The 125458-nt window shown below is 42.5% G+C and overlaps 6 protein-coding genes and 2 long non-coding RNA genes across 18 annotated transcripts; 4 read left to right on the top strand and 4 right to left on the bottom strand.

Annotated features, from left to right (window-relative positions):
• Window positions 1–6848: 6848 nt before the first annotated feature.
• Window positions 6849–46019, bottom strand: KAT6A (lysine acetyltransferase 6A). 2 transcript variants are annotated; one of them, XM_039564240.1, is made up of 18 exons: window positions 45925–46019; window positions 44035–44077; window positions 43150–43920; window positions 29682–29790; window positions 28990–29105; window positions 28664–28745; window positions 27760–27895; window positions 25656–25969; window positions 24344–24462; window positions 22702–22817; window positions 21716–21857; window positions 21110–21271; window positions 20102–20195; window positions 18732–18963; window positions 17471–17681; window positions 16126–16818; window positions 15088–15409; window positions 6849–11911 (listed from the first exon to the last, which is right to left on the bottom strand). In XM_039564240.1, the coding sequence occupies exons 3-18, from the start codon at window positions 43750–43752 to the stop codon at window positions 9327–9329; spliced, it is 6036 nt and encodes a 2011-aa protein (XP_039420174.1). In that variant the 5' UTR covers window positions 43753–43920; window positions 44035–44077; window positions 45925–46019; the 3' UTR covers window positions 6849–9326. The 2 variants fall into 2 exon arrangements, with proteins under 2 accessions (XP_039420174.1, XP_039420175.1); XM_039564241.1 differs by lacking the exon at window positions 44035–44077.
• A 170-nt stretch (window positions 46020–46189) lies between these two features.
• Window positions 46190–49428, top strand: LOC120411156. Its single transcript, XR_005603552.1, has 3 exons — window positions 46190–46718; window positions 47837–47889; window positions 49090–49428. It is a non-coding gene; the product is annotated as an uncharacterized LOC120411156 (long non-coding RNA).
• A 713-nt stretch (window positions 49429–50141) lies between these two features.
• On the top strand, window positions 50142–57797 carry AP3M2 (adaptor related protein complex 3 subunit mu 2). Its single transcript, XM_039564271.1, is given in 11 exon segments — window positions 50142–50180; window positions 50182–50211; window positions 50213–50404; window positions 50406–50432; window positions 51694–51865; window positions 52401–52538; window positions 53075–53160; window positions 53708–53841; window positions 54654–54861; window positions 55579–55723; window positions 56155–57797. Coding segments are annotated over 11 exon segments (1257 nt in total). The 5' UTR covers window positions 50142–50156; the 3' UTR covers window positions 56256–57797.
• A 2314-nt stretch (window positions 57798–60111) lies between these two features.
• Window positions 60112–75507, bottom strand: PLAT (plasminogen activator, tissue type). Of its 2 annotated transcripts, XM_010408333.3 has the most exons (15): window positions 75420–75507; window positions 73568–73799; window positions 69177–69268; window positions 68139–68178; window positions 67602–67733; window positions 67094–67207; window positions 66549–66723; window positions 65887–65978; window positions 65453–65627; window positions 65023–65108; window positions 64395–64590; window positions 63752–63888; window positions 63523–63663; window positions 61982–62130; window positions 60112–61018 (listed from the first exon to the last, which is right to left on the bottom strand). In XM_010408333.3, exons 3-15 carry the CDS (start codon window positions 69255–69257, stop codon window positions 60827–60829), a joined length of 1710 nt encoding a protein of 569 aa, XP_010406635.1. In that variant the 5' UTR covers window positions 69258–69268; window positions 73568–73799; window positions 75420–75507; the 3' UTR covers window positions 60112–60826. The 2 variants fall into 2 exon arrangements, with proteins under 2 accessions (XP_010406635.1, XP_039420204.1); XM_039564270.1 differs by lacking the exon at window positions 67602–67733.
• Window positions 75508–75584: 77 nt separating this feature from the next.
• On the top strand, window positions 75585–86214 carry IKBKB (inhibitor of nuclear factor kappa B kinase subunit beta). The gene is made up of 21 exons (XM_039564269.1): window positions 75585–75728; window positions 75801–75895; window positions 76647–76764; window positions 77505–77574; window positions 77979–78067; window positions 78524–78613; window positions 78957–79081; window positions 79412–79519; window positions 79832–79961; window positions 80425–80619; window positions 80871–80985; window positions 81355–81478; window positions 81732–81883; window positions 81997–82058; window positions 82507–82616; window positions 82876–82925; window positions 83482–83581; window positions 83767–83914; window positions 84118–84245; window positions 84980–85070; window positions 85613–86214. Exons 1-21 carry the CDS (start codon window positions 75624–75626, stop codon window positions 85679–85681), a joined length of 2274 nt encoding a protein of 757 aa, XP_039420203.1. The 5' UTR covers window positions 75585–75623; the 3' UTR covers window positions 85682–86214.
• A 215-nt stretch (window positions 86215–86429) lies between these two features.
• On the bottom strand, window positions 86430–99213 carry VDAC3 (voltage dependent anion channel 3). Of its 4 annotated transcripts, none has more exons than XM_039564272.1 (10): window positions 99150–99213; window positions 97169–97240; window positions 95999–96048; window positions 94877–94879; window positions 91764–91916; window positions 90645–90697; window positions 89126–89353; window positions 88067–88217; window positions 87136–87193; window positions 86430–86920 (listed from the first exon to the last, which is right to left on the bottom strand). In XM_039564272.1, the coding sequence occupies exons 2-10, from the start codon at window positions 97233–97235 to the stop codon at window positions 86829–86831; spliced, it is 855 nt and encodes a 284-aa protein (XP_039420206.1). In that variant the 5' UTR covers window positions 97236–97240; window positions 99150–99213; the 3' UTR covers window positions 86430–86828. The 4 variants fall into 4 exon arrangements, with proteins under 4 accessions (XP_039420206.1, XP_019146756.1, XP_010406632.1 ...); XM_019291211.2 differs by lacking the exon at window positions 99150–99213 and adding an exon at window positions 98598–98619; XM_010408330.2 differs by lacking the exon at window positions 99150–99213 and adding an exon at window positions 98487–98508.
• A 684-nt stretch (window positions 99214–99897) lies between these two features.
• Window positions 99898–109126, bottom strand: POLB (DNA polymerase beta). Of its 2 annotated transcripts, XM_039564289.1 has the most exons (15): window positions 108989–109126; window positions 108854–108911; window positions 108713–108779; window positions 108119–108193; window positions 107547–107605; window positions 107110–107159; window positions 106639–106690; window positions 105629–105683; window positions 105471–105543; window positions 104916–104986; window positions 104111–104197; window positions 103111–103175; window positions 102437–102576; window positions 101695–101822; window positions 99898–100113 (listed from the first exon to the last, which is right to left on the bottom strand). In XM_039564289.1, exons 1-14 carry the CDS (start codon window positions 109047–109049, stop codon window positions 101728–101730), a joined length of 1008 nt encoding a protein of 335 aa, XP_039420223.1. In that variant the 5' UTR covers window positions 109050–109126; the 3' UTR covers window positions 99898–100113; window positions 101695–101727. The 2 variants fall into 2 exon arrangements, with proteins under 2 accessions (XP_039420223.1, XP_039420222.1); XM_039564288.1 differs by lacking the exon at window positions 99898–100113 and having other exon boundaries at window positions 100255–101822.
• A 3100-nt stretch (window positions 109127–112226) lies between these two features.
• Window positions 112227–116352, top strand: LOC104694865. 5 transcript variants are annotated; one of them, XR_005603556.1, is made up of 6 exons: window positions 112227–112291; window positions 112509–112587; window positions 112664–113904; window positions 114029–114108; window positions 114191–114435; window positions 114823–116352. It is a non-coding gene; the product is annotated as an uncharacterized LOC104694865 (long non-coding RNA). The 5 variants fall into 5 exon arrangements; XR_005603553.1 differs by having other exon boundaries at window positions 112231–112587; XR_005603554.1 differs by having other exon boundaries at window positions 112231–113693; window positions 113779–113904.
• Window positions 116353–125458: the final 9106 nt, after the last annotated feature.

The raw sequence follows: 125458 nt of genomic DNA, 5'->3' as shown, positions 1-125458 counted from the left end.
TCACGGGTTATTTAGACTGGCAGGAAGCTGAGATGCAAACAATTGTACAGACACTGTCGGTCACTTTTTTGCTAGAGTAAGTTTTCTTGCATTTTTCCCCTTTGCTTCTTTTCCCTTTGAAGTTCCCCCAGTTCTTTTGCTTCACTCATAGACCAAGGAGTGTGATAAAATCAGGAAAAAAGTTTGGTGCATCATACAGTTTTTAAAGAATATGATGACTGATAATAGAGAAGATGCCAATAAAACATGAAGAATAGGAAATTAAAAAATTTTACGTGTTTCCTAGTACAGCTTTAGTTTTGTGTATTTTACCCACATAGATAAATAATACATTCAAGTCTAGATACAGCTGCACATCTTTTTATAGCAATATTCTGTCAATAGCCGTATTAAAAAAAACCACAACCAAAATTAAATAGAAGCTGCAGAGTTAAAACGCTCCACAGACAGAAGGGAGCTGGGAGCACAACGCTGGGAGCACCTCACCTCTGGACCTTGAACTTTGCATCCTAAATCAGCTCTCTGCTAGTTTGCAATTCTTTCTGTGGAATTTCCTAATTTTTCAAAACAGGGAACTCAGGAATGACACCAAGTTCTGCTATATGCAACAGCCTCGTTTCCCACCAGATGCACTCAACCAGTCTGGGCATCAACTGCTCAGCGCCAGGGGCCACCCTGAGCTCCTCGTATGACCAGCAAGGACGTCTCAGCCTTTGCTCGAGTCCTGCCTTCCAGATTCCAAGACTTAAGCAGGGTCAGACTTCAGAATGCAGGCCCACTCCGTGCCAGGGCCTGCACACTGACACCCCAAGGGATTGCTGTGCTGCACTCCAGGCTTTGGCACAGGCATTCTTTTTTTCCCCGATGTCAAGAACGCGCGCTGCAGACGCCCCGCGCCGCCAGCCAGCGGGAACAGCCGCCCTCTGCCTGTCTGCGGCAGGACACGGCCTCCTCCTGCACACAGATCCCACCTCTTAACTCCTTACAAGCCACAGCACGGTGAGCACATGGCAGGAGCAGAAAAATAACCTGGAACTGCTGAATGAGATGCTGAGGATAGCCAGGCTTTGCACGCCCACGGCGTCGGAGGACACTGTGGGCATACAGTGGAGATGCTTCAGCTGCTAAAAAGCAAAATTCCTAAGTTTGCTCTGGGAACAAGGGGCAGAGTCCACCAGCTCTGGGCAATTCAATCAGTTTGTTGAGCCTAAGAGTCTCTTGGAAAGCTTTTTATTTTGTCACTGCTGCTTTTAACCTGCTAACCTGTTTGCTGGCTTATGCATCAGGCGCCGTGTTCTTTCGTTTTCTGCACAGTGAGAAGCATGTGAAGGGGAACATGTGAGACCTCAGTTATCTATTTTTCTTTTCCTGTTCCAGGCAGCTTTATGCAGTGTTACCAGATGCTCCAAACAAAGGGCTGGGGGAAAAAAGCAGCAGCATTAAAGAAGAGGGACATTTAATGAACTCAGAGGGTAGAGTCGTAAAAGCCATCTAAGACAGAAGTTACTCATAAAACCAGCCTGGAACATGCTATTCCAAGTTAACATCACAGCTCAGTACTTAGCAGGGCTCAGAAGAACTCGGAGTTCTGCAAGTGCTTTGAGTGACCATAAGGGAGACACTTTCAGAGGAGGTGCAAGTCTTACTAACATGGGTGTAACTAGCTGCCAAATCAAAGAAGGCCTCATGCCATGGGCAGGCTATTCTGCAAGTGCGGACTCTTTAACTAGTTGAGTGGCCATTCTTGGAGTCTGGATATGCTTAGGCACAGCTAGCCTAATGTTCTTCACCTTTGCCTGCAGGCTTATGCCTGAGAAAGCCTCCAGACACGTTTACTCGGATGCGTGGCTGCCATTCTGTTTAATGCACAATGAGGCACTCATTCAAACAAAAATAATGAAAAGATTCTAATGATTCTACAAAGAAGCACAAACTGCATATAGTGAGGCTGGAAGGATGTACTAGCATCTCCCATGTACTAGCAGGCAGACAGTTCAGGAGGCAGCTCTGTATCACCACAGAATTGCATTAGGATTGTCTGCCCTTTGCCTTAGGTGACCCCACTGGAGCAGGGGTTGGAGCAAATGACTGCCAGATGTTCTTCCAACATCACTCATTCTGCGATTCTGTGATACATGAAGGGACTGCACATGCTAGCAGAGAAACTCTAGACTGAGGTACTAGCACAGGTTGCCCAGAGAATTTGTGGTTGTCCCATCCCTGGAAGTGTTCAAGGCCAGGCTGGATGGAGCTCAGAGCAACCTGGCTTAGTGAAAGGTGTCCCTGTACACAGCAGGGGGTTGGAATTGGATGATCTTTAAGGTCCCTTCCAACCCAAACTATTCTATGATTCTTTGATTGTATGGTTTGGGCCCAGTCTCCTTCTCCAGAGGCCCTTAAAGCACAGGCTCATTGGAATGCTGGAAAGGGATGCTGAAGGGAAGATGAGATGCAGAGAACTTTTCAAAATACTGTTCCTGGCCATAGCTTTGATCCTAAACCCCTGTCCCCGTGGCCCGGTGCATTACCACATTACTGATTGTCTTGGGGCGACTTTATGATGTGTATCCCCTATCGCTGCTCTATGCCCAGAAACTAACTTTGTGCCTTTCTGTGCCTTTAAACTGAGCCTGAGAGGGGGGCGAGGAAAAAAACCGAGCAAACTTTTCCAAGCAGTTGTTTCAAGGACACAGATACACACACTCCTCTGCTTCTGTGGTAGAAAGAGCAGAGGAAGCACCATTATCAGCCAGTTTTTCGGCTCCTTTTCTCTGGAGGGAGATAGAGAATTGAACTTTGTTTTCCTGGGACTTCAGTTTTTCCCTTCTTCTCTTCTGGACTGTTTCAACATCAGAACACATTGGGAGAATTTTTCCACCGAGGCCCTGGAGGTGGGCCCACGACCCAGCTCCGAGGAGGAGGAGAGAGACCACATCTACAGAAGGACTCTGAAATTTTCCCAGGTTTCTCTGTACAGTGAGAGGTTTTATTACTTAGCATTATTATCCTTTTCCTGTGTGTTTGTTAAATAAATAGTTTTTATCTCTTTCACTTTCCTCCGAGAAAAATTTCTTTTTTTCCCCCTGAACCTGGTGGGGGAGGGGTGGTTGTAACCTGCCTTCTATCAGAGGATATTTTTCCTCCAAATTTGTCCAAACCAGCACACTGATCATGACTGGAAAACCACTAGACACATGAATTGCAAAATACCACTAAGTCCCTGCCTGCCCACAAAGCAGAGCAGAGAATCAGCTAGCAAGACTTCAGATAGTCCCAGGTTCAGACTCCGTTTGTAAATCAGAGGGATTATTGATCTAATGCACTTCAGGTATAGCCTGAAAGACACCAAAGGCATCATCTGCCATCCCCAGAAAAGGACAGTGCACTTGAGTAGATGAACAGCTTTTACCAGTGCAGCTGAGAGAGATACTTGCACTTTTCTAGGGCTAGAAATGTTTCCCTGTTCAAACTCATTTTCCTTACCACCTTACCTAGAGAAATATTGTATTCTTCAGACCCTGACTATAACACAGTTATCTGCAGCTGTACATAAGCTGTTAGAGCTTCCAGACAGTGCTACCCCATAACATCACAATTCCCTTTCTATCTTCCTTCTGCACCAACATTTGCTGCTTGGACTTGCTGAGCCCTGTGCAGAATTTGTGATGAAGGTTCTTGCGAACAGCAATCAGGTTTCCAAGCAGATCAAAGTGTCTGTCTCACAGCTGGATAGACAGAGAGATGATCAAGGGTATCTGCAACGGCCTCTAAAGACACTGTTTCTTTCAGTGCTTTCCTTTGTCCCCAGCCTTTCAGCCATCACCTGCTGACCCCTTGCTGTATCTACCCAGATCACTTTCTGAGGACCAACTTCTGTGATTTGCTTTGGTCTCAAGAGCATGCTCACTAACACAATGCAAAGGAGGACAAGGACACTCCTGAAGTAACTGCAGTCTTGCCTACTTCAGACTGCAGAAGATTTTTATCAGAAGGGAACACACAGCAACTTGAACCTGCTCCCCTGGAGAATAGCTCCTCCCAGCAGGACTGACTGAAGCCCTGGTCCAGGAAATCTGCTGACCAGTAACAATTCAGTTCTTCCTATGTGACACCCTTTTACCTTTCCCCCAAGATACCAGGGAAGATTTCATCACTACCAAATTCTAGGTTCAGAGCTGTTGTCTTGGTACCTCCCTAGCTGCTAGGCTTTGAATTGATGCTTAGCACTCTGATGGGGGGAAGCAGCATACCAACTGAATGGTCTTTGGCATCAGTGGCAGCTGGTTTTTAAAGTATCTCTTGAATTTTGACAGCATGATTGAAAAGTCAAGTTAACTGGATTTGGCAGAGTAAGTAACTCTGCCATACATGTAAGATTGTCCTGAGCAGGAGCTTATGCTTAGGACGTTCTCAGTTAGAAAGCATTTGGCCTCTGAATGATACCAAGCTTCTATGTGTTGTCCGTGTATGGTTGGTAAAAAGGGACCCTAGAGATCTGCTGCAGATAAACAAAAGCTCTTTGTCTTCACCATTCATGCAGGACTCAGGATAGAAGAAGTGGGAAATGGACTCAGCAATTTCACTTAACTCACCACATAATTTTTTTTGTCCAACAGCCATTTTTATTTTCTTTGGAGTTGTTTGGGAAGTATCTGGAACTGCAGATGATCTCCTGTTGCTGCTTGTTCCTATTGGGTAAAATGGGGAAACAGAGGATGACAAGAGTTTCAGTAAACACTTTCTCCTTTAGCTGACAGGTACCATGTGCATATATTAGCCAACATGTAAGTAGAAATTTTTCAAGAATTTTATTTAATTATTTGTCACACAGCACCATATTTATCACTTTTTCCTTGAAAAGAGATTATTTGTACTATGATAACTGTCTTTTACCTCAATCACACACTGGGATTCTACTATGGGACACAAATGACAAACATACTGACAACAGTCACTATCTAGAGTTCACAGAGCAAAGTATTTGGCAAGGGAGAACAAACAAATACTGACAGAGGAACTCTTAGGAAAATTATGACACAAAATGAACAAGGTCATTATGTGCCAGTTTCACATACAGAGCTGTCCAGCAGAATAGAACCTCCCATAAGGAAGGAAGGAAGCAAGGAAACAAATTCCTGACTCTGCAAGGCACTGCAGCTGTTTCAAGAGATTAAGCATGTAGCTGGAGTCCTGCCTTGCTCTAGGTGAAAAATCAATATTTGGTGAAGTTGCTGAGATTCTCTGTATTTGGGGCGAAAGAATTTTACATTCAAAGCTCAACTTCAGGCATCTATTTTTAGGTAAATTATTCTGGCTGACAAGCTGTGAAGATAAAAGATGCTGCAGGTCTCACCTCAGACGCTGTAAACTTGGTCTGCCTCAGTCAATCTGCATTCTTCTATTACTTGCAGAGATCGGATCTCAGCAAGGAACTCGTTCCCTGAGCTGGGAACCTAATTAAGATGGTTCAGTTCTTTTTAGCTTTTTCTGAATTATCTCACTGATGAGCTTTCAGAACTGCCATAACCCTTCAAGATCATTCTCCTTTCAGTTAGTCTCTTTCATGAACCACAACTCTAGCCTCCCAGACAGTAGTTTGTTGCCGTAGGTTGCATTCAAACTCCTCCCTGCATATTGAGAGCTGGAAGCAGACATTTTGGTTCACCTATCAATTAATTTAGAGCAAACCTGACAGTGTTGAACAGAGCAACTCTCCCCATGTCCACAGTATGATACCTGGCCATGGCACTGCAGAACCTGGAGGAGCAGCTGTTCACACCATGCTCTGTGGTACCAAAGGTTCTTGCTCTTCAAGACAGCCCAATTTCAAACCCGTTTTGGCTTGGCAACCCTCTCAAAAGAAAACAAAATAAAAAACCAAAACAACACAAAACCCTCCAACAACGCTCCACCCCCTTTCCCCTATTTAGTCATTCTCTAATGGTAGGATTTGATAGTTTGTTGGACAAGATTTTGAAAAAGAGGTCACCTTGTTCATGGCTCCCAAGTGTGGCTGTCGTCAAGTTAGCGCACACAAACCGAGGCTGGGTTTTTTGTTGCTCTTTTTTAATTAACAACCAGTTAACAATGCAGCCTGTTTGATCAAATAATGCTTTTTATAAACAGCTTGCCTTCTCGAAGACAACCTTGTGACAGCATGTCTGTGGAAAAGCCTTTGGAAGGTTCTGGTGGCCACTGGGTCTTTATATGGCTCGGGCCAGCCCTCGGACCACAGGAGGCTGAGGCAGTGGTTCTTGTCCCGAGGCTTATCATGCTTGTCACAGGGAAACAAACTCTGGCATCGATCACACACACGCTGGAACTGTGCTTCCCTCTAGCGTTGTCAGAGCTCTGAGCTTGCGGAGAATGTGCAGCGACGGAGCGGGATGGCACCACAATGACCCAATTGTGCCTTAAAGCTGCAGGGCAAACCTTGCTGGGTAAAATGGCTCGTTCTCCTCCTATACGAGGTTCTCATTACAGATGAAAGAGCAGCTGAAGGGCGTGGGGGAAACTTCAAACACACACGGCCAGTTTTAAAGGACGCAAGTCAAAATTAAAAACTGAAGCTGACAAAAACCAGGACCACACTTGGGTTTGGGGCAGCCCCGGCAGAGAGGCATTTGAAGGTGGTGATTTCTGGAGAAGCTTCAAGTTTGTTTTTCTTAATTTTTCTCTAATTAGAAATTCTAGATAAAAATTAACATGAACACGAGATCTCATAAGTGAATTCCAAGTATGACCTCTCTTTCAGGTGAAAAGGCCCACAGGGAATCATACTCCCAGGACTAAGTATCAGGGACAGCATTCACCACTCAAATGGAAGAAAAAAAATCTACACGCACAACTGACATCCAAAATGGCTCAACATAATTTATTTTTTTATGTTAAAATGTACAGAGTTCTTTTGAAAGTACTTGCTAGAAAGGGGAAAAAAAAGTGATATTACATACAAGGAGAGGAAGGGAGACCATCCAGCCAGGAGCGTATGACATGAAGAATTACAAAGGCATCTAGGCACCCCCTTCCCCTTAGCTTACAAGTCACCATGAACAAAGTACAAAGAGGTTACAAAACAGGAAAAGCAAATATAAACAGACAGGAATAGACTCAGCTTCATTTGTACATGCGGCTTTTAGAGGCATCTGGAGCTCCTATTCACACACTCTAGAGATCTCTTTAAAGAGAATTTTATCTTTCTTAAAATAGTTTTTAATATTCTACAACAAAGATAAAAAATTTTAAAGATGGAATGAAATGAAAAAGCTCTTATTTTTAAAAGGCATCGAAGTCACTAACAGTGAGATTTTTTTTAATTTCTTTTAGAAGATTACCCAAGTTATCTTGCTAAAAATACATTTTTTTTTTTAAACAGAAGTGAAAAAATGGTAGGTACCAATATTACTGCGCTGGATAATTTCTTTTTATATATAGAAAAGAACTTTTTTTTTTCTACAATAGTTCTACAGTCACAAAGGTTTGTGGAAAAGGGAGCTGCCCAATTGATAAAAAAACCCATACAAAACCAAACCAAACATAAAGGCAAACAAACTGAATTCATGGCCCTCGTTTCAACAGCTTCTCCTCCTGTCTCAGACCCACCCCCACCCCCAGGAAGCAGCGACACAGCTGAAGATCTAAGAAGAGAGGGCAGCACAGTGCGCTTTCTACACGGGTTATTTGGAACTGGAATAGTATATACAGAGAAATGGGGTCCTACACAGCCTTGTACATGCTCAAAACTAAACAGAAATAAAAAGTGGAAGTCCTTTGAATTCTGCCTTTTATGGTTAGCAGTTACTGGAGGAAAGTCCATTTTAGTGCATCTGAAGAAACCCCAACTTTTAGATTCTTTTGGTTTAAAAACAAAAGGAATTAGTCTTATTAATGTGTCTGTATTTCTACTTCATATACAATAAAAAAAGAACTTTACATTAAAGGGCTGTCCCTTTTTGTATTGGGTGACATGCCAGCAGTGTAGCCAAAATTAATGTAAATTGGATTTTGCAGTAATAAACAGCAAAATCCTGCCGCCTAGATCCTGCTACAGTGTTGGGACGGTTTCACTGCTGTAAGAGGCCGATTCCCTTCTTTTCCCACACTAGATCAAATGTGTGGCTATTCCTATAAAATGGATATCAAACACAGTAAGAGAATCAGGAAAAACATCACTGACCCCCAGAAAGCGGCACATTCAGCAACTTCCTACCGCAGACCAGGAATGGGAAGAGTGACAAGGACACCACAGGGTTCTCATCCCAGTCACCAAATGCACACTTTATCTTCCACCACTTCCCAAGCCAAGAGATTAACTGGAAACAGCTGCTTCTGAGCTCAGTCTGACTCAAAGGCTCAGAACCAAAACCCTCAGCATTTCCACGTATGTACTAAAGCAGTCTGGGATCTCAGAGCTGTGGCTGACTCGCAGGTCACCAGAAGAGCCTGTAACTATTTTCTTGTCCTAACAGACCATTACCCACCCTGTCCTCTTCACGACTGCCGAAGGGATACAAAACAAGTTCTCTTTTGAGATGCTTCCAGCAGTTCAGTGACAGAACATGTGTGCATGCATGCACATGTGTGTTCACGTGCATGTCTGGGTGGTGAATGGGATCATTTTAAAGTTACATTATATTTTCAGCATAAAACATACAATTTCAATTAACTCATCTACAAAAACACCAATGTGAATAGTTTATTGTTTCCACCTAACTCCAAATTTTACTGAGGGTGAGGGAGTCAAGGAAAATTAAAGATTTTTCCTGACTTGCAGAAATAAAGATCTTCATTTATCCTCTGTGTCCCCTTCCAAATCTCCCAATAAGTGCCTCCTGCTAGAAGTAGGAAATGTTAGGTGGGGTTTAAAGGGAAGGGTTGTTATTCTTTGAGATATCAAACATTTTACATGCCTGCAGCACTAGAAACTGCATACAGAGGGGCACAGGGGAGGGAAAAGGACATACATTGAAAAAAAATTTAGGAAGATGATTTCACGTTACACATAGTCTGTCCACTTTGTCAGCAAAGTAAGGCTCTTTTTAAATTATGAAAAGATTTTGTGCATGTTTCCCCTCTAAAAAACATCTGTTAAGTGATTTTAGCTGTAAAATGTTTGACGATTGTGAAGAAAAGAAAAACAAACAAACAAACAAACATCAAAAAAATAAAGACCAGGCTTCCTAAAAAATAAAATAAACCAAAGAAAATCCCTCTAAATCTACAGCAATATTTTAACTGGAAAAAGGTCCATTTTCTCTGGTTCGTCAGTATAAAAGGTTCCTTTATTTATATTTATTTCAGTTTTTTAGGATGCAAGTTGATCTTGCTCATCTTCTCATGTATGGTCCATTAAGAGACTGCTTGGGCACCCCAGCAGCATTCATGTAGCTGTGATGGGAGGGGCCAGTGTACATCATGTTTCCATGAGGATTTGGCTGCATAGGCTGCTGGGTATAGGCCTGGCTCCCCATCATTCCCATCTGCATCTGCATAGGATACTGTGCTGTCTGATTCATGTAGGCAGGGTTACTATGGTAACTGCTGTTCATCATGGGCTGTGTCATTCTGTAGCTGTTCATGGCATTCAGGGTGTTCATATTCATGGAGTTCACGTTGTACGGGGTGGTTGGCATCAGGTTGACTCCCATGTTCATGCCCCGCTGCACGGCCAAGGTCCGAGGCCCAGCCTGCATGGCGACGGCTGGGGGGCTGCGGCCGTACAGCTGCTGCTGGTGTGCGGTTGCTGAGGGCAGGGGGGCTGATTTGGAGCGGATGGAAATGTGCCCCTTGACTGGCATCTGCCCCTGCAGCCTCTGGGTATGGGGAATACCAATATTGGTAGCAGACATATTACACTGAAGCAGAGGTGATGTGAGGTTCATGGTGGTGGATGCCAGGTTTGGTGGGGGTGTCATAGTGGCTTGTGCTTGTGGGGTGCCGGCCAGGGGGTGAGAGGGAGCCAGCTGAGCCAGCCCTGTGTTGGAAAGAGAAACGCTGGTTGCATAGGAAGTCACAGCAGGAGAATGGCTATAAGGCATGGCATGAGGGTCCATAATGGTGTTTGTCAGCTGCTGCAACTTGGCTAAACTGAATGTGGCTGATGGTTGTGAATAGCTCCCAGCACCAAAATCTCCTGGAATCCTCTCATAGATACTTATGTTACCAGTGCTGCCTGATTCAGGTATTTCCATGATCATAGGTGCTGGGGTGAAGCTGTTGTTCATGCTACACTGAGATAATGGAGGTTGCTGCTGGGGTGGAGGTGGGGGCTGTGGCTGCTGGGACTGAGGCTGCTGCTGTTGTGGCTGTGTTGTTGGTTGCTGGTTACTTGGGGGCCTTTCTACTACACAGCTCTGAGGTGACTTGATATTACAGTTTGCTGCAGGCTGGACACTGTTTTGCTGCATCATGCTGCAACTGCTGCCAATGTTTGCCATTTGCTGAGTGACAACACAACTGTTCTGTGTGAGGCTGCTAGAAGAAGACAGTCCTCCATATGAACAGCTGCTCTGGGAAGAGTTATTTCCACAAATGCTGCCTCCCATAGTGGAGTCATAGCTGCTGGGGTTTTCATAATTCTCTGTAGTGCTCTCAATGCTGCCAAGGTCACTGAAGCCACTATCCACCACCTGCTGAGAGTGGTCCGATACTGAAGGCACATCCATCATGGGGCTGGTCTCCATGTTCTGCATAGAGGGTGCGGACAGGGATCCTTGTTCAGGACTTATCTGTGTGTAACTGCTCTCCAGAGCAGGCACATTTGGGCTGCTGACAGAACGCACAGACTGGCTGGGGTGGGACTGAACAGAGGATATTGGACTGTTGTGTTCTGAGGCCTGGCAATCTTCAACCATTGATATCTGAGGATCCTCCTCAGTTTGGGTATAACTCTGCAAAGTCTGACAAGCTGCAAGAGTTTCTTCACAGTCCTGGTAAGCTACATCATGCTCATTGCTTTCCTCCTGTGTCAAGGACTGGACAGCTTGAACAGTTTCAAGATCTAGTTCACTATGAGGAATCTCTTCCTCTTCCTTTAATTCAATTAACCCCTCTTTATTACTTTGCTCTTCTTCATGATCATCTTCAGACCCAGGGACATGCTCTGAGCCCACTGATGTCTCATTGGAAGCCTGCTCTTCCTCAGAATCTGCCTCTGCTTCATCTTTTTCTTTTGCATCTGCTCTACTGCTTGGTATGCTTGTTTCTAAAAAACATTCTTGCACCTGAGGCTCCTCCTTCACCCCTTCTTTAACAGGCTGTTCCTCCAATTCTTTTTTCTTCAGAGACTCCGGATGACCATCATCTTCATCATCAGCATCATGATCTTCGTTTTGATTTGTCACTACTGCAACTTCCTCTTCTTCCTCATGGTCGTGCTCAGGTTCGTCTAATTCTTGCTGCTCTTCTTCTGATTGCCTCTGCTCTTCTAAAATCCGTGGCTTCTCCTCTACTTCCTCTTCTATCTCAGGCTCTTTTACTTCTGGCACTGGACTGCTGTTGCTGTCCACAGGAGAAACTGCTCTTGCTTCACCGCTTGCTGTATCTTCCTCTTCTCCCTCTCCTACCTCTTCTGCTTCCATATTCACATCTTCCTCTTTCCTCTCCTCAGTGAGAGGCAGGTCTTTCTGCTCAACACGTTCTTCTTTATCTGAAATTTTGGCCTTACGCCCTGGTTTTGAATTAGCTACTGCTTCATCACCTATTTCATCCTGAACTGATGGTGGCACATCTTCCCGGCTCAGTTTAAAACCTGGTTTTCGACCAGGTCTTTTCTTCCAGTGGACTGGTTTTCGGCTTTTCCCTTTTGGCCATCCCTTCTTCTTTTTCATAGGTGTGGAAGTATCTGGCTCAAGTGAAGAATCCTTTGCTTCATTATTCCTCAGCATAGGTAATGGTTTCAAGGGTGGGTTACCTGAAAATACAAATTGAAAGACACTGTTCAAACATTTTTGTTTGACCTAAGCATTCAGGGAAGCTTTCCCAAGCATGCCCAATGTATTTATCAACTTCAATATTAGCCTAGCTTAGAAATATTAGCTTAGAAGGATCAAGGTCTGCTCATTAGCAGCATGTTGCACATTACATTTTCGAAGAACATCAACATTTTCAAGATTTTCTGTGTTCAAAGCTCTGAGCCTTTAATACACAATTCAAATAGCTCTAAGCGAGAAGACAAATTTTATTTATAAAATATGTTCACAAATGAACGGGTTGCAGTGTAGGGGAACATATGAAGTTGCAATAAAAGCATGTTTCCATTTAGATCTGGGCATCTGCTTAAGAAAGGAAATACTTTCTCTTTTTTCACAGCTTTATGCTTTTTAATGCCAACAGAAATACACAGATGCCTGGATTTGGCTAGTAATTTTTTTAATTGAAGGAATCATTAACAAGAAGCTGAATTTCTCTTTCATCTTTTATTTGATGAAGCAAGATTTGAATTTCAGTGATTTCCAAACACTCAAATAGGTTCAGAGCTTATACAGCCAGAAAGGAATGTGATTGCTTACTGAGAACTTACTGAATAGTATAAGGCATTCCCTGAATTAATTTTGGTTTGAACCTGTCAATTAGGACAGTCAGTGACATTTTATACATCTGTATAAAGGGGAGTTATTCTTGCCCTTTGCTCAGACAGGCATTTACTTTAAATACCTCCCTCCAATGAAAAGCATTCTGAAAAAATTCTGGGTATTAAAAAATGAATTAAAAAATCAGTAACTCCTTATGTCATCCAAAAAGAAGTATTTGGAATGTGCATAAAGAAAAGAAAGGATCTGCCAGTCAGCCAGCATACTGTTGTACAGGAAGAAGGTAACACTATTTTCATAATACTTATTAAAGCATTAACACTTAAACCCTTAGAAATAAAACCCACCTCTTAAAAAAAAAGCCATCACTATTTCTCTTCCCTGTCTTTCACATTTCGTATCTACTACAGAGGATTAGATTTACCACATTCACAGTAAAACTTGCACGTAGAACTAGGAAAAGCAAAATAATACAGCCCAGCCATTACCAAGCTTCATCTTCCCCTACACAACACTACTCAAATTGCACAGATTTGGTAGAATATAGAGAAACAAACTTTGTTTTTGACACCACAGAACACCTTCTGTCTTCCAGAACGTCTAACCCTTACTAAAAACTGGCCTCAAATCACCACCCTACACTATCCATTCTCACTGCTGCCCTGACAGCAGTCAGAACCAATCCAAATTCTCATCAGACACCCATTTGAGAAACCACAATGATGCATTTCAGCGAAATATTAAAACACTTTCAATGGATTGCCTCAGCTAGACATTAAGTTCTCAGCAGAAAAATCTGGCCCCAAGTCAGAAAGTTAAAAAAAGAAAAGAAAAAAAGAAGTCAAAAGTAGGCTTCTGTAGTGATGGGAGAACCTCCAAAAAAATTCTAAGATTCCTATAAACACTCCTACCTCATAGTTATGACTAAAATAGGCTAAATCTGAACCATTTGTTAATTGCTGCAACACTGTATTTTTGAAGTGTCATAAGGCAGTGCTGTCCCCGCCACCTAGCCTAATGTTTTTATCAAAATAAAAAGCCAGCCGTTTATGATGAACATGTTTAGGTAACTGACAGCACACTGTATTTTCTCTAAGGGCATTACAGTTTTAACATGTATGTGCAAAGGCATCTACACTGAAGACAAAAGCAGCCAACAGAGATGTGATGTCAGGAGCTGCAATACCCTAAAACAATATGGTTACTACTTTATTACTTCAGAGGCTCTGACCAATTTGCAGAAGCTCATGAGGAAAAAAAAAAAGCAACAGAAGTGAGACAAGGGAACAGAAAACACTAAATGACAAATATTTATAAAGTTGGTGAGCCAGAAATTTATCACTGTAGTATAAAATGGATGTCAGTTAATACAGTGGCTTTCCAAGTACCATTTTTGATCCCTGGGCACTTAATGGACTATCTGTAGTCTGCAAAAGATGGTTAAAAATCACTGATTTATTTTATGAAAGAATATACATCAGTGGAATCTCTAAAGAGATCTGCATATTCAGAAGAGCACAAATGAAAAATACTTAAAACAACCGATCTAACAGATCTGTCTCCGACTCCATAGGCTTGTTAATAGTGCTGGAGTATCACAAAAATGTATTTAATGAGTAATCTAATCACAATAGAATTTTAAAAAATTGTATCTTATACCAATGGTATAAGATGACTGTGCATGTATTCCCACTAAGGAAACTTAATGCTGTAAGCACATGTTTGCACTAAATCTACATAGTTATATGCTGTAGTAAGGATGTAAGGGTAACTGATGCTAAATAGAAAGTAAACCTGGCTATTATCATATTAATGCTTTTAGTATTAAAGTACTTTTAAAGAAAAATTCTTCTCTGGTAACCACAGCCTAATTGAAAGCCATAAATTAATGAGGTAACAATTTTTTCTTGTGGGATAATGGCACCATATTTGTTTTTCACACAGTTGTTCATTTTTATTTCGCCGACTGCCTTGCACTATGTAGCCCATCAAAACAACTGGACATCTAACAGCCATAAAGAAGATTGCTAATGGAGTACCTGAATGACAGATGCTTCTTCTGAATTGTCAGTGGACTCTAAGCAACCAGTCACAACCAAATTATCTTGTTTTATGAACTGAAGGTTCAGAGAACTTTAAGGAGGTATGAGAAGCTGAGAGGGTGAACATGCAATGTGATGAAGAAGAGGATGTCAGAAGAGACAATTTAATATTTCCCTTTGTTATGGAAAACCGGGGGCTTGCCAGTTCATTTCCGTTTTATTTCTGTAAGTGACTCTGCTGCATAGGTTTTTCCACAATCACAGATACCAATTCCATTAGGAAAGCTGAATCAAAAGGATAGCCTGGGATCAGGTCATTGCCAATAAGATAGTTAAATATATGCAGCACATTTTCATAAAACTAGGGAATGTCTGAGACTGGTTTGACTGGTAATTTATGCCTAACCTACATTTCAGCTGGAAGTTACAACCCAAAGAAAGCAGCTGGTTCTGTCATGAGCTGTTATCATCCAATACAATCTATCAAACTTTCACCAGTGTACCACCAAACATACCATTATTGTCATCAGACTCCTCCTCATCTCTGGACTTCCTCTTAGAAGAGGGTCTATGCCTGAGTGTGTCTGGTGGGGCTAAGTGCCGAAAGTATCCACTGGATGAAAGTTCACTCTCCTCCTCTTCGTCCTCCTCCTCCTCTTCCTCCTCCTCCTCCTCAATCTCAAACGTAGGCTCTAATCGGGGCATTGGTCGTTCAGAGTCTGAGTCCTCAAATGGTTCATCCAGCACTTCTGTGGTTTCTGAGATTGTTTCAGTGACAACACTGCTGTTGTGGTGCTTACGCTTGCGGACACGCCTCTTCCGATGAAGAATTGGTTTCTGAAAGTGGAAGGTGGGAAAAGAGAAGACATTTTATCATGTGCAGTAGAAATAAAACACTAGATAAATACAAAACATGAACAGCAGAGAGTTCCACTCTAGAATCCAGAATTCACTAGAAATAGTGACTGGCACCTGCCACTAGTTAGAATTTAAGCAGCTGAAGTGAACAGCCCATCCGTAACAGCTGGAAGTTTAGACACACTACAACACAGATGTGAACAGCTTAGAATAAGGTGCAAAAATGATACAGAAGAGAACTTTTTAGTGCAGCATCCCATGAAGAAAGGATTTGCTTAGATACATTGACAGAATTCACATCTCCATGGTAAATAATTTCAAAGACTTTACACTCTGATTTCAGTTGTTTAGAGAGCATTTGTTTTGTAAGCTTCTTTCATAACTAGGACTGTATCTGTTTCTATTTTGCATTACTGAGTAAAACTTTAATAACTAAGTTAGAAAAAAAATTAAAAGCACAAGATAGAAGCTAGAATCAAAAAACCCTCAAACTCCTACCTCTGATTCACCAAAAACCACCACTAAAAAAAGTCAGCAGGAAGTACCCTGCAGAGAGAGTTCTGGAACACTGAACAAGTGCTCCCTGTACACTTAATACAGACCTCGTGAACTGCACCATCCTTCAGAAAGCCCCAACATACTGACAAAACCGACTGGATAACATAGTCAGAAACAACAAGAAATAAGGCACACACCTTTCGTTTCAATGTTGGCTTGGTGAGAACAGGTGGAGAGCTTGATCGAGGACTCACAGGCTCATCATCTTCCTCCTCACTACTCTCACTAAAACACCTCAGAAGTGCCCTATCACTATCACTGTAGCGCCGGGGTAATCTGTCGCAGTCCTCTGGGAATCTGCATTTCAGTGGCTCTGTGTTCTTTTTCAACTGCCCCCTCCACCTTTCCATACCTTCACTCTGCTGCCGACGGGGAATAGCAGATTTTTCACCTTTGCCATACTGTCCCTGGGAAACTGCAGATTTTTCCTCATCTTCAGCATACCGGCCTCTCGAGGCTGGAGATTTCTCTTCACACTCACCACATCTTCCTTGCAAGGCCACTGACTTCTCCTCACAGTCACTGCACCGGCCTCGTGAGGCTGCTGATTTTTCCTCACACTCACTGCATCGTCCACTGGGAACTGCTGTTTTGTCCTCGGCGGGCATTACTGGCTCCTTCTCGCAAAAGGGCTCAGGAAGTTTTTTGCTCTTCCGGTTCCATCGACCTCTTCGTGATGGCTGACTGTTTGCAGGAAGACTATCCAGGGGAAAAATGTGCTTGTTTGGTCGTGCAGAATTGGCTGGAGCAACAATGTCTGGCTTTTTTTCACTCTCTGTTGGTGAGTAAGGCTCTTGCTCTTTCTTCTCCCATGACACAGATTTTACCATCTGATTTAAATAAAAACAAATATATTTCATACTTCCTATTTACGCATAAATGTCTATCCTGAATTTGATTCCACAAAAGCTTTTGAGCAAAAAGTCAGAAAAGTTTAGCCGAAGTGTCCTTTAAAAATACAAGATTAAAAAAAAGACTTGACCTTTAAGAGATTCCTGTAGTGCTACTTGCTACTCCTTTCCTCACAGGTGATAATACACCTCACTTAGCTTCCCAACAAGTCACTTCAGTCAGCCATTCAGTGGTGTGCTAGAACGCTAACTTCACCCTGCTACATTCACAGTATTTGTGCAATTTTCAAGAAAAAAGTAAGAAAAACTTGAAGCTGTTTTTCCATTAAAATGTACAATTAATGTAAATACAGTAACAGCAGATAATTTGCCTCTTAGTATTCTAGTCAGCGCTCATCACCTGATGCGAGAGTGCAACCCCTTCAAGGATTTTCTCCAGACTATGCCTCGATGTTTTCTCTATTTATTTTCTAATCTGAAACCATAAAGATACATAAACTAACCATGACTGCACTGCTTTTTATGATTATGACAAATGCGCAAGCTTCACATATGAAATGTTGTTAGAGCAGCCTGCAAAAGCATTAAGTATAAACTACATGCCACACAGAAATAAGAGATTCACTCTTACACTGGTCTCTGGATCCTTTTCTTTCTGCTTTTGTTGCTCTTCATTTTCCCCATCTTCTGTTTCCTCTTCTTCATCTTCAGAGACAACTGAGTTGGAAACTATAACAGGTGTCCAACGCAGACATTCTGCATCCACATCGATAGGTCGGACGTTAGTTCTGAGCTTTGCCATGTGTTCCTGGATAAGCTTCTCACGACGAATGATCACAAATCTGAACAGCAATAATACTCTGATCAATAACAGGTGACATACCGTACATGTTGTTATGTGAAACAGATATATTACAGAAAAATCTGTATACTCTCAATCAGTGCTGCCACAAGTAACTTCAGAGAGAACAGAAGCTCATTAAAATAGTACAATTTGCAGTACCATCTGACTACCAGAGAAAGCATCTCACGACTGAGGAAATGCTAAAATTCTTTCCACTTCTTGTTAATGGTGAAGCCATTATCCTTCCATGTGTAACATTCAGCTGCAGAGTATCATTTTTATTATGGACAAGGGATACGCCATTTGGGGAATGGACAACATAAGGTGAAAGCTACCAAAGCGAAATAAAAGGACTGCTCAAGAAAAGTTGCATTCCCACTACCATAGTGCATTTTATTTAGGGGTCTGAGAGAAATATCACCGGTTAAAGGTATATTGTGAGATGAGGACATAAAACTATCCTCAAGTTTTCCAAGTAAGTTTCAACTTTAACACAAAACACAATAGAATACAACCCCACTCACCAAACCGCTATGGTCTGAAACAAGACTAATTCACAGTATTTCACCTAACTTGTCAGCTGAGCAAGCAGGCTACCTCTATTCTATACCAACACACTTCACCTCTCCCAGTGATCTGTCCCACTCTTCAAGCACTCCACGTTAATCCACACAGTTTATGGCATTTTTGAGACATAGAGAAAAGGAGGGAAACAACTGTCTGCTCACTGAAAGTAAGGAGCAGATCTGCCTCTAGAGAAGGAAAGTTGCTGTTCTTTGCTCTGTTTTGTGAGTGTATTAGACGGATTTTGCTGAGGGATCCCAAGAAAACATGACCAAGAGACCAACTTGCTCTCTCTCACAGCAGCAAATTACTCAGAATTCCACATCTACAGTGCTACACAGCTGGACATCTGAGCCAGCTTTGGCACTGAATGATTCTTGCATTGCACATGAGTACCAAGATGTGACTTGTCTTCAAACACCATTAAATTTCAATGAAATACATCTGAAGGTATGTGGGATTACAACAGGACTCCTGTACTCACTGATCACTACGGAAGTCAAGCATTCGTAGGTGATGCAGAGTGGAAGTGATATCTTGAGGGCAGATTCCAGTCAGCTTACTCAATTTCTTGATGCTTAATTGCTTGTCACGTTGATGATAAAGGCACTCCAATATTACACTTTTCCAGTAAGCCATATATGACAGGCGCCCCAGGTCTGACAGGGGCTTCTCTGGTGATCCTGCTTGACCCTCACGCTTCGAAAGCAAATAGCCTAAAGAAACACAATAAAAAAGGTTTCAAAACATTAGCTTCTGTTTCTACCCCAACTTCTACAAAGGCCTCATACAATAGCTTAGTGCTGCCTACAAGATGTAGATGAGAACTCTGACAGATACTTACAGGTGTCGGGCCAATTTTTTATCTCTTTGTTTAAACTCCCATTATTCAATGATCAAGTATGAGATTTCTGAGCTCTGCTGCCATCAGACACTGACTATGGCAATGCCACGAGATGGCAGCAGGTACCTACCTAGAAACTATACCAAGCCTGAAGCACAATTGCAATAGCAATTTTGGAAATGACAGAGGAAAAACATACTCTTAAAACTAATACGACTAAAAATTTTCTTGAAAATTCTCTTCTGTCAAACTTCACGACCATACTGGAGAGTACCAAGCTCTATTTGCAGAGATTTCATTAATTTAAGACTGTGATAACATTACACAGGTTCAATAAAGGCCGAGAGGTTATATTCTACCTAGTGAGACAAAGAGGGGTGGATGGACGAAGATGACAAATGTGCCTTCTCACTGTTGCTCTACCATAACATTAACATTAACTCTAAAATCTGTATGTCCGCAGGGAGGGCTGTATTAAATTGCTGTAGGCATAATAAACAATGTATAGTTAGGGGGAAGTTTCCTATGACCTTGCTAAGATACATGTAGGAATCTGAGAATTTCTTGAGTATTCAGAGCTTAAGTATGTCTGGTTTTGTTGCTCTCAAAGTTAAATTAAAATGTAAGACATTTCTGCTTGAGACACTCATTCACCTACTCAAGCTGCTGAAGATTACCACAGAGCATGCGGTCTTACAGCTGGCTTTCTGTGTAAGGAACTAAACGCACAAGACAAGCTTTGGCTAAAATCACTATACTGACACATGCCTTCAGTTTCTACCTTAAGTTGCATACACAGAAAACATCGGAATCAAAGGAAAAATGATCGATTTTGTCTTTAGAACTGAAGTTCCAAAAAATGAATAAACTGTGAAGTTCAGATGATTTTGTGAGCTTCAGGAGCCTTTGTCCTGAGATGTGTTTTAATTTGAAAAATATCCACTTCTACTGTTAAGTCCTTTAAAATATGAAAAGACAGACTAAAAAAAAGTGAAGAAAAAGTTCCTTACTGAAGTCAATTAGGAACCTGCCATAGCCCTTTCGCTGGTATTGTGGAAGAATCATTATACAGGAAACATTGTACTTCTGTTGGCAGTGCTTTTCCTGTTGGAAAAAAAAGCATCATATTGAAAAAACAGATCAGCGAGAAACAGCAGAAGTTGTAAGTTGCTCTGTAAAAGTAGTTCTACAGCAAAAAGCGAGCTAGGAAGCCACAGTCAAAGTTTCTGAGGAACAATAAAGCCAAGGAAATCCTTCAAAGAGACAATATTAAAACTCTACCATTATTTCAGTTAAGAAAAGCACAAAGAATGAAAATTTGACATCACCCTCTGCTTAGATAGTATACAGTAAAGAACATGGACTGCAGAGAAGATGAATTCTAAGAATAAATCTGAAGGCAGCTAAATTCATTACAAAAGATTGCAACATTCCAGTGAATCCTTAAACATTACAAGCATAAGATACTAAAATCCAGTCTCAAATCTGCTGTTCTGAATACTAAAAAAAAAAGCTTCAAATAAAACTACTTAAAAATAATTGAAATTATTAAGGATAAAAATCTTAAGAAAAGTCCTATCTGAAATCATGGCCCTGTTCCCTCAAAAAAATAAAAGGCTTCAAATCAGGTGCAAAGTTGCCAAACTTGTTTGGAAAACAATGTATATACAGAACAAAAGGTGAGAAACAGAATTACCAAGCAGTTCTATCTCACAAACAGTACTACCCCATCTCCACCAAGAGCAGGAAGTAATTTGAAAAGTTTTTTTAACCATTAGCTGCAGTACAAGTTCCTTAGCAAGTATATGCTATTCAATATTAAAGGAAACTTGAGTTTACTAACCCAAGTGGTCTCCAAATGTAATAGAAATAAAACCTGGTTGCAGCAGCTGTCTATACCTGTGTTACATAATTTATTATATAAAATGCAAGAGCATAAGTTACAACTTTTACAACAATTTAAAGAATCCAAAGCAGCACTGCTCACCATACCAAACAATTCGTACCCAAATACTTACCTTGGAAAAGTAGCCAACAAGGTGACAGCCCTTAACATCATTCTGTGTCAGCACATAGAAAAGAAATGGCTCCACATCGTAATAGAGAGTCTTGTGGTCCAAGAAGAGTTTAGCTAACAAGCACAAATTCTGGCAGTAGATAGTGCTGACATTGCCATCAACCTTAGAGACATGAGGAGAAGTTCTGTCACTCCATTTGCTGTTATGCAAGGACATGCTTCACCTGAGTATCCCCACACATTTGAAACGTCTTAACGTGAGAGACTTCTCTGTCACAGGCAGCATCTCAAGGGACTTAAAACTTACACAGAATAAAGGCTGTGACCAAGTCACTGTCACATTCAGTAGCTTAAGAGACAACTTAAAATTAATTTTCGCAAAATATAAAAACCAGATTTTTACAAAGTGAGTCTTCTGTGTTTTACAGATGAATAATCTGTACACAAGGTCAGTTCCTACTGGATGCTTGCTTGTTGCTCTTCACTCTTGGAAACTCAAGTGTTTCAAGAATGAAGATTTTTAGGACTATGAAAAATTTATCATGTGATTAGGTGCTGAAGACCCTATTTTACAGAGAAAAGTGAGCGGCTTCATTTTCTAACTTACCTCAAAGACTGATATATTATTTTTTCTGTAAATTTCATTGGCTGGAGGATGAAACCAGCCACATTTTTTCATATGCTGTTGGAGAATAGTCCTGCTTTTCATATATTTTAGACAGAATTCACAAAGGTACAACTTCGGTAGCCTGTAAGCAAAGACAGAGAAAGATCAGAGACTGAAGGCAGAGACTTTTATACAAAATTCCTCACTCCTGCCGATAGAGAACTTGGTAAGAACATACCCAACATACACTGACCTTGTGTATGTGCTAATGAGGGCAAAACCACCTTACCATAGTTAAAGTCATGACACTTACTCTGTAACAAATGCGTATTTAAAAACAGCCCTTAATGTCCTGCATAATTACATTTACACTACTAACTTATGCCAGAAGAAATAGATTAAAATCCTAGGAAAAAAACAGTAACCCCTCCCAGTTTTGCACTAATGATGCTAGGATGGATGAGATAAATAGTTCCTATTCCCTTCTTTCCCTCATCATCACAGCCGACATCCCAGCTGTATGTACATACCCTTGAGTGATGGGTCACATCACCACCTATCCATCTACTTTAAAACCGTTTTACATACTACACTGACATGAACGACTGGAATGCATGTTTCCCAAAATTCTTGTGATTTAACTCCATTTATATACCCTAGCTTGGGCAGGAATGTCTTTGTACAGCTAGAGTAATTCCTCATGACAGACCACATGTTCTTATTAAATGGCAGAAAAAAGAGTTTCACTTAATTTTCTTCCTCTAGCTATAGCCCTTGTAAGTCATTCCTCTTTCTGAATAAAGTTAAAAGAGTTTGCAGTTTAGACACTTTGCAAAGTTCTTAAGCAAGAGAACAGCAAAGCAACTATATGTGCAGCACAGCAGAACAATCTTTCAGACACCAAAATGTAGAAACCACCAGATTTCTATGCCTGCTCGAGTACAGTTTTCCCATAAACACCGAAGAAGAACAAAGAAGAGTCCTACCTCGAGTACTCCTGTGGATATGGGGAGGAGTACCAGGTCTGGATTTCGTACTTGCCAAATTCGATAACAGAAGGGCAGCGGACTTGCGGATCAGGAGGCCCAGTCACCCCTACTTTCTATGCAAGGGTAAAAAAAGAAACAAGTTTTCATAAATTTTCAAGTGAAAGACTTCTAAGATTAAATAAATTAAAACATTTTCATCTACACAGTCCATTCTGCTCAAACTCACAGATAATTAGGAAGATGCAGATGTTGCTCTCTGACACTAAAAACCAGTACCAGTCACACTTCAAGCAACCACGTGATTCACAAAAAGAAAGAATTAATAAACATTATCATACCACGTATCTCCACTACCATTCACGGTGTTGCATGCCATAGTTTTAAATGCAAATTAGTACACAGCAAAGTTTAATACAATCTTTTTTGAATCTCATCGTAATTTTCTTTCTTGTTATTTCAGTAGTGAAGAACAGAAACATATAAACTGCTCCTGAAGTTAAAAACTAGAACATGCAAGTATTTAACATCACACATCAGTGTCTTCCCAGCTCTGAGACTAGATGCACTACTGTGACCATAGCAGCTACCAAACCAATATTCAGGATGTGGCTATCTGCTTATCATCACAACTGCTGAAGAATTAAGGAAAAACCTCACATTTATTAGAAGAAGAGAAAAATAGAAAATAAAGTATTTTTAAACTACTTATACAACCTTTATTTCCCCTGTCCCTCTGATAGTAACTATATTTTATAGCAACTAAAAATAAGGATACTAAATGCTCTACTTTAAAAGAAAACAAATGCTTTCTCAGCTCATGAAGATTTTATCTCAAAAGACTGTCACTCACAGAATTATAGAAATCTAAATATTCCCACTAGCCTTGCATTATAATATGAACCACCCGGACTGAAGTTATTAACAAATGAGAATTTTTCATGCTGGAGGGACGAGTTCATGCTAATGGGACGAGTACCAGTGAATTACCTATATGCAAATTTATCCTAGCAGAATGAGACAGCTGTACCCAGGACAGTTTAAAAAGTTAACATTGAAAAGTTAACATTCCAAATTAGTATCTTGCTAAGCTTCTTAAGTGGGACTGGTATAGGCAAAAGTCACCTCAGGATCTAATCCTAGGCATCCACATCTGTGGAGCTCTAGATGAAAAGGAAGAGCAACCTCTATTGGCAAACATCTATCAATGTGTATACAGACACATGCTCTACCCTGCTCCATAAGGAGTTAAAGTACCCAGAAAAAGAATGCTTTAACTACTCTGAGACTCTATGTGACCCATGCTGCTAGCAAACCATCCCACATTTTATTGTTTTCACAGTCCACATGTTTTACCAGCTATTTAACAGTTCTGAGAGGACTAAAGCCACAGACCTCAAGGTTTTTTAGCCACCTTAACCACTCACACTCCCTTTTATGTTATCCTTCAGCTCTCTTGAGGTCAGTTGTCCATAATTTTCAAGCAGCAGAAACCAAGCACATTAGCTTCTGTGACAGACTGACTCATCTGAAGTCTGCATTTCTTGTTGTTATTTTGTTGTTGGGGTGGTGGCTTTATATTTGTTTAAATGTCTTTCACAGATTTGGTACTTACTGCCAGACACTGACAATTTAACTTTACCTGCAGTGCTTGTTCCTGAATATCTCGAAACAACTCCATGTCTTTTTCATTTAACACATCCTGGCTTCCAAAAAAACGCTCCTCCGTTTCTTGTTTTCCATCCCAGCCATCCTGATTGTCTGTAAATGAGAGAGAAAATTGTCTTCACCTACATTTACAAGAGTATTTGCTTTTAGTGCAGTGACAAACAACATCTGGCTGTATTCACACACTGTGCCAGATTTTTTTTGATGGGATTTTCCGTTCAGATTTGGGACCACAAAGGAAGAACAGGTTCTAGATTTGGGACCATGTAGGTAGTACTGTCCTACATTTAAGCAGGTCCAAATGTCGCCACCTAGATAGTCATAGTACCATGAAGGCATCAATGGCTTACCACTAAGCCTGCTTTTCACAAACAAGGATCACAACTATTTAAATGCCGTATCTGGTAAAACCAAAACCAGGACACCTGCATTTATCACCTTAGAAATACCCCTTCAACAAAAACAAACAAAGAAACCCAAACAAAAAATCCAACAAAACCCTCCATGCACTTCACCTCACTCCCAAAGCATTAAGTCACGTTGCTGTTCTTCCAGCACCAGCCAGGTCAATGCAGGTAACTATTCTAAAGCTGTAAATATAGTATTTTATTGTGGAATATTTTCCACTGCCTGCTCAGGAACAACTCAGAACCATTCAACAAAACTGTAAATATCTGAATACAGAAATTAAATAAAGGTCCAGTCATAGATAATATCTTAAGCTAAAAAAGCAAAAAAAACCAAGGAAAGCAGAACTGCACTCCAAAGGGAAGGGATAGTTTTCAGCAAGAAGATGCCAAGCCACACAAACAGGCTCCTCTACGGCTGAGAAAATTAGGAAACATTTGCACGCATCCATAGATTGGAAACTCATGGGTCTATCCGACTGGCTTTAGTTATTTATTTTCCATTTCATACTTCTACCTTGCTGCTCTTAATTCTCATGAACCACTGCCTATGTAATTTCTTTCCAATGTGACATTATTTAGCCCATTTCCTAGGGCTGTCTGCAAGCACCTCCTTACCAATGGGCATTCTACCTCACCGTAATCATTTAACCCCTCATCACACCTTGCCATCATATCTAAAGAGGCTAAGGTCTCTAGGATCACTTCCTTTTTCCAGCTCGTACTCTACCTCAATGCACCAAAGATAAGTGCATTTCAGTGTTAACTTTCAGCTCAAAGTTTCCAGCCTCTAACAATTCCAGTCACTTCAACATCCTAGCCTTTGAACATTTGCTTGGTATACAGGATACTTACATTGGCAGGGTGAAAGATCTTTACCTGTGGGCCATTCTGAAGTGCTAGATTTCCTGGTACCCTTTTTCCTGATCCTATACTGCTGAGAATAGTCTACCACTTCTCCTCGAGCTTTTCGTCCATCAGGGGAGGGAGTGAAGAATTTAGTAAGGCCATCTATAAGCCCTTTGGTTTTCTTGTTAAACTTCAAGGTGTTGCTGCCATCTCTGCAGAAGTCCAAGACATCTGCCTGCTCCAGGTATCCTCCTTCTGATGATGCTGACTGGCTGGACAGAGCGATCTTACGCTTCCGACCCCGACCAGGACCAGTGCGAACTTTGCTGAAAGGACCTTTTGATCTAAAAGATGAGAAGGGGAAAGATACGGTCAGAAGATGTGGTAAGGTGGTCTACCATCTTCTCTAACATATTTATCAGCCACACAGAACGTGAGCTGAAGAATTTAATAATACAGGAGTCATCAAGAGTCTGCGTACCCTAGAGGAGCCAGGATTTAAACATCTCAGTAGAAGTACTGCACTATTTTTCTCTACATTGAACATTATGTCAAACTAATTTGAGTATAAACAATAGATTTTCACCAAATTTAACAACAGTAAATTTTAAAATCAGTAACCAAAATGAATACATTGCACAGAAGGCTTCAATTTACGCAATCCTTAAACATTTACACTTGTCATTTGCCATAGTTCTCGTACTGATAGGAAATTGTTGTAGGAATTTCACAGAATGTTAATACATGAAGGATGCACCTAGTAGCTAAGAACCTACACCACTGATGGTCACCTTAGCTGAAAACAGCGTTGCTCTCCAACCAGCTGCCATTTTAAGACTGCAAATTCCAAAACTCTGTTGAGATGGAAGTATCAAAAGGTGTCTGGATGTGGCTTGGGGGTATGGGTAGTGGTGAACACAGTGATGCTGGGTTAATGACTGGACTCGATGATCTTAGAGGTCTTTTCCAACCTAAATGATCCTATGATTCTGTGAGATAACTTCTCAGAAGGAGTGCCGTAGACTGACTGACTATTTTTAGCTACAGTCCTTTCAGCTATGGAGGATAGAAGTAGGCAGCTTTTCCCCAAGAAGACAAACTATAGATCTTTGCACTATTCTGATATATTTTGCAAGGGAAATGATGGAACAAAGGCAAAAAAACCTGTGAATCAATCATGAAATAATAGTTAAAAGGGACAAAAGAGTAGAAGCAGATAGCTAGTTTTCCTTTAGTTCCTCTGAATTATACTGAGAGTTCTTCTATGCAAAGTTATTGTACTGACTGAAAGAAAATATCATGTTTAATACAGACACTCCCTCTGTTTTTAGAAGCATTAAATTTTGTAAGGTTGTTTTCCAGAACATCCTCTGGTGCTATTGGTTAGAATCAAGTGGTGGTTCCACTGTTTTTTTAAGCTGATTTGATATCCAAAACAGAAGTCCTTGTGACATGCTCCTTCACTGTTTTGCATCCTGAAGAGTCCATAGTGCTGCATCACAAACAGCACTGTACAGCAATCTTAATTCAAGGAAATTGCTTTGGCTGAACAGTTCTCCAAAGAATTCCTGCCCAGCCAAATCCAATTCCCTGACAACTAGATAGTTGCCCCACAACAACCATGACAAGGCTGCAGCAACACAATCTGTCTCAGCACAATGGAGTTCTCCACAAATGTAGAAACACGTGGAATGGAAGCAGAAAGCGGACAAGTATTTTCTGGCAGCAGTGTCAGTTTAAATACACGTCAAACAATCTCATATGCTTTCTTGTGATTACTTAATTTCTTTAAACAACAGAATGGGTTCTTGGGAAATGTAAAGCAAGGCAATTATGCTGGAAGAAGGAGCCATCCAGCAAAAAAGATTACATGAACAGGAAAATTCAGGAATTTGACTATAAGGAATAGTTCAAAAATAAACAGTAAATTACTACCAAGAGTCAAAAATCTTGGCCAAAAGAAGCACTAAGGTTACTTCTAGTCTTTCACAGCCCTTTTCAGGAAATTTGTAGTAAAGAATAATGAACAGCTCTTAATTGTAAAAGAAAAATTCTCACGAAGTAGACAAGAGACTTCAGAAATACCCACTGTCCTACGGAATCTCACATCTTACTTTTCCTTATAGAGACTTACGCTGTATTTTGATTCTTTAACCTGTTTTTGGGACGTCCTATTGGGTTAGCATAGCGTCTTTTTATCTGTGCTGCCTTCTTCTGTAAAAGTTTTCTTCCTTTCTTCCGTGGTCGACATATTTGACATATCCACATACCTATAAGACACAAGTCCCCATCACCGAATGCAAGAGACATCTATATAGGACAAAAGGGAGAAATACAGTCCACAGGCCTTCTGAGATTAAGGGTAGGAACAGTACCAAAGGCACTGATTATCACATATACATGCAAGAAGAATTATATGCATGCTTCAACAATCTGAACTCAAGTCCTGTTAATACTCCCCAGCCCCCACAGAGTTACAAACCCAAAGGAAGTCTCCTTAATCGGCAGCATATCATCAGAAAACCTTGATTTAATGGTTAATTATCCCATTATCTGCTCACTTCTATACTACTTCCAACTATCTTACATACAAAAGTTTTCTTCTAACTACCAAGGAAGAATCTTCCATACATAATCTGCTTTCTGATTGGATAGAGAAGTTCACTTGTCCAGAATACTCTACTGTCCAAATGGATATCACTTCAAAAACATAGATGTTATCTCTTTCTTTTGTACAAGACTATTCATGCAAATGAAAGCTGATCATCTTAATCTGTAGGGATCACTTCTATTCCTTCAAACATCAAGAATTTTTTTTCAAAACCCTTCACAGAGAGTAATGTACAGGGAACAGGAGACAGTGAAAAACCTGGATGTGAAGTTCTGAACCTTCTTTGGTTTCTAATACTTGAAAGATAATTCCATACAAAAATGAGCTATATGTAGCTAAAAGAGGACCAAATAAGTGGAAGCACTGCCTGCCCACTGATCTCTTCCAACACCATCTTAAATCATCCTTTTCACCACAAAGTCCTCACCTTTTGGCATCCTGGTAAGAGGAGGATCACAGCATTCCATGTGAAAGCCACGGTCACAGGAGTCACAAAATAGCATGTTATCCTGTTGAAGACACATAATCTCTCTTTATATGTGCATCAGCATCAAGCCCTCCATTAATTTCAGAGGACAGGCACATAATTTTACACTATGAACAATTCAAGGTATTTCGCAAGTCTCAGAAAGACTACCAGACTAAAATAAAATCTAGAGATATTTGTCTCTAAAATAATTTTATTTTGTAGTTAAACGTAACAGCCAACAAACTGGCATCATCTTCATTCAATCCATACTCCACTATACTCACAGCATTTTTCCCTTGATCTCTACAGGAGCTGCACGTTTTGCATTCAATACACTGCCACCGCAAGGCTTTCACTCGAACTGTCAGCTCTGGAGAGAACTTCAAACAGGACGGATGACCTGGAGAAAAAGGAGAACACTTTACTGGTAAAATCATTATACTTCTGTTGATGGTCATAGATAGCTCACAGAGAGACAACTTTATCAATTATGTATTCCCATGCAGAATTTTGGTTGTCCAGATACTCCTATTTTTAGGTGCTTCTATTCTTACCTACTTATAACACAAACCAGTGCCCTAGATAGCAAATGGCAGGCCCACATACAAAAGAACACAAAGGTAATTCTTCATAATTGAATTGAGAAACATGGTGAAACTGGTCTTCATTGCCACATTTTAAAAAAAAACCTTCCAGGAGCCAAATGAATTATTTGTGCTAGGTTAACTTAGCTGTGTCCCCTCTGGGAGCCTAAGATTCAGTTGTATTGTATGAACTAGCTGTACTGTATGCCACAGAAGCATATTCCTCACGTCCGGGTCAGCAGGAGTGACTACACTAGACTTCTCTGTCTTAAGTGGTAAGATTCTTACTAGATGCATACTCCCTCTGTGCATGGGGCAGCACCAGGCAGTGTGTGGGCTCTTCTGTCTCAAGGGAAGGGACAGTGCCAGCAGCCCTGTAAATGGTCACCTACCACTGTTGCCACAGTCAGCACAAGAGATGAGCTCTTCAGGTTTCTTCTCCCGATTTTGCTCTTTTGTACCAAGGCAGAAACTGCAAATTGGAATTGGTTCAGCAACCGGCTGTGAGGAGAACAGAGAGTAAGAGCACTGGGTATCTCAAGGGAGCAAACTGTAATACACAAAATGACACAGACGTTTATATATATCACATAAATGTGATGTAATACACATCATGTCTCAAAGATTTTACTTGGTTCTCACATTCAATACAGCACTGACTGAATAGAAGTTAATACTCCAAAGAACAAAATCTGTACAACTGTTAACACTGTTATGAAAAACGAAAATAAAAATCTTCCTGCAAAAAATTATGTGAGTATGCTATTTAGCAATCACAAGCAGATAAAACAGTGTGCTGTGAAAAAGTTATGGGGGGAGTTAAACATTGTGTAGCGAAAAAGATGCTTTTAAGATGAGGCACAGCACTAGCAAAGTAAGCAATAGATATGAACTAGCCAACAATACATTTGGCCGGAAATAAGCAGTACATTTTTAAATTTAAGGACTGACATTCTACAACAGCCTCATCTAAGATGTAGCAACTGCAATAATTGTTTTAAAGTGGTACTCGGTCAACTAATAAGAGTGAAAGGATGGCCTAATTTAACATTAAGTACTGGATTTCATGATCTAGCAAATTATTTCTAATCCACTTCTGCATTTAAATCCTGTGATTTATAGTTTCCAGAGAAAAGATGTACACAAAATTTAATTTAAAAGTACAATAAAAATATGCTGAAACCACATTTAAAACACTGGAAATGGGAATAACGTTAGATTACAGCAAGTTCTGAGAAACATTCTTTGTATAGCTGTATCAAGTTACAGTTAGTGATTTCACACATACCTTTTCAGAATCTATTCTGCAGGTACATATGTATGTACTGTTAATTATTGCACGGAAGCCCGTACCAGAAAAACTTCAAGCACCTTTACTCTGCCTAAGCCAAAGCAAAAGCTGTATCCAGAATAGCTTCTTGCAGGAATCAGTAAATAAATCAAATATCAATTTGTTTATATTACTGTAACATAGAAACTGAAAATTTGAAATCTCTACCTTTTGCTCAGTGTACAGACAGAGCACACACGGTACACCTTCAGTCTGAGATGTAGTCCTTAAAGCACCCACTAGATGGAAACAATCTGAACACCTTAGGAAATCTGCTGTTTCAAAATTAAGCCACACAACAGGAAAGAAAGCCTGACATTCCTCATTTAGAACACAAGTATTTATATTAGCCTTTGGGGAAATCCCAAATGATGCTGAAGTATAAACTAGTATGAAATCACCTGCCCATCAAACTACTTCAGTTTGGAATACGTTCACAGGATTAGTTAATTGAAGGATTGCAGTTTCTGCTCCTTTTGAGAAACAGAGAAAACAAGACAACTGTAGATAGTTATGCCAAGCATACTAATCATTAATATCCAAATGGGAAGGGGAAGCTAGCATCTTCACTGCCCACAGGCAGTATCTTTCCAGCCATAGTCACCACAGCAACATCAGCTGAAATCAGCTATGCAGGGATTCCCCATCCTCTTTTAACAGAGAGGAATCTTCTGTACACAAATTGTTCTCTTTTTGTTCATGACTGGACTCTAGGTGCCAGACAGTTAGCTGCTTCCAGTCAGTAAGAGGTTTACTGGGGAAAAAAACCCTGTGTAGGAAGGGTCAGTCAGTGCTTTAATTTCTCTGGATTCAAGATTTCAGGAACTACTTTTACCTTCTGCCTTTTGAAAGGAAAGCTGCAACATTCATGCAACTTTTCAGGGGAGAAATAAGATTATTTCACATATCCTCTGCAGGAAGTTCACGAGCAATTTATTTCATCAAATAGAGTTTTACAGACAGTCAACAGCCTAAGATAGTCTTTCTTATCTGTTCTAGCCAGTATTTGTGCATACCCTGTTCATCTCTACAGTCCTTCAAATTTGGATGCCCAGATGTAAACACTGTCTAGGTTTGGAAGAGCCAGATGAAAGACTATCCTCCACAGCTTCAATGTTTCCTCTATTTACCACCCCTGGCAAGCTGCAAGCAAACACTTTATCACTTCTAAAAAAAAACCCAAAACATCTACAGTTTAGGGGAAGGCTCTACTAGAATTCAAAATGTTTTAGAATAATTAATTAAATTGGAACAATTTTGAATGTAGGGATCAGGCTACTCCTCCAAAGCCTCTGTGTGAGACTGTTATGCTAAGCATGGAGAGATTTCACTGCTGCTGTGTTTGTTCCGCAAAGAACATCCTGGCAAGTGAAAAATGCAAGCACACAATGAAAGATTCGTGAAAACAAGACTGGAAGCAGGCAGCTCCGTTTCATACTGCAAATTTTTGGCAGACATTCAACTCCTTCTGCTGTTTTGCTCACAAGCACATCTATCTGTGTGATGTCACCAGATTCAGTGAGGGAGGGAGCCAGAACAAATCGGGACTGACAGTGTCTTACAGCCTGCCAGCCTCTCAGCACATGTTGTTACTATACAAAGGGTTTCTAGAAACCAAATGTGCCTTAAAGATTCACAGACTGTACGCTCTCCTAAAGGCGACTACAGAGAAGTGCCTATGGAAAAAGTGTGTGTGTGTAGTAATTCTACAGTCTCAGTTTTGGCCAACCCATCTGCTTTGTAGTCTTCTTAATTTAGGAAAAGTGAGGTTAGGAAACGCCTCAGAACTCACAGCCAAGTCTGCAGGCCACGGTGTCACAATGGTCACTTGTCAGTAATGTTAAAGCACTTTACAGACATTTTAATACCATCTGGGGCTCACTAGATACCATGACTGTCTTAGTCTCATCATCACATATACCCTTCTGGTAGTCATAGTGGTTGTGGTTGGAATCGAGTGGGTATAGAATTTAAACCAGCATAAAAGAAACACATACGCTCACACCAACTTTTTTTTGCTTTGCTCTTTAAGATTCCTCGAATGTGAAGCCTCCTAGGAGCAATGGTAGATGGCTTCTGAGAATTCACACTAGGTAATGCTTTTTTGTGCATCTATTTCTGAGCAAGTGACAAATGATTACTCCTCATTTCAAATAGCCCATTCTGTCACAAAAGTCTCCCTCAAAAGCTGAAGCTCCTGGCAAGAGCAGATGAACCAGAAAAGACAGAGGGAAAGTACAACCTACACCACACACAAAAAAATATTTTAAACATGAGGAAACATGTTTCAGTGAGCAGGGCATCACAAAGGCTGGATTCCATGCCTTTTGGATCAGTGGCTGGAGAGGAAAACTGCTTCAGTTCCATGCCTCAAAATCAGAGCCAATGGATTTCATATTGTCAAAGTAATTTTACAAATTGTGTGGACTTTTTTGCTTTATATAGGGAAAACTGCAGAATTTAGAAAATACTATTCAATAATATCAACTTGTAGCAGCAATGACTAATAACTAACCCTTCTTCTATATAAGTTACCACATCTCAACTCAATGTTCCCTTCCGACAGTATGGTGAAGAAAAAGTATGAAGCAACTTAGAGTAAAAACAGAAATCTCTTAAAATACTGTTTTTACTCAAGAAAACAATGCTAAATATATTTAAATACACCCAAGAAAAGCTATTACCATAACACACGTATGTGTGTTTGTCTCTGTAAATGGATATTGTCTCCAATTCACTTGTTGAATCTCACTTGAAAGGAAGAAGCATATTTATATGGCAGAATGATGGCCTAAAACATGAGACAACATTAAAACAAATATAAGGGAGAAAAGATAAAATAGCATACAGAAGAAAGGAACAAGCATGAAATACATACCTCTTCTTAAGAGAAACATATAGGGTCATTTAAATAGAAAAATTAAAGGACATTTAAAATAGGTGCTGCCGTTTGAGGAAGGACTAATACAACGGAGAGAAAACCTGAAATGCTGCTGCAAGAGTAGAGTCAAGTGCAAAGGCCAATAGCTTGGATATTAGTGAGGTATCTACAGGCTGAATTTTATGCAGTGATTATTGACATCTGGAAACCAATGCAAAAAAGCAAGGTGAGTATTATCTGGGGCTGGCATTCAAACCGAAGAAATTATCTTACTATCAGACATGCACAAGGTAAAAACTTCACAAAATGTCAATGGGAAATGCTTAGACAGTCAATTGTTAGTCCCAGAACTAACAAGTCCTCTAATCAGAGGATTAAAAGGACTCAAGATTTGTTAGTCACAATCAGAATCACATGCCAAGACTTCCTGACTGCAAACTCAGGGTGGTGAGGGGAAAGAGAGGCTCCGATTTCTTTCTCTGCAGTATAAACTCCCTTCACTTGCCATTGATTCAGGAACCTAGCAGTTCAAGTTACTGAAGTTTTCTTTACCCAAAGTTATATCCTGTGAGCTCTCACCTACATTTTCTTCCAGCCTCATAATTTTCAAGAAAATATAGGATGCTGTCTTGGGAGTGACAGATTATTTTACTCTATTTGAGATCAAAAGATATTTCTAAGAAGTCACAGACTTCCACAGCTGCTAAAGGAAGACACACCCCTCGAATCAAGAGCAAGCTAAAATCTTAATTCCTCTCACTGAAAAAAAAACCTCGCATTCCACAATACTTTGATTCTCACAAAAAGTAAGGAACTTCAACATTGACTTTGATTTCTAGAAACAAAGTTACTTTGGGGATGAGATTTTTGTTAACATCTAAGTAATGTCTATGCATATAGGTAATTATTCTATCTTTAAATATTGTACACTGCTTTACTTCAAGATTAGCAGCATCCCTGTAAGAATGGAAAAGACTTCCGTTAGAAAATGTAAAAAAGTTTTTAACAGAATGCAGGGCCCCACATAAACATGATACCAGAGAAGACACAAAAGGAACTGTCAATGAGCATTTCATGCACATTACAGATCTCTACCTGATTCAAGGCTGCTACTTGTAGTTTACCCAGGATACCCGCAACAAGTTCAACTATGAAACCAAATCCTACTCAGTTTTTGAAACTTTACCACCTTGAGCACAAAATGAAGAGAACAAAAGAAGCATTCTACACATAAGTCTTCACTATCAAGATTCACTGCTCAGTATAAACTCTTGACAGTAAGATTTAACCAAGTCCCATGTTCTTGACCCATAGTCATTCCACGCTATTCTCTCTCCCTGCACTGTCTGCAGAGACACACACCATTCTCACCTGGGCAGCCTTATACAGCAAGTGTGGCAAAACCCCAAACATATGCAGATAAAAGCTTTTCCAAACAGGTCTGTTGCTGAGAGACCACCCATACAAAGGTATCTTGAATTTGCAAAGCCAAGTGAAGTCAGTCAGAACATTTCATGGTTGCATATTTTGAAGAAAAAAAAACAATTGGTGGCAGCACAAAGCAAGTGCATCTACTTGTTCCTGAGATTGCACTAAATATTTTGCATGCAGCTTAATGATTAGCAGCTTCTGAAGCTCAGTCATTGCAATGCTCAGCAGCAGAATTACTTTCTTTCCTTCCATGCACACCTTCAAGAAATTCACTGTAAGTCCAGACAAGTTCAGAGATCCAACACTACAATTAGAACGCTCATTACTAAATATCCAGAACTGAGTCTCAAAGACTGAGGAGAAACCTAATGCCTGGGAGAAGCTGTATACTGTTCATGAATTCTAAATTATGTCAAACCTATACAAACACTCATCTAAAGGCTGTATCTGACACCAGTTTTTCTGGACTTTTAAGATTAGATGGGACAGTTCAACAGAAATGGGGAGAAATGCGTAGAACTGGTAACTTCTTTTATAATTCAGAACACCTTTAGTTTTGACAAAATTTTCATTTTACACACTGATAAGTGGAGATAGAATGGTGACTCAGCTTACTGCTAAAGGTTCAAAAACAAGCAAAGATTCTAGGAAATGAAGGGGTCCAGTCTCATATTTTTAATAGCACTTGTGCAGGCATTTAACTTTGTACCAAGACCCATAATTTGTTCTATTCAGTTTTCTGAAATACAGTGAACTAATAGAGGTACTGGTAATTAAAAGTTTTGGTAATTCGTAAGTCTTCACAGAAACACGTTTGGAAGATTCTGTATTTTCAAACCAGAAGTCGTTCATGAATAAGTCCACAGACTGGTTAACTGACTTTCAAAAGTACCTCAAAACAAGCAAATATATTACAAATGGGATTCTGTTTCCTACTCAAGAGTCATTCTTCTTGGACACCCTTCTCCCTCCTTTCTTTTCCATCTCACTACAAGTCCAGATTTACCACAATAGCAGTAACAATGGGGAGACTGCCAGATTCTTGAACAATGAAACAAGCAGTAAGTTACAACTTCTCATCCAATGCCAGAAGCAGTATTAGTAGCTGCTCAAAGGAAAGGTGTTCGTACAGTCAGAAAAATACTGGCGAGGACAGAAAAATTAAGTCAGATTTACACACGAAATACAAAGGAAACCTAAACAGGTGAACTAGAGGCCAACATGACTTAACTCACTAGGATAAATGCAGTTTGAAATCCTTGAACAAGTAAATACCCACCTACTTCACAAAGACTGAAGGACTCAGCAGTCTGTCACACATAGTGTTTGTTCACCAGATTTTGTTGACTGAATGTTTGAATTTAAAATTTTAAGAACATGGAACCTATCTTTCAACTACAATGGCAGTACTTAATTTAATAACTATTGCTTTTTAACTGTTTTTTCCACCACCATTACAACTTGAGATGAAATTGCTGGGAAACTAGGAGAAAAGCAGGGACAGAATGACCTGTCTCATTCTCTCTGCTGTTTCTTCCCTTCCTGTATAACAAAGCTAACACTGGAATCAAACTGTTGTTTCTTTATCAACATTCTCCATCATCCACTCTCCTCCCTGTCTGACTAGCCTTTAAAGCTCTGTAGTAAATACAATTCCTTTATTAACCAAACTTCAGAGAGATGTCATTCCATATCTGTCAATAATCTACCGGACAGAAAGGACTGACAACAGGGATCCAGCCACCGTATTGGACTAGTCTCCTCCGTTTTAATCTGTTATCCTATACTCAGCTTCTGCTGAAATTGTGTCAGAGAACACTGTTAAAAAGACTTCCTCCACAGCAGTATCCATTGACACAGGTACTCATCACAGCATCTGATGTCTTCCCACAGTGACAAGCTTTGCCTCTAAGTTGCCATGACTCCAGACACTGCCAGAGCCACTCTTGGTACCATTCAGCCCCATTCCACGCTAAATGCATCAGTTCATCGCATCCATTCACAGGTGCCCATGGCAATAACATTTAGGACCTGCTTACATTTGCTCAATTACTAAGAGCTACTTCACCTGTTCACTAATTGAGTGAATAAAGTTCAAAGTAATTTTTTAGCACTTGGGTTTCCAGGGTTACACAGTGTACAGATGGAGGCCATCTGTTATCAACCACAAGGTGTTTTTTAGACAGAACTACAGACTTCTCTTCCCCAGAAGCAGCTGGAAGAGAGTGAATCCTAATCTTCCTCCAGCTGGGAGCCCGAGCTTGAAGAGCGCCCTTGGAGAGATGGGTGAGCTCTCAATATATAATTACAGTGTTCTGGTTGCAGATCCTTTATGTACTCCGCCCCACACAAATCAATCCACAAATAACTTCTGTACCAGTAATTGCACAGTTCTTTCATTTAAGACATGGAATTAACAATTATTAAAACAGGCACAATATAGCAATAGTTATCGTATGCTTAAAGGCCTTCAAAACAACTATGATGCCCTCAAAGCATACAAACTTTCTAGAAAGACACAAGAAGTTTTGCTTCACGTGAGTTTACGAGTGCACACTGGGATCTAGAACTACTACTGGCAAGAGGGAAGGCCTGAAGGATGCTGCATGTATAACAGCCCGGAGTTAAAGTGATTGATAAGTACCTACAGATGTAAATAGCAACACAAAACTAGGAAACAGACACGCCTTAAGGAACATGCAAGACAGCAGCACAGGGAATCTGTGTTAAATATTACCCCTACTTTTCAGCCACAGAAGTTCCTCTTATTTTTTTTTCAGGAAGCACTTCCATTTTGGCTTTATACCCTCACCTGAACTGCAGGATAATACTAAGATACTTACTTAAAGGTTGCTACAGCCACAGACAGTTTTAACTGACATAAAAGACAGTTTCAAGGACAGTGCAAATGGAGCTCAAATAATATCACCTGTATTTTCCTTCTAATTAAGGAAGAAACAGTCCTACTGTTGTCCTGAGATCAAATTTCAGATGCTCTGGAAACTTCCAACACATATAGCAATTATTTCCACTTCTCCTTCAGTGAGCTGATACGTTATTGTTGGGTTTTTTCAATAATAATGATTTTACAGAAATTCTTACAGCCTTTTAACCTGTGTTCTGTAACAAGTGTCAACAAAACAAAAGCAGAGCAAGCTATCTTTAAGGCATCCAGCCTTAAGACCTGCAACTTACTACAGCCTAAGTTCCTCACGACGGTGCACCAGGAAAGAGCTCTTTGCTCTTAAACGTTATTAAATATTACTGTGTTGTAGTAGTCTCATAGGAGTGCAGTAATTTTTGCATTGTAGTAATTCTATAATAACTATTTAACGGTTGTGCTGGTTTTGGCTGGGATAGTGTTAATTCTTCTCATAGTAGCTGGTATGGTGTTGTGTTTTGTAGGATGAGAATACTTTTGATAACTCACTGATGTTTCAGTTGTTGCCGAGTAGGACTTACACCAAGTCAAGGACTTTTTAACTTCTCACCCCACCCACAGTGAGGAGGCTGGCAGGCACAGGATGCTGGCATGGGACACAGCCGGGACAGCTGACCCAGCCTGTCCAAAGAGATATTCTAGACCATATGGTGTCATGCTCAGTACATAAACTGGGGAGAAGCTGTCTGGGGGCTGCTGCTCGGGGACTGTCAGGCCATCAGTTGGCAGGTGGTGAGCAACTGCTTTGTGCATCACTTGTTTTGTATATTTTAATTATTTTACCATAGCTGTTATTATTTCCCCTTTATTTTCTGTCTTATTAAACTGTCTTTATTTCGACCCATGAATTTTACTTTTTTTTTCTTCCAATTCTCCCCCCCATCCCACTCTGGGGGGGGGAATGAAAGAGAGGCTGCATGGCATTTTGCTGTCTGATGACAATAGTCTTTATTAACTGCAGCCATGTTGCAAAAGTCATGCATGCAAATGGTAAATTTAATTTTCATTTGTTAGATATTTTACTACTATTTTTGATAAATAGAACATGCAGGTAGTGAGATAACGTATTTTAGCATTTTGGAGTAGCAGCTGCAGCATTTATCAAAAGCTACTGCATTAACAAGGTAACACAGTTTGCCTTAAGTTTTATTCAAGTACTACATTTGTATCTCCCACATATTCATTAGTTTTTCACTAAAGCTAGTATTCAAGCTGTGGCTGAGTTTCTTCTTCTAGTTTGACCACTGTACTACTAAATTTTAAAATCATGCTAAATGATCCCAAAGGAAGATATACCCTGCAGAAAAGACTGTCATAATACACAGTCATAATTCTTCTATACCTCAAAACCATTAGTTTTGTAGTGACTAAAAGACATGATTAAAATTTTCAGCATGTAGCTAATATACCATGACCTTTATTTATTACCTAATAGTATTACCTTGTGCTCATCATCTCATGAGTATTGCCTTTTTTCACACTAAGTACCAAAAATTTTAAAAAGAGATGCTGTTCAGCTACACTTTTGTACATTGCCAATACAGTATCACTTGAACTACTAGGCACCATAGCCACATAAATAAACGGTGCTGTATCCACTTTCAGGAACTGTTCAGGAAGACAACCCCCAGCTTTTTTTTTCTTTTCAATGGCTGTGGCAACCTCTGGCCAGAGATGCGTTGTGTCAGTGTGAATAATATTAACTTCCTAAATCATCTCTACAGCACTTGCCACAATCAGAACAAACAAAAAATCAACCAAACAACACACCACCATGAATCCCCAAGCTAAAGATTTAATCGAGTGGTGGTGAAAGACCCTAAAAACTTTCATCGAGATACTTGCACCTTTTTCTTTCTGAATACTCATGTCAAGCCTTTCTATTCCCAAAGACATCCCAACAGCCAGCGTATGTTAAAACAGGAACACTGATGATTCTGTTTCGCTGAAAAAAAAAATTTTGCCCCTATCTATCTAAAGATACATGACATTCATTTAAGGGTAAGTCATAGTTTCCAAAGCAGCACCAAAGAAATTTTTCGCCTGCCTCAGAAAAAAGCATTTAAAAAAATAAAAATTAGTAAGAAGTTTCAAGAAATGAAACTGTTCCTATGAACCAATACTAGAAAACAACAATTTTTCATCAAGAAAAAAATCCCACAAACTTCAAAAAGTAAAATTCCTGTTTCAGTCTGCAAGTGCAGCAACTATGCAGAAGGAAACAGAAGGCACCATCATACTTTAAAAAAATCTTTCATGCATATTTAATCAGGGGTTTGCTACAGAAACTACTGTTACGGTATTTTAGCTTCTAAAATAACTGCAAAGAAAGGAAAGGCCACTTCCCTAAAGCCTATGCATGCATGGTGCTTGAAACTCGAATTTAAGACAACTCTGCTTTTGTCAGCCATTGTCACTATCAGATAAGCAACTTTCAGCAGTGAGCTCTGCCCATCAGCAGGATTTTTTTTCTGTTTGCTTGTTTTCATCCAAGTAGCGTTTTTAGGCTAGGGATTTGAAAACCATAATGTCAGCAGCACACCATTACTACCCAGTAAACCATGACAACTTGCCAGGATTTTTGCCCTTGAACGCTATAATCTGGTATTCACAGAACATCGAGATGAAAAAGAAGATCTGAAAAAAACAAGTAATATTTACTAAACAAAGCTTCTGTGGTGCTGCATTATGCTAAATTTGGTTAAAACACTTGAGCCTCAGCTTTATAGACCTCCTGCAAGGTATTCAGTTTTATAACACACAGTAAAAGACCCAGAATTGAATGTTCACTTCCAGGCATCTAACAAAGTGAAAACACTATCAGACAGGTAACTAAATGCAGCTGTGTGGATGCTACATTTAAATAAATGAAAAAATATTATTCCTTTAAGATTCATAGATTTGGATCATATGATAAATGGAGAGTTCTTAAATGTATGTTAAAGATCAAAACAGTGTAAGGACAGAAGCTTAACAGCAGCAAATGAGACAGTTCATAAGGATTTCTCAGATTTGGGAGGTTGAACTTTTTTGTTCATGTTACTGCCAGTGCTCTTCTAAGAATCAAGGGAAACATCGTCACAATACTCCCAAAGAATTTGTACCAAGTATACTCCATTGAAGAAAAAAAAAAGGAAGAGAAAAAAAATCCCTCACCACTCTCAAGCACCCCGTAAGTCAAGCAAATCACTACAGCACAGTATGTCTCCTGCACCTGCATAAACTGGTTGAGATTTAACAGAAAGCAGTAGAGTGAAGGTCATTGCAGTGTCTGCACGGAAAAAACAACCAACCAAAACCAAACCAAAACCAAAAAATAAACTGTCTTAAAAATCCTAGAAAACAGGAACTTTGAGCTACCACTGACTTGCCAGTCAATTAATGCTGGCAGAACCTACATGTTTTAACATCGTATCTTCAAGATTACTTCAGAAACCAGTATGAAATTTGGCCTGAGTTACACAGCACAGAGATGGTACACGAAGAGCAGAAATCTAGGGTTAAACACAGATACACACAGACACAAAAGAACCAGAAGAATTTATTGAAGAAATCCCTTGCAAAATTTATATTTTTCCGAGGGGACAAAAAACAAATCCCAGACTAAATTCAGTATTTGTAGCAGCTCATACTACCATTCACCACTCTGATTCATAACATTTTAAGAAAAGCGCAGGGAACAATTCATCTCAAAGAATATCAAGCTGCTCCTGAGTTTCAGCACATTACAGGAAGGCTGATTAGGTTGTGAAACATACTGTGTTAATAATATGCACAGCTAATATTATCCACTGTTACCAGCACTCTCAATCCAGCCACCTCATGTGCCAGGTTTGTTTATATCCAGTTTTCATAACATTTTACAGCTATATTGATTTCATTGTAGATAAAGTTGGAGACTTACATAGGGGACATTTGTAGACAAAACACTTGAAAAAAGGACAGAGGAAGCTGCTGGAATTTTCAGCATAGTAATACTTCCTACGTTACGCCAGCCCACAGCACAACACACTGACAAATTAAGTACTGTGTCCACAGTAAAGCTCCCACGCTTAAATTAGAACTTCAGAGAAACTTTACTGGTGATAAAGCAGCTGTGCAGATTTTAGTTTCTTTAGGAAGAAGACTCCTACAGCAGTTTTAAGTCTTCAAATCCTAATAGATCATTAAAGCATCTCTCACCTGAGAGTGAAGCTGACTTCAAAAACCATGAGCAGGACACATCCAAAGAACTCATCCCTGAACAGGATATTTACAACAACCAAGTATTTCCCATTCTGCTGAAAAATCTATCTCTTTAGGATAAAAAAGAGTAACTTCACATTCTTGATGTCCTAGAGAGTAGTAGCGCAAATATACGAATCACTGGCAAATTGATCTTCAATAAACAAAGACAAGCTTCTGGTTTTAACTCTGCATTAACAGTAACAGAAAGAATAAAAAGATACTGACTGGGCATGAATTTCACTCCCAACAACTTCATCTTGAGGTTGGAGTGGAGGATCAATAACCTTAGGCATGCAGAAGTATGGCAGAAAGGAGGGGAAAACCACAAAAAATAAGAGAAAGCAACAGAAAAAATATTTCGGTTTCTATCAAGAACTCATCTTTTCAATGGGGGGGAGGGGATAAAGGGTACAGAAGTCCCTGAGTGCTCTTTCCAGCATTTCCATGATCTCCAGATCATAGAATGGTTTGGGTTAAAAATAATCCAGTTCCAACCCCCCTCCCACAGATAGGAACATCTTCCACTGGACCAGGTTTCTTCCTATTTCACACCGAAGTGGTTCTGGAACAAAAAGTTGTCTGCTCATTATGAGGAAAGCCTCTAAGACAGCATTAGGTGGCAATTGCTAATTAGTCCTTCACTATGTTACCTGAACTCAAATACAAAGAAGAAATGGCAGTCACATAAAAGTGTGAAAGAGATCATTTCAAGTGTGCTTTGCAAATCCACCTCACCTTCAAGACAGAAGGCTTACTTCCTACGTTTTGCTAACACACCTACAGTAAGCCTGTTACCATACATTCAGTTCCACTGTACAGAAGCATTGTCAATTCCCCACAGCAGCTCATCTGCAATTTTCTGGTCCAAAGTACAAATTACAATCCATTACATTTCCTCTCATGCTTACAAAATTGGATACAATGGGATCCTAAATACACATTAATAACTTCTAACATACCAGATGCAAGATCACTGGCCTCAAACTGCAACTCTGTATTGATACATTCCATCAATCACAAGAAAATGACCATGCAAAAACTGGGTCTTACCTTATCCTTTTCATGGGGAAGGAGACACACTGGAGGGAGACAGGAAAGAGACTCAAAACTCTCCTTCCCATCAGCATTAGTGGTTGCTTTAGTGTTGAGTTGGTACAGAGGTCCATCCTTAAGGAGCCTACCATGGCCAACAGCACGTTTGACAGCTAATCGTAATTGCTGGTGAAAAATGGAGGCAGCGCTACCCCCAAATAATGCAGACACATCTTTCTGACCTTTCAGAAAGCGCTCGATGTTCTTCAAGGATGAGCCACTAGACTCAGCCAAGCCCTCAATTGCCCGTTTAATAAGTTTATTCCAGTCCACATTTGGTTTACCATCCAACTTGCCATGGTTCCGAGGCTTCGGAAGTGCTATTCTCCCAGGATTATCAGGATCCTTGTAGGAGTTGAGACCCTTGTTGGAGACTTTTAAAATAGTTCCATCTTTAACACTCAACTCTAACTGTTCCAGAACAGTTTTGCGGTCCAAACCATGCGAAGACGACACTGCATTGCATATCCTCTCCTCTGAAGGACGCTGTTTTTGCTTCTTTACCTTTTTGATTGCCTCCAAAATCCACTCTGTATACAGCGGGTTGGCGAGTTTTACCATGGTGAAGAATTCTGTATATCCATAGAGTCGTTATCCTTTATCCTGATGCTGAACGAGTTTCAAACGATGAGAAAACAGATCCTCGAATGATGGGAACCAGCTAACCATAGCATACACGTTTTCTGTCCTGAATTAATCCTCCTTTCTCAAACATTATTTGTTTTCACACTGAAGAGAAGAAAACAAAACAATTAGAAACCTCTATACTCTTTCCAATAAATCCCATAACAGCTTCACAGAAGGTTTTTCCACTAAAGTATAAAGATTTCAGCATTATCTCACCTGAGCTTCTGGTCTCACAATCAAAAGAATTCTAATGTTAGGCCTGGAAGAAAACAAGAGACACATTTAAGAAAAAACAGTTATGAAGAAAAGAAAAGAAAAGAGCAAGCAATGTTAATTCATTAAACACATAGCAGAGTTTTAAGCCACTACAGTTCCGAAACACTGTAGTAATACTTCAGGTTTTATCTTCACTACTAATAAAAGTATACTTTAGCACTAAAATTACTCCATGCAACCTCGAGAAAAGCATCCTTTTCATTTTGATCCATTAGTCGGTATACATTCTATACCAGGTTTTGTATCACTGCTGGGCACGACATATATTAATATTTGGAGAAAAAAAGAAAACCACAACAAACACCTTAAAATAGCAGCAGTGCTCTTAATTTTTACACATGGAAGACACTGCCTGAAACTCCAATAGAAAATAGGAATAACTAAGACTCTTGAGCAAACAGCAAGAAACTTTCAGAGCGCTTTCAGGAGTGTCATGATAGGTCTGTTTCCCTTCTGTGAAGAAAAGCTACGACAGTTGTTCCATAAAGGAAAAAAGTGAAGAAACACAGCTGGAGATTGTAATTAAATGCTCTACTTTTAGAGGCCACAGAAAAAAGAATACAACATAATTTTCATTATTGATGAGGCACACTGAAAACACTTGAGGACAAAGTAACAGGTGACCATACACAGCATAAAAGGAATGCTTATGACACTGCTAATTAAAGGTGCTGGTGAAAGGGTATGAGGCTCTACTTCAGAGCCTTAGTTAGTTATCTTTAAAATAGCTTTTTCTGAGTGTGATAACTGTCTGCTCTGCTGAAGTTCTACTTCAGGAGTACACTAGTACACTAACTGAGAAGCATCTGCAAACTGTTTATCGCAAGAAATAACAATTTTCTTCAAGGGCAGTTTTAGACAAAACTAAATCGACAACACAGTTATCCTGTTCTCTCTAGTAAGTACTAAAGAATTTATCAACACAGAACACATTTGCATACAGACATCAGACTCAATAGCAGAGTTCCACACAGCCTGTACTGGAAAGATTCTGAACGACTGCTTAAACTAGAAAGGATGCGGTGCTTGCCTAGAGTTCTTTTATTCTGCGAACAACAGATGCAAAGGGAAACATGGTCCTCGACACCTGCCCTCCTCGCAAAGCAGAGATGCGCTCCCGCGGTGCCCCTGCCCGCCTGGATCCCGAGGCCCGGAGGATTCCTTCCCCTTTCCCCAGCAGAGCTCCGGCGCAAAGCGTTATGTAAGCGTCCGGCCAGGCCGGGGCGATACCGGGACGGTCCCAGTGCCGGTGGGTCACTCGCTCGCTCGCTCTCTGCGTGACAAGCGACCCCTGCACCTGCTACCGCTCGTCCCCATCCCCACCGCGGGCGGGTCCCGCACACGGCGCCCGGAGGAGCGCACTGCCTCAGCACAGAGACTCGCACCGGCGAGATCGGGAAAAGCGGGGCGCAGGCCGCAGCCGCGGCAGGCAGCCGGGCCCCACGCAGCTCTCCGTCCTCCCGGACACGGGCAGTGCAGCCCGGCCAGCTCCTCACACTGGTACGGCTGGGCCCGCACCCGCCTCAGCCGCGCTCTCTTGCGCCAGACACTGAGCGGACCTCAGCTCGCGGACCCCCGGCCGCTCCGCCCGCCTCACCCGCGCCGTGCCGCGGCCGCCACCTCCCCGAAGCGTGGGCCTGGCGAGCGCCGCGGGAGCGGACGGCAGGGCCGGGCCTGGCGCAGAGCGGCGGCGGGGCCGGAACAGGCCGCGAGCCTGGAGCGCCCAACGGGCCTTCCCCTTCCCCAGGCCACGAAGCTCGCAAGCCGCCTGTCCCCGACTTCCTCGGCATCAACCACCCAAGGCGGCGCTGCTCCGCCAGCGTTACTTACCGAGGCCCGCGAGCGCCGGGACCCGGGAGGTGAAGGCCGGACGGCGGCGAAGCCCGAAACTGACACGGCGGCCATCTTGGGCCCGGCGCGCTGCGGCGGGGGGAGGGGGGGCGCGAGGTGGAACAGCCCGCGGGGGGAGGGGGAGGCGAGGCGGCGGAACAGCACGGCGGGGAGCAGACGGCCGCCGGGGGGCGCTGTGGAGCCACAGCTGCGCCCCCGCGGGCGGGGGAGGCGGGGCCGCTCTCGGGCCGCCCGAGCGGAGCGGAGCGGAGCGGCCGCGCCCGCCCGGGGCCGAGTGAGGGAAGAGGCCGGGTCGGGCCGGGCAGGGCAGGGCCGGGCCGCGGGACTGAGCATCGCCGCGCTGGGCCGTGCGGGGAGGCGGCGGCGCTCGGTAAAGGCTGACTGGAAGCGCACTTGGGAGGGTAGCGGCTGCAGACCTGGGCGTCTCGCTGTGGCTGTGCGGAACTTCCGCGCTCCAGCAATGCGCGCTGCGGCGCCGGAGGCTCCGGGCGCCGAGAACCGGGCAGCGTGGTGGGATGGCTCGGGCTGCCGGGAGCGCGCTGGCCACGGATACCCGTACCCTGAAAAGAAGGAAATTCGTCTCCTAGGCTTAGTTAAGCTTGCGCTTGAAACCGCGACTCTAGGCTTTTACTGAAGAGATGTGGAATTCTTAAACAACGATACCGTTTAGCTCTGTGAGCGGGTACTCTTTGCCTGTGCCTCTTCATCTGTGCGCGAATAAGGATTTTGAGCTAAACCACTACAGCTGCTCTATCCTTGGCCATCTTTGCCAGGTAATTTGTGTAACTTTCTGACGTATTTTACAGTGTAGAGTAATAAATAATACCCTGTCAAAACATTAGCTGTCCCACGTGACAGTACCCTGGGAGCTCTGTGGGTACTTCGGTCTGGCTGCACAGAGCTGGCTGTTCCTCGCAGACATCAAAAGGGGCCTGTCAGAGGTGCAGTCTTGGCTCGCTCACACCACAGGTTCTCCTCGGCTCTGCAGAGGTACAGCGTTCCACTGGCATGCGCTGAACCTTGGCAGACATGAGCAAAGAGCAGACTCTCATTTAAAAGAATTCTCTCTTAGCTTACATTTAATTGAAAGAGTCTCATTTTGTTATGCATACTGTATGGCTATGTGCTGCATGCAATTCTCCCACCTTTTGTAACCTCTGGCTCAGCTTACCAGTTGTGTTTTCACATTATAGACTTTTTCACCATTGCCTTAAAGGACAACTATCGTGTAAAGTTTTGTGTGAGCTTCTGTTCCTAAAAAAGGAAAAATCTTAAGAAATGCTCTAGAGACAGAGTTGATAAAACAAACATGGTGTTTCTGAATGGCTTTGTTTAGTGTCTTAAGGTTAGAAATTTCTCTTTTGAGCAAGAGTAATTACTTTGATGTTTTAACAGTAAGTTTTTCAGTGTGAAAGTTAAACGTTCCCAGTGAGCTGCTTATTAATTGAAGCAAACGGAGTTTGAGGTGCTGTTTTGCAAGGTACCGTACAAACAGTTCCGTTTCTGCCGTGTAGACTGCAGAGATCTGGCCTTTTCTTGTCAGAGTTGGGTTCTCTCAACAGATTAATCTTCTCACACCTCTTCCCAAGTCTTCAAGGCTTCCAAATTATAAGGCTGTCTTAAATTACAAGGTTGTGGTGCTATATTCAGAAAAGCTAATAGAGACATAAATGCAATTTCCAGATGAGAAAATAAAGCAAGACTAACAGGGTGCAGTACGTAACGGTGAAACCCAACTGTGTTCCTACAACAGTGTCAATCCGTAGACTCTATTCTGTTTCAGAATTGGCAGTAGGTTATTAATAGCAACCTTGCAAAACTAATTTGTTTTGTAGACTATTATAAATAAAAAATGGCCTGTTTTCATCAACTCTGTCTTGTATTTTCACAGCACAAGCTAAAAGTTAAATCATCAGAATTCCTGCATATGGCAAACTACAGATGGTAAGGAATTGTTTTATCGTAAAGACGATGATGTTTTGGCAGCACCATTTTGTAGCACTGCTCTTTGACTGTGCATAATTTTCTCTTGAGGTTCATATAATGAAAGTAAAGTACCCTTCAACTGAGCAGTTTTCAGGCTGTTCTTAAGTTAACCAGCAAAACTAAATTCTGTTCTGGCAGCATATTCTGTCATGTTCCCCTTTAAGTTCCAGTTTCTACAAGCTCCCAAACCATTGTGCAGACTTTCAGAACAAAGCATGGTGTAATGGTTTGGAAGCAGCTAGGCTTCCCTCAACAACCTTTTCCACTGGTGTGCAGAAATAGTAAGTTACCATATGATTGCTTTTGTATGAGCACCAATCTTCTTGACAGCTAAGAAAGCTGAAGCAACCGTAGGAAAAATAGGAAAGTGACAACATAATAAACTGGATAAAATAAAATTTTGATGATGGGTAAAGGCAGTCAGAGGGAAATGACAGGATTTAAATAATGTAATATACTGTCAAAATTGAATTGCATTTCATGAGACAATAAAGAAATGCCTGTATTGAAAAGACATATCCCATGACTGTTGATTTTAAAGTCCAGGTTAAGAACAGAACCATATTGTGTTTGATGAAGAACCCAATGTATTAACGCTTTATGTTGCCTGTTTAACTATGTTCTGCTGCTTTCTGTCTGTGATATCTATATGATTCCCAATAATACAATTTCCTCATAGGCTGATACAATAATCTTTACAGTGCCTTTGTGTTAAAAGTAAACTGATTATATTAAAATAATAATTACTTTAAATTTAGAAGTGATGTAATTAAATGACAAATTGCTGCCTCTGTGTTGCTCTCAAATGTGTAATTCATCACAGTAATTTAAGTTAGACATTTATAAACATTATTTGATGTTTAAAAAATGCATTTGTTACAAATAATTACCATAAAAGAGAAATTAATATATAGGTCATTTCTCCTTCATTATTTTACTGCTATGGCGAAAAGCGCATCTAGTCCAGGTAGAATTACCTAATGCTTTAAATAAGGATGTATGCATACAGTAGTACTGAAAGGTAGTGTTAGAGTAAGTGAACTGATCTGTGTCCTATTTTTGGGAAAAAACAGCTACAGTGAATCAATAGAAATAAAATATATCAACTCTGAACTGGGCCTTTTTTTGCATTCTGACATAATTTTTCATGTCTTCCAGACTTTGGGATATTACCACTTAAAAGATTTGCCCACGATCATGGAGCACAGTTGGGTGTGAAATCTCGGACCTCAGTCTCTCCGTGCTGGTACAAGTCTGACCTTCCCTCCCATGTAAGAAAGGCTGTGTGCTCAGACAGCTTGTTTAATGGGATACAAAGGACTGCTTTTCTGTTGTTTCTGTATGTTCCCAGCACTGTAGTAGAAAAATTATTTGTCATGGCATGTCTTACTCAGAAGTCCTGGGATCTGCTATATGAACATGAAACACTAGTTCTAATTATGCAAAGGAATAATTTGCTAGAGAATTTAGGTAAATTTGGCGTGACAATTGTTTTCATGCCAGCTGGATGTTTTCTGGCGTGTTACTCCGTGGTGAACGAACCAGCAAAATAATACAGAGAAAAACGTTCCCCTAGCTGCTCCTCCCCGCACGAGCCGGGTTATTTCCACATTTCATTGACTATACTCAAGCTCCCCTCTAGAAGAGGCACCCCTAAACGCCGATGAGGAGCCGGCGGGGTAGCCCGGGGCCGTGAGCCCTCCCCGCCGAACGAGGGGGAACGTGCAGCGGCCTCCGTGTGGGACATCCCCGGGTCACGATGGTGCCGCCTGACGGGGGCGGCCCTGCGCAGCTCCGGGCCTGAGGACCCCACGCGGGCCGGCCCCACGTCGCCCGCCTGTCAGGTGTGTAACGGCGGGGGGAGGGACGGGACTCGGTCGCGGGACAGAGACATGGGACACAGGACACGTGGCAGGCGGGCGCTGCCGGGGGCGATCCCGTCCCCGCCACGATCGCCGTCCGCCCGCCGCCGGGATGGTTGCGGGAGCGCGGCCGCTTGGCCGCGTCACGAGCGGCGCGCTCGCCGGCCTGCGGGGCGCGGGGTGCGCGGGCCGCCCAATCGCAGCGGCCGCTGCAGGGGCGCGTCCCGAGCGCTGCGCGGGAGGGCGTCTGTCCGCGCGCCGGGGCGGGGCTGCGGCGGCCGTGCTGCGCGCGCGGGGGGCGGGGCCTGTGTGGGGAGCCGGCTCGGGGGTTTTGCTGCAGCGCAGCCCGGCCCCGCCGCAGCCATGATCCACAGTCTGTTCCTGATCCAACGCCTCGGGAGACATCTTCCTGGAGAAGCCACTGGAAGAGCGTCGTCAGCCGCTCCGTCTGTGACTACTTCTTTGAGGCGCAGGAGCGGGCCTCGGAGGCGGAGAACGTGCCGCCCGTGATCCCCCCGCCGCACCACTACCTCCTTAGCGTCTACCGCCACAAGATCTTCTTCGTGGCCGTCATCCAAAGCGAGGTGCCGCCGCTCTTCGTCATCGAGTTCCCTGCACCGCGTCGTGGACACGTTCCAGGTACGGCCGAGGAGCGTGGGCCCCGCTGGCTGGAGCGGAAGGAGCCTCGGCACGGCCGCGCTGCGGGGGAGAACGGGCGGGCGGTGCAAAGAGCCCCTCTGGTTCGCAGCTATTAGTTTTTTGTTGTTTCCTATCCCGTAATTTTCATCCGGCGTTTGTGAGGATATAGACAGGGCTTGCCATAGTCGGGAATTTACTGCCTAGCCTTACGATGGATTCGGGATCTACCTGTGCTCACAGGATGAACGTTTCAGCAATCAGTATTTCTGTTCTGCACTCTTTTCTGCTCTGGGAACTGTGAACTAAGACCAAACTGGCCTTGTTCTCACAAGGAGCTTTTGCAATTCATAGCCACGTGCTTTAATCAATTAGTGACAACCTGCGCTTACATCTAGTGATGCTTCTTGGAAGCTTCCTAAAGGAGTGAGTTGCAGGGATTGCCCAGAGTAGTCCCTCTGTACTATGTTTGACATGACTTCTGATCTGTTTAGGAAAACGTTAAAGATGTCTGCCTTCCGCCTGCCAACAACAGGATTGTGTTGTCTGGATTTGAAATGTCTTGTGACCAGCATCTTGCCAGAATACAGGAAATGTGTGTGCTTGGCCAAACAAGTATCATGGGAGTGTTTGCTTCCAAGATGTCAGTCAGCACCTGCCTGTATTCTGAGTTATGTTTCTTTGCCTTTAGGGAGTGGATTGGCTGTTCAGGCCAGCAGTGGATTGTGTCAGGCTCTTAGGTCTTATTTTTTATGAGGGTACGAGGCATGAGTGTGTCGTCACTGGCTTAGATGTATATTAAAATCTGATATGTCTGAAAAAGAGTGTTTGTAATGCAGAACTGGGATTTCTCTACTGTCACAGTATACGTATACTCATTCTTTATGCAAAATGCCTGATCTCTTTAATTGCTGTAAGTAACTAGAAGCTCAGGTTTGTGTTTGTGCATGTGCCCTTGCTCTCTCCTGAAAGATGCTTGAAGTCCACATAGAAAAAGACAGTAAGTAAGTGTTTGATTTTAAAAATTGCTGAATTAGTTGGGACTGCTAATGCGGGAATTTGCCACCTTACTGGAGCAGTGGCAGAGGTGTGCTCAGAGTTGTCCATGTCTGTGGGGAGTGGTGTGTCTGATGTGCTTGTAGTAATACAGGGAATTTCAGTGTTGTTTTGCCTCCTCCAAGAAGGGGCTCAATTTTTTCCTATGTGTGAATGATCACTAAGATTCTCTTTCAGAGATCGTTGAGTAATTCTTTCTTTTGCACAGGATTATTTTGGTGTCTGTTCAGAGGTAATAATCAAGGACAATGTTGTGGTGGTTTATGAGGTGCTGGAGGAGATGCTGGACAATGGCTTTCCATTGGCAACAGAGTCTAATATTCTTAAGGAACTGATAAAACCTCCTACTATTCTGCGAACAGTCGTCAACACCATCACAGGTACAGGGAAACAAGAAGAAGATAAACTGGGGAGTCCAGGTGGCAATATTTCTGCATAAGTAAATTAGGACGTGGGTGAAGAAAATTTATGTTGTCCCATACCACTCATGCAGCACAGGTATATTTAGGGAGTCACGTGTTACTGCTTTGCTTTGAGGTTCCTTCCAATTTCAGCACCAGCTGCACTTTGGTTTTACATTTTGTTTTGTCTGATTTGGGGTTTTTTAACCTAAAAAACGTCAGATTACATTTTCAGTTACAGCCATTGACATGACTTCCAGGATGAGTTAGTTTGATGTGAGTTTACACATCCCCATGTGTAGACACTTCCCCATGCATTACCGTGGTATGTTTTAGAGCTGGGTGTAAGAGAGATGTACATTTCTGGAGTACAGGGAGTCTGGAAGAGTAACTGCTCTCCTACAAAGAAATAGAGGTTCTCAGGGATTAATTACAATTAAGCTCTGTGAGGGCAAGGACTTGTTCTGCACCATTGCCTAACTTCTGTGGTTGTTGATTCCCTTTCTTTTTCCAGGAAGCACTAATGTGGGTGACCAGCTTCCCACTGGACAGCTCTCAGTGGTGCCTTGGAGACGTACTGGTGTAAAATATACCAACAATGAGGCCTATTTTGATGTGATTGAGGAGATAGATGCAATCATTGACAAATCGGGTATGAAAGTTGCTTGTGGCTAAGACGAGGATAACTTGTCCTGGTAGTGCCTGAAGAGAGAGTTAGGTTTTCAAATAGGCGCACCTTCATCCAAGTGTGGGAAGCTGTTCCTATTTTTATTCTGGAATGTTGCTAACTTGTATGTGCTATTCAGTCAAAAATTTTACAGAGGCACCAAGATTTTCACTTGTCCTTGTTCTTGAGGTCTCATAAGCAATTTTATACTGGGAAAATAGAAGATGAGTAAAAATTGTGCATAGCACTTTCTCTTTAGTATTTGTGCATCTTAGTCTTGTTAAAATTGGGAGCTATTTTCATTGGTCATTAAAATGGACATTGCTGGTGTCCATGGTTCTTAATTGAATGAATCTTCTAGCGGACTCATTGGGAATGATAAAAATGTTGAGCAGGCAACATAATGAGCCATGACATTGCATTAAGAAAATAGATTTCCTTCCTCCTCACCAATAGTTTTTCCACTTTGGGATTTTTTGACCAGGTTCACATAACCACCTGTGTTTACTTTATTGTTACAGGTTCCACGATCACTGCTGAAATTCAAGGGGTGATTGATGCTTGTGTCAAGCTGACTGGGATGCCAGACCTTACCCTCTCCTTTATGGTAAAGCTCAAGGATGCATCTTTACTTAAGTATTTTGAAAGGGCTTTCCCAGCCCTGCTGCTAAGATTGCAGTCTCATGATGATGGATTCCAGTACATCAGAATCTAGGTATGCCAGACGAAAAGAGAAAGAAATGACAATGGGAACTCACCAGGAAGTTCAGCAACTTAGAGCCTGAAAGGACTTTTTCAGATTCTTTGTTTAAAAGCACAGGTAATGTGTGCTGTGACTAAGTTTTTGAGATACAGTGGTGCTTTAAGCAGACATCCGGAAGGGCCTTCTCTTTTATGAGTATGCACCAATGCAATTATGTGACATGACTAAGTTTTATGAAATAGGATTTTAAATATCCTAAAAAAGGATAGAGGTTATTGAGTACTGCTTTCACATGGATATAGCAGCATCAGACGTGTCTGAATGGAGACACCTTCAAGTGGTCAAGAGTGTGTCAAATGGTAGGCCTTCATGGATAAAAGATTGATAAGAAGAGGAGGTCATTTTAAGTTGTATTGCCTTCACAAACCTTGTGACTTTCTTTTTGTTTCAGAACCCTCGGTTATTGGATGATGTCAGCTTTCACCCATGTGTGCGTTTTAAGCGCTGGGAGTCAGAGAGAATACTCTCCTTCATTCCACCTGATGGAAATTTCCGCTTGCTGTCCTACCACGTCAGTGCTCAGAAGTAGGTGATGAATCTGGTGCTGTGAATTACGAAATTTGGATCTTTCTGGCTAGGAAGAGGATAAAAGAAGGAACTTCTAAAGATTAAGTGGCATGTTGAGCCAAGTGAAGTAGAGGTGCATGGTAACTTGCATGTGTCTTTTTTTAAATTACATGCTTTCTCCTTGTTTGGAGCAGTGATTCTATAATTTCTTTCTGGTTAGCCAACATTTTTCAAAGACTACTAGCAGATAAACAAACTAGAGAGGGAAAGAATTAGGCAGAGTAATCAAGCTGTTGATTTCATATGTTTATAAAACTTTTTGGAATAAAACAAGGTAGTTTGGTGCTCCTCTTGGGTTTTTGACATCTCTCTTAATAGAACTGCAAGTTCTTGTCCATGTTTGCACTCTTTTCTTGAAGCAGCTTGCCAAGTACTGTTAGGGGTTACGGGTGCTGAAGAATTTTGCTAGACCTTTGTCAGATTTATCTCTAGTAGATGAAAAGGAGTGGAAAACGCAACTGAAAGCACAAACATGAAGTTCAAGTGCTGCTGCAGTGCCAGGAACTACTTGACAGCCTGGTTGTGACATGCAAAAACATTTCTCATCCTTTTCTCTAGCCTCCTGTTTTATTGGATGTAGTTTCCTGTTCTGATAAAAAAAAATAGGAATCAGCAAGCTTGATTACAAAAAGTGTAATTAAGACTTTGGAATGGAATCCTGACTTTGCTCCTAGCTCTTTGCTCTAGATGGGTGTACGATTTCCTTCTCTTTTAAGCAAATATGAAGGCAAGAGATTGACAAGGACTTTGTGTTTGCATCTTTATTCTAGTCTTGTGGCAATTCCTGTCTATGTTAAGCACAACATCAGTTTCCGTGACAGCAGCTCACTGGGACGGTTTGAGATCACGGTGGGGCCGAAGCAGACTATGGGGAAGACTGTAGAGGGAGTGATGGTCACTAGCCAGATGCCAAAAAGTGTCTTAAATATGACCCTTACACCCTCCCAGGGAACACATGTCTTCGATCCAGTTACAAAGGTAAGAGGAAAGAGAGAAATTAGATAAATTTTTTAAAAACCTTTCTTATACTATCAGAAAATGCAGTCAAGCTGTTCATGCTTACATGAACATTTCCATGAACACTGCTTTGCTGAAGGCAGTATGTTGGGATGAGAACTTTTTCTGAACAACTGCATACTAGGAGTTTTCTTAATCCCCAGACCAAATACCTTAGTGTGTGAGTGGATTGTAGTTCTGGCTACTTGCTGTGTGAAGAAAATCCAAGCACCGGTCTTGTATGATGGGACATTAGTCTGGTGGGTGGCTTACAAACGTCTGCATATCTAGTTGTCATGCCCAGTGATGCATGTTGGTGTTTTGCAAACACTAAGGGTTGGTTAATGGTTTTCATTTGGTTTGGGGTGTTCTGGTTTTGTTGTTTGTTGTTTGAGCCTGAGGAGTTAATTTTTTTCTTCTTGCAAAGTTTAAGCTGATGGGCTTACCCATGGGGCCTTTAGCACAAATAGTGGAAATATTCACAGTAGGCTTTTGGGGAGCCTCATGGAAAGAGAGGGAGAACAATGGTTCTGAGGTATCTGCTCCTTAGTCCTGTGTCTGGCCGATATGAAAGGCAAGATACCAAGAAAAAGACATTTTTCACAGAGAAACATTAAAAGCTGTCATTGGAAGGGGACTCTTCTTTAGAGGGGGTTAACAGCATTTGAGTTTCACTCCTGCATTTTCTGTTCCTTAAAGTTACTGTCATGGGATGTTGGGAAAATAAACCCCCAGAAACTGCCAAGCCTGAAGGGGAGTGTGAGCCTGCAAGCTGGGACATCGAAACCAGATGAAAACCCCACCATTAACCTGCAGTTTAAAATTCAGCAGCTGGCTATATCTGGTAAGTGATTGTGAGGTAAAGAAGTGGAATGTTCTCTGCTGTGGCAGTGCTCATTCTGCATGTAGCTGAAGTAACTTTGCAAACCTTTTGACGTACGTTCTACCTGAAACGTGTTCTTCAAGCAAAAAAGTTGTCTGCTTTGACTACAGATATATGGATTTGTTCTTTCTGGTGGTCTGTGAAACAACTTACACATACGTTTCCTTGCATTTTGTGCTTACAGACCTATAAAGAGATTTAGGGTATGGATGGGTTTGTAAAGAATGATTCTAACAGTAGTTGACAGCTTTTCTCCGTTCTGTCTACTGCTTGCTAAAACCTTGCCTGTGCTTTTTGCACCGCTGGTACGATCTTCTGTCCCTTTATCCCAAAGGTCTGTCAGCTTTGTTTGTGGCAGCAGTCAGTCTTACGGTGTGTTTGTTTGCCTTTAGGACTGAAGGTGAATCGCCTGGACATGTATGGGGAGAAGTACAAGCCATTCAAGGGGATAAAATACATGACTAAGGCTGGCAAGTTCCAAGTCCGAACCTAGAGGCTCCTGACAGTGAGGAAGAGCACTTTTCCTGTTTCCTCTGTCCCAGGCTGTTGGATGCAGCCTCTTATCCCATCCATCTATTTAGGGCTGCTCCCTTGTCTGTAGTAGCATGAGCTACATGCTCAGAGTGCTGGAAAACAGGGAAAAGTAAGGTTGACCTGAAAACACCTCATCCCTACCTGAGTCTGAATTATTTGGAACAATAGCAGATGGGAGAGGTGCTCTGGTCCCTTAGGATTAGCGAGTCAGCTATGTAAGCTTGTATCACATTTATTTTGCTGTCTTAGAGGAAATTCTAGGGATTTATGGCCTTTTGTAACTCCTCTTCCTTGTATTTTGGTTGGCTTTTTATCCCTTTGTAGATGTTACGAAGTTGAATTTCCACAAACTTCAACTCCAGCGCAATGATCCAGCATCTGCCTTTCTGTATCACTGGGTGTTAGGGTGGAGAGCTGTATAGTTCTTGCCAACAGGGAGAACATCTAGCCATTCTGCCTCAAAAGGACTGGAAGAAGTGGAAGGGTAGATTGTTCCACCCAGGATGGAAAGTTGAGAAGCCTGAGATTGGGGGTGGTGCCACAAAGGGAGGAAGGGAAGAAGTGCATTCTTTCTCTAGATATTTCATAAGGCATCCTGGTCATCAAGTATCTTGAGTCTCTTGAATACAGACTTGAAATACATTCAAATCTTGTAACTGATGGGCGGTGGTATCTCCATGTAATTCTGCTTCTACTCCTATTTTATCAGTGTTTGAAGGTAGGAATTCTCCTAGCTTATTTGGGGAATCAGAAGAGACAGATAGAGGAACTTTTGTACAGACAGTACTGGTGGAAATTGAAGCTGTGGCTACATGAAGATAACCACTGTCCCAGTAACTTGTTGGAACCTCTTTTTGCCTCTGCTTGCCTACTGCAAATGAAGGTGATACTGCTGTTTCCTGTTCACTCATGTCTTTCTTTGAGATAATTGTGACCTGGTACCTTTGTAGTGTTCCTCCTGTCCTACCTCATTTCAGTTCCTGTACCAATCAGGTGCTGTGCAGATGGATTCAAACCTACACCAGATTTTTCACTGGGATCATCTCTTCCTCAAGAGCTGTTGCTATATCTGCCCATTCCAGCCTGTGGTACATCCCTCTGTACAGCAGAAATAGGAAATGAGAGGCATCTGCTCTGTTCATATTGTCTGTAACAGGCTCTTTAGCCACTACATGCCAATGTGTTTTCTCTTGGTAGCAGAACTTGCACCTAAGCTGCTGTACACGTGACCACACACGTGTGGCTGTGGAGTCCAGCATGTACAGTTCATGCTTGTGAACAGAACAGGGTGACCCTAGACGAAGGATAGCATTCATTCCAGCTTGCATGTGGTGGATACTTGCAGTGGATGAGTGGCATCTTGCTTGTGGAATTGCAAGTTCTGGTGCAACTGAAGAATTCCATAGCAGGTGGCATTCTGCTGAGGTGACATTACCGCTGAGCATGTTCAGTGCAAACAAAACCTTCAACAAGGATGTCAATAAAATTAATTTTTACATGTCATCGTGTCATTTCAGAGTGGTTTGTGCAGGCTTTACAAGAAATGGTATTTGACGAGGAAGGTAAATTGTGCCAACTGCATTGTGCATAGTGGGTGCCTTAGGGAGATAAATATCTTTATGCAGTTTGCATTGTAAACCTGGGACTAAGTCACTGTCTGAAAAGCTAAAATTAATTACTTTCTTGGTAATTTTTCTTAGTGTTTGCCAAAAGGAGTGCTGAGCATTTCCTGGAACCTCAAATGAAAATGTCTTTAGGAATGCAGCTGAACCACTTTTGTTTACTGGGTTGGGTATCATGCTAAGGGCAGTGCTTTGATTATGAAGACAATTAAATACCTCATCACCTTCCTGCTCCTCAAGTACTAATACTGTCCTTTGGCTTTGTAGCTTTGATTTTTAAAGAATCTTTTATTCACTGCTGAAGTGATTCATGTTACTCAAGATACTGAAAGGTTTCTTATATACATAAGGGCGTATGGCCCTTATGACATACCAGTCCGAGATGGCTGCAAGTTCCTGTGGAAGATGAAGTAGGGCAGAAGGGGGAAATGCGGAACAACATCAATGACAGAAGTTGGACATAAGAAGGATTTCTGGGGGGGGAAACATGAGGTGCAGCTGTGCACTTCAGTTCCAACAAATGCTGATGTTGACCTGGGTTCTGAAACTACTTGAGTATGACAATATCAGCTGCAAAGTCAGATGAAAGGAAGCAGGCAGATGGCAGTAGTTACTCCTGGACCTTGTCTCAAGATGGTGCTACTGTGTGCTGGAAGAGGACCAGTAGGGATAAAAACCGTGTAAGAAGTGGAAAAGCTGATGAAAAAATGGAAACCATCTCAAGGACTTTTTTTTATCACGGTGGGATGTAATGGGTAAACAAGCCAGAGAAAGGCAGTTAAATGCACGGAGCTAGGTGGCAGCAACTTCTGAGAAATGAAATGCAAGTTAAAGTAAGGCTGGAGAATACTATTGGACCGGGATTTGGTAAATCTCCCAGATTAAGGACCTATTACAAAATTAAGGATAAAGAAGCATTTGTAAAACTTTGGGGTTGATTCTGGGCCATTCTTTTGGTCAGCTACAGAGAAGATGTCTCAGAAGACAGACAGGATGGAAGGAACAAACAAGAGCAGACAGCAGCCAGGGCTTATCTAGCATTCTTTGTCAAATTGCATATTTCATATAATGGCATTTTCCAAGAATTGGTAATAGCTGTGAGGTAAAACTGTTCTCTGCAGCTTGCATTTTCGTAGGTTCTATTTTTCTAAAAGAGATCAGTGTCAGGTGTGGTTCAGTTACATTTTATTGGTGGCTGTTAGGTCGCATTGAGCTCAAATACTGTATTTAATAGACCGTTTGAATTGCAAAACAAAAGTTGCCTTCCTGAGGACACTGACTCGTGTTACTCAGTGAAATAGTTTAGACTGTTTTACAGGCAGGCTTGGGAATGCCAGGATAGCAAGGCACAAGAGCACTTGGAAGTGGGCTTAGGGGAAATGAAGGGAAATTAATTTGTATTTTTTTCAATGTTAAAATAAAACTAGCAACAACAACAAAAAATCACACCAAAAACCTAAACTGTGACTCTTCATTAGAAAACATTTTCACCTTCCACTGGCTGGAATATGAGACTTGTTGCTGAAGCTAACTGGACTTTTACCACTGCTCCTCTGAGGCCGCTAGAGAAGATCTCTTTGAGGTCAGTTTCTAAGCTGGTAGCTAGAAAGTCACAGGACATTTGTAAAGTTGCCATTTACAAAACCCCTTTGAGAGAGTAATAGACATCTTACCAAATCTCTCTTCTATACCTACTTATATAGTAAGATTCTTTATTTGAGTAGTTGTTGTGCTAGTAGGTTATCAGAGAGCTCCTTAAAAACTGTGAGAGTAAACATTTGGAGTCACAATGTTTTGAATTTCCAAATACAACAGTCTAGCTTGCTAGCTACCGATGGATACCAAAGCTAAATTCCTTTTGTACCCTCAATACCATGTTATCCTTTTGTAAAATGGTAGTTAAACCTGCTTTCTCTTTACAAAACAATGGGACACTCTTAGAATGTGCATAGATGGGACTTAGCGTCACATGGCAGCTGCAGTGCAAGGAAGTAATGCTGATTACTGAGGTTCTGGTTCATGGTGACTTGGTTGTACCTGTCCTGTCTTCTGTTAAAGGACAAAGGCAGCCTTGTGACATCTGATTTGGCCTTTACTTGTGGATGTTAATCTAGCAGGCACTTAAAACAGCTACCAGTACACTTGTCCTGTGTTTTGCCCTGCTGCACAGAAGAGAGAGCTTTTGCTTTCATATCAGATGATAATGCATAGGAATTTAATACTCAAAAAATGCATTGATTCTGTGGCAGATCAGGCTGGTGTTACAATTTTTTACCTATTCCATTAGCAGGAGCAAAACCAAGTGAAAGAATAAAATGTCCTAATAAGCACGCCATCCTGAATTTGCTCTGAGAGTTTAAGCTCAAACTCAGTTTATTAATCAGTTCCAAACTGAAGAAGCAAGTAGTATATTGATCTGGAAATAAGCAGCCCATGCCTACAGCTTTTGTTCTTTCTGTTGGAAACCAGCTTCTATTGAAACCAGCTTAAATTACCAAAGTCAAATGGTATAAGGACAGAGCTTAATGTCTTCCAATTGTACAGCCAAGTAAAGAGGGAGATGAAGTTTTCAGGAAATTAAATCCCCTTCAGTTCACACCCATTCCTAAAACAGTATAGCTGCTAAAGAGATACATGATGTTCTCTCTTGGTTTATTCACTCAGGGCCAAAATTAATTTTTTATTATACTTATGTGATTTGATGCAAGGTGAAAGTTTGGTGATGTTGGGGAAAAGGAGGATTAGCTTCTAATCCTCTGTAATAAGGAAAGGAGAGTATTTTAAGAGCATGCCCTTCCCACATATTGCAGTTTGTCTTCCTGTTGTACTGGAACTTGTAAGCATCTGGACAAACAGGAAGCCCTGTCAGCATACTTAAAGTGCCCAGAAGGAAGCTGTGAGGCCATGGTCACAAGATTGCAAGGGGTTCATTTTTCTTTCTCATGAGTTTCATGGTTTCCTGAATCCAGTCAAGATAACGATTCACATTTGTATAAACACCAGGTATGTCTTTGCGGCCACATCCTATTCCCCAGCTGATGATTCCAATCAGATACATACGATCATCCTTCATACAGACCAGAGGCCCTCCAGAGTCGCCCTACAGAGAAGTTGCAGATTAGTAACAATCTCCTTTTCTCTTCGTTTGGTTTTGCACTGTTTTTCCCACTCCCACTGGCTTTAGTGGTGCACTAGTGTTTACAGAAATACCCTATGAAGTATCCTCACGAATCAAGAGCTCTTAGAGTACTTTTACCTAAGTCATGTAAGTTTTATGTTCCAGACTCCCTCAGTGCTCCTCTTATGGGGAGAGACACAGAAAAATGTAACACTAAAGTGTCTAACTTTGTATGGAGCTCATTTATGAAGTGTAGATCAAATGTTGAACAGAACAAAGAGAGGTAGGCCTTTTTTCAAGCTATAAAGATCCAAGGGGTTTTACACTGCTGTGTGTAACAGTAAAACAAAATTATTAAATAGCTGTTTAAACAGAAAGGATGTGGATTGAATGCATACCCTCCTTTTTCTTCATGTCATAGCTGCTTGTTCTCCACTGTCTTTCAGCCTTTCTTCTTCTTTTCTCTACTTTTCAGTAGAGGGGCACCCCCTTTCCTTCTACAGAACCTCCTGCTGAGTGTTTTGCATGCTCACATAACAGAAAATATTAGGAAATGCTGGGGTGGATTTTCCTGTTCAGTTTTGTGGTATTTCCTGTATTTGGGACTTTCAGTCTGTGTTGCTGTGCTGTTTGACTGCTTCAGTGTTCCCTGCCTTTCCCTCCGGGGGGGGGGGGGGGGGGGGAAGAAAAATGAAAGAGGAGCCACCAATTCTGTTCTGTTCAACAAAAGTCTACTACAACTGCCATATGGCAGTTGCATAACTTCTTTAAACTATTTTCTGAAGCTTTTTGTTTGATTAGCTCAAAGTACAGAGAAAAGAAAAGAGAGAAGAGAGAAGAGAAGAGAAAAGAGAACAGAAGAGAGAAGAGAAGAGAAGAGAAGAGAAGAGAAGAAGAGAAGAGAAGAGAAGAGAAGAGAAGAGAAGAGAAGAGAATTGGCTTTACCTTGCAGGCATCATCAAGGTGCCTTGTGTCTCCTGCACATAACATATTGTCTGTAACTGTCCGGTTGTCGAGATACTTTGCTGTGCACCGACTGGCTGGGAACAATCTGACATGGCCTTCCTTCAGGTGCTCTGAATAGAATGGAGAAACTGGAAGAAAAATGACAATACAGATCTATGTCTGTGTATGTGCATATATATGTTTTTTAAAAGTTGCAATTCAGCTTCTATAGTTTTGGGGAGAGTGAACAGAAGTAGCTCAGTGGCTAAACTAAAGTTTCCTGGCCAAAGGGTCTTTTTATATCTTGGGTGTTCCACTTTGCTCATCAAAACAGCTTAAATCTAGTTGAGAGAGAATATTGTTTCTTCAGCAAGCTAGAAAGGTTTATGTAGGCTCCAAATTAAAGACTGCCAGCTTTCTTGGGCGGATAAGTCATCTTCACATAGTTACATCAATCAAAATGAAGTCAGAGGAAATATCTATGAGAATGCCTTAAGTATATGAAACAGGATCCTAACTGTTTAATATTAGGCTTGGACTAACAAAAATTAGATGCTTTGTCATTCATAATACTGAGTAACTGGTACACTTAGGTTGGAATGAAAGAGATTTGGTTGGTTGGTTGATTTGGATATCGATTTTATTCTCCTGTATAGCTACAATTGCACAAAACTGAAAGTTGGCAGGATTGTTGTTATTCAGTAGAGTTTTCAATTACAGTTGCAGCATCTTTTCCCTCTCAGAGTTTACCCTGTACTCCCTGTAAGCAATGCTGAGGACAAGTTGTAAAAGCACTTAAAAAAAACTTTATGCCACACTTATTTGCTATGTCTTTAGGTCTGTTCCAAAACCCCAAACTGTGATTTGGTCTTGTATGATGGATGCTTCACAGCTTCTGTCTTAAGAAGTTTACAAGTTAGAGAATTTAAAGAAAATGGGAAAGGAAGAAAGTAAAATAAGAACTGGGGTTTTTTTGTTTGCTTGCTTTAAATACATGTGTATGCCTGTGTATACTTTCAGACAGCTTTTATTTCTGTTTATTTAAAAACAATTTAGCCAGCCTTTTAATGTATATCTGGGATTGTTCTTTCTTTAGCTTTTTTTTGCTAATCTCTGCATAGCCAATGTATCCTTCAGAAAAATGTATCTATCTGCAACTGTATGATATATCAAACCTCGACAGAAATGGATTTCTGTCCAAATTCCAGGATCTAAATGTACTGAGTACAGCAGAAATGTGGCAGCCCTGATTGCAAATCTTATGTCTTTCCTACCTTATTCATTGTGCCATTTTGTTTTGTTGTTGTTTTGTACTGTGGAGAGGAAGACTACTAGCCCATACAACTGACAGAACTCAGATGAATGAAATAACTTACAGCAAAACTTGGTTTTGAGTAACTCCTACTTCTACATACATTTTGTAGTGCTCATATAAGCCAATATGATACATTACACATTCAGTGATGCCAAAGGCTTGGATTCTTTGAGGGCAGAGGACATACTATCTTCTACTTGCATGCAGACATGTATCTTCTACTTACATTCTTCATTTCTGCCATAACCAGAGATCTCGCATTCAGTCCAGTCAGGCAGCTGCAGCTCTGGCATGGGGAGGCAGGCAGCACGGACAGTGCTTGTTTCAACAGCACAGTCTTCAGCATCTGAGTTCAGCTGCAACAGAGCTGAACAAGGAAAAAAATCCCCACTTCATTAATCACAAAGTTGAGCCAACCATGACCTTTCCAGTCACAAAGTCAGAAAAGTTCTTACCAATATCATTGTTGAAATTTTCTGAATCAAATCTCTGATGCACAGTGTAGTTCTTCACTTGAAACCTTTGTTCATTTTCCTCAGGAGTTGCTCGGGAAGTCCTACCCAGCACAATCTTCAGCTGATTTGTACTAAAGCTGAAGAACAAGAGAGTCTCTGTTCCCATGTTAACTAGAGTGGACCCTTCCCTTGAAGATGTGCTGTTGGAACATTTGCTTTTTTAAAAAAAAAATTTAGGACTATTACTGCTTTGTTACCCAGGCAGTTTGACCTCAACGTGAACCTATTTGCCTTCATTTTTGTTCTATATGCTTACAGACATCATGGCAAAGCTCCTCTGCCAGCCCCTTGCTGTTCTCAAGTTTCAGATGGCTCTGCATGTGTTTGCAACTTGTCTGCAAAGTTTGCAACTTTGTTCTTAAGGTATCTGATACTCTGCTGTGGTACCTTAATGCCATCCTGCTAGTTTGCCCAATTAAATGCCTCTCTGCAATGCTCAGCACAATTAACTATAATCTTCAGTGCAGACTTACTGGGATAAGGAGGGGTTTTTCCAAGTCTGATACCCTTACAGTAAGGCTATGCTGGATGCTTCTATTTTCCAGATTTTTTTCCACCAGATAGTACTGAATCTTCAACTTACCCTTCCTCAAAACAGTGAGCAGCTGACAAAACCCAGCAGGAGCTGATCAGAATTCCTCCACAGAGGAAGTGCTCTCCAGGCACTCGGCGATACTTCACAAAGATGGCAGCTTGCCACGGGTGAGCTGCAATGTCTGCGCGGGAACCACCTTGAATCCTGTACTGGCGTGCTCTGCGCTGCCGTAAGCCACAGGTGGCTGTGGATGACAAACCCAGAAATAGGCTTTTTGTTCAGGCACTCTTGCTTTGAGTTTGGGTTAAGAGCCTGTTAGTCACCAGTCCATGTTGAGGCAGTCTGCCATGAACTATTTAGTATTTGACTCATCCCTGTTTCCTAGGAAACTTGTATTCTGATTTGAAAAATACAGTAAGGAAACCCTGCCTTTCCTGTCCTCCATTTCTGCAATCTTCCCTTCTGGCAGAGCAAAAGGCACTTCTGTGAGAACAGAGCTACAGATAACTCTTTCTGCTCCAAAAAGCTTTTTTTTTTTAACTCCAGCTCTTTTTTTACTGGAAGATGCTTGAGTTTAATACAGCTTTTTTTCTCCAGATTTTATTTTAATACATATGACATGCAGGCCAGTAATGCTTCAAAGAAAGAGAAGAACCAGGAATGCTGGTATCCTTACAGCAAGTAGGCACATTGCAATACTCCCATGTGAGCTGATTTCTTTTCAGGACATGGCACCAGGGCTTGCTGTCATTATCAGGATTCCTGCAGGAGAGGAAATAGAAGAGCTATTTGTATTATCAGATTGGCAGGGAGTTTGCAGAGACCTAAAGGTGTCAGACTGTGACCCGAGTGTATTCTTTTTGATTTTTCTAGAGATACAGAGAGCCATAAGGCCACATGAAATTTGCACTTACGGAGTCTGATCTTAGAGAAGCATAAATACGTCAGGTGGAATAAAATGACTATTGTGAGTTGCTATTACTACATTACTACCAGTAATGTATTTCCTGTGCTTTAATAATCCATGTAGAAGACTAGAGCCCTACCTTAAGAGTACTACAAGACAGTTTGGTGGGGGTTTTTTTTATCTATAACCAACTACCTACCTGCAGAAATTGTGACTACCAAGGCCCAGCTGGTAAGCATCTCTTCTCCAAGCAGTATACAGCTTGTTAACAAGGATTCGAGAATTCCACCTCAGACAGGTAGCTCCAGAACTGGTAACACTGTGGCTCCCACGGTAATCTGTGCCTCTTCCAGATCTGCAGTTGGTGTTCCTAACTTCAATTAGAAAGCTGCACATTAACCGATGGATGTGAACCTGTCACTTGTTCCTAGGTGTGATTTCTGTCAAGGCATCTATATATTACCTATATGTATCTCATTCTCTCAATGTCATAAATACTAAAAGCCTAAATATGATATATCATGAGAGTCTCAACTTTTTAGGCTACAGAAATAGCCCAAGTCCACAGAGAGCCCTTATATATGCAGTGATTAATGGAAATCCCAAAGTCCATTCCCCGTCCCCTGCATGTACCTTTTGAACAGGAGGGCACACTGCAGTGTTCCCAGGTGTACCTTCCCCCTTTATAGATATAGCACCAAGGTCTGGAATCCTCATCTGGGTTTCTGAAAGAGTTACAATATTATGCATCATTATAGAGCTATTGTCAATAGTGTCATGTAGGCCATCTAATTTGCTGACTAAGTCCTGCTCTGCGGTGAAGATGTGGACTGAGCCATCAGAAGCTGCTTGAATTCCTATCTTAATTATAAAAATGTGGAGTGCATTGAGGTGAAGATGAGATGGCCAATAGCTAGCAGGAGTGGACAGCATATTTGTGCAGTTTAGGTCATGTACAGGAAGCAGTATAATTTTACAGTTTTGATCAGGATTTGAAGCTGCAGTAAACTGAATTACAAATGGAGTTTAGGGACTGAGAAGGGGCAAGGGAAAGTCTGTGGGGTGAGAGATACTTGCATTTTGTAGTCTGCCATAAACATCCAGTCTTGGAAGATCTGAAGTTCAGATATGTCTACAGACGTTGCAATTACTGCTCACGGGCTGCACAGTATCTGCACCTGTGCAGAGTGTTCCCTGCTTGGTATCAGACTACAGCAAGCAGCTGTTCTTTTGCTCCAAGCTCTTAGAATGCGCTGATTCCTGTGGCTCTGGCCTGTGTGCCATCAGCTCCTCACCTGCAATAGTTGTGATTGCCCAATCCCAGCTCAGCAGCATCCTCTCTTTGGCCACTGTATGTCCAGTCCACCAAGCCATTGCTATTCCAATTTAAACATTCAGTTCCACTCTCTGTCATGCTCCACATACCCCTATATGTTACTCCAGTGTCTTTGTAACATTTAACTTCAGTATCTGAACAAAAGGGAACAAAATGATTCTGTAAAGACAGCAACCCATTCTTTCCCAGACAGCTTCCCCAGTCTCTGATCTGTTTACACTTGGCTCTCAGATGTTTTGTTTAGTAAGTCAGTGAAAATGCCCTGTCAGGCAGACTGTAGGTGTATATGAAGGTCTTCAGCTACAAAATTCAGGGATTTATTAAGAGACACTGAGAACAACCCAGGTGTCCTTAAAAGTTCTTTGTAGTATTAGCTTTAGAATAAAAAAAGACAGCTTAATAGAGAGCCTAGTGTACAGCAGGAGCTGCTGGGTACCTTATCCTTGTGCACTGCATAGCTAAAACCAATAGCATTGTTCACAGAAGCTGATGTGGTATACTTACCTATTTCACACTGCTTCCCTGAGAAACCTTGGTGGCACTGGCAGATGAAGAGCTGTGGGGAATAATACGCCTGAGAACACTGGCCCCCATTGTAGCATTTATTTCTAGTGCAGGCTGTGGAATAAGAAAAAGCCAGGAAATACTGTTAGATTTCACAGAAGCAAGAAGCTGGCAATGTATACACATCTTTCATTTTCCTGTCAGTCTCCTTTAGCCTGTTTTACCCTACCCACCAGTTACTGCCATGTGCTTACAGCCTTTTTGTGTAACACTTCCATTCTTTCTTTGTTTCATTCTCTCCGTATATGCTACTAGACTTCCTCAGCCCCTTGCCCTAGCCCCTGCTTAGTCCTGCCCGAATCAGTGTACACTGGTATTTTCATTTCTATCCTCTTCTATTCCCAGACAAATTTTCTGTGCAGTAACTCTAGCCCTGACAATGTTCTTCTTCTTTAGGATGATTAGATGGACAATCTTTCACAATTTCCTTTTTCTTTGTCATACTCACCTCTGACAGGCACAGTGTGGCAGCGACTCCGACCACTGTCGCACCTACAGTATTCTATTCTGCTCCCTGAAAGCCTCAGCCAGGTCCCCCTGTGTTGGTAAATTTCTGCAGATGAATTATCTGTGCAAATGGCTGTAATCAGAGAAAGGAAATCCTCTTTTAGAGATTCAGGGAAAAGACCTGGCTGAGCAAAAGGACTCCCTTCTATTTCCAGGTGAAAAGTATCTGTGATGGGAGCATCTGTCTAATGGGTTCCCCTTTTTCCTTCTCAGATCACAGCTGTCCCATCTCTCTCACTGCTGTGCTGCCAGATGTACTATTCCACTATTGACTGGCCTCTTTTTCTTTGAAGAAGAGCAAAGGGAGGGGAAAACTTCATTGTGGATGGTATTAATGGTCTGGTATTTTGCCTTCTGAGTCTCTCATCTAGATAACCATGACAAAAAGCTTTCAGGCTCTGTTCCTTCAGCATCATTTGCTTTCCCCTCCCATGTTCATAATGCTCCAGCTAATACAATTTTAGTTAGCCTGGCTTACCTCTAGGTCTGGCTCCTCGTTTGAAACGCATGTGTAAGCCCTGCAAGCAAAGCATGTTAATTCTATGAGTAACTGCTCTCTTAAAAAAGATGAGAGAACAAGTACTTTCAAAGAGTCAGTCCTTTTCTTGAGGTCATGTAAATCAGGGAAGCTCTGTCAGACAGTCCAGTGAAAAGTGCCTCTAGTACCTCAGAATGGGTACCAAGAACTGTAAATCATTCAGTTGCCATGGATTACCAGGCGATTGCTTGTCATCTGAGTGACATGAACTTGGGATGTGCTGTACTCACATCGTGTGTGAAGTCATTATGTGCTCTTGGGGCATTGCAAATGCTAAGTAAAGCTTGTCAGCTTTCCTCTATTTGAAGGAGGTTCAAGCAAATAATTTCCAAAGTAAACTCAACAAGCAGTTACTTTTGCTCACTGACATGCAATTTCCTCATAAGACTTTGAAGCTTGATTATCTTTAAGAGATATGTCTCCTGCAGCCAATTAAATGAAATAGTTTGGATAAAGTTTTATGGAAGAAACCAATTGAGAAAGCTTCTTCAATTAGGCCACAAGAGAAAGAACATAAAAAGAAGAAGGAAGGGTGGGATAGCAATTTTTTGAGAAAGGGAGTAATCAGAACTGCGTAGCATTTACTCAAGCTGTGCACAGTGTGAGGCCTAAAGTGAGGGGACAAGGGAACCATTGATGTCCAGTTTTAAGTGAGAGTAGTGATGAAGAGGATGACCATAGAAAATGAAAGGCTGGTTACAATGAAATTCTTATTAACAGTGAAAGGTGACAGTGAACAGATACACCAAGAATACCTGGAGAAGACTTGCCTACTGAAATGAAAACCGGCCAGGATAACACACAACACATCCACAACAAGAGGTAGACTACTTTGTAACATTTTTCTTCCTCTGATTTCTAGTGAGCTAAGCAGATTCTCCTTCTGCCTGATGCAGACAGCTGGAGTCGATGGTCAGGAAGTGCTGCTGAAAGTACAGCAGGATGGCAAGAGAATGATCTGATGCATTAGCCTCTTACCTGGCACTGGGCAGTCATGATTGCTCCCACCAGCACAAGGAGACATGGGAGTTTGCCTTCCATTCTGAGTGTTTTCCACATCAGCTCCAAATCTCAAATTATCCATAGAGACAAAAAATAAGATGTTGAAGAAAGGAGGTTTACAGTGTGAATGGAGTCCAAGGTATAACTTTAAATGAAAGTTTTAAATTATGAAAATTCTTTTTACACATTTTCAACCCGTCACTTCTCAGCTGTCTGGTCTAGCTGTCCTGGTCTTCTGGGGAAACTGCCAGGCTGGATCCAGATGTGCTTTTACTTGATAAACTTAGAAAGTGGATAAGCTAAAGCACACTCTTTTAGGCTGGAGGAAACCGAGAGAGTGTTTCCTGGGGAATAAGGCAGAAGTAAATTCCAAGTACTTTTTCCCTAAGTTGCTGGATGCCAACAGTACCATGTGCACTATTAAAGAGATGGGCTTGCGTGATGATGCACTGTAATGGTGATTTGAATGCGTTAATTGAGATTCAGATTACAGACACCTACTTAAGAGATCTCTTGCAGAGGCACAGACATCTGCTGAAGGATCAGTTTGTGGTAAGAGTGATTTAAGAGGATTTTAAATTTTTGTACAGACTGCTGCTTTGGGTGAGACTGAAGGCTTCTCTCTGGTGTAGAGGATGTGCAGGCAAAATAACTTTGCTTGATGATAGGTGAGAACAGTACTGCTATGTCTTTTATTTTCATTATTTCTACTGCTTCTCCCCAACTGAGCTTTTAGTTTTTACTATTATCATATGCTTTTGCTAAAAAGGCGGAGTATGGCAATGGGCTGGCAGGCTAGCTTTTGTTCTGATGTTCTCTTTTATTTGTTGCAGCATCTTTCTGTATGTCACTTCTATGCAGTCACAATTACATATTATTCCCTCTAACCCCTTCAGCAGCTTTACACTTCAAAGCCCTCCTCAATCCACCAGGAAGAGTTTCTATTTTCTCCAAATTGATTTACATAGTCTGACTCCTATGTCAATAGTCTTGGGAGAGAACCTTCATTGATCTCTAGTGGGAGATTGTGAAGGTGTGATGTAGATGTGGTGGATCCCCCCTGCTTTGAACAAGTCCCGCACCAGAAGTCCATTTTCTCTCTTCCTTTTAAAATATAATACCTCCTATACAAACCAAGAGCTGGGAGTGAGATAGCACATCAGGCGCAAGATACAGGCAAGAAGATACAATTTAATTCCCAATCTCTAGGACTGCCCTGAAGTTCCAAGTATTTGAAATAATATTCAGGCACTGTCACTCACACTATCACCTTTTTATCATCTATTTCATATGTAGAAAGCTAACCCAATTATTTGAGAAAACTACTACTTCCAGAAATCAGGAACTCAGACTCTGTTTATATAAAGCCAGAGAAGGCAGCTGGATAACAGCTGGTGAAATTGGAGTATGACAGATGAGTCATAAATTGGGATTCAAGGCTAATATGGAGAAAGACTCTGTGGTGTTTTAGTAGTCTTGTCGTTGAGGTTTTTTTGTTGGTTGGTTTGTTTGCTTTTAAATTTGTTCAAAGCAAAAGGCACAAATAGTCCAGTTTCTGAAGCAGAACTAGGAGTACAGCAGGATAGTTTAGGCTGTGATTTCTTATCATTAGGCTGCAAAAAGAGGAGACTTAAGTTGCAAGTCAGACTGAAAAGATTCACAAGAACATCTTCCAAGAACCTTAATTACTCCACGCCTTATCTTTGCGTCTTGATGATAAAATTACATCTTGATGATAAAACCCTTATCATTTGGAGCATCTCTCAGTGATTTGTATCAGTACGTAGATTTCACAGTACACTTTTTATACACTTTACAGACATTTTTCATCTCTTAGGAAACATTTTGCATTGTATAACAAGCCTTTTTAAAAGCTGTACAAGTGATTTTCAAATAGACATTAATTTCAATTGAATCTGAACTAAATCAGCAGCATTCCCAAAGCCAAAGTGAACGATCTGAACTGCTATCCAGTCATTTGGTTTCTGCTGTAACCCTGTTATAGTACTCTTACCCCCTGCAGCTGTGGCTCATTATTACTATGCAGCTATGCAGGCTTGCGTTCTGAATCCCACAGTGGCAATGTTTTAACTTGCTAATTGTTAGTACCACTGGTGATCTTTGTTGCTATCTGTGGAGAAAGCTTGAAGTTCTTACAGCTTTAAGAAACAAGATTCTGGTAGCTAAGACGGTTTCAAGGAAAGCTTTTTTCAGTGAAACTACTTAGACCTGAGTTGAGCTGCCTTGTCAGAATTTCTCCATGGGAAGCACTGTAAAGAACTGTTGAGACCTTATTTCTGAGGTATCTGCTAAGATGCCCCAAAAACAAGGCGACACCAGTGACAGCAGTGAAATTTTAGTTGTTTTTTTTGTTTTGTTTTTTGTGGGAGGACAGCTGGCCTAACTGATGTCTTGGACGAAGTCCTAGCTACCTGAAACCAGCAGGAAACCATAGATCATTTTCAGAAACATCTCTTAAACTTTAAAATGTCCTTTTTTTTTTTTTTTTTTTTGCCTGCAAGATTGACATGAGGAGTCTCTACTTAAAAAGCACCTGCATGGTTTAATCAACTTCATGGTTATAGTCAAGTTTATCTCATATATTCATCTGTACAAGTAGGTTCTGGCCTTACACATCATGTGTTTACACTGCAAAATGCCGTAGGTAGTCTCTCTAAAGCTGTTTTGCATCAGGTGCCACATCCTTTCTTGCACTGATTCCTGTTGCCCCTGTTCAGGCTATCTTAGCTTATAATGCTGCAGCCCTTCCCCCACTTCTCCCCCTCTCCATGTGGGATACCCGTCCATCCACTGATGGCTGCTGTCCCACTATGCATGGAAAACTGGTAACAGATGTTACCATATGTTTATTTTCAGTTTTGGGAAAGGTACAACTTAGGCCAGTCAATTGGAATGTCTTGAATGATAAGCCCCATCAAATTGAAACCATACGGCTGTTTGAACTGTGTTTACAAGGCTCCAAGCTGAAACCTGCAAGCAACGTGCATTCTGGTAGGGCTCTCATAAACAGTGTGTGCCTTCTGATCTCAGCCTGTGCTTCCTTTCCGATTAAAAATACTAGAGCAATAAGTCAAAGACCTAGATGTGATGTTCTGACATTTTGATTTTACACTTCCAAGTACATTAGGACATAAAAATATGTGATACCCTGAATTTGTCTCTTTTTGCCGAAGCATCATCAACAGGAATACTTAAAATCCCACATAGTAACTTATTAACAGCCTTTCTAAGCAGTAATAATGTGAGCATTATCTTACCAATGTGGAATAAGACCTAAAAAAGAGCTGTAACTCATTAAGGGCAAACAAAAAGTCAATAATCATAGAATCATTTAGGTTGGAAAAGATCTTTAAGATCATTGAGTCCACCTGTAAAACTAACATTGCCAAATCCACCGCTAAACCATGTCCCTAAGTGACACATCTATATATACAGAAATTAAAAGTAGCTCTCCTTCCTTCCAATGACATAATGTGTCCATTCCAAAATACATTGTTTCTGAATCTGTAGCACTAATAGCTTTCTTGATGATGATCAGCTATCTTGATTTAGTTGAGGCAACAGACTGCAGACCCTTGCTGCCTTTTCCCGCCTTCTGGATAAAGTGCTTCTGTATCCCTTTTCTGAACAGAGCAAATGAATAGCAGATTTGTACTATTTCTCCTTAAAATATAACAAGCAGACCTCTGTTTTTGGGGGAAAGAGCTAAAAAGACCAAAAGAAAACAAAAGTAAGATGCTGTAGTCTTTGATGACTTTGGAGGAAATTAATATTTCAAAGTCTGGCTTTGTTTTGGGAATCATTCTCAGTATTTCCTGTGGTTTTGGCCACATTTAAAGAGAAGCATATTTAGGGAGAACTGAAGATGACCCACCCTCCTCCTTCTCTGTGTCCCTCCATTATCGTGCTTTGGAAGCTGGGGTGAAAGGCATAGTCTGATCTTCTCCTGGGAATTATCTAATTCTCCTGAGAATTAGATAGATTCTCCTTTTGCAGCTAGTTCTCTGTGTCTCCTTATCTTACCACCAAGGTATTTGTCCATAACTCTTCCTTTCAGTTTTCTGCTAATGGCCTTTGTGCAGGAGACTGCTTAACTGGTCAGAGCCCGAGGCTGTCAGCCCTTTCCCTAGAAAGCTTCAGCAATCTTGAAACAACTGAAAGTTAGCAGCTTTACCCACACTATGAATCTCTTCAAAAGCAGAAAGGCAATAGCTCAGTTAGTTAACTATCACGGTGCTTCAGTGAGATTTATTAAATAATAATATTTACTAGTATTTAATGACAATGCCATTGATTGTTGAAAACAGGAAATGCCCTTTTTGAAACGGGTGCAGAGTAGTACCTACCTTTTTGCTTTTTCTCTTCTGTATTCTCTTGATGATTTTCTTTCCAGACCAGTCTGGGTTTGTGTTTTCTGTGTCTCTGCTCTGATCTCTCTGAACAGCTCCTGTCCTACTTGTAGCGCCATTCGAGGGGGTGGAGACTCCCTGGGCCGTGCTGTCCGCATCCCACCCCTTCCCGAGCATCTAGGGGATGGTCCAGGCAGGCGGCTGGCATCCAGATTGTCGGGGAGGGAGCCTGTGCGGGATGGGAGGAAAGCTGCTTGCTGTCATGACGCTGGATTTTACAGCCAGTTTGTTTTGTTCTTTCTCTTTTCCAGTCAGAGAGCAGATTCAATCTTCGAAACAATTTTTCCCCATTGAACACCGTACTGTTCAGTGACAGAACAGTATGTATCCCTTACAATGAACTGTCCTGTCCCATTTTGCTTCTAGGAGTGTGAGTGAGTACACAGCTGTATTATTTCTAATATAATTAGAGGTCTGCAGTATATAGTCCTAATAATGAGAAACTCCTGTTTCAAGCGTAAGTGTGGTGTGCTGTACTCCTAATTAAGATGTTTGGCAGAGAGACCCTGACCTGCATGTGCAGCAAAGCATGCCCTGAGCAGAGCAATGGGAGAAGAAACAGTCAGAGGAGCTTGCAAGTTAAATGAGCAAAACTTCTAATGGACTTTACATAGAAATAAAGAACAGCATGCTGAGGGCCAGAGTTAAATGTTCACTGATACTACTCATCCTAGAAAATGAAGATCTACTCACCAGGGTGTGGTCATGAGGTATTCAGTTATCAAAGTGTGGCAGACAAATCTGATGATCAGTTTAAGAGCTGATCTTAGGGCACTGTTATGAAAACAGTCAGTGGTGCAGTTACAGTGATGAATGTGTCCTACCTGCTTGGAACTGATGCACTAGCAATCAGGTTCCTGACAGAGTTTAGTGTAAGACGTAAGAACTGGTGTGCGAGGGACTTCCATCTTCAGGAAGCAGCTGTGTGGAGTCCTCATTTGGAAAGCATGGCAGTGGTTATTTTGCATAATGGTAAAGATGAAACACTGGTTACTCTGTATGTTTAGCCCTTCTCTGCATGGAGATCTATGTCAAGATTATCAAAGGCATTTCTCCACAAGTCACAGTGCTGGTGATAACATTACTGCTATAAATCTGATTTAAGTGTAGCTGCATTTGACTGTTTCCAGAAGGGACTTTCAGTTGTTGAAAAAAAAAGGATTGAACACTGCTGAGCGAGATGGGGCCAATTTATTTTATTTTTAAAGACAACAACCATTTGACTTCTAGACTAAAGATGCTAGCAAACTAATGTCCGTGGGGGAAGATTTCAAAAATTATTTCCTGGCTTTTCACAGCTTACGGACAACTATAATTGTCTACAGAGTGTGGTGCCATTTGTAGCGGTTAACATATTTTAGGAAAGCCAGCAATAAAAATGTCTCCTCTCTCAAGCACCATCTACTGGCTTTTCTCTAAGTTCATCCTCGGGGTAATTTCAGCAGGACTGTTTAATGTCAGTGACGAAGTGTGACATCGTGCCATCCCGCAGCAGGCCCGTATCACCCTCTGTGCCCGGTGGCTTTGGCAGGTCCAGCGCAGGCGGCTGGAGCTGTGGTAGGTCCTGGAGTGCACCTTCCACCCCCACGTGCTGTTTTGCGTCTTTGCAGTGGCATTAAAGCACCTCACGCCAGCCAGCCCAGGAGGAAGAAGTATTCAAACCCGATGTAATGCCCAGAACAGCGCTTTGGCTCGGGCGGTGCGGTGCGAAACGCAAATGGTGCATCCCGGATTGGCAAGTTTTGGAGATGCTGTGGGAACAAGACGGCAACTCCGCAATTTTACTTACACAGCCCACGAGCTGTACTCTCCTCTCATCCCGAGCCCCTGACTCCACGCGGTATCGCGGCCCCGACGATCGCGACTCCCCCACTCCGCGCCGGGGCGGCCCCGACCGGGCCGAGCGCCGACCCCGTGCGGCCCCTTTAAGGTCGGGCGGGCGCTCGCGCCGGAGCCGGAAGCGCGCGTCCCGCGGAGCGGAGCCGGGCCCGCCATGAGCCGGCCGCCCGCGCTGCAGGCGCTGACCTGCGGGCCCTGGGAGATGCGGGAGCGCCTCGGCACCGGCGGGTTCGGCAACGTCATCCGCTGGCACAACAAGGTAGGCGGCGGCCGGGCCGGCGGCGCCCCGGCTCGGGGCCCGCGCTCAGCCCAACCCTTGCTCTGTCCACAGGAAACCGGCGAGCAGTTGGCCATCAAGCAGTGCCGGCAGGAGCTGAGCCCGCGCAACCGCGACCGCTGGGCGCTGGAAATACAGATCATGAAGAGGTGAGGCGGGGCGGCGGTGCTGCCGGGCCGAGCCCAGTGCCCGCTTGCGGCCCGGCCGGGCCGGGCGGAGGGGTCACTGCGCGGTGTCGCGTCAGTGCCCCGGGACGCGCGGCGGAGACGGCCCTGGAGCGCGGGTCCGACGGTGCGCTGAGGGAAATGGTGGGAAATGGTGGGAGGGGCTGTTGGCCGCCGGCCGCCAAGGGATCCCCTTCCGGGAGGTGCCCAGTCCGCTGCGATGGCAAGTGCGTGGAAGTTCACGCTTAAGAAAACTTCACGTTATGATGCATGAGACTCTTGGGTCTCACACTGCCGTCTTCGGCTCGTCTGCCGTGGCCTCAGCGCTACAACAACGCTCCTACCTAGCCGCTCCTTTGCCTGCCTTAACGGCTGTGCTGGGACAGTCCCTTGGGGTGTTGGGTTGACATTTTAGGATGTAGTGGTCTGATTGCAGTTTGGGTCTTTTCTGGACGGTGACGACAGACTGCCTTGCACTCCTTTGCAGGGCTTGTTGCTGTGCCTTCTAGACAGATCTGTCATGCACGTGTGTTGAAGAAACACACTGTCTTGCACGTGAAATGCCAGGAGTTGGAATGAGTCTAAATCCATGAAAGGTGCAAACCTTTAGAATTCACTAGTTCAGTTTCTAAAAAGATTTGTGACCATGTGGGACTTTGAGGGATGACCATGAGCACGTGAAACTGCATAGCAGTTGCAGAACGTCATGCGTACTTGCCTAATTTTTTTTCTGCAGGCTGAACCATCCCAATGTGGTGGCTGCCCGGGATGTCCCTGAAGGGATGCAGAAGCTCGCACCAAATGACTTGCCATTGTTGGCCATGGAGTACTGCCAAGGTGGAGACCTCCGCAAGGTGAGGTCCCTGGGGTGGTGGCCAAGGTCTTATCTGATCCTAGGTTTTCTACTGAAATTTTCCCTTAAAACCTTTGTTTTCATATCCCAATGCTTCCTGATTCTAGTCATGGCATCAACAGGTGTTGGTGGCTTGGTCCTTGATATTATGTTCAGCTTTTGAAGACTTAAGTGCTTTGTGAAACTCTTTGTATTTTTTTGGATGCAAGTGACACTGTGAGGAGTTTGCACATAATGAGCCTTCGTGTGGAAGGGATGTGCAACAGTACGTGAGTATGGCCAAGACCGTTGTAGGGTAGGTGCATCTGTAGGCTATACCCTTCTTGAAAGTGATTAACTCCTGTCTGTCATAGGAAGAAATAACACATGATAGTTCTAATCCTAAGGCTTTTCTAACCTTTGCTATAATCTGCCCATAGCTAAAGCACAGACGTTAGACCTCAGATTTGAGCTGATATTGTCAGGCACAGGGGAAATGGCAAAGTAGGATGGAACAAATAGAAGGATGAGAATGGGATGACACTGACTTCTTTCACCTGCTCCTTTATCCTCCCATGCAATTAAACCAAGGCACGAAGCTGTAATTGCTGCTACCGGAGGTCACAGTCCATAGAGTTTTGTGCACCTGGAGAATTTAATTGCTGTTGCTGAAACTTCTTGCATCCCTGAGAATTTTTGGGACTGTGAGCCTCACTCAGGATAGAGGAGGGAAAGACTACATTCTGTGTTGCTTACTTGCAGTACCTGAACCAGCTGGAGAATTGCTGTGGCTTGCGGGAAGAAGCTATTCTCATCTTGTTATCTGACATTGGTAAGTGGCAGCAGTACCTTCAGTTGTCTGAGCTATGGAAATCCTTTTAGTCCTGAATCCACACTATGAGTATGCAGCAATGACCTTAGTGACTCCACTTTAGACTGACCTTTTGTGATCTTGATCACCTACCAAAAGTCTTGGTAGGCTGGGGAGGTCCTTGCCTACTGGAAGCTAGCCAGCATTACTACAGTTCACAGGAAGGATGTGAGAGGGAAGTCAGCTTATGTCCAGAGTTTTATGATGCTGACTTTACCTCTTGCACTTAGTGTTTCCTTGTATGTTTGATTGTACAAGGTTTGATGCAAAAGCCATGCTTATTACTAGATAGAACTGAACCCTTACTGAGCTCGTGCTAGGTAGCGTTAATTATGCTTTTACAACTGGCTTTCTCTGCGTCTCAGCTTCTGCTCTCAGATACCTTCATGAGAACAGGATCATCCACAGAGACTTGAAACCAGAGAACATTGTGCTGCAGCAAGGAGAGCAAAGGGTAAGCAGGAGCCACTTGTCTCTACCTGCACAGACAAGTAAGCTTAAGAGGAACACACATGTGCTTCATGCAGTTGCATTGTCCCTCCGCAAGAGCACTCAGCCCAGGATAACGCCTGTCTCAGGTCACTGTGTCAGATGAATAGTATTCTGTGTGCAGCTGAGATGAGACATTGTGTTACACATCCGTTAACACATGACATTTTGACTTTCAACTATTAAGGAAAGAACCAGACTGTACTGGTTGACCAAAGATTGGAAGGAGCTAAGTGTGCCACGACACCTTCAAATTCATTGCAGTTTTAGGAATATACAGTAGCCTCCCATTTCTGCTTCTGTCTCTCCGCTGGCACCTTTCCTGCGTAGCTTTGAAGAGCTGAACCTTTTCTTTCTGCTGTATGATGTGCTTTTAACAGGACTTCAGTCTAGTGTTCTTATTCTCTGTTGTGTGTTTCAGTTAATACACAAAATCATTGACCTTGGTTATGCTAAGGAGTTGGATCAGGGTAGCCTATGCACATCCTTTGTTGGGACTCTGCAGTACTTGGTAAGGAAGGAGTTTGGCTAGAAGAGCAGCTGCTGCTTTCTAGTGGGATAGAATTAACCGTTATCAAGCTTTGGGCTGGGATTAAGTACTTGAGTGGTATGGGGTGCATTTGTGGTGCTGAAGCTAGCAAAGGTGACTGGGGTTTTTTTTTGCTAGCTATGCCTGTTATAAGTAAGCAGGAGTGCCAGCAACCTATGCTGCTCACTCTGAGAGGGTCTTAAAGCTCGTGAGAGGCAGCGTTCAGTAATGTCTTTAATCATTTGTACAAATGTTAATGAGATGTTAAGGGACAGAGAAAGCTAAGAGCTGGGTGGCTTTGTCTCATGTATGCATACTGTATCAGGCTCCAGAGCTGCTGGAACAGCAGAAATATACGGTGACAGTGGATTACTGGAGCTTTGGCACACTTGCCTTTGAGTGCATTACAGGCTTCCGACCGTTCCTACCCAACTGGCAGCCAGTGCAATGGTGAGTGAGCCGTGGCTTGGTGATGAATGGGCATGATGTGACTTTCCTGTTTACAGGAAGTAGAAGTGTGGTCCCTTGATTCTGAGGATAATACCCCTATGTTCCTTGCTCTTATGGAAACTGACGCCCTTCGCAGGAGTTTGACCTACCTGAGCAAGTTCAGCATTCCTGATACTTGCTCTATGGGATAAGGGCTGCCTCCTACAGGGCAGATAACAGAAACCAAAGTGGTATCTGTATTCTATCTGTCAAGGGTAGCTTTAAGAGCCTACTAACATGCAGGCTGGGAAAGGCAGGCAATTATTTCACCATTGTACTTGCTTACATTAGGCATACAAAAGTGCGTCAGAAGGATGAGCTGGATATTGTTGTTTCAGAAGACTTATCCGGAGAAGTCAAGTTTTCTAGCAGTTTGCCCTGCCCAAACAATCTAAACAGGTGAGTACTAGAAATTGCTGTACTGAGATAAACCAATTCTTCTGCAAAAGGACCAAGTTTATATTATATGCCTTACTGTGTTAACCTGTGAATAAATTGAGTGCATGACACAGGCAGTACTTTTGTTGCTTGTCACACTTGTGCAGTTGTGAGTCTTGGTTTCTGCCTTCTAAACGCTGCATTTGTGATGGGGAGAGGTGGAGTGTTGGAGGGGGGGTGGGTTTTGTCAGTCCTCCCACACAGAACAGGCCATATGGTTACTGCAAATGCACTTTGACCTCTTCTGACCTCCTTCTGGTTTTTATTGCTAAGTGTTTTGTCTGAGAGGCTGGAGAAATGGCTGCAACTCATGTTAATGTGGCACCCACGTCAGAGAGGTACAGATCCTACGTACGGACCCAATGGGTGTTTCAAAGCTTTGGATGACATTTTGAACTTGAAGGTAAGCAATGGTCTGTATTACCCTGGAAAGTTTTCCAGAGAGCAGTTGCCTGTAGCCTATGAGAGGAGAGGCTTGAATCATAGACTTAGGAGGAAGAATGAGGCAGAAACTCATAGAACTGTCTTCTGACAGTTAGTGACAGGTGCTTTACTCTTGCTTCTTTGAGGACAAATACTCCCTGAGCTTGTTGGGAGTAGTAAATAGCTTCTGTGCATGCTTAGTTCCATATTCTGATAGAGGATGCTACAGCTGAAGCTGTTTAATTGCCATGTAGCCTCTCTTCCACTTAATGGAGGGCAAGAACTTTGCCGTAACGTTAGGAAGTAGCTGCAAAGTGACTTCTTGAGTCTGCCAAGTGCTTTGAACAGTTTATTGGTGGGCACTGTCTCAGTCCCTCAAATCTCTGCTCTAACGTGACCAATGTGTCTTCAGCCTTTCTCAAGCCATGCTACTCTTCTTGTAGTTGCTTCATGTTTTGAACATGGTTACGGGAACTGTGCACACTTACCCTGTGACAGAGGAAGAGACTCTGCAGAGTGTGACGGCCAGGATTCAGTCAGATACGGGAATTCCAGAACAGGACCAGGAGCTACTGCAGGAAGCAGGACTTGAATTGTTTTCTCAGAAGCTGGTCACGAAACACACAGCTGATAGCAAGGTGAGTCTGGATACTCCCTTTCTTGCTTTTGAGTGAATCGGCAGGCACTGCTCTCACTTTGGGATCACAGCACTCCCTGCTGTTGTGGCATACTTTTGTCATGGTAACTACACAGACCTAACAGCTGTTGCAGCATAGGCACCCTATTGCCTTTGGTGTTCTGTGTTTGGCCGAGGAGGACTGTTCTGTTTATGGTGTTACCAAGGCTTGCTTTTCCTGAGAAAACCTAGTTGGGTCTTTTTTTCCTGCAGGTGAATGATACTGCAGCTGCAGACACAGACCTTCTCTTCCTCTTTGATAACAGGAAAGTTTCCTATGAAGCTCAGGTGGCCTTGCGTCCTCATCCAGAAAGTGTTGACTGCATCCGTAAGGACTTTGTCTGGCACGAACATGAAGTCGTGGTGCGGGGAGGGGGGTTGGTGGGCTCTGTGTTGAGAGGGGTGTCCGTGTTCTGTGGTCACATCACATGCAAAGACTAGAGGGAGCTTTTGCATATTGGGACTGAAGAAGCAGTAAAATGGACTGTCATTCATTCAATTTATCAGAATAACTGAAAAAAGGAAGTGTTTGGTTTTGATATACTGGGGAAACTGCACAGGGGTTATCCAGCTCTAGGCTTTGCAGGTGGTAACATGCCCCTCAAAGGAGTAATGTTGGTCTGTTTTGTGATAACACTACTTTCACACTTCATGCTGAACTGTACATTTCCCTTTCCCTTGCCTCCTCTGTTTTCAGTTCAGGATCCAAAGAAGAATCTCCACTTTTTCCAGTTGCGGAAAGTGTGGGGTCAGATCTGGCACACAATCCGGATGCTGAAAGAGGACTGTAACCGGCTTCAGCAGGGGCAGCGAGCAGCCATGTACGGTGGCAGTTTCTCTTGAATACTTATCTCTGTCTTTGTGCTCTGGTGAAAGGGAAGATGGAAATGGGACCCTGTTGGAATGGGGAAGCCCATGATTGGAGCTGTAAGCAATTAGTGAAAAGCTGAGAGTTAGCCTTTTGGCACAAGTGCATTTGTCCTCGCTGCTATCTCAAGTATCTGCTTTGGATGTAAGTGGAAGCCTGGTGGATTTTTAGTTTCAGAGGCTAATAGGACCTTCTTGTCCATGCAGGATGAATCTATTGCGTTACAACAGTACCCTCTCGAAGATGAAGAATTCTATGGCCTCTCTTTCTCAGCAGCTGAAGGCAAAGCTGGACTTCTTTAAAACAAGCATCCAAATTGATCTGGAAAAGTATAAAGAGCAGATTGAATTTGGAATTAGTGAGTATAGCATCTGGCAAACAGGTCTTTTCATGCCTCTTATCCTCACAAAAACACCTACCTCTTTCTCTGTGAACCTGAGAAAGCCAATCACTGTTCTTTGATTCCTGTAGCTTCTGAGAAGCTGCTGTTTGCCTGGAAAGAGATGGAGCAAGCAGTGGAACTTTGTGGGCGGGTATGTTTCTAAATGCAACTGCTTATCATAAAGAAAAAGAGGCTTGTTTCTATTATCTCCCCCCCACCCTTTTTCTTCATTGCCCCTGCCTTAAATGGAAACTCCTTGTGTCTGGACTGATTCCATATTTCACATTGCCTTGGTTTGCATGGCACCATTTTTGTCCATTACTAGTACTACATGAAGCTCACTCTGTTGCAGGGCTCAGGGGAAAAAGGGAGATCTTGGGGAAACCCCAAAAATGTCTTGGAAGTGGTTTTATCCAAGAGCACCAACCTAATTTCCTTGAATTGAAATGACTTGTATTCTCATTTGTCTTTGGCCGAGGCTGCTGTTTGCATCTTGCTGGTGTGTTTAGAAATGTGAATGAGAAAGGAAGAACCAATGTGAGTGGTAGTGTCTCTAAGTACGAGACTGTTCTATGGCTTATGTTCTACCCTGCTTTCAGGAGGATGATGTGGACCAGTTAGTGAAGAGGATGATGGCCCTGCAGACAGACATCGTGGACCTACAGAGAAGCCCACTAGGTCGTAAACAAGGAGGAACACTGGAGGATTTGTGAGTTGAACTACCTTGAGCTTCAGATGCAGGAGTGTTTCTAGCTAAGCTTACTCACTACAAGACAATGAAAGGGCCATTTCTTCCACCCAAATTATGGGGGACTGGGAGGACTTTAACACTAAAAGATGGTTTTTGACTCATCTGTCATTGGTCTGAAATGGCAGACAGGTGTAGAAAAGATTTGAGTTCTCAAACTATTTGTCCTTAATTTTGGTTCTTTGGAAATCCTTTGTTTTTTCCTGCCTTTTTCTTCTAGAGAAGAACAAGCCAGAGAGCTGTACCGAAGACTGAGAGAGAAGCCAAGAGGTAAAAGACACTTTAGCTCAGGGTCAGCTTGCTTTGTGTGGATAGTAACTTTGAAGATGTAGTAACATCTGCAAACAAACAGTCCAGAATACTACTAGTTTTTTGTAGTATTGAGAAAACTATCTGCCTTCTAGGCCTGCCCAGACACTAGCAGCACACGGACTCTCCTGGACTTGCCTTTTTTTTGGAGAGGGGAGTCGGGGAGTCAGTTTCACACTAGGCCAGCCTTCCTTTCTTGGTGCTTTGTAAGCTGTTCTCGAAACACCTCTGGAGCTCTTCTCAGAGCAGGCTGTTGCTACAAGCATATGCTGCTGCTTCTGTGTAGGAAGGATAAAAGACATGGTTGTTCCTTTGATACAGTCCCAACTTACCTTTTCAAGTTCTTTAAATTTTGAAGAAGGTGGCTAAAATTCAGTGTAATTCATCCCACTCAAACTTGCATATCCTGAACTTTGGATGTTACAGGATTGAAGCAGCAGTGGAAACAAGCCACTAAGACTCTTTTCACTCTGTCCTGTAAACTTACCTTTCTGTGTAATGCTGACTCTCATTTCAGATCAGAGGACAAGCGGTGACAGCCAGGAAATAGTACGACTGCTCCTACAGGCAATCCAGACCTTTGAAAAAAAAGTTCGAGTCATTTATGCTCAGCTCAGGTGAGCTTTGTAGATTTTATTCGGAGTTGAGAGGAGGCATTTTCTCTTCCAGCAAGAGAAGGTTTAAAACTCAATGCATACAGCTAAGGAGATCTTGCCGTATTACAGGAAATAAGTAACTTCAGAAATGTTCTCCTACTGCAGTGGCCCATGTGTGATCTGATTACTTTTTACTTTTTTTGTAGTAAAACTGTAGTTTGCAAACAGAAGGCATTGGAATTGTTCCCCAGAGTGGAGAAAGTGATGAATCTGATGAGTGAAGATGAGGAAACAGTTGTTAGGCTTCAGGAGAAACGACAGAAAGAACTGTGGAACTTGCTAAAAATTGCTTGTGTAAGTAAAATAAAAACTCCACTTTAACCTGAAAATATGGTTTGTAGCACAGGTTCCTGAAATAATAGTAAATCAAATATGCCCTATGATCCTTTTCTTTATTTTGAATTAGTATTAAAGCCAAGTTCCAGGTTGTCTCGTATTCCTGGCTGCTGAAAACTAGTGGAAATAATTGCACTCTGAATATTCTGTGTTTTCTTCAGAGTAAAGTACGTGGTCCTGTTACTGGCAGTCCAGAGAGCATGAACCCATCACGTCTTGGTAGCTCGGGTCAGCTGCTGCTGCAGGTCCCTTCTGGAACATACAATTTATCCAACTCTGTAAGAAAAAGGTGAGGCAAAGTCTGGAGTTCTTCAGCTGCTACCGCCAGCACTACAAAGCTGGGCTTCCTGCTTTATGAAATAACAGCACACAGGCTTTCTCATATTTTACACTTTGCATTCAGCTTGCATTGTCAATAGTCTTGGTTTACTTAGTAGTTAGACTTCCTGGGTGGGGCTTGCAGATCTTCCTTATGAAAAATGGAGAATCATGTATAGCTTCACTTCCCCCTGCCTCAATAATAAAGATAGTTTTTTGGTTTTCTTCCTTTAATCTGAGATGGTTGGGCTCCCTTGGAAGTACACTGCCAACAAGAACTGCTGAAGCATTGTCATGTAAGGTCATAGTAGCTGAGCTGTATCTTTGAGGAGACTGCTGTAACCAAGCATGTGTAGTTCTGGCTTGCTTAAATGAACTGGGTCACCACTTGGAATGAGAGACCTTGATTTGCTTATTTGCATGTTGCCCCATCCTTAAGTTTATAGGCTGTTCTCAGCTTTTTCTCTAGCAACAGTGGTTCCACATAATAAGAACCCAGTCCCATCTTGGAATACATTTCCTTTCCCCTGTCCAGTGAATCAGGGGCTGCCACCAACTTTTCAAGTTGCAGCATGAATTACAAGCCTATGACCTGACTGACTTCAGTGTTCTGCAGCATATCTGCCAGAAATACTTCTTAATGAGAGAGGCAGCATCTCTTTAAACTGCCATAGAAAATCATAGTGTAATAATTGTCCCTTTCAGTGAGGAGCTACTGCTGGAGTCCCGGAAACTTTGTAGCCAACTGGAAAACGTGATGCATGACACAATGAAGGATCAAGAGCAGAGTTTCTTGGTAATGTATTCATTCTTCTATAAATGGACTGGGGAAGTGCATGGCTTCAGAGTTCTGCTTGTGTAACTTTGCCACCACTAACACAGCTGATTGAAATCTGCAATTTACTCTTGGACAAGGGGAGAGTAGGAGTTGCAGAGATAGGAAGCACCTGCTCCCCCATAATCTGCTGACTGACTGATTCTGCTTGCCAAGACTGGGAGCCACGTGCTGGGGACTTGTTGCACTGAACAGTAAAGGATGGGGCAAAGCACTTGGCCAGCGTACAAAAATACTGCAAAACCGCACGCAAAGTTGGGATGATCGGGTGGCAATACAGCGGTGGGCAGGGATGCTTATGATGCAGAATATTAAAAAGAGTGTAAAATACTAGAGAATGCAAGTAACTTGAGGGTTTCCTTGGCAGCAGTCACATGGCTCATCATGAAGTGATATTGACCAACTTGTTCACAGTAATTTTTTTTAAGACTCTTAACATGCTTCCCCTTTATTCTAGAGAAAGCTCAACTGTAAGCTAGTGTTGAACTTCATTTATTCTTTAGGCTCTAGACTGGAGCTGGCTGCAGCTTCAGGTAGAAGAAACAAACAGTCCAGAACAAACCCAGATGTAAAATCACTTTGGTTGCCTCTGAAGCCATGCTACTTTGGGAAGCCAACTGTGAAAAGCTGCTGCCTCTGAGAAGGGAGTATCAACCGCCTCCTTCTACTGTCACCTACTGCTTCTGTGATACTTACGGCCTAGCTTTTAGTATCCACTTCTCAGACACTTTTTTTCACAAAGATACAGCAGGGAATGCCTGTTCTAACTGCTTGGAAAATGTTCTTAACTGTGCCTTAAGACAGCAGATACTCTCTGTCCTGATATATCTTCCCTTAGGCATCACCCTGTGGCTATTTCGCTGCATTTTACGCTTTCTAATGAACAATGGACAACAAGTGTACCCAGTCACTGGTAGATGTCACCTTCCTAATGAACTGTGAACGTAATTTCTTAACTTTGCTGATTTGCACTTTTTTTCTTTAAGTGTAATGGTTGTATTTACCAAATACTTGTTTCCTATATGGGAACGAAATTATCTAAAACATGTATATTTTTGGTTTGCTTTTTTGGATGCCCTCGATAACGTTATAATGGAAAAAGCTGCTTTCACTGTGCAGATCTCTAAAACATGAAAGGTGTAAGGATATTATCCTAGAAACCACAGTAGAAGGTACAGGTATCTTGAGCATACAGGTATCTCATAACAAAGCATTTGCAGATTATCTATTAACCATGCTTAAAGTTTCATGAAAAGAAAAAAAAAACCCAAAAAACCACCAGCTTGATGGAACTTTGGTGAGAGTCAAGACATGCCAACCTTACGTTCTGTGACCAATTTATTTCATTCTGCTGCAACCCCAAATTTCCACTACAGCACAGAGACCTCCTTTTATAAAAGGCTGTGAAGTATAGGACATGCAAAATGCAATACAATAATGGGGAGAGGTTGGATTTTCTTCTGGTTTTTTTGGAACAGATTTAAAATACAGGAAAACTGAAATGTGGCACAAACATCACAACTTCCATGCACGCCTTCAAGTGTCTTTCTTTGTTGTGCTGGCACTCTCTGGACTTCAGCATCAGGTTAAAGTCATTCTTGGGAAGAGTAGAAAGTTCACACTTCTTCAAATTTCAGAGTAGTATTAAGGCTGAAATGCACTGGGTACACTTTTCCTTCATCTTCCAGAGCACCACCAGTTGTTTTACTTAAAGCTGTGTTAAGCTTCCAGCTCAAATCCCAGACCAATTTTGTGACCTCCAGCACTGAAATTCTTGCCGTCAATCAAGCCTGAGAGGGTCAGCTTTACACCTACAAAAGCAAGTAATGAGAACCATCATACACTGAGATCCCTGTACAGTGCTCTCCCTCAGGTACTTGACCTCACTAAATGTGGCTTAGTTGCTGCAGGAACTTGTGTACATACACATCCTTTACTCCTCTGAGTCTGCATAAAGACTTCTAGCTCCTTTGTTCATCTCTTCTGTTCTTAATACTATTTGCTGCTACCAGTGAGAATTACGTACCAGGTCGCAGGGCATGAGTGTAACCAATTCCAATGAGGCTGGCATTGTTCACTTTAGCCTACAAGAAAAAAAATCACAGTATCTATACTCTGTTTTTAAGTATTCATACAGAAGTGTCCCAGTGCCCTGAGAAGGTGGCTTATGCATTAATGCTCTTCAGCTATTTGTAGACCAACCTCAATTAGAAGCATGTTCCAATCTTTTCTCAGGAGTTTCCAGTTTAAGCAAATGGTGGTCCAATTCTGCCTACACAAAATGCCACACTGTTCTTCACTGCCCCCTCTATTATGTCTCTATATCCTTTAAAGAGCTACTTACTACAGTCCCTCAGAGCCTGTCTTGTTCACATCACTCAGGAGTGATTTTCTTTTTTCTTCTAATGAGCAATAAATGGATATGCAATCCCCTTCTTGCATTACTAAGTTTTGAGCTCTTTACAGTAGTATTTCTCAACTTTAATTTTGGTTCAATGGTCCTGGAACTAATTGTTGTTTTGAAACATAAATGCTCACTACTTCAGTTCTTAGTATTAAAACACACACACGTCAGCTAACATTCAAGGGTTAACTTACTGTTAGGAGAAGGCTGTAAGCTCAGCTGAATTTCCACCATTGTAACTATAACATGGTTTCACGTTATGGATTTAAGAATTAAAAGGACACTGCGTCCTCTCATTACCTTTTAAAATACATTTTGCAGCACACTAGTTGGACTATTTCCCTACGGACAAAATTGTATTTTAGATTTTTTTCCCCCCATGATTTCACAAGTGTGATGTGTGAGGTCCAAGTTTAAATCTGAACCACAACAGAAGCCACAGTTTGCCATCTACCGTACTTCCTCAGTAACTAGTTAAAGCAACTGCTTCATAACACAAATTTTCAGTATTTAGGAGAGCTTGAAATACTCATTTCTGTAACAAAATTCTTACCACAATGGAAGTCTTCTCATCCAGTTGGTACTTTCCAGCAATACCAAAACGTGTGTTGTTACTGCCAGCAGTCCATGCAAGATTGACTGATGTCTCAACCTTGTTATTAACCTTCTGATAAATAGACCCACCAAACTCAGTGCCATCATTCCTGTTTGTAATAGATGCAAGTATGTCAAGCCTTGCCTTGTTCAGTAACTCTTTAGATTAACCCATCCCCACAGTCATTTGATCATTATCTCCTAAAATGAACCAAGAGATCCAATACTTCCCTGAACGCAGGCTCACTACTTCGAAGCTGGAGCTGGCAGACTCCTGCTTATATTCTTTTTTACACAAAACATGTTTTGCTTGCAGAATGGAAGAAGACTTTGCAATGGCCAGAGACCTACAGTTTGAGGTTCTGACAAAAAAACCAAAACCAACAAACCCCACACCCAGATAACCTGGTTGCTTGTCTCAAGTAAGCCAGTGTGCAGTAACACATAAAGGAGACTTCAGTAACAATACAGGAGACTTCAATTATGGGAATGAGAAGACTGAAAATAACGTTGTTGCATTACAGTTGTTTAAATACACCATCTTCAAAGCATCTGAATGCCAAGACTAGAGCTGCACAGTGATGACAGCTGGAGACAAACACAAGGCAACACATGCCTCTCTCCTTCACCTTGGGCATTTCTGGGGGGAGAAACCTTCTGTCTGATGGAGAGAGGGAGAAGGTACAGTAGTTTAATTGAAGGCTCTTTTGCCTAGTGCCATAACAGAAGTTAAAGCTCACAGCTTTTAATTACAAATTAACATAAAGTGGCTTTACATCACCATCTTAGATATACAAACCCCAAAATCACTCTGAAACAAGGTATCAAGACAGCCAAGACTTGGGAAGTTACCCCTGTTTTAGTTGTACTGAAAATGAAAACACTGAATATAAATTAATTTGAAACAAATCAGCATCCCCTTCCATTTACCCACCTTTGACCTAAGGCCATTACTGCTAACTACTCCTACAGTTTTTGCTCCTCTGATAATGTATTTCTAGGCTCAGGTAATACTTACACGTTAGTGTGCAGCTGGAAGTCTCCTGCCTTATATCCCAAGGCAAAGTTATTTTGTGAAAGCTTAGACTTGGCTGTATCAAAAGCCATCTGGTAGCCAGCAAGCCAGCCTTCATAGCCCAACACTGCCCAGCCATAAATGGTTGGTCCAGAGAGATCAATGTCTATGTTGCAGCCTAGATGTACATAATCTCTTTTGTAGGAGGTCTTCAACTTTCCGCTCTTCTTCCTGCAGAGAGAAACAAGCCGTTTTATCTGCAGTAGGATACAAGTATATAATGTATGTAGTTTTATTCCGATATATATTCCTTTACGGCCAGTTAATGAAACTACTGTAATTCCTACTCAAAACTTAACTGCTGATGAAGAGGGCATGGAATAAGGATAATGGTATTACGTATATTCACATGGTGCCACTTTTCCCCCTACCACCTCAAACTCCTTACAATCCTCAAGAAGCAAAAAAACCCAAAATCGTTTCTCCGTAATGCTTTAAAACCCATCCGGTTTCAATTTTTTTTCCCCGCAAGCATCATGTGTTAAGGCATCATCAGTTTCTTTCATGAGCATCCATAACCCTGCAGCAACACCTGTCTTTCAATGATTTTTTTGTCTGTTTGGTTCTCCCCACTGTTCCTTCCTTTGCGCAGTGCTTGCTTTCCTTTCTTCGCTGCTGGGTACCAGTCTGCTCTACTGAAAACGGATTTCTTCATCCTCCAGACATCATCCACTTAGTCAGCCTTTCTCTGTCCCTCTTGTGATACCTCTTCCTCTCTCCAATGCATGTCTCTGTTGATTTTGCTACCAATTCAAACACAACTATGACAAAACTTTACCACCTCTTTAATTCTCTCCCCAACCTCCTTTCTCTTCCACTCAAGAGACAGAAGTGTGCCTGTTACTCACACCTAGGCCTGGGGTCTCATTTTTGACTTAGCTTCTAATTCCTCATATCCAAGCAGTATTTCAAACTCAAGATTCTTCTGACAGGCTCTCCCCAACAATAAATAAATACCAGTCATTATTTGCAAAGCAGGCACAAGCTTTGTGCGTTATTCAGACATAAACACCCCTCCTTTGCTCTACTACTTACCGAAATTAAGCACATGAGAATTGAGAAAGACAGCTAAGTGCTATTCCACTGCCCATTCTACCTCCTCATTGAACTGTGCACAGACATCTGGCCAAAAGCATTAGCAAAAAAAAAAAATTGGTTTACTGAGTTGACAGCATTAGGACTGTCAACACCATGAAGACCTAGTTGTTTAAGGGGACAGTTAGAGATCTAGTACCTACTGCAAAACAGTAAATTTGCCACTGGCCAAAAAGCTGAAGAATGCTTTCTAGCAGACCTTGTCCTTCTGAGTTCAGTATTATCCACTGCCTGCAGAAGATTCTACAGTGACTGCAGAATCTTCTCCAGTAAGTGCTGAGCATTTACACAATGAGCAGAGTAAGTATTTTTAGAAGTTATGGGAAATTCTAGCATTCCTTAGATAAAGGCAATAGAAAACATTTACCCTGTGTTTGGTACAAATGTACTGTCAAGAGCAACCTTCAATCCTTCAGCCAACTGCAAAGAAAAATAGACATCTGCTCAAAAATCGGTTGAAACATAATTTGTTGTATTCCACTACTAGAACTCTACTTCCTGTCTAAAGAGAAAGCAAAATACAACCCTAATGTCTCCCTCATGATTTTCAACAAAATCTGAAGATGCTGCATGATGAAGCATTAAAATAGAACTTTTTCTTCCCACAACGAAGCCCTTTAACAGCACAGACTTGGTGGGTATGCTTTTACATACAGGAAGATGACACATCTAGTGCTGAAAACAAGAAATTATTCACAGAATAATGACAGAAAGAAAACTACTCAGTTCACGTTTGCTTATTCTTTATAGTTCCAGCAATCCATACAGTAGCTCAAAAATTTCTCTCATAATCTACAGATACTCTGTTAAGACAGAGCGTATAACCAAAGTGTATAACCGTCTCATTTTCCCCCACCTTTGTTATGCTCAGACAGCATTTTCCATTTCAAAGCACGGGTAAAAGTACAAACATGAATGGCCATACGTGGCAGACAGCACTACAGAATTTTTACTATCTTTGGCATCTTTACCTTGTACTTGAGGCATTCAGTGAAAGGCATAAACCTATTAAGGTCCAAAAGAACCGTGTTTTGAGAGTGCTGTATGCTAGCAGTCCTTTGCGTAAGGAGCGCCAAGCTGCAAACACTCATCTTTCTCTTCAACCTTACAAAATATATTCAATCTCAAGGCAGCCAAACTTAAGTCCTTACACATTAAAGCACTTAAAATTATGAGACCTGTCTTTGGTTTCCCTGCATGACTGCAGCAGTGACAGTTCTACATGGTTAGGTTCATTCAATCAGCTAGGTAATTCCACACACCTGTAACTGCAGTAACTGTACCCCCAAATCATTACCTAGCAGCACACGGCTCTGAGAATGCCAGCACCCCCCACTCCCAGCCTGCGTGTTCTGCAAATATATATAGCTTCTTTTAGTACTCCAGATTCTTTTGTGCAATTTTCATTCTCCAATGTTTTCTGTTCAACTCAACACTTTCTCATACCAGTTGCAGGAACATTTCCAAAGTATCTATTTGGTCTTACCTGATCCTCCACAGAAACTTCTGTTCCCAATGTGTTATCTGTGTTCCACTTCTGGGTGAATGTAAGTCCATAGTCTTTGACCTTATATTTGGTCTCTAGACTGCCTGAAGCCTTGCCTGTGTCCGTGTTGGAAGAACCAGTTGCAGTGAATTCCTGTCAAGAGCATAGTATCACAGAATCACAAAACAGTCTTGAGTTGGAAGGGACCCAGAAAGATCATCGAGTCCAATTCTTATGTGAATGGCCCATACGGAGATCGAACCTGCGACCGTGGCGTTATTAGCACCATGCTCCGATCGACTGAGCTAATCACAGGGTCATGAGTTTCAGCAGCCTTTATATTTAATTACACTCAGTTTTACCACTTGTCAAGTGCCAGCACTCACACCCTTAGGCCTTTTGACAGAACCCTCAAAATCATCATTGTCCTCTTCACTATCCCCGCCTAAAATAATTTCTTTTGCGTCACAAAATGCTACGCCTTCTGGCATCCCGGTTCTGAATATTTCTTTTATTGAGGTGTACTGATAGAGCCTTGGAACTTGCCTAGGTTGGAAAAAGCCCTATTACACAAAGACATGACACCTTCATTTACTTTTTGTCATGGCAGTTTGATTACTTGCTCCCCCCAATCTTAACTTTACCACACTTTTCCCCTAGCTTATCTGTCAAAAAAATCCTTTTTCTGACTTCTTTTTTTTTTTTGTCAAAGCAGCAGTTATTTCAACATTCCTGTACCCTCAAGTGAATCCATACCCAGATATAAAAAGATACTTGCTTAGGATACAAAGCTGTATATATTCCTGGATTTTTCCTCACAATCTCTTCTAATTCCCTTTATCATCTTACTAGTACTGTCCCAACTGTGGATGAAAAAGCACCTGCTGCAGTCCTGGAAATCCGCTCCCCCTTAGGAAAAGCAATCCTACATTCAAGTTACACTGTTAGATGAATAGCAAAAAGAAGAAAAAAAAAAAAAAAGAGTTTTTTCTCACATTTCTCCAAACATTTTGTGTGTTTCTTCATTGTAATTATTTTTTTGCCCGTGTTTCAGCAGTGAAAATGTTTTTTGGAGAACTGATGCTTTTCACACCGACTACTGCACCCTAACATTATGGTTCCCCCTACCATTTATGCTACTGTCATTTAGACTCTTCATATACTGTGGTGATGACTTTAGTACCATCCCCAACAACTTCTCTTTCATTACATCAGCCAGTAACTCCACTTCAGAAGCTAAGTCACCCTTCATAAGGCACCTTCAAATTGTAGACCTTTCCTCCTTTACAGTATCAGAAAGTAACGTGACCCCCACAGCACCCTGACATCTCTCTGTCAGGCTGGTCCTTCACTGAGTCGTGTAATGGAACCAACCACTTTGAATTTTGTGTGACATGTATTCTGTAACATGCTATTCGGCCAGTCCTCCGCACATCAGAGCTTCCCGTTATTTAGTGGACTTGAAGTCTCAATATACGTCTCTCCTGGAATAGCTCAAGAGGTCTACTCAGTGCTTCATGCGCAGCTGAGTATTAAGCAGCAAATAGGCATATTGCTGCAAGAGTAAGCTCAAGGTGTATGAGTTAGGTTTTAAGAAGCATCTGAGAACTGCTCTCATTTGTTATCCTCATCTCCCAAATATTTTCCTTGAAGAACAACAAATAATCTGTCACTACATTTCCAAGTTACGTCTCTCTTGAAGTTTCAACATTGAAAGATACAGTACTTAAGAAATGGCAGGATCCATTGCCAACATATCCAAGCTTTGGAACCCTGACTTTTGAGATCCTTCTAATTCCAGGTTTGTATTCCTGGATGCTGTGCACATTACTTTCACAATTCTGGACTTTGCAACGCATACAAGGATACAAAGACTGTCTTTAAATGGCTGTGAAGTGCTAGGGAGCCAGGTCACATTCCTTACACACAGGCTGGGGCTGTGAGGGACACTGCTGGCCTGGGGGGCAGACTTGCTTAAGCTAAAGCACCCCTGCAACAGCACAGCAGTTATAACAACACATCTAGCCAGATAACAAAAACGTGACAGAAGCCAGGATGCGTTAAGATTACCCTTTAAGATAATTGCTACACAGTGTTCTAACGTCAGGTTCCACAAATTCAGCGTAAAGACAACTCAAACCTGCGTCAGAACTCAGTAAGTAACTGAAGTAACTTTCTTCTAATCTTAGAGCAGGTAACTGACTAAAAAAGCTTGGTTTCTTTCTCAGATCAAGCAAAGGAGGGATTGTAATCACTTGTCTCAAAGCCAGAGGATACAGAAAACCCTGCATTGTCCTATGATCAAAAGCCAAAGCATTCTGTCAGGCATCAAGGACTCAATCTGCTTCTGGAAGCAGAAGCCACAGAGTCAGAAGTCTGCTGCCAATCAGTCTTTATCTATGCAAACCAGAACATCTCACCAAACCATCATTTCATGAATTTTTTGTAGCTGAAAAATCAAACTCCTTCTGGCTCCATGTCACACACCAGTCTGCACCAGCAGTTAAGCTTAGCTTCTCATTGTCCTTCTAGCTGATGGTGCCCGGCATCTACAGGAATGCCATGCACTTAGTAGGCAAAACCACTTGCAATCTATGAAACAATTATAGTCACTAGACACTATCATTGTGGTTTTCTAGGTCTACAGGTATCACTGTTGTTTTCTAAGTCCACAGGAAAAACATCCACGTTTGTGTCATAACAATCAGAGGTACTGTTAGTATCCATGTATGAATTAGATCTCATGCTTCGTTCCTAACTTCATCTCCATCCCCAAAACTCTATTTTCTTGTATCAGAATCCTCATCAGAAACACTAACAAGCTCAAATCCTGAAGCAACAGACAACTGTACCAATACCATATCAATCTTGTTTTCCCTCTCGCTGTTTTTACAGTGTTCTTGTTGTGGATTGTTGGACAAAGATTGCAAATGGCTTTACATACATGGATCATACAGCAGATTTAGAGCTATGGAAACAGTCAAATTGCACAGCGTGAATAACAACACGACTACAAACAATTTAACGGTTTACAAATGACAGTATGCAGCACAGAAAGCCTTGTCAGACAAAGCATTAAAGAACCAACGTGTCAAAACAGTCACTATTCTTACCAACTGGATAAACATCCAATGAAAATTGCATGGAAAAGAAAAAGCCCATTTTAGAACTTAATACAGTTGTTCATGTTCCATCACAATCAGGAGATGGCATCATTAACTATTAGCATATTATTTGAAAATCGAAACTTCCAGCCAGGAAAATGTCCAGCCTGGAAAACTGCCTATCAACGAGATGTCAGTAAGCGGAGGCAGCCACAGTATGGAGACCACACAGTTCCTCTTGCCCACACATTCCTGGTGCACAATGCAAGTAATCATCAAAAGCTCAACTGAGACAGAATACAGTAATACAGAAGTAAGAATTTACACCATTTGCATAATAAGAATGCAAGAAAAGAAGGGAGCTAAGGCAAATATGGCTATGAAGTAGGCTGAAAAGCAGCTCATCTTACCAATCAGAACAGCATTGAGTGGTAAGATGTGGAGAACTCAGAGTCAGTGTGAGAAAAATATTATCTAGTAAATGGTATATGCCTGTGGTTAAAGGTCAACATTAGGACACCCATTCCTGGTTTTGCCAGCCCTCCTGTGAAATTGTGAGGAAGCTTCAATTCTCCATCGTTAAAATGGGGACCACAGAGATTCTTGTTACTTGGAATGCTAAAGCTTACTTAAAATCTCAAATTCTATGTATTGGGTACCACAGAAGGACTGTTTTCAGTCTTAATTAGGTCTTGAATTTTAAGCACAGTGGAAATGAGTGAGAATGCAGTTAAGTTAAACTCTGGTGCTTATTTGCCCCTTGACCTTGTGGATAAAAGTCCCTCTGGACTAAAAATCCTACGAAAACCAGTAACAGCAGGGAAACTCAGTTGCATTCATAAGTAGAAATGAGAGCTACGTAAGGTGAAAAAACTCACGTTTGGGATGCGTTAATGGGAACAGGGAGGAGAGTAACAACAAGATGAGTGAAAATTCTTGCACACCACAGGAAAAGAAAAGACTGCTACATCAGGTACGTACTATTGTAGAAATAGTTCAGTCAGCTATGAGTTTTAAAATGAGAAATGAAAGAGAGAAGCAACACCTGCCAGCAAGTTAATACTTGTTACCAGTTCAGGAATTTGTCCTTCCATTGCCATGCTGGTGATGTTGAAAGCCCCCAATACTTACCACCCCACTGGAAGACTTGGTCTTCAACTCTAACTTGACCATTCCAAATCCTGAAAATGAAACAGCACACAGCACCTGTTTCACTGCAACATACAAACAAGTCTTACTTCCAAGATACCCAGAGTAGGCCAGATAGGGTACACCGACCTGAAACAGCCTATTTTCATGTTTAAACAGTTGTTGATCATACCAATGGTTATGAGGATTATGAGAAGAATGGCTGAAGGAATTGTGACAACCCAGAGTAAGTGGCCTCATAATCTATAGTCATAATAGACACCACTCATCAAGTATCTCCACCTTTTATAGCTACCTGCAGTCTGGGACCCATCAACACAGTTAACCCTCTCTTCTGATTTACTTACTTTACATTTGTATTTCTGATTGCAAGGCGGGAAACTTGTCTTTTCCTCTACTCCAAAAACCGTATGTTTCAACTTACTTCAATCAGTGCCATATACAGAGATACTATTGCTTTCTTCCTTTTCTGTCTGCTCTGAATCTGGGGAAATACCTTGCGCAAAGCAGAAAAGCTTGAAGTAACTGACACCAAAGCAGGAAACTTGAGTTGATTTTTAGCAAAGTCTGAACTCCAGGGTGGGAGAGAACAGACCACAGTGCATTTTAGTTTTATGTAGCATGTGGATTCGGGATACAAATGAAATCTTTATTACACACAAAATCAGATTTTAAAAAATCAACACTTCCTAGTACTGTTTCCAGAAAAGGGAGAAATGCAAATACCATGAAAATATTTGCACTCCAGCTTTAACAATAGGCTTAAAGATCACTCTGCCTCAGGAACCTGTTTATTGCCACACATGGTCTCCCCTATGGCAATCTACATCAGTATCTCTGATTTCATGACTAAATAGAAAAATCAGAAGGTAAAAAAAGGGTGCAGCATTTTTCAGAGACTGTTCTGGAGTGCATCTTAGGGTCAAACTTGTAACCTTCCCCTCAAAGGGAAGTCTTTGCCACTGCAGTACTTTCATAACACATATCCAAAGTTCAGAATCAAAAGGGGCTGGATACTCCAGAGGCCTCTGCTGATTTTCTGCCATAAGATGTTAGGGAATCTCTGAGGTACTCACGTTCTTACTGGCATTTTCAAGATGCCTGAGGAAAAAATGTGAAAGGTGATCAAACCATCATCACCGTCTTACTTACCATATCCCTTGTTGAATACATCCCTGGCAGACTTTCCCAAGTCACTGTACGGTGGTGGGACAGCCATTGGATCTAAAACATACGGAAAGCTGTAAGAATTTTAGCTGTAACAGCATAGAATCTAAACTATATCCAAAGCATTTATAAATGTCTATGAATACATCACCAACACAGAACTAACAGATCTTTGAAGAATGTTCATCAAAGTCATCCTTGCATCATTGTTGCTTTGTCAAAAACAAGCTTCGATTCAAGGACGTTATGAAAGCCAATCCATTATTTAGAATCACTGAACCCCAGGTATTACATTCAACTACATATGCTGGCCTCACAGTCTTACATTGCAAAAAGAACTCACGGGAGCCTCACTGCTGTTCTGATAACAAGGAAACATCGCTTTTGTGACAGGACCCATTCTGAAAGGGACCCCACGTGGCAAACGACGTCAGCACTTAACAAGCCCAAAGGAAAACCAGTCTCACTTCCATCTGCACTTGTGACTTCACAGAAAGCTTCTTCAGAGATGTGAAAAATATAAAACACATCGCGGTACACTGTCCAGTAGCCATCAGTGAGTACTTTTGCACTGCACCCACAGAGCAACAAAAACTAAATTTGCTAACATGGGTACATTTCCTAATACTGTTACTGCTACATTGGAGGACAAAGCTCAAAAGGACAGGCATTTAATATTGCAGCTTAGATGATACATTTTGTTAGTTACCACAATTTAGAGATTTTACATCAGAAAGTCCACAGTAAAGAAGTAGGAAAACTCTTCCCCAGTGGAAAATTAGCCTTCCTCTTCTAAAATAAGTTTGCATGAATGCAAAGGCACACCTGCTCTGGAAGAGAAAAGCTATCAAAGATGCTCCTTTCATTTGATTTTAAGGGCAATTCTTTGCCATTCCTACTGCTGATGCATTTGGTCATATTCTTCTCTGCAACACCCAGCACCAGAAATCCCTGATCCCCCATTTGTTTATACCAAAAGACTGAAAGACTAATCTATAAAGCAATGATGAGAGCAAAACACGTGGAAGTCCTAAAGTTATCACTTGTATTCCATCATTTTAGTTGCGTACCTATGTACTCACTTTCCCTGTCGCAAATGCAGCACTACTGTCCTGCTTTCAGACAGCAAGCCCTTCCTAAAATGAAGCACTTGGGCAATTTACATCACACAGTATACAAACACTCTTTGTTCGGTGACTTAATAACTAACCTGCACTATCTATCTATCTATCTATCAGTACACAGGCTCGATGATCCTTGTGGGTCCCTTCTAATGCAGGATATTCTATGCTTCTATACGTACCTGTGGGTTTAGAGGATCTGGAGCCCGTGGAAACATTACAGAACGCTCCATAATCGTGGATTTGTAGCTGGCCCTCCCCACCCCCCGCCCTTGCACAAGAAATAACAATACCCGTGAGGCCGGTTTCACATTTCCTGACGGACGCGGCGGGGCCTTGCCCATGGCCGGCGTCGCGCACCTTTGGCGGCAGAGCCGGAGCGGCGGCGGCTGCGCGGGCCCGGGAGCGCCGCCCCCGCCCCGGCACTGCCCGCGTTACGCAACGGGTAACGGAGCGGGCGGCTCCGGCGCCTCTTCGTCTCCCCGGCTACCGGCGCCGTGGGAACACTCGGTCGCAGCCGCCCCACCACTTCGTCCCTCCCGGCCGAGAAACCGGAGCGGCTGGCAAGACCCCCGGCCGCCCGGTCTCAAGAGACAGAGCCGGCCCGCGTGCCGGGGGTGCCCCTTTCGGCAGCCCGTGGACCTGAGGACGAGCAATTGCCGCCGGAGCCAGCGGTCGGCGCCCCTTCGGGCCACTGGCCCAGCCCCGCCGCGGCAAGGTGACTCCGGGGACGCCCGCCTCGGCCGCGCTGAGGCCCGGAGGACACCACCGGGCTCCGGCCGGACATCGCGGGACCCGGCCCGCCGCGGCCCATGTCCCCTGCGCGCCCCCGGCCCCGGCGCTACCTGCCGCCCGCGCTGCCTCCGCTCCGGCTCCCGGCGCCCCAACGTCCGCGTGCGCGCCGCCGCCGCTGCGCACGCGCTCTGGCCCGGCCCGCCCCCCGGGCCCGCCGCCGGCCCCGCTCCCCCCGCGCGGTCCAGGCACGGCGGCGCCGCGGGAGCGCGCCCAGGAGCGCGCCCCGGCCCGTGCCGGTGCGGCCAAAGGCGGCACTGCAGCCGGAGCCGCCGCCGCTCTCGGCGGCCGGTACAAATCGGTGCTTGGGAGGCACGGAGGAGGCGCCTGCGGAGGTATTCAGTGCCGCAGGCCCCGCGCCCACGGAGCTGCAGGGCAGCCCTGCCTCACCCAGCCTGTCAGAGTCGGTATGAGACTCTAGCGGGCACTAAAGCTCCTCTCAAACCCTTCAACCTACCTACAAACATCCTTAACTCATCGTCAGCCCCATTTTGAACTACTGCGCAAACTCCTTCGTAAGGGCCACTATAGCCCTGAATTGAAGGAAGGAGACAGGCTCACCCAATATTGAAGCAAGACTTGGCAACTGGGACAAAACCAAACACTGACAGAACAGTGCAGCCAGTATTGCTGACAAAGCCCAACTGTTATTCTGCACATAAATAAGGTTGCCTATGGGCCCACCAAGAGTATAGTACGTGCCTAATTACACAGGTTCCCTGCAATAGGCACAAGGTTCACAGCTATTGCCTCCCAAGACTACCAGACATCTTGCAGTCTAGTAAAGCAGTCTAGAAGAAAAGCCAGTCAAACTGATATTTAGGGAGTGGGGAAAGGAAAGAAAGAAAAAAATAGGACACATTGTGTATTTATACAGTTCACGAAGACAAGCAAGCTCTCTGAAGAAGCCTTTTGGGTTTTTTTTGCATGTAGAAGAATTCACAGTATCATGGAGAGAGATTGCAAAGCCAACAAATTCTGTATCAAGGCCCAAGACAAAGTAGTCTTCCAAGCTACCTGTTGAAGAGGATGGAGAATGCATCAGTGTAATGCTATGTGCTGCCCAGGAAACATTTGTAAACATGGTAAATATGTGTTACTGCTTTTTGATCTCCTAAAATTACAGCTAATAAAACAATAATCAAATGCCATTACACATTCATGATGGAATATTCAGTCTGTTTATTCCTACTGACTACTGAAGAAAATACTAAGTATATCAGCTAGATGTATTTTTACAATCAGACATCAAAATACTTCACATAGTACCAACTTAACTTCTAGTTACCTTACATACTACTGCATGCATTAACACTGGAGAATATTCCCAGAAAAGAATTAAAACTCCCAACAAGAAAAATGGAAGAAAATATAGGGATAACTAAGAGCATCAGCCTATAATCTCCATTACTACAATTGATCAACTCTCCTTGTATAAGAACAAGTCAAAAATGTAGTTGTTCTGCAGGCTTCAGTCAGATAAAAATAAGAAATAGTATTATGCCTGTTTCATGATTCAGGCCAGGTTAAGTAGTCTAACAATACATAATCCTCTCTGCCCTCATAGATGCCGATAAAGAGCCTATCCATTAAGAAACCAAGAGAACTGTTATATAGTTAGCAGTAGTCGATTTGACTATGTACAAAATAGTCTCATCTTTTCAAGCTTGCAGTTCTGTAATATGGTTGCCTTACTGCTACAAGGTATTCAAATACAGTAGCAGCAATACATTCTATGCTCATGCTCTGTAACACACAGAAGCTAGCAGTTTACTACTTTGAAAAGTTTTAAGTTGACCAACAAAATCCCTGTCCCAAATACAACTAGTAATGCATTCTTGAAGAGACCTCTTCTCACATCCAAAATATTCATTACCTTTCCCAACAATTAAAGTGGAGGTATGTAAAATAAGATTTGACAGGTTTGCATATAAAAAAGGGCAGATTGAATCTACAGGAGCAGTAGCAGTGCATCAATTAATCAGACCAAGCCAAACAAGTTAAATGAAACACAGAGCACTGCAATCAATGGCACTACAACATATCTAGTAGCAAAATTCATAGGTCACGTGCAACAGCAGAATGGTCACCTTAGCATATAACCCATATTGAAAGATTTTACAAGTAACTACACAAACAACTCATCGTGAGCTTCAGCACCACACCAAGACACTTCACACAGGTATGAGGAGATACAGACAGTAGTTGAAAACAGTACTCTTTAGGAGTACTTCACGATATAGCCCGCTTTTTCATTCTGGTATCTACATATATAAATATATAAGATACAAAAAGAGATGCTGGATGCCCCATCCCTGGAAACATTCAAGGTCAGATTGGACTGGGCTCTAAGCAGTCTTATCTAGTCAAAGATGGCCTGCTTATGGCAGGGGGACTGGACTACATGATATTTAGGGGTCCCTACCAACCCCAATTATTCTGTGACTATATGAAAATGAAATCTCCCAGGATTTATCTTCGCTAGACATTTTGTACGAGTGCCATGGACTTGCTTTAGACATCAGTAATATACAGTTTTTCCAGTAACATCCAAAGTAAGACTATGGACTTTCACATGTTCATAAGCTATGAAAACACCTCTCTAGGCTACAAATCCAGGCAAGCAGTTAGTTATTCACTCCGATCCTTTGGCTCTCGGTACTTCCACTGGATATAGTCAAAGATGTCTTTTTCGCATTCTACTGGCAGGGCCTCTCCAGCAACTCCTGCAAGCAAATTACACAGGCTATTTGAAAGGTGGAAAGCATGTACCATTCAGAAATGCCAAATGCACTGCAAGATTAAGACAAAACTGCTGTAGGTAAAAGACCTAAAAAACCCACCCAGAATGACCTCCCCACCCTCTGTGAACTTTTCATAGTGTTTACATACTGATTCTCATTAGCATCAAAGGAAACAAGGTCATGAATTAACTTTGGGGCCATGTGGTTATGCAGCTGAATAAATTCATAATTGTGTGTGGGTATATAGAGTCACCTCTCCTCCGAAACAAAGCAACTGAAGGATATGACATACCCTGTGAAAAGAGTAGGAAACCAAGTATGTGCTGTCCATGACACAGAAAAAAAATCTTTAAATCAGTAAGACTTTAAGCAGATTAGGTGGCCCAAAGAGGTAACTTTGTGCCACAGAGCTGTCTGTACATAAGTGGGCTGCCCCTTCTTGCTGTAATGGTGTCCAGTACCAAAAAGGACACCGTGAAAAATTTCACCAACTATAGCATTTATCAGAAGTATTTCCAAAACACTGCAATCAACTGAAGAAGATCACACAAACTGCATAACTAGAAAGAATACTCCGTGCAAAGGCCCAGACTTACCAGTAACACCCAAACGACGTATGGTATATTCATTGATTGTGAAGCCCATTTCCAGAGCATGAGTTCTCATGTTCTTATTGAATATATCACTTCCTGTGAAATACAGTACACCACAGTAATACTGATCTTTCGGGATAAGCCTAGAATAAAAAACAGAAGCACAGACTTAGGACAAATACGTAACAAAAAAGTTACAAGCCATTTAGAATTCAGTCATTCCGACACTTGTAGGTTTACTTTGTATTTATGTGTATACATTCTGCAACTCTGTACAATTAATTTCCCACAAGCCAGATGCAAGAATGAAAGGAACTGCATATCAAAGAAAGGTTCAACACATCCACCCTTACCCCGAAGTTATTGGTGTTCAGCCACTACCCGGTTATGATGCTTGCACTCCTGCCAAGAATCAGTGTCAAAGCAGGAAGATAAAATAGGACAATTCTGAATCTGAAGAGAATATAATTATTTGAAACACAGCATTATTGCTAATAACCTGTTGTAGTTACTGGCAATTGTCCAGTGGCTGCCACACTGCAAAGGCATTAGAAACCCAGTAAATGTCACATTCTGAACACGGAAATAGAGATTTGAATGCGAAAACCGATGCAAATGCCTACTCTGTAGCAGACAGCTAAACTAGGGGTTTGGGTGGGGGTTTTTGATGTGTGTACCGGATGTCGATTCTCCTATGTGGATAGGCTGTTCCATCTTCTTTATCTGGCAGCTGACAGACACCCTGTGAGGAAGTAAGGCAAGCAAGAAATTCAAATGAAATTAAACAGATTTGAGAACCATCTTTACCTCCGCATCCCTAAACAACCTCTAAATAATCCTCAGTCATCCTGGAAAGCAAAGATAAATCCCTGCTGAATTGAATAAATATTTTACTAGGACAGCCAGACATCAGAATACAGTGAATCACTATTTTACACTGTTATGAGAACTGTTGTTCAATGTAGCATATAACTGCTTCTTAAATTTTTATTGCACCAGGAAGGATCGCAGGATTCCTCATTTCCCTGTCCTAATTATTATCAGGGTTTTCAGTACGTACAAATATCAGCAGGTTAAGAAAAGAAAAAAACCCTGCACTATCAGCATGGGATCTAAGAAAATTAATGTTCTTGTAATTCATTACTTGCTTTAGGCATCTCACATAATCCCTATTATATCCTGTGTCTAGTAGCTTATCCATTAAATCTGTTCTGCAGCAAAACTGACACAAAAGGAGACAAAAGTATATTATGTATTAGACAAAATCAGGTAAAAATAGCTCCGAGATCAAAGCTAAATGTTTCCAAGATCCTGACGCACAGTAACAGAAGTGGTCACCGGTGCAACTGAAGAGGCGATGCTGCGCTGAGGTTCCAGGAAACATCCAGCAATACAGACACAACTGACATTATGTGAGGAAGGTTATGTCAGCAGGGTTCAGAACTATGCAAATACCTGCACACTTTCAAATACTGACATCTTACCATATGGGACTCCCTGAGTTAACTGCAGAAGTTCTTACGAGGTGCAAGGGGGAGAATTAAAAAAACAAACACAGACACACCATCCCCCACCCCCAATTCCAGCAGTCCAAGCAACATATCTTGTATTCATCCTAGCTTCTGTCAGGAAAAGTAATTCCCCCACAACATCCTTCACCACCAAAAAAGCTCTTACCATGAATTTTGTGTCACCTTTAGAAAGCATATCTGTGACAAAGTGGACTTTTTCTAGTTGTTCTACAACATGACGCAGGAGTTTCGACTAGGAACAACAGTAAAGAAGAAGAAATTACTTCACAAATAACAAGAATATCTTACCTATTTACTAGACAGAGGCTCATATAAGTATAGGACATCATCATAATTATATGTACTATTCTACACAAAATCTGACCCAAATGGAAAAAACCTAACAATGATACCAGGAAAAAGCTAATAAAATTATAGTTGTGCAACATAAAAACCATTTCCACCAATACCCCCATGTGAGATTGCCTTTAGTTGGAAATGACAAATCTAATTCAGGTTTTAAACAATGAATCTATAGAAGCAACACAAGAAGAAAAACCACTGTCATTAATATCACTTCAGAGTTAGTCCCAAAACATTACAAGGGCAGCAGGACAGTTTCCTATCATCTAAATGATTATGGCTACATAAAGAGATACTCAGTCTACCTTTAATCCAGCTGGCTTTACAGTTCTGCATTATAAAAGCACTCAAATTCAAGGGAGTGGGGGAATGCGTGTGACAGGAAGAGGAAGGACAGAAGGATAAAAACAAGCATATTGACCAGTTCTGCAAGAGAAACGCAATATAATACACGGACTTGAGAAGTAATTTTAACTCCTCAAAATAAACATGGTGATCCAAGAGAAGAGTTTAATATTATAGTAAATACAAAACCACAAAAAGCTGCAATACAAGTCTGAGACTATATGCAAGGTACAGTACTGATCCACAGCATCTGAGAAACACACCTGTTTGGATGATTCAGATGTGAAGCTGGGATGGGTTAGGAGAACATCCATATCACCACTTGACTCTGCACCTAGGCAAGAAAGACGCAAAGAAAAATCCTTCTGTGTACAGCAAAGTATACTAATGTTGGTGAATGTCCATCTTACCTCTTCTTGGAAACATGTTTTTCTAGCAGAAAATGGTCGCTATTCTAGGTATTAGTAAAAAAAAAAAAGTCTCATAGTAAAAGAATCTTGTTATTTCATCAAAAGGTTTATACACCCCATACCTAAGAAAAGATCCAAGGCTTTCCTGCTGCACTCTATAGCAACGAAGCACAAATGTCGTTCATGTAAAAACAAAGCAAACAATTTATGTTACAACATCCTACTCTTTATGGGGGAAGGGTGGAGAAGCAAAGATTTATGTGTCTCACCACCGAACTAGCTAGTCAAGACAATACTAACAGGAAAGGCCAGGTTCCAGCATAGGCTCTCTCAAGAAGAACAACACACAGAGTAACTTGTCTTGCTTATTATCCCAAAATAAAGATAACAAGATCATAGCGTACCAACCTCGCCTAAAACTGCCACAGACTGTAGCAATATAGTTTGGGTCCAGCTTCTTTATCTCCTTCAGCACAATTTCCTACGTAAAAAGGAAAGAAGCGTGTTTAGAGGCGTCAGTCATTCACCAGCCATCAGTACTCACATTCTTAACAAAGAGATCTTACCTGCATTTGCAGCATTTCTTCCCTTGGGATTCTTTTCTCGAAATCTTCAAAATACCTGCAAGTACAAAAATAAAAATATCTCAAAGAGTGGCAGGGGCAGCATCTTAAAATTGTAGTCAATTAAATGTATGTCAGAGGAAAGAATACCATCTTACAAAAGCTCCCAACTCTCATCAAACATCTCAGAAAACATCTTGCAAGGCAACAGCAAAAACTCACAACTGCAAGTTTGACAACGCTCGGAACACGGTTTCAGTATTTCCACTGGATACAAAGAGCTGCTATGAGGTGGGAGTAGTATTACCATATAACCAATTGCTTAATATTTACTTAGCCCTCTGAAAATACAAAAGGTTCCTGACGAAACAGCCCACCAGCTGAGTGGAAGGGGTCCCTCACCCATGGTCAGAGGTGACCTATTCTGGAAAGAGTTAAATGGAAGCTCCCGACTCAAATACAGCTCCAGACATATTTGCCTTCCACTGTAAAAATCAGATTGTCAGCATGCTGCTTGACTGTGGAGAAAAAGAGGCCAAGTAAAACAGCATTTGGTACATCTGGTTCACTTGCAGCTTCTGACAAACACAACTGTAGTTCTTCCAGAACCAGCACACCAGACACTCAACAAGCAGCATTCAAGTAGACAAATACTGAAGGACAAACACACACTCTGCACAGCATTCTCAAGTTCAGACATGCAAAGGTCTTACCTCATTCACAGCACATAAAGAAACAGTCCAGGCCACTTCTATGCAGATCATGAAGAAACACCACTACAACCTCACTAAAGTGGTTCTCCATGAGCTAACTGAGGAACTTGATATTAACTTCCTTCTGAATGGAGACTAAGCCTTTCAACCCCAATGAAACAAAAGCTCTAAATAACTGCTGAAAAGCACATAGAACACAGAGAGAAGAGAACCTTACTCGGCCTGCATAATCTTACGTTACATCCTGGTGTATGAAGGACTCATTAAAAATGCCAAGCACTTGCACCCAAGAAAGCTTACTTCAACCCAATTCGCTGGTGATGGGTCAGCTTGTGCTCAATTTTTCTTAGATCTAGGAAAAAAACCCCAAACAAAATAGTTAACCGAGGACTAAAAATCTTACAGTAAGTTTCCACCAATGCAAAGATGACACATGCAAAAAATACCTAACGAGAACGCAACCTCAAAGCAGGGAATTTCAAGCTATCTACGCAACAGCTGATAGGATGACCACATATGCACAGAGCACTTCTGAGAAAGACTTAATAGACCACCAAAGAGCCAAAATCCTCATTATCTTCCACGTAACCTGCACGTCCTTTACTTTGGATACGTACAGTATACCTTAAGCCTGTGTACTAGCTTTACAATCTTGCACACCTTCCTCAAAACCTAGGGCATATATGCTACTACTGTACCACTGTAAAAGAGGCAGCTTGACAGAAAAAAAGATTACTGGAGCATGAACAGAGGCCCCAAATTTACACTTACCTTCTAGAGTCTTAATTCCTTCCTCGACAAACTTCCTAGCGGCAGCAGGACTGCGAAGAGACAAGGCAGTCTGGCATCAGGAACAGTAAGAATCTTACGACACTGAATGAGACATTAGAATTCTTTATAACTATCTCAGTTCTTAAAGGCCAAGACTGAGGTTGCTTGTGCTGTTTACATCTTTTCAGCATACTCATTTTCAGTTAATGCTTTCCACTTCAACTCCTGTGCCACAAAGTCTGTAATTGATGATTCTATACCCTTTTGTCTCAGTCAATCCTGTAATCACGACTGCAGTGTGTCAGTGGGGGCATTACATCATCAGCTCAGGCTCAATCTCTTCATTATTTGCAATCACCCAAATTCTGCTCATAAGTCTATCAAATGAACAGGAGAAGGGGGGGAAAAAACGAAAAAACACCCCAAGAAACTTTTACCCAATGCCAGTGACTCGCGTCAGGAGGTTGATAGAAGCACTTGTATCATCTTGTCGAATCTACAAAAACAAAACAACGCAACCCAAATCCTTCTTTGCTCCATTTGCAATAAACAAAAAAAAAGCCTTGAGAAGACAAAACAGCCTAGTCAGGCTCAGGCTCCGGTCTGGAGGTTCACTGTAAGTCACTGGAAAACAGTACCGAGGGTAGTACGGCACATCACAACAATGCCACACGTAACTAGCCTGAAAACCGCCCAACTATCCATGCTAAGGCGAACAGCAGGCCTAAAGCACAAAACTCCACGGCCTTCCAGAGACAGAATTCCACTTCTGACAGAAGACCTGCGCATGCCAATCACGTAAGCTAACATATTTTCATAAACAGACGGTTTTGAGGCTTTGGCTGAGCTTCTCAATCCTTGATTCTTACTTACCATACACTCTGCGTTCACCATTCCTAAGATTCTCCAGGGACAACAACAACAGAAATGTGCAAAGCAAGCAGGCTACTTTGCAAGTTATCAAGGAAAGCAACTATCGAGAACCACAGAACAGGGGAAAGAAACCCACCTTTTCCAATTTGCGTAGTTTTCCAGTGGATAAGAACTCGTCTATCTTCTCAGCTATTTTAGCACCTACTCCATCCTAAATATTGGGGGGGGGAGTACAAACAAGTTAACTTCAAAATCACCATTATATGGGGGAAGCAAGGAAAACTCCCTAGAATTTAGAGCCCAGAAAGAACTATGGGGCACCCAAGACCACAATAAAATATTGGGCTATAAAAGAGCACAAGAATTCAGGGGCACAATACACATGGCATAAACACTGTAATTCAAGGGCTATTGCAAGTTTCCTCGAAGCAATAATTTTGAACAAGGCTTTGATTCTTACTGCTCAAGATCTCTGAATCAACAGAGGAGTAACAGAGCAAAGGGGAAAGATATTTTTACAGGCAAAGACTCAGATGGGACGCCCAGTTCCAGCTGCGAAACCCCCACAGTGGCCACCCTTCGTCCCCGTCCCCGAACTCTGACTCGGGTGTCGGAAAGAGGCGCTGGCAGAAGCGGGGCTGCCCCCACGCTTCCCAGGAACCTCCGGCACCTCGTCCCCGCTCCGGGTGCCCCAGATCGTCCCGCCGGCAACCCGGGCGCGAGCACCTACCAGCTTCTTGGCTTCAGCCCCGCTCCGTATCTTGCTCGGATACCGAGATATGACCGAGGCCGCTTTCCTGCGGAACAGTGCCGGTCAGCGCCCGAACGGGTTGGGCCCCGGGGCGGGGGCGCGGCGGCAGGGAGGCGGTACCTGTACGCGTTGTACTTGTGGATGGCCCGGTTCACGTTGCGCTCGTAGTTGGCCAGTTCTGCAGGAGAACCGCGGTGAGAGCAGCCAGTCCGCGGCCTTTCCCACCCACGGAACCGACCGAGCGCAGACACCTACCGGTGAGGAAGTCGGTGATGCCCTCGTTGGGGCTCTCCTGGGGAGCTTTGCGCTTGCTCATGGCCGGCACCGGCACCGGGCGCCCGCGGGAGCTCCGGGCAGCGATCGCGGGGAGGCGCTTCCGGCAGTGGCGTCACCGCGCGTCCGGCCCCGCTACGCGTGCGCGGGAGCGCCGGAGCGGCCGCGGCGGGGCCGCGGGGGCGGCAGAGGATCGGCCGGTGGCCGCTGTGCTGCTGAACGCCAGTGTGCCGTGTCACGGGCCTTCCTCACGTCTTGATGGCCTCGTAGCTCTTTTTACCCAAGTAGCCAAGTATCGTGGGCTTCAGGTGCCATCACCTGGGTCTCGAACGTCCGTACTTATCGACCTAGCGCTCCTCACGCGCCCCTCTGTTCACGCACAGCACGCATGTTTCTGCCTCGCGCATCTGAGATTTTTGGCCAGTCTGCTTTAGCGGCACTGTTCCAGGCTGCATCGGCAGCCGCGGTCTAATACCAAAGTAACCCAGTTCCAAAATACCAGAATAAACCGGTTTCAAAGTAATAGAAAACCAAACTTCAAAATACCAAAGAAAACCAGGTTTCAAAATCTCAGATGTAAAATATCAGAATTTTAACCTAACCCAAGTTCCAAAATACCAAAGTAACCCAGTTTCAAAATACCAGAACAGCGAGTTCAGAAATACCAAAATGACTCCATTTCAAAACACCATAACATCAAGTTCTAAAATATAAAAACGTCCCAATTTCAAAATATCAAATCGCAAAATACCGATTTTCAGATCTCTCATATGGGCAGGATTCCCAAACCCAAAAGAATGCGATGTTGTCAAAATGGAACCTGTGCTACCAAAATGAGTATTTTCTTCTCTGAAAAGCTTTCCCCTGATGACCATCAATCCATATATTTATTTTAATCATACAGCCAGATGTAATAAGAATTTTACTTTTTGTTTAAAAGCAAACACTCGTAGCAATTTCCCACTTAGATTGTGTCTGTGAGAACCGGCATTTGGGCCGCAGAGCTGCAGTCAAGAACAAAGGCTGGAGTAAATCTGCTCCCTGGATGGACAGGGAAAGACTGAGTAGCAGGCAAACAAAGGGAGTATTTATAAAATATATCAATATTTCACTGAAATTCAGGGTGGACCAGCGACAGAGGTGCTCGGGTTAGGTCTGGGCCTGTCAGGATCAGCCATAAAAAATCCAGTCAAATCCCTGGCCCCTGAAGGGAACTGTCAAATGCTTCAACAGAAACACAATTTGGTAACGATTGCAGAGGAAAAATTGCTGGTGATCACTTACGATCTGTGGGAAATTTCCTCGGTAATTATAAACCTAGGGCGTTGAGAAGTCTTGGAGGCAGGATCCCAATTTTGGCCACGGGCATCTGGACAAGAAAGCCAGTCCTTTTCCACAGAAAGGAAAGCCCAGCACCCCAGTGTTTCAGGGGCAGACAATGGCCCATGTAGGGGAGGGAACGACCGGCAGGACCTTTCTCCACTTCACCCCCTCGCTCTGAGGTGTGGCAGCTCCAGGTGTGGCCAGCTGCTTTCAGAGCATTACCCGGGCACACCTGTGCAGGGAGCTGCTAGTCCAGAGGGGCCAATAGGGCCATCCCCAGCGTCCCCATCAGGGACAGCGGTTGGAGCATCCAGCAGGGGCGGGGGAGCAGCCAGCCGCACCTGGGCACAGAGAGCATCACTTCAAGAAAATGCCCAGGGAAAAGCCCTTGTTGCCAAGGGGCAGCACCTGAGCAGGTGGGGCCAACATGTGGGGTCCCAGGGGTAAAACCTTCAACTCTCCCCTTTCATCTTGCCTCCCCAGAGCCCACAGAAAAGAATGGGGTTACTAGGAGAAAAAGGGTTTAAATTGAGGGGAAAATATTCCTTTTCCCTAACTGTCTGTGTTCAAATTGAGGGAGAAACCCCTTCCCTTACAATTTTAATGGTAACAATTAAAGGAAGCCCTGCTTCTTCCATGCTTTTAGGGATATCAACTGACAGGGAATCCCCATTTTCCATTATTTTCCAGTTTAAAGGGAAGGGGAAAACACTGATGATGCTATTTTATAGGTTTGAATTACAGCTAACTCCCCCATTTGCATCATCTTAAGGCTTAAATTGAGGGTGAAGCCCAGTCGTCCTGCCTTTTAAAGCATTTGAATCAAGGTAAAAATCCCCCTTTTCCATCATTTGAGATATTTAAAGTGAGGAAAGCACCTCTTTTTCTTGTATTTTAGGGAGTTAAGTTAAAGGGGAGAAGCCATTTATTTGCCGTTGTATAGGATTAAGTAAAGGTAAACACCCTCTGTGTTCCCTCATTTTAAGGGGTTCCGTTGAAGGAAGCTCTCCCTTTTTGAGCATTTTGAGGGTTTAAATCTGCATTTCAGGGTACTCCTACCCACGCCCCAGTACCAAATGTCATACAGGAGCAAGTCCAGCACAGGTGTAACCCCAACACCACCCAGGAGTCTATTAGTTCTTCTTATTTTTATTTATAAGGTATATAGCCCTTATTAGAGGTCCCAAGGAGGGTTACATCATTCATGTAATTACTATTCTTCTCCACCCTACTTAACCAAAATCACTAAGGAATAATTATGCACATTAACAACAGATTATTGCACTTATCTAGCCGTGCTGCCAAAACACAAAATTTTATGTCTTACCATTCATCTGCTCTTCAGCTCAAAGTAAAAGCAAAAAAAGAAAGCATCATCATTTCCCTGAAGAAGTTTTCTTCTCTTTTGAGCCCTTTACTCAACTTGAATTTAAGTTAGAGGAACCAAACAGCAGCAGCTCCTCTGAGGGCTTTTATACCTTGTGGTATTTGCCTCCTCCCTTTTCCTGGGCATCATGGGAACGAGAGGCGGGCCCAGTCAGGGGTATATTAACCCCAGCCTTTGCTAAAGGGGCTCCTTCCTTCTCTGGGATGGAGTGGGGTAAGAGCTCTCTTCTCACTTCAGCAAAGGGAGGGGTCCTTCATCTTATCTCAGCTTTTTTTTTTTTTTTTTTTTTCAGCAGATGCTTTTAGCTTCTAAAGCAATAGAAGCTTTGAAGACACCTAGAAGAGGATAGCTTTAAATGCAGGGAGTATTTAAGCTTATGATTTTGGGTTGAGCGTTCAGGGGTGGCAAGGTGCTTTTGTAATTTTGGTTTTTGTTCTTGTTTTTTTTTTTAGGAGCATTGTAACTTCCAGGTTGTATTGAGTATGAAGCTTCAAATTTTTTTAGTGCATTCATTGTGTCACAAAATAGACCTGCCCCATGTCAAGGATGACATCCAAAACTGAGGCTTCTGATAGGTAAGTTATCTCCAGGAGAGGGACTGTGAGCAGGGTAACCGGTTTAAGAATAGCGAGGAGGGCTTTTGAAAGCCACATGGTGGGAAAAGGTATCCATTTGGGGCCCCTGAAGGTTTTTCCTCAAGCACAGCAGATGCATTTACGTGTCTTAAAGCACAGAAATGCATTCACCATGGTCACAGAAACACCACATAACTTTGTTCCTCGCTAACCCAAGTGTCCATTGAAATAATGGCCACAGCTTTTGACTCGGGACAAAGCTGGAGACTCAAGGACCTGGGCACACTTAGGAGAGGGTGAGTAGCTGAGTTGCTGGGGTTTGGCCCATATGCCACTAAACTTGTGCATTGATTTTGGTTTTCTTTATCTTAGCTGACTAAGAGCCTAACCAGGCTATCACGGGACCTTCCGAGACGGCCAAGGAGGACTCATTTTGCATCCAAAGTGGATTCATGTTGCTGGTCGTCTGAAAGATAAGTTGGGGGCTTTGACTCGGAGATGGGATGATAGCAGGGTGGAAATTCCTGGGAGAGATTCAATAATTAGTGCAGGGTAAGGGATGTCCTCTAAGGGTCCTCTTAGGACAGCTAAAGGCAGTGGCTCTACTCTTGATTGTAACTGTAGAGTGTGCAGAGCAGCTCCAGTCTGTCTTGCGTTGTCTAGTGTGTTGTGTTGTCTAGTGGGTTTCTGGGATCCCTTGGATCAGCTATCTCTGCCTTTTCCCCTTGAGGACTTTATTGCAAATGTGAGCTGTCATCTCTAGGTTCTCAAATGTTTGTGCTTATTGGCACAATGCCAATATCATTTGTCCTTTTACTGGTGGGCTCGGCCGCATCTCAGTAGCGTTGAGTTGGATGTCTTTTGAGGCCTCGTTCCCAGCTGTATTGCCATTCATCCTTTCCAGCTGTGAGTTGTAATGTCCTGGGGCTTGTACGATTTTAAGGATATAGGGAGCATTCTGAACGTACCATTGTCTTGTAACCATCTTGATCATTGTGACCGACTGTTCTTATAATAGGTCACTCTGTTACAGTCTTGTCTTCTGCTCTCTAGAGCCTCCTCTGTTCACTGCTGCCATGATACTGGTCATCTCTTTTAGTGTCATCTCGGCCCTGGCCATCATTCTTCTCCCCGAGAGCTTTTTTTATCATCCTTGTCACACTGTTTGTAGCATAATGTGTTGTTTGAGTTTGTGTTTAGCCTGGAACTGCTCTGCCCTGTGGAATAGACTGGGGGGTAGGTGGAGTAGAAAGAAGACTTTACAGGTCGCCTTTAGCTTTGCTTAGCCACCCAAGCCACACCTCAGACAAAGCAGCCATGGCTATGTTACAGCACTGTTCTTTGTCTTTATTTTACTTGGGAAGTAAACCTGGAGAGCAGCAGTCAAGGTCGATGGAGGGAGGTGAGCGGTGAACAGAACCGGTTGTTATTCCTCGGGTGCCAAGTTCTGGTACAGCTCTAAGCATCCATTGTCATTTGTGTTCCAGGCAGTCCGCTTGTATTATGCTGCATCCCCTGGCCGACCGGCTGACAGACCCGGCCCACCACCCTCGTGAGCCCTCCAGAAGTATTACGGGACTCTGCGATGAAGCCTTTACCCTTTGCATTCAAAGGTGCTGTCCGGGCAGCCTTTGGCAATGGCCGAGTAGTTGCGGCAAGTCGGGGAGGGAGGGAGGAGGAGCGAGGGTCTGCTCAAGTTTCAGCAATGCCACATCACCTTGTCTCCTCTTAACCCAGGCATACCCTGCGACGACGGCGACAGCCTCGGAGTGCGGCCGAAGCGTGCAGCCCGAGAACCCCGGCCTTCCTAGGAGATGGTGAGCGGTGGAATTGTTGGGTTCTGGCCGAGGTGCCACTAAGTTCGTGCACTGATGTTTGGTTTGGTTTTCTTTATTGTAGCCGACTAAGAGAGAACAGCCCGGCGACAGCAGGAGCTTCCCGGACGGCGAGGCGGCCTTCTTTTACGCCTGAGGTGGATTCTCATTCCCAGACATCCAATAGATGTGTCGAGAGGATGCAAGCGGGGTGTCGGGTCGGGGCTCGCCGGGAGGGAATATTGAGTCAGCTTCAGAGATGGAGCTACCCAAGAAGGGGCCCCTAAGGCCACATGAAGGGAAAGTTTCACTTCAGATCATAATGCTGAGGTGCGTGTGGCAGAGCAGTCCTGGTGCGTGTCATTTCACTTGTCTATTGTGCATTCCATGTCCTTTGGGCATCTTGTGTTGCATGTCTTTTTATTTAGCCCTTTGATGTGCTTGCGGTCATTTTTCTTGCCGAGAGTTTTCTCTCCTCATTGCATCACCTTGTTTGTCGCTTCCTGTGTCATGGGTGCTTGTGTGGGTTTGGTCTGGAGCTGCTCTGCCCTGCTGCATAGTCTGGTGTATAGATGCGATATGACAAAGCCTGGGAAATTGAAATTTGTAATATAGCGCTTAGTTGGGCTTAAGATGGTATTCCTACATTGACATGAGATGTCTGGAGCTGTTAGGTTACCATGCAGCCCTTTGAGTTTTGTCATCGCTTTCTTTCAGATGCAGATGGATTAAAGCTGTGGCAGAGCACCCCACATCGGCTGAGGGGGTTCCCACAGGAAGGTCAGTCACTGTTTGTGTTTGCAGGGCAAGCGGATGTTGGAAGGGTTTCAAGGACTCTGGCGAGGGGAGAAACTTGCAGTCAAAAACCAATGTGGTTGATAAGAGCAAAACTCCGTTTATTAGCAATCCAGAGGCACTTATATAGTATACCAGCTTGTTAACTCTTAAGTGGCTTAAAACTTATCAAAGCGCATTTCTACTTCTACCTAATTGGACTTACATTGGCAAGCTTCTACAGTTATGTTATGATTAAAAGAATTCAGAGTTTACCTCCCTTCTCTGGGTCTTATCTGAACAGCTGCAAATCTTCAAACTCCCTCTTTGTTCCCAGTCCTGTTTTTTCTTCACACAAGAATTTTCTCATGGAGAGTTTTTCTCACACACAGGCCTTTTGCTTACAGGCCTATTGCTACAGTTCTTTTATTGATCCCATAATTCTGTCAATGATCCATGCCCCTGATCCTTTAATAATTGCCAACAAATTCCCCCTTTTTCTTTTTGTACAAGCAATACCTGATTGGTCACAGATGTAGGGACTTTGTATATGATCCTTTGCAAGCATTGGAAGGCAAGGTGAACATGCTATTACTAATAATATTACTAGTCCTACAGTAATCAAATGCTATACAAATAAAACTAGCCATGATTTTAAATGTAATAACTTTAACTATCCCTCTAAGTTGAGACCGTCTTCTTTTTTCTGTAATTGTGTAGTTAATTGATGTAACTCACTTACCTGCTTGTGAAGTAGGAAAAAGTGGTTAGAATGATTCATACAGCACATACCTTGGAACCTTTCACAGCCGTGGCTGTGGGCTAATAGTAGAAAATCATTGGCTGCTTAATCTTGTAATATTATATGTCTAACACTAATAACATACACACTTAACTCATTGAGCATTTGCAAGGTCATATTAAACTTATCCCTCTCCCAGCAAGCAAGTTTATGTAATATAGCGTAAGCCCTGGCTGCTAAAGTACCAGGTAAAAACAAAAATGCTAACTAAATTAACTGCTTTTACTTGATCTAAATGGGCAGACAGCTGATTGAAAATGCCTGCTAATGCTCTTGTCTCAAGACAGTCAAAAAACAATTTTTCACTTTACTTCTGTGTTTGGTGTTATACCCAAATTCTCTTATTACAACAATCACAAGGTATTTTAACCCAAGCTCTACAGTTCACAAAACCACAGTTAAAACAGTTTCTTGACATAAGGTGAGCCCTTATTCCAAGTCAGGTTTGCAGTCTGTATACAGAGGGCACAACAGCCTGTTTCAGCCTTTCCTCCTCACATGGATGCACTTCTGGATCCAGGGTCGGCGCTGTTCACTGCAGGCTCTGTTGCAGCACGAGTCCAGCAGCTGGGTACCCACAGAGGTCCTGCTGGGGTAATGTCCTGGGTTGCAGTGTATTCTGTTACCATCCTCATGAGCTGTTGAAACCAGGTGGGGCAGTGTTTCCTTGCCTCCTGCCCCCAGACTATCTTTCTGTTAATTGCCCATCATTGTCCTGCCGCATGACTCAGAGATAACTCCCTCCGGACTATCTTCTGTTAATGAGCCTAATCAACACTTGGCCTCATGACTCATTACCCCATTGTGAGATGCTCCACCCAGAGGGAGGAACCAAGCATCCCATTGTGGATATAAGCTGGGACTCTGAACACCAGAGACAACCTTTCCACTGGATTTCCAGAGGACAGGAGCTACACAGCCACCATTGGACTTTCTGAGGAAGAGCAGACTGTTTTACTACAGGATCACTGCTTCAGAGGACTGCAGCCACCATTCTACCAGACTGCTACCACCACCGTGCCTAACAGGGTGGCAGGTTGTACCTTGACTCTGTCAGTTTGAACCAGTGTTTTCTTTTACTTTTTTTCCCCTTTCTTTAATTTCCATTAAATTGTTATTCTGACTTGGTGCCTCCCACTGGTTTGTTTTCAAACTAGTACAGTAACTTACTTTTGTGATTGGATAATAATGACTCCGCCCAGCCGTATCCCTCCGCGCAGCGCAGCCTTGCCTCACAGGCCGCAAACAGGGAGGGAACGGAGGGCAATGATGCAGCTCCAGTGGCAGGGGGGACGGAGAGCCGCTCTGCCGGAGCTGATGCTTTAAATCTAACACAAGGAAACCCTGAAAAGCAGCCAGATTTGTTTGCAATGAGCCCCAGAGTCTCGCCAGCGAGCGGCGGGGATCTTGCAACCCAGAAAGAGAAAACGAGTTCCGAGAGTTTGTTTGCTCTACTTTCTGAATCAAAAAATCCCTCAAAGTGCTCAGATTATTCTCACTTAACAGATTGGCATGAAATAAGATGCCAAATCTGTAAAGATTTAAGTCTTAGTCTATTAGCTAAGCCTGTGATAGCTAGCCAACAGCCTGACAGTCCTAAAACGTGGGCTCCCATCCCCACTCTCAAAATTAAAGAACTAAGAAGAGCTGTAAAATACAGTGGTATTTGCTCACCGTATCTTAAACAACTGCTAAAAAGTACCCTAAAAGGAACACATCAAACTTTAAAACACATTTTAAATCAACAGAAAGGGGGAGAAGCCCAGGCTACACTTCAAAGAAGGTTGAATAAAGCCTTGTATGTTTATAATTTCTTGAACAGCTCTGCAGAAGAGCCTGACCCCGCCATTTACAGATATTTCTTGAACAACAAAAAAGCAAAATTGAAAGAACATCCCCCAGTTTTAATTAAGAATTTAGAATCAGGAAAAATAGAAAGACCATATGATCTTATAACATGGGGAAAGGGATTTGCATGTCTCTCCACAGGTGAAGGAACCAAGTGGATTCCAGCAAAGAACGTGAAGCCGTACCACGCATCAAAGCCCATTGTCGGTTCCACTTCAGCCAGTGACCCCGCGAGTGGAAGCCGAGAAGCGGCACCCAAATTTGAACTAGGCAGAACCACTGAGAGAAGATCGTCTGCCAGAAACAGCTCAAGAAAAGAATGGAGTTTTAGTATTATTTGTACAGATGCGTGTTTCTTTTACCCTTTTGTTTTTGTTCTTGCAGTGAAGCTTTACCTGTAAATCAACCAAAGACAAATATTTGGGTTTCTTTAGCCAAGTCCCAGGCTCCAACACCATCTGTTTATGCGACACGAGCCCTGACAAACCCTTCTCAACTTGTTTAGTTGGAGTGCCTTTCCCAGAAGGTTTTGGTAATGTTACTTTGGATAAATATTGGCCATATGATGATCATCACATTTCTCCAACTCCCACCCTGAGGCACTGTAGATACAAAAATGCTGCTAGCAAGGATTTTCTTGTTATTTTCTAAGTCCGTGAGAGATTTTTCTCTCTCACAGAAGAGGTAGCAGAGTATGTAAACAACCAAGCCACCTGCAACCTTGAAAAGTCTTGTTTATGGTATAGTAGGAAAATATTTTGACAATGGATGTTTTAGAATTTTAGCCAATCACCCCAAGGGGTGGCTGATCCTTTGTCCAAATAGATTATGAAGAAAAAAGTCTGTAAAAGAGTTTGTAAAATAATTAAATAAATCAATCTTGCTGCACAATTCCTGCCTGCTGGATCTTTTCCTCCTCCTCCTCCTCCCTATGGCTGCGGGACACGGTGATATACTGTAGGAACCAGGCCTGCGGTAATAAGGCACCAAACTTATATTGATAATTTCAAAGTTGATAAATCTGACCTTCAAGAATTAGAAATTTTGGGCTCATTAACTATGGACACTTGTGACGTGTTTCATTTTATAGGAAAAAATGGCCCTCATCTAAACATCACTCCTTACCACCCAGTTTATAGTAATATGACTTCCTGGTGTAATCAAACTAAGCTTCTCACATATGATGAACCTCACACAGATCGCTTTAACAAGCTTCCTATTCGATTTCCTAAAGGAATTTGGCTCATCTGTGGAGACAGAGCTTGGCAAGGTATTCCCTCAAAAACAGATGGTGGTCCTTGCGCCCTGGGACAACTTACAATAATTGCTCCCAGTGTCAAAAAAAGCAATCAAAAAGAAAAACAGAAAAATAAGATCTTCCCAAGGACATTACTATGAGGGCAATTGTGATAGTGATTTTCACCCTTGGAATTCTGGAAAATCAATTGTTACAAGCATTCTTTTGCCTCAGCTAAGTTCTTCAATTGCATTGAATCAACTAAACAAATTAGGATGCTGGCTCAGTAAATAAGTAAATGCCACTTCGTCTATGATCAGTGACTTGCTGACAGATGAAGAGGCTGTCAAACATGCCACTTTACAAAACAGAGCTGCCCTTGACTATCTTCTACTAGTACATAGGCATGGCTGTGAAGATTTTGAAGGATTGTGTTGTATGAACTTATCTGATCATTCTGCTTCTATTCATAAGCAGTTGCAAAACTTAAGAGATTTAGCTAACCAAGTTACAACAGATGAACCATCTTGGCTAGACAGTTTGTTTGATGGTTGGAGCTTTGCACCTTGGCTGAAGGAACTTTGTAAAATAGGCTAAATTATTTTAGTAGTGATAATTGTGGTTATAGTAGTAGTACCCTGTGTACTTCAATGTGTGCAGAAAATAATGAATAAGACAATTTCTAATGTTTTAATAGTCCAACAGAAAGGGGAGATGTTGGAGAGAATGAAAGTTTGGTAAGAAAGTTTCACAGATATGTAGGCTTGGCAGAAAGATCTCTGAATGTAGAAACTGAGGATGAGATAGAAATGGAAGCAAGTTTTGATACAGAGTAAAAGACATTTTGCTGAAACACTGAGTGCTGAATAACTGAGAAGGCAAAGGTTGGAGATGCGTTGGAAGGAGATTTTTACGAATAGGACAAAGGTATGTGACTACAAACAAAGACATGTTTTTTACCAAGTAAATGAGTCTCAAGAAGAGCATAAGTAAATAGAAAACATGTTTTTACCAAAAAGAGAGATACCGCAGGCAAACAAGAAATGTCGAAGTAGGAAGAAAAAGAGAGGTCTGAGAATTTTCCACTGTAAGCTTAAATTGTAACTTACTTACTCTTGTGATTGGATAATAATGACTATAATATGGTGATGGTAGTAGCTATAATAGGCTATAGGCAAATGTAAAGGTATTGTGTATGGTGCTTACTGGTTGTTATGTGTTAAGATACTCTGCAAAGAAAAGTATCTAATGCTTTGTAACTTGAACAGCGGGTGGCTTCAGGTATGCCCAGAGCTGGAGCTGGCAGCTGTAGGGCTGGCTCTGGATCCCCACTCCCTGAACTGCTGTAATTTCGCCTATGCAATAAACAGCTTTCAAGAGAGCCGCCTGAAGTCCAGACATCCTTCGTGAACTCTTCTCCTATAGGACAGATTTATTGTAGCACTGTGATTAAGCCTGCAAGCTGTAGCTAAAATTAGCCTTTAGGTTTAGAGGTATATATACTGAGTGCTTCCAAATAAAATCCTAGATTAACCCGCATTTTTGTTGTTGGTGTCCCTCATCTCTTCACGTATCACAACGAGCAGCCAGCCTGAACAGGTCAGCTGGAGGACAGAATGACAAAGATGAAGATGATGAAGAAGTGAAGAGACCCCCTACACAGAATTACCTGAAAAGGACAGCCCTGCTCCATGAAAGAGTAGTGCTGTGAAGCAAGATATCTACTTCAGCGACGTGACATGTAAGACAGGCTGTTGGGGGGATATGAGAAAGTTCTGGATGTTGAAGTGTATATGAACCTTTGAAGGTCTTTCTTTTGCTGGACATATCTTAGCAAATAAATACCTGGATGTCCCCATCTTCTGGCCAGAGTTGTTATTCAGAAAGTTCATCTAACAGACCTTGGATGTAAGATTTTGAACCCTTTGCTTCAGCCATTTGTTTCAACGTAGCACCCCCTCACACAGCCAGGGTCATCCCCAAACCAGACAAATGCTCGCATGTCTGCAGAGAGGAGCAAGGAGCCCTCGGCTCCTCTCAGGCTATCTCAGCTGGCCTTGCTCCAGAACGCGCCCCAGCTTTAACGCCTGCTAATGCCCAGCTGCCAGAAATGCCGACCTTGTTCTCTCCAAGATGCACAGGAAGAGCCAGTGAGCAGGTGTTGCAGTGGGGATCCTGCAACATGCATATATCAAACCAGGAGTCCCGTGGAAAGGAAATATATATGGACAGACAGATTCTTGATAGCTGTTTCAGAGATGTTTATTTCTCCAGCCGCATGGCCGGAGCTCTGCCGAGGAACTGTTCAATCACGGGACCAAGGGTCCTTCTGCCCGCGCAGGGAACACAAACCAACCAATGGGAACGAGGCTGAGCAGGGGCAGGGAAACCCCGTGTCTGTGCCCTCAGGGCCCCTCTCCCAGGGCTACACGGCAGGGGAGGGACCCCAACAAGCAGGATGCTTTGGGAGGCAAACCTTGCAAGCCTTTTCTGAGGCCAGGGACACACCAAGATCAGCCAAGACTCTCCACACTGCCTGGCCCACACAGCCCAGCTCTGTGCTGGCCCTGGGCCAGAGCAGCTTCCACCAAGCAAGAGGCAAATGCATATTGCCAAGAGTTGAAACCCACCAGACAGGTAAGATGAGAAAAGTCTGTGTGTAAAGGCCTTTTAATTCCCAGCTCTCAAAGAGAGCTTTAGGGCTCGCAGGTGGACAGAGATGCTCCTGCTCACACCTCTGTCCAAAGGGGGGTGACACACCCTGCTGCTGGTGCTTGGGTTGGTCTCTGCAGGTTCAGGCACATGCCAAACCTGCTCTTCCCAGCCTTCTCCCTTCCCCTGCCCCTCTGCCAAGTGCATCAGGCCTCAAGGACCATAGAGAGCCAAAGGGAGACTGTTGCACATACCTCACTGGGAGCTCCTTGGGAAGCCCTTGCCTTGAGAAGCAAGCCCCTTTCCTCCTAAGGAATTTCCCCAAATGTCTAGCTTTCCTGGGGAGCAGCAACACACTCTTAAGAAACCCTGGCAAGGCTGAATTACTTCTGGTCCTTTCAGAACCCGCACTCCAGCTCTAGCACGTATTCCCACTAGTGTGTTTCCAGGTGTAGGTTCAGACATGCAGCCCCAGGCCCTCTTGTAGCAGGTTCAGTTTGAACCGGGTGGAAACACCAATTTAGTGTAGTGCTTTGGTCCAAAATACTCATTACTGTTTACCTTCTGTGAGATAAGAAGTAGGAGAAAAGCAAAGCAGGCACAAGACTTGAAAGAATATAAAGAAGTTTATTAATAGACCTAAAATAAAGAAAAAGGAAAGAAAAGAACAAAGAAAAGAAAAGAAAAGAATCAATCCACACCTTCAGAACACTTCTCCTCCCCCCACCTTCCTCCCTTCTCCCACTGATGATGTAAAAAGACAACCCTTGAGATGTTCAGTCTGTTTATCACTTCTGTAATAGCCTTGTTCAGTTCATTTAGGAAGAGGAGTCTCTCTTGCCCAAGCTATGAAAACATTATCACAACGAGACAGCCGCCCGGGTTGGTTCTCTGCTCACATCAGGAGAGAGTCCCCCTCCCACGACCTGCAACTTTTCCCACAACTGCTTCGAGGGTCCAATCTTGAGCCACTGGGGTACAGTTTTAAGGTTGAACCGTTCAGAAACAGAAGTTCTCTTCACCCATCTCTGGGAGCATTTCATCTCTAAGAACAGAGGCCCTCCTCCTTCCCTGCGAGCAAAGGGTCCTCCCTTTGGTCTCCTCGGAGCTGGGGCTTGGCCCAGGGCCAGGCCCTCTGTGCTCGGTGGAAAGTCCTCCCGATGTGTTCTGATATTGAAGCAGTCCAGCAGAAAAGGGAGAAATCCAAAATTCCTGGGAAGGAAAAAAGTTCAACTCTCAGTCTCTCTCTGGAGAAAAAGAAGCTGAAACTGGCCAAAAACTGACCGGGGAGCAGCCAGCCGGGTGCTTCCTCACTCCCCTGCAGCAGCTGGAAAAAATGAGAGCTCAGATTTCCAGGGTGACTGATGAGACACCTGACCCAGAGGTGGAAAATCCTGAGTGGTGGGGGAGGGGTGGTGACCTGCCTTCTCTCAGAGGATGTATTTCTAAATTTGGCCAAACCGGCACACCTCTACAAACACAAGCTGCCCGCTGCCTCTTCACCTGCCTCAACTCCTGCCTGCGGTCACAGCAGCAAAACCAGGCTGTTCCCAGCCAGAGACCAGAGCCCTGTTCCTGCAGGATGCCCTTGTGAGCCCCTTCCAGGACTTTCCCTGTGCACGCAGCACTTTTCATGCCCGCTCTGAGCAGTCTTTGGAACAAGAGCACAACCTGGCTGGCTCTGCCATCAGCAGACCAGTGCAGGACATTTCTCCCTGCCGCAGAGATCTTACCTCTTCTGTCAGCTGCTGTGGTAATTCCAGGCACTCTGCCCCCCACGTGAATGGGTGAGTTAACCCAGGCCAGATAGGAACCCACTGAAGGAATTCTCTCTGACACCAGCTGTAGGGAGCTTTGGTGGGTCAGACGGTTGGGACGGAAGGAGACGAGAGATCTCTGAAGTCAGATCTTGGAACATGCGGTTTATTGCAAAGGGCGTGGGTATAGGGGCACTGCTTAGAGCTGCCAGACTCAGCTCGGAGCAGGCCCAGGAGAGCAAGAGAGTAAGCGGGTAAGTAAAGAGAGAGAGAGAGCGAGAGGAATGAAAGTGAAGAAGAAGTAGTGAGAGAGAGTGTAGTAAGAGTGTGAGTAAGAGTGACTGAAGTCCTGGTTACAATACAATAAATCATCTTCTGTACTGAATATTCTAATTGTCACTAACCAATCTAATACAAGATACAAATCCTATAGCATTTACATACAGCCTATAAGAGTTCTTATATTACCACAGAGTGTTACATCTTAACTTCTAAAAACTACTCTTCGGACCCCTTCTGCTGAGCTAGTAGGGTCTGCTCTGACCCCTGGACCTGCCTGCAAGCAGAGGGTATTGTTCAATCAAGAGGGGATTACCTTCAGTCGGCCATACCATTGTTTTCCAGTTGTTCAGTAACTAAGACTTGGTATCTCAAAAGGTGGCTTTCATTTCGATGTTGCCTGTAGTTTTCACATTCCCAAAATCTCCCATCAGGCAATCATATTTATAAGGCTTTCCTGTTTCATCTTCCCCAACAACCAGCGGGATGGGATACAACAAACATCCCTCCTGACAAGGAACGTAAGTCCTTAATAAGGGCAAACTCACAATAGGTTTTCATGAGGTTTTCATTAGCTACATATTTATTTCCAGTGCTGCCCATAGAAAGGTGTTTCCTCTGAAATGAGTATACCTAAGAGAAAATATCACCTGCTTGTATCTTTGAGAAGCTCGTTCATTCACAGATTCTTTTTTTAAAATCTTGAATAAAGCATAGAAGTGCCAAATGACATGTCATTTTGGCCTATTCTTTTTGCAGAACACAACAACAGGAATAACAGATACTAAAATACAAACCTAGCCCATCTGGTTATGTGAGATAATTCAAAAGTTGCATGAAATTTTTATTAGCATTATTATGACAAATGACTTGGTATCAGCAGCCTACCTGGCAAGCTTATGAACTTTATCATAGCATTTACAGTAACCATAATCTACGATTTCTGCAACAAACCACAACAACCACAAATTCATTCTACCTCTGATTATTTCCTTCATAGTCCAGAAGCATTACAATTGTATTGTATAACTACATCCCTGCCTTATTGTTATATTTGATTTTATAGTGCAAAGTAACTTCTTCTTGTCCGGTGTCAGGTGGAGTGCTTTTTTCTGTTTATTTTTTGTTTGGTTTTGCAGGGGGTGCATTAAGAGGGGTTTTTTGGATTGGTTGATTGGCTGGCTGGTTTGGTTTGGTTTGGTTAGTTGGTTTGGTTTGGATTGGGTTTTTTTAAGAGAAGAGTTCAAGGACATTCAGCAGTTCAAGGACCTGATTCAGGATCTGATGTTTTGTAAAGCATTTGGAGACCTCAGTGGAATTGATAATATTAAATTCTGAAGTGAAAATTGATAATAGTTTTATACTTTGTGTGTGGATGCTTCTCAAATGCAGAGGTGAAGTTTTCACCACATGTGAATGACATATTTTTTGACACTTATTTCCCTACCAAACTGTGTTATTGCCACTCTTATCTAGAGATATCCATACTCATTTGATTTACTTCTTGCTCTCTCTGTCAGGTAGTAGGAAATTGATCACATTAAGCAGTCCAAGTGATAGATCAAAATTCTTATACTACTTTTAAATCAAAGTGAAAATTTGACACATCAGCAATTTGGCTGCTAGGAAAGATTACTTATCAAGGCCAACTAATATTAGATGTAAGAGTAGCTGTAGTTTGAGTTTGTGGCAATGATCAAATGTAGCTAAAACAGCTAGAGAATATTCACCTTTAAAGTTTGGAGTTGTTCATGCACATAAACATAAATTCCTACAAGTTATTTCCAAGCTTTTTTGTAGTCTGTAAACAATTATTTGCTCCTCAGAGGTCCACCACTGAGGGGAGAAAAAGAGGACTCTGCTTAACAGTAGCTATTTCTGTTATGGCAGATATTAATTCTCATTAGCTGTATTTTGTGCTGTCATTTGGGAAATATTAGAGAGCCTTGAAGAACTTAAGGTACCTGTCACTTAGCTAGTAGAGAAGAATGCTAATTTTCCAGT

This window comes from Corvus cornix, chromosome 22 (genome assembly GCF_000738735.6).
Source record: "Corvus cornix cornix isolate S_Up_H32 chromosome 22, ASM73873v5, whole genome shotgun sequence".
NCBI lineage: Eukaryota > Metazoa > Chordata > Aves > Passeriformes > Corvidae > Corvus > Corvus cornix.
This window is presented reverse-complemented; position numbering and strand designations above follow the sequence as displayed.

Excerpts from the sequence above, each read along its gene's own strand:
- IKBKB (XM_039564269.1), top strand. The coding sequence starts at position 75,624 with ATGAGCCGGCCGCCCGCGCTGCAGGCGCTGACCTGCGGGCCCTGGGAG. Across the intron at positions 83,915-84,117 it reads ACTTGCTAAAAATTGCTTGT|AGTAAAGTACGTGGTCCTGT; the intron begins GTAAGTAAAATA and ends TGTTTTCTTCAG. Across the intron at positions 85,071-85,612 it reads ATCAAGAGCAGAGTTTCTTG|GCTCTAGACTGGAGCTGGCT; the intron begins GTAATGTATTCA and ends TTTATTCTTTAG.
- POLB (XM_039564289.1), bottom strand. The coding sequence starts at position 109,049 with ATGAGCAAGCGCAAAGCTCCCCAGGAGAGCCCCAACGAGGGCATCACC. Across the intron at positions 104,987-105,470 it reads CTGTGGCAGTTTTAGGCGAG|GTGCAGAGTCAAGTGGTGAT; the intron begins GTTGGTACGCTA and ends TTTCTTGCCTAG. Across the intron at positions 104,198-104,915 it reads CATCTGAATCATCCAAACAG|TCGAAACTCCTGCGTCATGT; the intron begins GTGTGTTTCTCA and ends TGTTGTTCCTAG.
- PLAT (XM_010408333.3), bottom strand. The coding sequence starts at position 69,257 with ATGTGGAAAACACTCAGAATGGAAGGCAAACTCCCATGTCTCCTTGTG. Across the intron at positions 65,979-66,548 it reads GGCAATCACAACTATTGCAG|AAACCCAGATGAGGATTCCA; the intron begins GTGAGGAGCTGA and ends TAACTCTTTCAG. Across the intron at positions 65,109-65,452 it reads GGTAGTCACAATTTCTGCAG|GAATCCTGATAATGACAGCA; the intron begins GTAGGTAGTTGG and ends CCTCTCCTGCAG.
- KAT6A (XM_039564240.1), bottom strand. The coding sequence starts at position 43,752 with ATGGTAAAACTCGCCAACCCGCTGTATACAGAGTGGATTTTGGAGGCA. Across the intron at positions 28,746-28,989 it reads GAGATCAAGGGAAAAATGCT|GATAACATGCTATTTTGTGA; the intron begins GTGAGTATAGTG and ends TGTCTTCAACAG. Across the intron at positions 21,272-21,715 it reads ATAATATATCAGTCTTTGAG|GTTGATGGCAATGTCAGCAC; the intron begins GTAAGTTAGAAA and ends CATGTCTCTAAG.
- VDAC3 (XM_039564272.1), bottom strand. The coding sequence starts at position 97,235 with ATGGCTGTCCCACCACCGTACAGTGACTTGGGAAAGTCTGCCAGGGAT. Across the intron at positions 87,194-88,066 it reads ATGAGAAGACTTCCATTGTG|GCTAAAGTGAACAATGCCAG; the intron begins GTAAGAATTTTG and ends TTTTTCTTGTAG. Across the intron at positions 86,921-87,135 it reads CACTCATGCCCTGCGACCTG|GTGTAAAGCTGACCCTCTCA; the intron begins GTACGTAATTCT and ends TTGCTTTTGTAG.